Source organism: Nuphar pumila, chromosome 1 (assembly GCF_984573655.1).
Source record: "Nuphar pumila chromosome 1, dmNupPumi1.hap1.1, whole genome shotgun sequence".
In the NCBI taxonomy this organism is placed as follows: Eukaryota; Viridiplantae; Streptophyta; class Magnoliopsida; order Nymphaeales; family Nymphaeaceae; genus Nuphar; species Nuphar pumila.
The window spans coordinates 148,513,066-148,624,396 of record NC_143249.1 but is presented as its reverse complement, the minus strand read 5'-3'; the positions used below and the strand labels follow the sequence as shown (position 1 = coordinate 148,624,396).

Here is a 111,331-nt window from a genome sequence, read left to right as displayed (position 1 = left end):
TTGATTTCATTTTGCATACTTAGGCTAGTTTATTTAGATTTCTTTATCAATCTTATAAATTTCAGTCATATGTCTAGTCCATTCATTACTTCATGCTTAAATTCTTGTCAATAAATCTTGAATATTTTTTTGGTAGATGCATCTATGTGTTTTTGATTCCCAGTAAAAAAACTCAGGTTCATTCGGGTTTTATAACCCCATAAAAAAAATAAAACACTGGATCGGGTTTTTGAACCCTCCCGAATTTCCAATTTCTGCTTTAGCAGAAAAGAACCTCCGACACCACCCTTGTGGGAGATTTGGATTGCTCTCCAAAAATCACAGTGGATTCAGGATTGAATCTACTAATGATCTGGAAATTTTGAGCTTTTTCCAATAAGTTTTGACCTCTGTCAAAAATCGGATTTCCCAGACCCCTGGGAAAATTTTGATTTTCCTGTGTCAGGGTACAGACATACCCTAATACATCGAGTCTGTTCAATCTATAGCCTGTCTGCAAAAACTTTCAACATGAAAGTTTTTCCTAACATAATGTTCTGCAATTTCCAAAAATTTGGGAATTTTTGGATCTGTTTCATTATTTTTCCCGGACTTTATCTTTCTGTCTAACAGATTCCAATGTCCAGAAATTCCAGAGATTTAGGTCTCTGATAACAGCATGCCCTTTTCCAAACCGTAACCCGAATCCCAATTCTGTAAAAATATCAAATATTCCTCTATTTGTCAGGGACATTTTCTCACAATTTCAGCCATTTTCCCATCCTTATTCCATTTTTCTCACATTTTCTACCGAAACCTGTCTGTTTCCTTCATTTACTAGAGTCGCCGGATTCCGATCCGACTTGCCGGAGTGGTACAGCTCCGACCATAGGTCAAAACCAGAAAGTGTAAAAGGAAAAAATCTTTGCCTTACTGTCATCTGTCATCCCATAAAATTTGGGAAATTTTTATGGAAGTTTGATATCCTAAATCCCCTTTAGAATCAATATTTTAGGCAAAAATCATGAAATTTAGGGTTTTTATTTGAATTTCCATATTTAAAAATACAAAAAATTAGATTTTCGAGCTTCATTCTGTTTTTAGGGTTATTTTGGGTGTCCATGCCAAATTTGGTTTAATTTCAAGTTCATTTGCTCCATGTGTTAGTTTATCTTTAAATTCAGAAGCGAAAATCAAGCGAAAATCAGGCTAAATTTGATATTTTGGGATATTTTCGTCATTTTAAGGTTTTTATCATGTACATAAGCATGTAGAATCATATTAGGGTTAATTTTAATCTCCTTTGCATTTCATATTTTTCAATTTTGCAAAATTTATTTCAGAAAACCCTGGTTTCAAGGCCATAGTCTTGTTATTGGGGGTATTTTGGTCATTTTGACCTAAATTTCGAAATTTCAATTTCTAATTCTCCCAAAATTTCATGCATATCATCATATTTCATCATATTATGTTTGATTTATTTCATTTGATTTTCAAATTTCCAAAATTTACAAAAATTCTTTCAGAAAACCCTGATTTCAAGGTCATCAGGGGTATTTTGGTCATTTTGACCCCAATTTCGAATTTTCAAGTTTATTTTCGAAATTTATTCATTATTCATCATGTTTATATCAAAGGGGGTATGATTTTGGGTTTATATCTGAATAATATCCGATAATTTCCCATATTTTCGGATAAATTCAGAAAAACCTACATTTTTGTGCTAACCTTGTTTTCTAGTTTTGCAGGAACATTCAAGAAGAAGACTTAGATTTTATTTATTTTATTTCAATTCCATGTAAAAATCAATGTAATATTTGGAATAAGAGTTACATTTCTGCTTAGAATAGGGTTGCATTGCATATAGTTTAATTTATGCAAATTTCAATATGTGATGTATGATTCATGCACATTATTTCAAATTCACTATGGTTTACACGAATGGCACGTGCACAAGCTCTTATGGAGTTTATAAACTCGGTGGGATTCGTATTTATGGCCATAGTCAGAATACGAAGAAAACCAAGATTTATGATCTTCGTATTAGCCACATTCAGCCTACACACTTAGGCTAACTTCAAAATGCACTGCATTTTTCAAAGTTTTAAAAGGATTTCCCAATTCCTTAATGAAATTCCCTTTTCAAATTCATATCCATTCATTCATATTATTCAAATTGCATTATTCTCAAATTCTTTTTCCAATTTCAATTAAAAAAAAATCTATTTTCTCAAGAATTTCCAAGTCTTTCTCAGGATCTGATTTTCTCAAAATCCTAAGTTTTCAAATGACATTTCAAAGCATTTGCCAAGTTCAAATCAAGATTTTCCTATGCTTTAACATTCTCAAATTTCAAAATCCCAAGTTTTCATAAATCGATTTTCTCAGATTTTCCAGTTTTCTTGAGAATTCATTTTCCATTTCAAAAGTCCTTTTCCAATGAATTTCTTAGATTTTCTCAGAATTCTCAAATCCATTTCCTCAGAAAAGCAATTTAAATCTCAAAATCGATTTTCCAAAATACAAGTTTTCCTGAGTATTCATTTTCCAATGCAAATTTTTGATTTCCAATGAACTTCAATGATTTTCCCAGGAATTCAATTTTCAAGTACTCTTTCAATTATTTTCCAAGCATAATTCAATTTTCCAAAGCAAACATCATATTTTCTCAAACTTGCATTATTATCAAAATTTCATAGCACAAGTCTGATTCTTTGTGCATTCTAGGAAAATAGAGCATAATTTAGCTATTTGAGTCAAATTAAAGCACGTAATTGATCCTTGGTTCAATTACCCCTGGTAAAGGCGCCAGGAACGGTTGAACCTCGTACCGACAGGCGGATCCCATTCTACGAAATTTTCCCGCAAATTTTCAAAACGGAGGCGAGTAATTTTTAAAACCAATTTCAAAGCTTTGGTCGAGTTTGACTCGCGAAATTCGTTTCTCTCTCGCAAGGGAGGGGAAAAATTTTGCGATGATAACAGCAGTGTGAAAGTAAACGATACTTCGGGTTGTTTGGTTTAAGAAAGAAATCCAATTCTTAGGAGAGACTGGTAATGTTTTTTGAGTCAATAGACTCATGTATATAGTTTCTCAAACACCTAAAGTCTTCCAGTGCGGCATGCCATTTTGTTTAAGGCGATGCTTGTGTAAATATGATGTATATTAAGTAAATAAAGCTTTGCTTAAGTATATACATTGATAAACTAAAACACGTTGCTTGTATGTGATAGATAAATGGCTCCTACGATGAGGAGAACCATGCCGAGCGAGGAGTCCCATACTTAAGGATTACTGCTGGAAACGCTCAACAATCTGGTTACTGCCATCCGTGAAACAAGGCCAGAACCAGTCGTATCTCGAAATGAGAACCTTGGGGGAATAACCTATGAAAAATTCCTCAAGCTCGATCCACGAGTCTTCGCTGGTAAAGCCGATCCTAAACTGGCAGATAGTTGGGTCGATGAGACAGAACGTGCCTTCTTGGTACTGGGAGTACCAGAAGAAAAGAAGACCAACTTTGGCACGTAAAGGCTGAAAGACAACGCACGGAAGTGGTGGGATACCACTAAGATTATCCAGTTCTCGGAAGTTGAAGTCATTTCTTGGACTGACTTCCGGAGAGCTTTCATGGATAATTACTTCCCGTTACACTCCAGAAACAAGAAGAAAATGGAGTTTCTAGAATTGGAGCAGGGTGGCATAAATCTGATTGACTATACCACCAAATTTCAAAATTTTGAGTGGTACTGCTCTTGGTTATTTGAGACCAACCAAGAAAGGGTCGACAAGTACATCAACGGACTGTGAGAAGGGCTAAGATCACGGGTTATCACCAGCATGCCCCAAACTTTTCAAACTGCTGTGGCAACAGCGTCGAAAATTCAAGTGGATTGGGAACGATCAAAAGTGATCATAGCAAAGAGGCCCGTAGTTGATGGGGGGAACAAGAAGAGAACGTTCCCAAGTGGCCAGGGTTCACGACAACCCTTTTAAAAGAAAAGGTTTCAAGGTGGGAATGTTACTCAACAGGTCGTGAGGCCAAGGCAAAACATGGCTCCAAACAATCTGCAGTCTAACCCAAAATGCCCAAAATGCCATGTAAATCATGTTAGAGGACCATGTCCACGTGACACAAGTGGTTGCTTCTACTCTGGCAAAGTGGGTCACATTGCAAGACAGTGCAAAAAGAAGCTTGCTAATGAGCAAAGGAGGAATGCCGGATCTGCCGGACCCTCTCAACAAATACCACAGCGAACGCAAGTCCAACGACCCCCACCTAGAGTAGAACAAAGGCCTGTTGCAGGTCGTGTATACGTTGTAACGACTGAACAAGTTGAAATCGGTGACCTCATTGAAGGCATCGTACCTGTTAATGGACATGCAGCTTACGTCTTATTTGAATGTGGTGCTACGCATACCTTTATCTCCGATGATTTTACCGAACAACTCCACGCTTCGGTACAACCGGTGGATAAAATGATCAAAGTATACAACCCGTTGGGTTCAAGCATCAAATGTATCCATTGCATCAAAAATTTGGATATAGAGATAGCTGGGCAACACTTGCCTACTGATGCCATCTTAATCGATATGGTACAATATGATGTTATTCTGGGAATGAATTGGTTAGCCCAGAACCATGCCAGGGTCTTATGCTGAGAGGGCAGGGTGATTCTATCACGACCGGGAATGCCTAAGATAGAATACCGGATATCCAAGCCAGTTCCACAAAAGCGGCTTATATCAGCTCTTAAGGTACAGAAATACCTTAGGAAGGGTTGTGTAGCCTTCCTACTTAGCCTTTCAGCTGAAGGCTCAAATATCTCATCCCTTGAGAGTTTGAAAGTGGTTCTGGAGTTTCCCAAAGTGTTTCCTGAGGAATTGCCAGAACTTCCACCACTTCGTGAGGTTGAATTTGTAATTCAATCCTTACCTGGGACTGCACCAATATCCAAAGCCCCTTATCGTATGGCGCCAGCTGAACTCAGTGAGTTGAAGTGTCAGTTGGAAGAACTGATGGAACAAGGGTTCATCCGACCAAGTATGTCACCTTGGGGAGCCCTGGTGCTGTTTGTAAAGAAGAAGGATGGATCCCTTTGGTTATGCATCGATTATCGGATGCTTAACAAGGCAACCGTTAAAAATAAGTATCTGTTGCCTCGGATTGAGGACTTATTCGATCAGCTCAGAACGGCGAGAGTGTTCTCCAAGATCGACCTCAGGTCTGGGTACCATCAGCTCAGAGTTAAGGAAGATGATATACCTAAGACTGCCTTCAGAACGAGATATGACCATTATGAGTTCGTAGTAATGCCCTTCGGACTTACTAATGCGCCTGCTGTCTTTATGGACCTGATGAATCGAGTGTTCAAGCCATACTTAGACACTTTTGTCATCGTCTTCATCGATGACATTCTCGTATATTCAGAAAATAAGGAACAACACAAGGATCACTTGTGAATCGTCTTGAAAACCCTTCAAGATAATCAGCTTTATGCCAAGTTTTCAAAATGTGAATTCTGGCTAGACAAAGTAATGTTCCTTGGTCATGTGATCTCAAAAGATGGAATCGCAGTAGATCCTGCGAAGGTCGAAGCTGTGATAGACTGGAAGCAGCCAGAAAATATCACTAAGGTCCGCAGCTTCCTTGGACTTGCCGGTTATTATCGGAAGTTCATACAAGACTTCTCCCGAATCGCCGTACCGATGACGAAATTGTTGAAAAAGGGAGTCAAGTTCGAATGGACTGACCAGTGTAAGGAGTGCTTTGAGGTTCTCAAACAGAGGCTTACCACTGCCCCTGTCCTTACCTTACCCTCTGGTTAGGGAGGCTTCGTTGCTTATACCGATGCCTCGGGAACAGGTTTGGGTTGCGTGTTGATGCAGCATGGTAAAATAATCGCCTATGCATCCCGTCAGCTGAGATTTCATGAGAAAAACTATCCAACCCACGATCTTGAACTTGTCGCGGTAGTGTTTGCACTAAAAATCTGGCGACACTACCTTTATGGGGAGAAATTTGAGGTAATGTCGGACCATAAAAGCTTAAAATACCTCTTTTCTCAAAAAGAACTTATAATGCGGCAACGACGATGGCTGGAATTCCTCAAAGACTATGAATTCACACTTTCCTATCATCCTGGAAAGGCGAATGTCATAGCCGATGCCCTTAGTCGCAAGACTGTTGGCACTCTGGCCAGCCTAACCGGACAATGAAAGTTGATGGAGGATTTCGTCAACTAGAAGTCATTCCTGGCTGATACAGGCAGAATACGATTGTCAAGCCTGACAATACAACCTGAAATCATGGATCGGATCGTAACCGAACAATTAAAGCATCCCCAGTACGTGGAGCTAAAGGCTCGAGCTAAAAAGGATGATACTTTCTTCCATCTGAAAGAGAATGGAGGAATATGGATGGAAGAAAGGATCTGGGTTCCGAATAACCCTGAGCTAAGAGAGGAAGTACTCTAGGAAGTTCATAGTAGCAAGTACACTATCCACCCTAGAGGTACCAAAATGTTCAGAGACTTGCAGAGAAAGTAATGGTGGAGGGGAATGAAAAGAGATGTGGCTACATTTGTCTCGAAGTGTTTGATCTGCCAGCAAGTTAAGATCGAACATCAACGACCTGGCGGAAAGATGCAACGGATCGAGATTCTGGAATGGAAATGGGAGGGCATTATGATGGATTTCATCATTGGATTACCTCGATCCAAGAGACAACACAATTCCATATGGGTGATTGTGGACAGGCTCACCAAGTCTGCTCACTTCCTGCCAATCAACACCAGATATTCAACGGAAAGATTGGCAGAAATTTACGTTCGGGAAATCGTTAGACTCCATGGAGTGCCGATATCGATCATATCTGATCGTGACCCGAAGTTCACCTTCCACTTCTGGGAGAAGCTACAGAGAGCCCTGGGGACAAAACTCAAGTTTAGTACAACATTCCATCCCCAAACAGATGAGCAATCTGAGCAAACCATACAGACTCTCGAAGATATGTTGAGAGCCTGTATGTTGGAATGGAAAGGTGATTGGGACTCCCATCTAGCGTTGGCTGAATTTGCTTATAATAATAACCATCACGCTAGTATTGGGATGGCACCATATGAAGCCCTGTATGGACGACCCTGCCGATCACCAATCCATATAGCGAAGTGGGTGAGCGAACCTTGGACTCGCCCATTGTTTTGCAGCATTACACTGAACAGGTCCACATGATAAAAAAGAAGCTACTGACTGCTCAGAGCCGACAGAAGAGCTACGCTGATCAGCAGCGTGGAGAACTCACTTTTGCGGTTGGAGATAAGGTCTTCGTTAAAGTCTCTCCAACCAAGAGTGTTTTCCGTTTTGGAAAGAAGGGGAAACTCAGCCTCAAATTCGTTGGTCCCTTCGAGGTTTTGAGCCGGATAGGAGAGAGTGCCTACAGAGTAGCATTGCCACTGCAGTATACACAGATACACAACGTATTTCACGTGTCAATACTTAGAAAATACTTTCACGACCCTTCCCACGTCATCCAACATAAAGATATCAACATCCGAGAGGATATGACAGTGGAAGAAAGACCAGTTGAGATCGTGGACCGTCGGGAGCAAGTGCTTCGGTCGAAGGTCATTCCACTTGTTAAAGTGAGATGGCAACATCACGGAGTTGATGATTGCACTTGGGAGCCCGAATCCAATATGCGGGATAAGTATCCTAAGCTATTCACTTAATACTCTTAACTGAATTTCGCGGACGAAATTCCTTTAAGGGGGTAATGATGTAAGACCCACAATTTTTCAGTTCAACTCTGAATAAATTCTTGAGGCATTTTTCTAGTGAAAAATAGTGTTTTTACCGTAAAGCGAATCGAACTGATTCCTGCGATCCAAATATACTTAGGATATTCGTACCTTCACGAATATATGCTCAAACACTCTGGAGGTCATAACTTCCTACCTGATCGAAATCAAAAGATTTCTACGAGCCAACTTTCTTAGTTACATCAATACGAAGATAATGGCCTACTCAGAAATTTTTGGAAAAAAAATGCCGAAAACTCAACTTTTTTGCGGGACCCACGAAAATATTTGTGGGACCCACAGAAATATTTCTCAAAAAATATTCTAGAATATTCTAGAATATTTCAGGACCTTCCAGCACCTTCCAGGGAATATTTCATGGAATATTCCTTCTGGATAAGATCAAACAGTCAGATGGATAAGATCAAGCTGGATTTCTGAAAAAGCCAAAGGGCAAAAGGGTCAAATGGGTTGCTTAGCCCCTAAGCAACCTCCCCTATAAATAGAGGAGCCCCCCCTTTAGAAAAAATCGCCAACGCCCCCTTTGCCTTCTCTCTCTCCTCCTTTTTTCAAACCTCCCCTACCTAGCCCACTTGGTCTGAGCCTGCCTGACTTAGCCTGAGTCTGCCTGACCTGGTCCTAACCCACCTGACCTAGATCTGAACCTACTTAACCTAAGTCCAAACCCAGTTGACTTGACTTGAACCTGGTTTGGTTCAAAGTCAAAGTCCAAGTCCTTTTTCGTCCGAAGTTCAAAGTTGATCCTTTTTGAAGTCGAGCCTCGTTCGAAGCATCAAAGCATTCCGGAGTCGTTTCTTCCACGAATTGAAGTAAGTTCACTTCAATAATCCATCTCTCTCAAGTATTTGATTGTTTGTATATAGCATATACTTTCTGAAGTAGTATCTTGCTTTAGTTCTTGGTTGAGCCCTTTATGACGCTTCGGTGTTCACGCGCTCGCCTCGTAACTATCGTCAGATATATATGTTCGAATGCGCAGTATATGCGTTTTTCAAAATAGTATCTCGCCCTAGTTCTTGATTAATCCCTCTAGGACACTTCGGTGTTCACTTGCTCGCCTCGTAACTATCGTTGGATACAGATCTAGGTGTATATTTGTTGATTCTGCCAACGCGTCCTATATTGCACAGGCTATGTAATTTACTTTTGCCGTCGCGTCGTATGATGCCAAGGCTCCCTACTTTCTGCAATTTCCAATTACTGCACTTCCGATTATGCATTTACTTACGCCGTCGTGTTGAATGACACCAAGGCTCTTGCTTTCTGCAAATATATATATAGAATATTTCGTTCAGTTACACACCCTGAACAATAGTATATGTATTTCTTTACGCCGCCGCTGTATAAAGCACAGGCTTCTGCTTATACTAAATATATGGCGCGTAAATGAGCGTTCAAATGGAGATCCACTCCAAATCGCCAATGTGATCCCCTTACCGCTCCTCGTTCAAGATTCTGATTGACGAATGAAGCCCCTATTGGAAAAGCTTCGCTTTTTGGCAAAATGCTCTTTACGTAAAGACAAAGTCAATTACGTATGGCCTGGCTATGGCCCAGGGTTCCTGCAACCTTGATGGATACAAAGTACGCATAACAGTGCGTATTCATTTTCCGAGTTAAGCGTAGCGATTTCCCACCAAAGAGGGAAGATGCCGCTGAAATGGATAAAAGAAACGCACGCTTTATCCGTTAAAGGGAGGAAGTGCTGCTGAAATTCCTGAAGGAGCTAAGAATAGCTCAGAAAGAACATAGCAGGAGTGCTACCCAGTTCATGGAATGCCTTCTACAATGTATAAAAGATCGTCACACCACTGCCGATAGAGCAGAGGAGGTGCTGACAGAATGGTTGGCAAAAGAGCTGCCAGAACCAGTTAAGTGGTACAACGATGCCGTTTGTTGGAACGATGTCAGAATGACTCGTCTCCCTGATACCTGTAAGGGCACCATACTTGTAACAGTCAATGCGCCAAAGTAGTGGTAGCGCCTTAACGAGGTCCTGAGCTCGTTGCGTAAAGATACGTCGATTAGCCGATCCGTAGACATCGAGTCATGTGCATGCTCATTAAGAATTATCAGACAACCAGATTCGTAAGGGCCGCTGAGCCGGAGTGTGTTGTTTCCACCAAAAGATGTGAAGTGCTCGTCAAAGCCGAAGTGCCGAGAGCAGAGTTAAGCATGCATATGAATAAAACCTTTGTTCCACGGTGAAAGTCGTGTGGTTGATTGGGGTCGGGTACATACTTCTCAAAGGCCGCCCTATAGGCATGCAATGTTCGGCAAGTAATTGTAAGACCGGCAGGCCCCTTTCAGAATTTCTCACTGAGGAAGACGGTAATGGCGCAGCCTTGAGTGACATATATTTCAACTGAACCTGATAGAGTTCATTGATGGCCTCCGTCACTCAGAGGTATGGAGGTCGTGGTTATCCTTAAATATCTAAGGATTGAACCCAACTACTGTAGTGGCAGAATGCATTCGAATACCTAGTAAGGATCTCTTCTGGTATGCTGTACCGTCCTACTAGGGGGATGGGGTCAACAGGCCTCTGGGGTATCTAAAATATATACAATAATCAACCCCCAGATCGTCGCGTTGTTCCCCAGATATGAGTCCCCTAAGCCCAGGGAGAGGTGCAATTATCGAAACAAAGCATTAGCTTAGGTACAACGATACTTTGAATATATGCGTGTATGGACGTTGTTGAGTCAGTCCTGCATAACCTTTGTTAAGGTGTCATGGTCGGTATACTACTGGACCGATTGGAAAAGAACCCAAATGATATCCGTACGACTAAGCGAAGCTCGGAGAGCTGTCCTTAGATTCGTAGGATACGGATGTGCCAAGCAGAAAGGCTTGAGCTAGACATTCATTCGTGACCCTGAAGAGGTCAAGGCTAAGTCGTAGAGACTTAAGCAGTTATTCCAACTCACAACCCTGAAGAGGCTTATGCGAAGTCATAAAGATTCGTGTGGACGTTCAACTCATAGCCCTGAGGAGGCTCTTGCGATATACGCTAAGTCTTGGAGGCTTGAGCGTCGTTATTACGAACTGCGACCCTAAGTGGTCATCATGTGTGCTTGGGTTGAATGGACGTATGTTTGCTTGCTTACTAGACCATCAGTGGTTCTGACCCCGTTTAATGGGGATTTCAGGTGTTGTACCTGTGTGGCGATATGCGGAGCAAGGCGGTATCGAGCTCCAGAGTTTCTCTAGACAGAGTTGTATTGCTTCATTTTATTGAACCTATACTGCTTTTCTAAGCAGTGACGTTGTAATAAACATGTGGTTTTCGATAAAATGGAACACTTTGGTGGTCAATGAGTTGTTTGACCACATACCTGCAACGTGCTTGGAGTTTTCTAAAACTAACGACTCATTAATGTCTGATTCCGCTGCTAAAAGCTTTTGTAAGTTTCGCTGCAAAGAAAAAAAAAAGAAATTTATGAAAATTGTAACTTAGCTTTGTTTTGGAAATTCGGGGCGTTACAAGATGTGTCTTTTCATTTTTCAAACATTTTGATCGTTTAAAATGAACTGTTTTGACACCCTTTCATACCCTAAACGTATGAAATCTTTCAACTATAAATATGAGTGCATTCTACATTCAAAATCAATCAATTTGAATGTAATTACATTGAATTACAATTTGCTTTTCACTCATATTCATTTTCTTACTCACTTGTTATTTTTCACTTCAGTTTTTCACTCAAATTTCTTTGAGAGACAGTGAATTCGTGAGTAGAGTATTTCAATAACCTCAAAAGCCAATTGCATCTTATTTGCATTCATAAGAAGGGCTCATAGGTTGTTTTGTAAGTTGTTACTTATTTTATTTTTCTGTAAAAGGAAGGACTCCTTGGTTTAAAGGAGTTGTTTGCTTTCAGTAGGTGTGTTACTGAAAGTGGGACCGGATTTGGTCTGTGAACACCCCAAATTTTTCAAAATCTTTTAAATATTCCCTTCTTACCCCTAAATTCATTTTTTGAGCAAATGAGTCATTTTTAAATCAAATTCCAGTTCATTTCTCAAGTTTTACTGAAATGATCAAAATTCCAGTTCATTCATTTTATAGGTCTGATTTGATTTCGGATCTGGATCTATTGTCCAAGATCAAAATCTGAGTCTCGTTGTCCAAATTTTAAATTAAAATTACAGAAAATATCAAAAATAGTTTTTAAATAGCTCGGACAGTCCCTCCAACATCAGTTTGGATCCATCACATTGTATTTCTTGATTCGAGTTCTAAAACTTGAACATTTTCTCAAAACTTGGGTCCAAACCCATTCTTCTGAAGAAATTTCCCCAAAATGGCCCCAAATTCTCGGAAAAACACTTTTGTAAATATTTCTCAGAAAAATACAAAAAATTTAAAGTTTAGTCTTTGTTTTCTCGTAAAATCTTAGATTTTTATTCCAAAAAATACAAAAAAAATGAAAAATAACACAAAAAAAAACCAAAAAATTGGAAAAAGCTACGCGAAAAATGAATGACTTTAAGCTTTTCAAAGTTGGTTTTGCTAAAAACCTCGTTTTGGAAAACCATTTTATAATTTTTTTTAAGGGGACCTCCTTTTTGAAAAAAAGGAAAACTTGCAACGGCCGCAGGCTCGCTTCTCCTCTTGGCCCTCGATTTTCAACAGCCCTCTTCGCCCTTTGCCCTCAATCTTCAACCATCTTTCCCCTCTGGAGCCTTCCACACCCTCCTTAATAAGAGACCTTGATCTTCTATGGGAGGATCCATTTTTTTCCCCCTTGCTAATACCCATCGACCGAGCTTCAGGACATCGAGTTTTCTTCTAATCCATTATCTGTCTTCATCGTTCCTCCTTTCATGCGTCGTCTGCATCGCCTTTCACCCACGCATATTCCTTCTTCTCCTCTCCTTCCTCCTTCAGAACCCTGCAGAATCGAGTTAAGCATCACATTCTCTAGATTAATCTCCTTTGTCTGCAAAATCTCGCATCTACCAGCTTCTGCGTTGTCTTATGTATCCCCTTTTTATCGGTATAATTGTCTCTGCCCCTAAATGACTTGTATGATCATCATTGAGTTATTGTCCCATCCTCTGAGGCTGCTCAATAGAACTCTGCATCAGCAGTCATGCAACTAGCCCCGGTGTCTCGCATTCCAATTGGATATGCTTCTCAACCCACAGAAGTTATCTTCCGAAGAAGGAAAACCAAATGTGAGTTGTAAGCCGTAAGCCCCCCCCCCCCCCCTTGGTGTGGATCATGCTGTTCTAACAGGAGGTCAACTTGCAAATGTACATAATGATTTGGATAGTGTTGTTGATCTCCATTCTGGAACAAATAATTTATGCCTGCCAAGAGTTCAGACCATGGGTTCATCCATTTCTCATTCATTTGCTTCTGCTGTGGGTTCCCCTCTGTTAAGAAGTATGACCCCTGATCCTCAGTTGATGGCCAGGGTTCCAAGCCCATGTCTTCCGCCAGTGGAGGCAAGAGCTTATTTGGATAAAAAGGTTCTGATGAGCTCAAACTCTTTCAATATTATTCCTTCATGTATGGATGAGCAAGCAGAGGTTACAACATCCTTCTCTGGCCTAAATTTATCCAAGAATGGAGTAATTGATCAGCGAAGTAGTTTACATTCTCAGCTGCAACAGGAGCTTTCTGATCATTGTCCTTTTCTTCAAGATCTGCCAAATGGTCAGAATGAGTTTTTGCATCAGCAGTATACAGATAGATATGATGCTGAAATGCTGCATATGTCCGCTCTGTCTAAGATAGTCGATGCTTCTGGAAATTCTGAAAGATCTAATGCTCATTATCAAGATGCAAATGCTTGCTTTCCAAGATTTGATTTGAACTTATGCCCAAATCAAATGTTGCCTTCAATAATAAACAATAATCAATTTAGTGCAGGTACCAAAGATGTGCAAGATTTTAGATATGGGAAGCAAGTAGTAAATGGTCTTGAGAGGTCTGCGATGGACCAAATACATCTGCAGTACCTGCAAAGCACTGCTGAATATGCAACTCAGGCTGCTGCAAGTATGAGTGACCCTTCATTGAGAAGGAATTATGTAGATGCATATTTACTTGAGCTTCAGAAATCTTACTTTGAGACATTGCTTGCTCAGCAGAAATCACAGTATGGTATGACTTCATTTGGGAAGGCTGGAAACTTGAATCATGGGTATCATGGAAGTCCTTCTTTTGGTCGTGGCCTGCCATACCCTGGAAGTCCATTGTCTGGTTCATTGAACCCTGCAAGTCCTAACAGGCAGATTGATAGAAATCCACACTTTCTTTCTTCGATGAGGAGCTCAAATGGGCTTATGGGATCTTGGCATTGTGAAAATGATGGAAATATGGAGGGCAATTTTGGATCCTCATTATTGGAAGAGTTCAAGAGTAACAAGACCAGATGTTTTGAACTTTCAGAGATTACAAATCATGTAGTTGAATTTAGTGCAGATCAGTATGGGAGTCGATTAATTCAACAGAAACTGGAAACGGCTACTGATGAAGAGAAAAACATGGTTTTCCATGAGATCATTCCTCATGCCCGTTCTCTGATGACTGATGTTTTTTTGGAAATTATGTCATTCAGAAGTTTTTTTTTTTTTAACATGGTACTGAAAGCCAAAGGAAGAAACTTGCTGATCATCTTTTTGGGCATGTGCTGCCCCTTAGTCTATAAATGTATGGCTGTAGAGTTATCTAGAAGGCTTTAGAGGTGGTGGATGTGGAGTATCAGACTCAAATGGTTTTAGAACTAGATGGTCATGTTATGCAATGTGTTCATGATCAAAATGGCAACCATGTCATTTCTCTCCTTTTTCTTTCACAAATTTTCTCATTTCATTTGTTCGTTGGAGGCAACCCTGCCTCATTTGTTACCCATCCTGTTGTTCACTAACATATCTCAAACACACGATATCATTTACCTTTTCCACACCAATTCCCCAACACAGCAACACTTCACTGCCTACTTATACCCTTTCCCTAGCATCCCACTTGCATATTATTCACCATTGTTTTTCACTATCACTGAAACATCAGCACCACCATCTTCTACACTTTAACACTTGCCCTTCACACCTACTGTCACAATTTCACAGCATCTGCATGTTACTATATTTATGCTCTCATATGTATTCTAGATATATTCACTCAGTCCATTCTTACTATGAGCACATTATTCATTAAAGTGTTATCATATGACATTTCTCACTAATGTTAGCCTTGCATATGCATGTCTATAAGCATTTTGAACATATACATAGCTTAATATTCATTTACTCATTGGTTTAAAACATCATTCATATGCTTTGATACCCGTCTTTTGCTTAGGATGTTATATATGTATATATATAATCTATGAACACATACGTTCTTACAAGCATTTCTTCATTAATATAAGCATGATCGTAGGTACATTTGATTTTAGCATGCTATCTTCCATTTGCTTCTCATCTTTGACTTATACTAACCCTCTTTTGCAGGAATACTTGGAAAATGTTGCTTTTCTTTCTTAGTTTAAAGAATTCTGATTTCAAATCAATTCAAAAGCTGTAATAGCTAGATATCAATGAGAATTTTCTCTTTTCAACATTAGAATAGAATGTATGAGCATGTAAATCTCATAAATCATGTGTTTCAACTCATTTTTATCTTATTTCTCAAAATCCACAATGGTGAAACACAAATGGCACGTGCACCATTTTGTAAAAGGTAAATTAATCCTAAGTTGATGATTTACATCAATGGCCATAGTCAGGATGTAAACAAAACTTATGATTTTTATCTTTTATAAAATAACACTGGATCCCTTTCAAAATTCATCATATTTTCTCTAAATATTTTCCTCTTTTATCAGAGTTTAGTTTAAAATTAACTCAAAATATATATCAATGGCCATAGTCAGGATATATTGAGGGTTAATTTCATTTTAAACTCTATAAAAGCACCAAAATGTGTTTCATTCTTCATATGAATTTAAATATAGATCATTATATAATACATTCAATGACCATAGTTAGGGATGTATTATATCTTCAATCTCATTTTAATTCATTTAAAGAATGGAATAGCTTTTTAAAACCCAAATTTTAAATTCTTTAAATTCATTCATCATTCAGGATAGAACTGCATCATATTTTCAAAACTCCAAGTGATGTTAATATCTTCTTTAATCAATCTTCAATTCTTGTAAAATCCAATTCATCTTTTCATTTTCAATTCTATTTCATTTTTCAATCTCAAAGTCCAATTTAACTTTGAGATTTCAAATTCATTTTTCAAAAAAAATCCAATTCCAATCAGATTTCAAATTCATTTTATATTAAAAAATTCTAATTCAAATCAGATTTCAAAGTTTAATTTGACTTTGAAATTCCAAATTCATTTTATATTCAAAACTCCAATCAAATTGTTATCATCGAAAAAAAAAATTTCCCTCCCTTGCGAGAGAGAAACGAATTTCGCAAGTCAAACTCAACCAAAGTTTTGAAAATGGTTTTGAAAATTAACTTGCCTCCGTTTTGAAAATTTGCGGGAAAATTCCGTGGAATGAGATCCGCCTGTCGGTATGAGGTTCAACCGTTCCTGGCGCCTTTACCAGGGGTAATTGATCCAAGGACCAATTATGTGCTTTAACGCGACTCAAATAGCTAAATTATGCTCTATTTTTCCTAGAATGCACAAAGAATCAGGCTTGTGCTATGAAATTTTGAAAGTAATGCAAGTTTGAGAAAATATGATGTTTGCTTTGGAAAATTGAATTATGCTTGGGAAACTGATTGGAAAAGTACTTGAAAATTGAATTCTTGAGAAAATCATTGAATTTCATTGGAAATCAGAAATTTGCATTGGAAAGTGATTTCTCAGGAAAATTTGAACTTTAGAAAATTGATTTTGAAATTTGGAATTGCTTTTCTGAGGAAATGGATTTGAAAATTCTGAGAAAAACAGGAAGTTCATTGGAAAAGGGATTTCTGAAAGGGAAAATGAATTCTTAGGAGAACGGGAATTCTGAGAAAATGGATTTCTGAAAACTTGGGATTTTGAAATTTGAGAATTTTAAAGCATAGGAAAATCTTGATTTGAACTTGGTAAATGCTTTTAAATGTCATTTGAAAACTTAGAATTTTGAGAAAACCAGATCCTGAGAAAGACTTGAAAATTCTTAAGAAAATTGAATTTTCTGAAATTGAAATTGGAAAATGAGTTTAAAAATAATGCAATTTGAATAATATGAATGAATGAATTAATATGAATTTGAAAAAGGGAATTTCATTGAGAAATTGGGAAATCCTTTTGAAACTTTGAGAAATGCAGTGCATTTTTGAAGTTAGCCTAAGAGTGTAGGCTGAATGTGGTTAATACGAAGATTACAAATCTGAGTCTCATTCGTATTCTGACTATGGCCATAAATACGAATCCCACCGAGTTTATAAACTCCATAAGAGCTTGTGCACGTGCCATTCGTGTAAACCATAGTGAATTTGAAATAATGTGCATGAATCATACATCACATATCGAAATTTGCATAAATTAAACTATATGCAATGCAGCCCTATTCTAAGCAGAAATGTAACTCTTATTCCAAATATTACATTGATTTTTATATTGAATTGAAATGAAATAAATAAAATCTAAATCTTCTTCTTGAATGTTCCTGCAAAACTAGAAAACAAGGTTAGCACAAAAATATAGGTTTTTTTTTTAATTTATCCGAAAATATGGGAAATTATCGGATATTATTCAGATATAAACCCAAAATCATACCTTATTTGATATAAACGTGATAAATAATGAATAAATTTCTAAAAAACTTGAAAATCCAAAATTGGGGTCAAAATAACCAAAATACCCCTGATGACCTTAAAATCAAGGTTTTTTGAACGAAATTTTGTAAATTTTGGAAATTTGAAAATCAAATGAAATAAATCAAACATAATATGATGAAATATGATGATATGAATGAAAATTTATGGAATTAGAAATTGAAATTTCGAAATTTAGGTCAAAATGACCAAAATACCCCCGATAACAAGACTATGGCCTTGAAACCAGGGTTTTCTGAAATAAATTTTGCAAAATTGAAAATTATGAAATGCAAAGGAGATCGAAATTAACCCTAATATGATTCTACATGCTTATGTACATGATAAAAACCTTAAAATGGTGAAAATATCATAAAATATCAAATTTAACTTGATTTTCGCTTGATTTACGCTTCTGAATTTAAAGATAAACTAACACATGGAGTAAATGAACTTGGAATTAAACCAAATTTGGAATGGACACCTAAAATAACCCTAAAAACAGAATGGAGCTCGAAAATCTAATTTTTTTGTATTTTTAAACATAGAAATTCAAATAAAAATCCTAAATTTTATGATTTTTGCCTAAAATGTTGATTCTAAAGGAGATTTAGGATATCAAACTTCCATAAAAATTTCTCAAATTTTATGGAGTGAAATAGAACAGTCAGGCAAGGATTTTTTCTTTTTACACTTTCTGGTTTTGACCTATGGTCGGAGCCGTACCACTCCGGCAAGTCGGATCGGAATCCGGCGACTCTAGGATTTAGGGGAAACAAACAGGTTTCGGTAGAAAACATGGGAAAAATGACAGACAGATGGGAAAAATGCTGAAATTGTGGGAAAATGTCTCTGACAAATATAGAAAGATTTGATCTTTTGGCACCATTGGGATTCGAGTTATGGTTTGAAATTGGTCATACTATTATCACAGACTTAAATCTCTGAGATTTCTAGACATTAGAATCTGTTAGACAAAAAGGGAAAATCCGGGAAAAATAATTAAATAAATCCACAAATTCCCAAATTTTGGGAAATGACAGGAAATTATGTTAGGAACAACTTTTATGTTGAAAGTGTTTGCAGAAAGGCTACGGATTGGGCGAAATTGATGCATTAGGGTCTGTCTATACCCTGATGAAGGAAAATAAAGATTTTCCAAAAGTTTGGAAAATCTGATTTTTTTCAAAGATTAAAACTACTTGGAAAACCCTCAAAATTTCTATATCATCAGTAGATTCGATTATGAATCCACTGTGATTTTTTTAAAGATAATCTGAATCTCCCACAAGGGTAGTATCGGAGGTTCTTATCTGCTAAAGCACAAACTAGAGATTCAAAAAGACAGAAAACCCGATGTAGGGTTTGATCGGTTTAGATGGGTTCCAAAACCCGGATTGAATCAAATTTTCGTTAGTAATACAAAAACATGTAAACCTAGTTACTCTAAAATTTACAAAAAATTTTAAATGCAGAAATTTATATAAAATGATGCATGGACTTTGTCTAAAACTAAAATTTTACAGATTTTGAACTAAGTAAAGCATGGTTCATATATAAAATGAAATAATTAACAAAATGAATTAATCTAAATGCATCTAAACATAAGATGACATGAATCATAAAACTAAAACCTAAATCGAGGAGGATATGATCAATTTAATATTGGCTCTCCAAAATGAGAGATTCGATCCATTGAGTGGACGGATCTTTTCATTTTTTTTTAGCCTACACATAAAGTACACGTTTTGTGTTTATCTATTTTTATATACATATATTTTTTACCATTCATGGCTGTGGATGAGAGTTTTCAACAATGTGAAACCAGATTTGGTCTGGTCTCACATTGAGTTTAGATAAACCATGTAATAAATATCTAAAAAAAAATAATAAAGGCAAAAGGTAAAGCAACACTTTACCTTGAGGGAGGTTAGGATCAACTGTTGGTTGCAAGTTGAAGTTGCAGTGTTGCCAAGGTTGAAGGTAGGTGATGTAGAGATTGGTTGAAGGAGGTGTTTGCTGAAGTTGCACCAAGAAAAGTCTTCACCAAGGCTGCAACGGTGGCTGCACTGGTGAAAGGAGTTGAAGGTGATGGTGGCGCTGAAGTGGCTGGATTAGTTGAAGAAGATGAAGCAACGTTGAAGGTGGTGAAAGACTTGATGTTGTTGCCGGGCAAGGGGGAGCTGCAAGTGCTTGAAGATGGTTGGGCGTCCAAGGAGGTGGCTGGAACCATACACCTAAGGAGGGGCTGCAGCTGGTGGCCGTTGTAGGGGCTGGTAGCTGCAACCAAGGGATGAAGATGAATCTACCGTGGGAAGGTTGGTAATGGCTGGAAGTGTTTTGGTTGAAGAAAGGAATGCTGGGAGGTAACAAAGAGAGGGAGAGGGATTGATACGTGAGGGAGAGAGTTCAAGGGGCTGAATGGGAGAGCCAAGGTGAAAGGTGTGAATGTGAGAGAAAGGAAAAAAAACTGGCAGCCGTATGTGCTTCTCTTGTTATAACTTAGAGAAAAAATGAACCAAAGACCTAAGTTTCTCATTTTAATGGGTTAATGGGAGATGATGGAGCTAAAAGGCTGAGCGTGAATGAATGTAGTAGACGTGAATAGGCTGGAGCTTGGGGAAAAAGAAGGAAGGAAGGGAAGAAGGAAAGAAAGGGAAGAAAAGAAGGAAAGAGAGAAGGGAGAAAGAAAAGGAAAGAAAAGCAAGAAAAGAGAGGGAAAGGAAGAGAGGAAGGAAGGCTGGAAAATCCCATACGTGAGTGGAGGGAGAGGAAAGAAAGGAGAAAAGAAAGAAAGAAAGAAAGAAGGAAAAAAGAAAGAAGAAAGGAAGAAAAGAAAGAAAGAAAAGGAGGAAAAAAGGAAAAGGGAAAGAAAATGAGGAAAAAAATGGAAAGTGGGGCTAGAGGCTTGGGCGACCACCTTGTGGGTCCCACCTCTCTAAAATGCAAAATAAATAAATAAAAAAAATGAACAAATAAAAGAAAATTGAAAGGAATAAAAGAATATATATATATTTTTAATAAAACATAAATGTAAATGAGTGGGCCATCTCAGAGCGGGTCCAAATTCCACTTTTGAAATTCATTTTGACGATTAGAGGGGTAAAATACTCTTTTCAGAAAATTTCCACACGAAACGAGCTATTTTTGGCAGTTTTTGAAACGAGCTCGGTTTTTGAAGTTCAATACCCCATTGCGAAGCAAATCCAATGTAGAATTTAAATTTTTGATTTTGAAAGAAATCCAGATTGTTTTTCTCAAGAAAATACTTCCAAATTTATTTTCAGACGAAACGAGTTATTTTTGGCAGTTTTTGAAACGATCTCGGATTTTAAAGTTCAATACCCGTTGCGAAGCAAATCCAGTGTAGAATTTGAAAATTTGAGTTTGAAATAAATCCAGATTGTTTTTCTCGGGAAAATATTTCCAAATTTAGAATCTCGGGGGTAAAAATTTCAATTTTGGAAACCCGAGGTTTGAAATTGATTTCTGAAAACTTTTAAAACTCAATCTGGATTGAAATTTATAAAACTGGAGTTCTGGACTTCGAAAATGTGATGAAATGTTATGAAATGCTGAAAAATGATATGAAATGATGAGAAATGACATGCGAAATGCAGACCCTGAATGAAGAATTTTGGATGTTAGACCCCGATTGGCAGTTGTACCGATTCAAAAGTGTTAAAATTGATAAAATTTGCAAAATAGCTCAAGAAATGGTTTTCAGGACTCTACTGGGTCAGAGTGACATTGAAAATTGGGGTTCGAGCTGGATTGAACTGAGATGAGCTAGATTGAGCTGGGTTTTAGAGTTTCAGAACTCAAATAAACTGACCAGACACTGACTCAACTGACCTTTCCAACTGAATTTTCAAGAAAAGTTGTCATTTTTAGAGAAATGGTACAGAATGGTCACTGGAGTGAAGTGAATTACGAACTTGAGCTGACTTTGAGCTAAAAAAAGGTCAATAATACTGACATGAACTAAAATCGAAGCTCGAACACAAGCTCAATTGGCTGAACTCGGCTCAATTTCAGCTGAAAGATCTGAAATGGACTAAAATGGGCTCCTGGACACTTGGAAATGGTTTTGAACTGAAACTGGAGCGCTTGAACTTCTTGTGAGCTCAAGTTAGACTCTGGGGAGTATGACTGACTCAGAGACAATTGGTTTGGATTTGAGTGAGAAATGAGCTCATTTCTAAAGAAATGATCCCATTTTGGCAAGAATGGTCAGAAATGAAAATGGTTTGTTCATTGTGAACTCAGATGAGCTTGAGATGACTGATATTGTAACTGTCCTGAACTGACCGATGAGCTTGATTGACTCCGACTGACTGGGGTCCGGGATGACCTATGGGTAAAATGGTAATTTTCTGAAACTGACTCGGGGTTTGACTCCTACACTGACCTAACAGGGTTGGCACTGCATGAGGAGGGTTATTTGAGAATGGATGAGGAAAATTTGGGGTGTTCACACAAATTCAAAGTTCAATTTAACTTTGAGATTCTTGATTCATTTTTTAAATTCCAAAATCAAACTCCAAATTCAGGTCCAATTTGACTTTGAAATTCATTTACTCTCTAATCAATTTTTGAAATTCCAAATCCAAAGTTAGATCCAAATTACATCTTGGATTCCAGATTTCAGATCCAATTCCCATTTAGGATTCTGGATCCAGAATTCAACTCCCACTTTGGATCTCAGACTTCAGATCCAAATTCCGTCTTACGGTCCAGAATCCAACTCCACTTTTGGATCTCAGACTTCATATCCAATTTCATTTTAGGATCCAGGATTCAACTCTCACTTTGGATCTCAGACTTCAGATCCAAATTCCATCTTAGGGTCTAGAGTTCAACTCTATCTTGGATCTCAGATTTCAGATCCTAAATGTATTTTAAAATCCAAAATCCATTTTAGGATCCAGAATCCAATCTCTACCTTGGATCTCAGATTTCAGATCCTAAATCCATTTTAAGATCCAGAACCCATTTTAGGATTCAAAATCCAATTCCATCTTGGATTTCAGATCTTGGATCTAGAATTCAATTCAATTCCCAATTCTAGATTTCAAATCCAATTCCATTTTCAGATCTCATCTGGACTTCTTAAATCCATTTCTATTTTTAAATACCATTTGGATTTCTCAAATCCAAATTCCATCTTGATTTCAAACTTTAAAACTAGAATTCAATATCACTTCAAATTTCATCTCCTTCTCTTAAATCCATGTTTAAATTCAAACTCAAAGTCCATTTCTGACTTTGAAGCTTCATTTCCTTTTCACTCATCTTCCAATCATTCTTTTCAAATTCAAAGATTTATTTTCCCAACTCTGATTATTTCAAAAGACTTAGAACTCCTCTGATCTATCTCAAGTTCTAAGTTAGATTCAATCATTTATTCACTCCATTATCAAGATCATCTCAGAAAGACTTGGAAATTGTCAAAACATCTTTCAAAAGAGCATACATCCTTGCATTGCACAAGCATGATTCTTTGTGCATTTAGAGTTAGAACAAATTCTTAGATAATATTTAGGCAAAGCAAAAGGCATAAATTCGATCCTTTGTTCGATTACCCCTGGTAAAGGCGACAGGAACGGCCGAACCTCGTACCGATGAGCGAATCCCGTCTCTCCATTTTCCCGCAAACATTTTCAAAACGGAGGCGAGTTATTTGCTAAATATTTTCAAATTAAGGTCAAGTGAGACCCCGCAAAAGAGTTCATCTCTCTCTTCTTTTCTTTCTTTTCTCTTTTCTTCTCTCTTATTTTCTCTCTTTTATTTTTCTCCCTTCAAAAAGGAGGAAAATAGAAGTTAGAAAGGAAAAGAGAAGGAAGAGAGAGAAACCACAAGAGAGGAAAAATTTTGCGATGATCACAGAAATCTCAAGCTGGTTTTGGTTGGGGACTGGTTGTAGGTCGGGAAAGACCGAACCAAGATAAATTCTTGTGTTCTTTGTGTGATTGCTTTGTGAATTTATAAAATCCGTCAAAATTCCGAAGACGATATTTAAAAGCACTATTCACCCCTGAAATTCCACTAGAGGGGGGGTGAATAGTGAAATTGTATTTAGATCGATAAATTAAAAATATAATGCAATAAAGGCACAACACATAAACACAAAATTTATACTGGTTCGGTCAAAACCCTGACCTACATCCAGTCCCCAAGCAAACCACTTGAGCTTTCCACTATAACATCCGAGTCACCGGATAAATAATACAACACCCTCTTCCTCAGAGGTCTTCTTCTCTCAACAGAGAAGGGGCACACCCTCTTCCACAGAGGTCTTCTTCTCTCAACAGAGAAGGACAACACCCTCTTTCACAGAGGTCTTATTCTCTCAACAGAGAAGGGCAACACCCTCTTTCTCAGAGGTCTACTTCTTTCAACAAAGAATAAATATAGTGAATAACAGAAAGTTACAATACTTCCTATCGAACCTTCAGAATGATATGAATGCACGAATGAAGGATTCTCAGAATGTTCTGTTCTTTTCACTCAAAGGATACTCTTTGTCAAAGAGCTATTCTTGACTTTTTTTCTCTTTCTTTTCTCTTTCTTTTTCTAGGCACTCTTTCAGATATTGAATATGATTTTTTCTCGTTGTAAGCTCACATGTCCATTCGTTGTTTGAATAGTTTATTTGAGTGTGTTTATATAGCTTAAAAAGTAGTCGTTACCTTTTTGAAATCGTAGTCTTTTTGAGATGTGAAATGTCATGTCATTTAAAAAAAAAACATCTTTAGAGAAATTCGAGAAAGTCTTCTTTACATAAAAGTAAAATATAGGGTACACTAGTCGTTGTAATATTCTAGGTAATATATATATTTTATGTAAAAAGTCTATTTCTTACAATAGTACATTGAACGTTGGATTGTAGGCTGTCATGTAGTTTTGTCTTTATCCTAATTAATGATTTATGGTACATAAATACTTCTTTACTTTAAATGAGTGTAAGTACAATAAATGCTTTGAGATATTTTTTGTACATAGTCATATCAAGAGTTTTCTTTATGATGTGTTTTTCAATGTCTACAGAGGGAATGAAGACTTTAAACAAGTCGACATTCTTGAGAAGGATATTAACAAGGATTTCTTACAGGAGGTATTTAATGCTATACAAAGACAAAGATGACTTCAAGTAAGTCGATATTCTATGGGTTTGTAAAAAGGTAACTAGAGTCTTTTCAACAAGTATTATATTTGTTTTTCTTTATGTAGCCGATTTCCATGTTTTGTCTTTTTCCTATACATTTGAAATCATTTCTTTAAAAAGGTAACTAAAGTCTTTTCAACAAGTATTATATTTGTTTTTCTTTGTGTAGCCGATTTCCATGTTTTGTCTTTCTCCTACACATTTGAAATCATTTCTTTAAAAAGGTAACTAAAGTCTTTTCAACAAGTATTATATTTGTTTTTCTTTGTGTAGCTGATTTCCATGTTTTGTCTTTTTCCTACTTTTGAAATCATTACTTTTCAAGTTGTCTTGTATATGATAGAAGGTACAATTATTGCTTTTTGAAATCATGAATTATATCATGTCAAAATACCTTTTTCATAACGGTTTGTAAGAAGGTACAATTATTGGTTTTCAAAAGAAGGAGCCTTTTTTAAACTATCGTATACTTTTATGAAATAGCTTTTATGAATGAGTATGTAATATGCAATATGCATGCTTCTGAAGGTTCTATTACATATGACTCTAAAGAAGAAAAAAATCTTCAACTTGAGGTAGCCGATCTCTTTAGATGGTCTTTAGAAATGCATGGCTCAACAAGCTTTTTCTTCAAGGAGTATGATTGCACCATAGTTGTACTTGAACAGGAGGTCTCCATTTTTTGAGTGAGATATCCTTACATCAAATACTCGTTAGATATCTGGCAAAACATATCCAGTCATAATATAACATTTTTTCAAGAAGACATATTATCATATCATATGAAATCAAATAAGACAGTGTATCATATTATGTGACATCAAAACAGAGTTTCTCAACATTCTCCCCCTTTTTGATGATGACAAAAATATGCTCCCCCTGTCAAAAAGACATTATGCATAGAAATAATAATATCATAAAATTATTGAAAAAATGTTAAAGAGAGTATTTTTCTCCATAGTGGAGACAAGTTTTTCTCCCCCTTTGTCATGGACAAAAAGGAAGGGATCAGAGTAAGCAGAGTTATTACAGACAAAAAAAAAATAAAGTTATTACAGTCCAAAAAAAATAAAGTGATTAAAAAAAGTTTATTTTGAGCCGGAGGAAGGGTGAAACTTTCGGAATAATGCATCTTGGCTGAGTTGTAGTGAAGCTTGATTCTTCAGAAGGAGATCCTGGGTGTTCTGAACATTGACAAGAGCTGAGAAGATGTCAAGGTCAGAAGTTGTTGCTTGATCTGCTTCTTGAGGGCCTTCGTCGTCAGAGTTTAGGTGAGAGGACTCTTCTTCATGGAGAGAGGAGTCATCGATGATATTGTTTAAGTAGTAGACGACATCTGTTGCAAGAGGAATCTGGAAGAATTCAAGAATGAGTGTGATGAAATATCCGAAGGGAAGAGACTTAAAAGAACGAAAGTTGATCATGTTGTGGAAGATGACACTGGACCAGTTGATGGGAAAGGCAGAGAAGATGGCATAAAGAAGAAGGGAGACTTCATTTGCAATAAATCCCCTAGAGGGTGACTTGGGGACGAGATTGGAGGAAAGAATTTTGGACACCAATAGAGCATGAGGTTGGAGATTGCTCTCATGCCATGGGAAGTGAGTGGAGCGAGTGGAAAGGAGGATTTTCTGAAACACAGAGTGGTTGAGAGGAACAATGTTGGGAATCTCAATACCGTAAGAAGAAATATTCAAAATGTTGCCTAACTGAGATATGTCAAAAGAGAAAAATTTTCCATGTACCATGGAAGTGATAGAGGAGTGATCATGGTCGATAGAAAGGTTGGTGTAGAAAACTTTGATGAGGTGAGGATAGATGGGCATTTGTTTTGGAGAGGCTAGAACATGAATAAGTTCAGAAAGAGAAGTTTGTAAGTCGAATGCCGGAAAGGCTTCAAGGTGAACCAAGCTGCCTGGTAGGATTGTCAAGGATTTTATGGAGTGATACGTGTGAATGAGATCCGAAAATCTCAATTCCGAAGCTTGGAGTAAGTCGGATGTGCAAGAAAAAGCCATTGCAAGAGCTTAGGAAGAACGAGCAAGAGAGAAAAGCTTGGAAGGAGTAAGAGTTTGCAAGAGAATAGAGATATTCGTGGGGAATGAGATATGAATCAATCTAATAAATAGAAGGAGAAAAGTAATGGTGATAAGAAATGAATGACATTGGAAGTGAAGGATTTTTAGATTTTAGCTGAAAGAGGAAATGCGTGAGTTGGAAATAAAGAGGCTTGTGAATGACAAATCAAATCAGTTGTTGGAAGATAGTGTATTATATGTTAAGAAGGACATAGTTTTGAAATTTTTCTATATAGAGAAAGGTTTACTATGGGAGAGTTTGTCGAAGTTTGAGAAATATCATATATTGAGTATGAAGTGTCTTAATAAACTCAAGAGAGTGAATGTTTCAAGGATTTTAAAGATTTCGTGAAGATTATGTAAGAAAAGTTATAGAGGGAATAATGGCCTAATAAAACAAACAACTTTTCAAAAATTTATTTTATGTGAAGGCATTCCAAATACGTGAAGAAGGAGTTTGGAATAGGACAAACAGGAATATATGAGGAGATGCAATAATTTCTTATTTAAGAATACTATATTTTTGGTATGCGTGGAAGGAGTGTGAATAGTTATAAAGGACAATAATCACTTGATGTTAGATATGAGATGTATGACATAAAGTGGAGTTAGATGTGAAATGAAGTTTTTCTAAAGGACATGGTTTTAAAGAATCTCGATTGGAGAGAGATATAAAATATATGAGGAGGTCATGGTCACAGATGGAGAGTCACTTCGTATGAACTAGAGAGAGAGAGGGAAGAAAAGTGTAAGTTGTCAAAAAGGAGACTTTATAATATATATTTTTTTTATAAAGGGTGTGAAAAGTGAAAGGACGATAGTTGATTGTTCTTAAGCAATGATATAATAGATGATATAGTAAAAAAAAATTTACGTGAAATATAACAACTTAAAAGGTGGTAAAACAAATAGGAAGGGTAATCACTCGAATTTGATATAAAAGGTATGAAGATTTTAGTGAAGTGTATTTTTTGAGGAAAGTTCATGAAAGAGAGTATATTGCATGAATATGAAAAATAGAATAAGTGAGGAATATAATATCATGTTTGAAGATAGGCTAGCTTATCGTAAGAGAGGTTTTCACTAGAAGACAAAAAGTGATAAGAGGTGTTATGAGATGAGTGATGTGAACAATGTCATGATAACTTTTACTTAATATAATTAGTTCTTATGGATATGAGTGAAAGGTAATAGGACAAAGAGTCATTATAGATGTGTACTTGAAAGATGACAAGTTGAAAGACATACAGAATGTGTCATGATGAATGAGTTTTTATAAGTATTTAGAGTATACGTGAATATAGAGACATAGTTTGACCTTTTAAAAACATAAATATGAGAAATTGATAAAAATGAAACCGAATAAAATAAAATTTTAATAGAACTCATAAGATGTTTTAGTCTTAGTAGGTGAGATTAATTATAAGTCACTTAGTTTGCATATTCCTAAATCTCTTCGAATTCGTGTAAAGTCTTCATGTTTTAATGGTTTAGTAAATATGTCTGCTAACTGTTGATTAGTGGGTATGAATTCGAGTTTAATTATGTTGTTTAAGACTTGTTCTCTTAAGAAGTGATGTCTTATTTGAATATGCTTAGTTCGTGAGTGTAAAATAGTATTTTTAGATAGGTTTATAGCACTAGTATTATCACAAAAAATAGTTGTATTTTCAAAATTTAAACCAAAATCTTTCAAAGTTTGTTTCATCCAGATAACTTGTGTACAAGCTAGGCTAGCAGCAATGTATTCAGCTTCAGTAGTTGATAAGAATACACAGTTTTGTTTCTTACTGAACCATGAAACTAGTGAGTGCCCTAGCATGTGACATGTTCCACTTGTGCTTTTTCTGTCAGATTTACTTCCAGCAAAGTCAGCATCGCTGTATGAGATTAGATCAAATGTAGAGGATTTTGAATAAAATAATCCAAAATCAATTGTGTCTTTTAAATATCTCATTATTCTTTTTACAGCTTTAAGATGTGATTCTTTTGGATTTGACTGAAATCTAGCACACAAGCAAACACTGAACATAATATCTGGACGGCTAGCAGTTAAATACAGAAGTGATCCTATCATACCTCGGTATACCTTTGCATCAACAGACTTACCATCTTCATCTTTGTCCAAAACAGTTGTTGTGCTCATAGGAGTGGTTTTTGAAGCAGTTGAGTTCATGTTGAACCTCTTCAGAAGTTCACGAGCACATTTAGATTGATTGATGAAAACTCCATCCTTGGTTTGCATAATATGCAGTCCAAGAAAGTAGGTGAGTTCTCCCATCATACTCATTTCAAATTCTTTCTGCATGGACTTAGAAAATTCTTCACAAAGAGTGCTGTTAGTAGATCCAAAGATGATATCGTCCACATATATTTGAACAATTAGGGTATGATTATTCACTATTTTTACAAATAAAGTAGAGTCTGCTTTGCCTATAGAAAAACCAGTTTTTACTAAAAAAGTTTTAAGTCTGTCATACCAAGCACGAGGTGCTTGTTTTAAACCATATAAAGCACGTTTTAATTTGAAAACATGATCTGGATATTGTTCATTTTCAAATCCTGGAGATTGTTTTACATAAACTTCTTCATTTATAAAACCATTTAGAAAATCACTTTTAACATCCATTTGAGTTTAAAATTCATATAGCTTGCATATGCTAAAAACATCCTAATAGATTCAAGTCTAGCAACAGGAGCAAATGTTTCATCAAAATCAATACCTTCCTCCTGGTTGTATCCTTGAGCTACTAGTCTTGCTTTGTTTCTTATAACATTACCTGTTTCATCTAGCTTGTTTCTGAAGATCCATCTTGTCCCAATGATCTGATGATCCTTTGGTCTTGGTACAAGATCCCAAACATCATTTCTTTGGAATTGATTCAGTTCTTCAGTCATGGCTAGCATCCAGAACTCATCGATGATGGCTTCATCAATCTTCTTCAGTTCAAGTTGAGAAATGAATGCCATGTTTGCAATCCGTTCTAGCTGAGCTCTAGTTTGAACCCCCTTTCTCAGGTCTCCCAAAATCTGCTTTTGAGGATGATCTCTGATTTCGGCAAATGTTCTTTGATGATCATCTTCATTAGACTTAGCTGTGTTATCTAAAAATAAATCTGTACTTTCAACATCATCATCGTTAGTTTGCTTATGAACAGATTGATCAATAGATTCACAGAAACTAACATGCATAGATTCTTTAATAGTATTAGAACTCTTATTGAAAACTCTGTATGCTTTACTATGATTTGAATATCCTAAAAATATGCCTTCAATAGATTTAGCATCAAATTTATCTAGGCTATCTTTTGTGTTTAGGATAAAGCATTTACATCCAAAGACTTTAAAATAGTCTATTCTTGGAGTCCTGTCATAGAATAATTCATAGGGAGTTTTATTTAATAAGGGTCTAATGAGAACTCCATTTGTTATATAGCAAGCAGTATTAACAGCTTCTGCCCAAAAAGATTTAGCAAGATTATTGTGTTGGAGCATAGTTCTAGCAGATTCCTGAAGGGTTCTATTCTTTCTTTCTACTACACCATTTTGAGGTGCAACTCTAGGAAAGGCAAAGTTATGAGAAATACCATGCAAGTTACAAAAATTTACAAACAGTTCATTTTCAAATTCTCCTCCATGGTCACTACAGATTTTAACAATAGAACAAGATTTTTCATTTTGTAATTTTTTACATAGAATTTCAAATTGACAAAACGTATCACTTTTGTTTTTCAAAAATATTACCCAAGTAAATCGTGAGTAATCATCTACAATGACAAAAGCATATTTATTATGATTCGGACTAGCTACTCTAGAAGGACCAAAAAGATCCAGGTGGAGAAGCTCTAAAGGTCTTTTACTTGAAATGATATTTTTTGATTTGAAAGATGATTTTGACAGTTTTCCTAATTGACATGCATCACAAAAATAATCTTTTTTAAAAGATATTTTGGGTAACCCACGTACTAACTTATCTTTAGCTAATTTAGACATGTATTTGGAGTTGACATGACCCATTCTCATGTGCCATAAATGTTGAGTGTCATTATTAGCTATAAGGCAATGTTCAGTGATGTTTTCTAGGTATAGTTCATATATATTATTTCTTCTTATACCTTTTAAGATGGTATTCTCGTTGGTGTCTGCTATAAGACAAGCATCATGATTAAAGCTAACATTATAACCTGTGTCACACATTTGACTAATACTTAGAAGGTTATGTTTTAAGCCTTTAACTAGGAGAACGTCTTTGATAAGAGGTTTATCTATATTGCCAATATTACCAATACCAATTATCAAACCTTTGTTGTTATCTCCAAAGGTGACGGTTCCTCCTTCTTTATGATGAAGAACAACAAAAAGGTCTGGATGTCCAGTCATGTGTTTTGAACATCCACTGTCTAGTATCCATCTGTTCTTCTTGTTTGGAGCCTGCAAAACATAAAGTAAAACTTCTTTTTGGTACCCAGTCGGGTCCCTTTTTGTTATACTTTGGAACCCATATCCATTTAGATTTGGGTTTGTCTACAGCTTTAGAGGAGTTCAAGAAGTTAAAATTATAATACTCCTTTTTAGGTTCAGAAGAACCTTTCACAAAAGTGGTCTTTTGATTCATACAAGAAGGCTTGTTAAAATGAGTGTAGCCAATACCATTCTTGTAGAAAGAGATTTTTTGAGAGGATAGGAGTTTATCCAAGTTCTCTTTGCCTTAAGTAAACTTGAAAACCGTTTTCATAAGGTTCTCAGTTTTACTTTTTAATTCTGAAATTTCTACTTGCAGATTTTTAGTCTTGGAACTAGTAAAAGAGATTTCAGAAGTAATAAGAAGATTTTTCTTTTGTAACTCAGAATTTTCGATACTGAGTTTTTCATTTTTCAGAGTGAGCTCTAGATTCTCAGATTTCAATTGTCTATTTTTTAGAATCGTTTTCCTTGATTCTTCAAAAAGTTCCTGAAAAGCATTTTGAAGTTCTTCAAAGGAGAAATCAAGGGATTCACTTACAGAGCTTTCTGCCATGAAGCACATGTTGGTGGTTTCTGCTTCATCATCATTTGACTCTTCACTTGTGGATGGTTCTGAATCATCCCATTGAGCATGCAAAGCCTTTTTCTTGAAGAACCTTTTCTTTGGTTCCTCAGTCTTGAATTTTCTTTTGAGAAGAGGACAGTCACGTCTTAAGTGACCTGGCTTATTACACTGGTAGCACATAGAATCTTTCTTTGGGTCTTTTCTTTCTTTGTGCTTATTTAGAAGCCGGTTCCTTCTCATAAAGCGCTGGAATTTTCTGGTGAGTAGCGCAATCTCAGTTTCTTTTTCTGAGTCCTCATCCTCAGATAGGGCTGGGAAGGCTAGAGTTTTCTTTAAAGGTTGTTCCTCTTCCCTTCTTTCCTTCATGTGGACTTCATAGGCCATAAGATTGCCTATTAAATCGTCCAGGGTAAGCTTGGACAAATCTTGAGCTTCTTCAATAGCAGTAGTCTTTTTATCCCAATCAGTTGTGAGAGATCTCAAGATTTTCTTCACCTTTTCTGTCTGAGAGTGGGTTACACCCAGAGATTTCAGATCGTTGGTGATGTTGGTGAATCTGGTGAACATCTCTGTGATGGGTTCATCTTTGTTCATTTTGAACAACTCATATTTTCTTACAAGAGATGAGATTTTGGCTTCTTTCACTTTGTTGGTTCCTTCATGAATAACCTCCAAAGAATGCCAAATATCATATGCAGATTCACATATAGATAGTCTATTGAATTCATTCTGATCAATGGCACAATATAAGGCATTCATAGCCTTTGCATTTAGGTTTGCCATTTTCTTTTCTTCATCAGACCATAAGTTATAGTCTGTGGATGGAGATGTGTATGGATGCTCAACAATTTTCCATACAGCAAAATCTATGGATTTGAGAAATATACCCATTCTGCACTTCCAGTATCCATAGTTGGAGCCGATGAAGAAAGGAGGACGAGATGCGTGTTGACCTTCAATATCACGAGCATAAGAGGTAGATGTCATTTGTGCTGGAAGACTTGTTATGTCGAAACCAGCAAACCTGCTCTGATACTAAATGAAATTCCACTAGAGGGGGGGTGAATAGTGAAATTGTATTTAGATCGATAAATTTAAAATATAATGCAATAAAGGCGCAACACATAAACACAAAATTTATACTGGTTCGGTCAAAACCCTGACCTACATCCAGTCCCCAAGCAAACCACTTGAGCTTTCCACTATAACATCTGAGTCACCGGATAAATAATACAACACCCTCTTCCTCAGAGGTCTTCTTCTCTCAACAGAGAAGGGGCACACCCTCTTCCACAGAGGTCTTCTTCTCTCAACAGAGAAGGACAACACCCTCTTTCACAGAGGTCTTCTTCTCTCAACAGAGAAGGGCAACACCCTCTTTCTTAGAGGTCTACTTCTTTCAACAAAGAAGGAATACAGTGAATAACAGAAAGTTACAATACTTCCTATAGAACCTTCAGAATGATATGAATGCACGAATGAAGGATTCTCAGAATGTTCTGTTCTTTTCACTCAGAGGATACTCTTTGTCAAAGAGCTATTCTTGACTTTTTTTATCTTTCTTTTCTCTTTCTTTTTTTAGGCTCTCTTTCAGATATTGAATAGGAATTTTTCTCGTTGTAAGCTCACATGTCCATTCATTGTTTGAATAGTTTATTTGAGTGTGTTTATATAGCTTAAAAAGTAGTCGTTACCTTTTTAAAATCGTAGTCTTTTTGAGATGTGAAATGTCATGTCATTTAAAAAAAAAACATCTTTAGAGAAATTCGAGAAAGTCTTTTTTACATAAAAGTAAAATATAGGGTACACTAGTCGTTGTAATGTTCTAGGTAATATATATATTTTATGTAAAAAGTTTATTTCTTACAATAGTACATTGAACATTGGATTGTAGGCTGTCATGTAGTTTTGTCTTTATCCTAATTAATGATTTATGGTACATAAGTACTTCTTTACTTTAAATGAGTGTAAGTACAATAAATGCTTTGTGATATTTTTTGTACATAGTCATATCAAGAGTTTTCTTTATGATGTGTTTTTCAATGTCTACAGAGGGAATGAAGACTTTAAACAAGTCGACATTCTTGAGAAGGATATTAACAAGGATTTCTTACAGGAGGTATTTAATGCTATAAAAGACAATGATGACTTCAAGAAAGTCGACATTCTATGGGTTTGTAAAAAGGTAACTAGAGTCTTTTCAACAAGTATTATATTTGTTTTTCTTTATGTAGCCGATTTCCATGTTTTGTCTTTTTCCTATACATTTGAAATCATTTCTTTAAAAAGGTAACTAAAGTCTTTTCAACAAGTATTATATTTGTTTTTCTTTGTGTAGCCGATTTCCATGTTTTGTCTTTTTCCTACACATTTGAAATCATTTCTTTAAAAAGGTAACTAAAGTCTTTTCAACAAGTATTATATTTGTTTTTCTTTGTGTAGCCGATTTCCATGTTTTGTCTTTTTCCTACTTTTGAAATCATTACTTTTTAAGTTGTCTTGTATATGATAGAAGGTACAATTATTGCTTTTTGAAATCATGAATTATATCATGTCAAAATACCTTTTCCATAAAGGTTTATAAGAAGGTACAATTATTGGTTTTCAAAAGAAGGAGCCTTTTTGAAACTATCGTATACTTTTATGAAATAGCTTTTATGAATGAGTATGTAATATGCAATATGCATGCTTCTGAAGGTTCTGTTACATATGACTCTAAAGAAGAAAAAAATCTTCAACTTGAGGTAGCCGATCTCTTTAGATGGTCTTTAGAAATGCATGGCTCAACAAGCTTTTTCTTCAAGGAGTATGATTGCACCATAGTTGTACTTGAACAGGAGGTCTTCATTTTTTGAGTGAGATATCCTTGCATCAAATACTCATTAGATATCTAGCAAAACATATCCAGTCATAATATAACATTTTTTCAAGAAGACATATTATCATATCATATGAAATCAAATAAGACAGTGTATCATATTATGTGACATCAAAATAGAGTTTCTCAACAACCCCCCCTCTAGTGCTTGTTGCCTCGATCCTACTGCACTTTCATTTGGTATCAGAGCAGGTTTGCTATTATTTTGATTTGACCATCATCTAGCATGACAACAACATCATCTCAGCACAAAGAAGGATGCTCCTCTGTTCGTCCTCCTCTCTTCGACGAAACAAACTATGGATACTGGAAAGTGAGAATCACAATATTCTTACAATCCATGGATCTCAAAATTTGAAGAGTTGTTTCAGAAAAGTACCAAATGTCATTAACTGATTTCAGTCAATAGACCGATGAAGAAAAGAAGACTGCTTCACTTAATGACAAAGCTATGAATGCATTGTATTGTGCCATTGACAAGGTAGAGTTCAATCGTATCTCTCAATGCTCTACAACAAATGAAATCTGTCATACTCTTCTCGTGACTCATGAAGGTACGTCAAAGGTAAAGGAATCTAAAATCACTTCTTTAGTTCATAAATTTGAATTGTTTAAAATGAAGCAAAATGAATCTATATCGAACATGGTAACAAGAATGACCGATATCACTAACACTCTAAAATCCCTTGGAAAAGAATATTCACAAGTGGATTTAGTCAGAAAAATCCTAAGGTGTTTAACTCCTGAATGGGAGAGAAAAACCGCAGCTATTGAGGAAGCAAATGATTTAAACACTCTCACTCTTGAAGATTTGGTTGGTAACTTAATAGCATATGAAGTCCAACTTCAAGACAGATAAGAAGAAGAACTCAAGAAGAAATCTTTTGCTTTTAAGGCTACTTCTGACTCTGAAAATTCAGAAGAAGATGAAGATGAAGATATTGCCCTCATCACAAGGCAATTTAAAAGATTCATCAAAAAGGGAAGAATTTAAAGAAAGGTAAAGAAAGCGGATTCTTCCAATCCTAATGAAGTCAAGTGCTTTAACTGCAAAAAGGCAGGACACATCAAGAAAGATTTTCCTCTTCTCAAAATCAAGCCCAAAGACAAATTCAAGAAGAAAAAGACATTTCAAACATGTTGGGATGATAGTGACTCCTCTTCCGATGAAGAATCAAATGATGAAGTCGCCAACATGTGTTTTGTAGCTCAAGAAGAATCGGTAAGTCAATTTGAGTACGATGATTTATTAGAAGCATTTAATGATTTATATGCTAAATTTAAGAGTCTAAGTTCTAAAAACAAAGAGTTAAAAACTGAAAATTCAACTCTTGACTCTCAAAATAAAGTGTTACTTCAAGAGATAGAAGATCTCAAGAAGGAAAACTCTTGTCAAGCATTTGAGATAAAAGAAATTGGAATTAGAACCAATCTCTTACAAAAAGAAATAACTTGTCTAAAAGAAAAATCAAATGATCTTCTTTCTATTGTGACCAAATTCAGAAATGGTCAAGAAAATCTAGAAAGACTTCTTGGTTCTCAAATATGCTCGGTTAATAAAACCAGATTGGGATATAGTTTCTTTGATACTCAAAATATACCAAACTATGTGGTGAAGAATCAAAGACAATATTCTTAACCATTTGTTCAAAGAACTAAATTTTCTAGTTATAATAGAAATGCATCTAATCATGAAACTTATAATGCTTATAAGCCTAGACATGATTACTCTAGAAATGCTAAATCTTTTTATAGAAAGAATATTTATTATCAAAGGAAACCAAAATCCAAATGGATAGGGGTTCCTAAGACTAACTCTCATGGACCCAAAAATAGAAAGAGGTCAAATGCTTTGTGTTCTAATGTTGTTGTAGGTACACAAAATAAAGAGCAAATGAATATTGGACAACAGTTGTTCCAAACATATGACTGAAAGGCCGGAGTTATTTTTCACCCTCCAAAGTAAGGATGGAGGAACCGTCACCTTTGGTGACAATAACATGGGAAAAGTAATCGGTATTGGTAACATTGGTAATCCAAAATTTTCCTTGATAGAAAATGTTCTTTTAGTAGATGGTTTAATGCATAATTTATTATCCATTAGTCAATTATGTGATAAAGGTTTTCTTGTTTCTTTTGAACATGATTTGTGCTTATTTTTTGATTTTCAATCTAAAAAGATCATTTTTAAAGGTAAAAGAAGGAACAATGTGTATGAACTTTATCTAGATGAGTTACCCACTTTTAATGAAAAATGTCTTATTGTTTCAAATGAAATTCAATGATTATGGCACAAGAGACTTGGACATGTTAACTTTAAAATTATTTCCAAGTTATCCAAGAATGATCTTATTAGAGGCCTACCTAGAATACCATATAAGAAGGATCACTTATGTGATGCTTGCCAAATGGGTAAACAAATCAAAAGTTCTTTTAAAGCAAAAGATATAGTTTCAATAAGACGTCCTCTTGAACTTTTACATTTAGATCTATTTGGACCATCTAGAATTCAAAGTTTGAACAATAGCAAGTATGCTTTTGTTATAGTAGATGATTATTCTCGATTTACATGGGTAATTTTTCTAAAAAGCAAAAATGATGCTTTTTCTGAATTTTCCAAACTTTGTAGAAGAATTACAAATGAAAAATCTACATCTATTATTAAAATTCGTAGTGATCATGGTGGTGAATTTAAAAATGAATCTTTTCTAAAGTATTGTGATTTACATGGTATATCTCACAACTTTGCTTTTCCTAGAGCGGCTCCACAAAATGGAGTTGTTGAAAGAAAGAAAATAACTTCTCAAGAGGTTTGGGATGGACTCATTGAAATCAAGAAGAAATCTTATGAGTACAACTACTTCTCTTGATAAAGATGAAAATGGTAAAAATGTAGATACTAAGCTCTACAAAGGTATGATCGGATCTCTATTATACTTAACTGCTAGTTGACCTGATATAATGTTTAGTGTTTGTATGTGTACTAGATTTCATGCTAATCCAAAGGAATCTCATTTAACTGCAGTAAAACAAATTCTTCGTTACTTGAAAGATACTTCAGATTTTGGTTTGTTTTACCCAAAATCATCTTCCTTTGATTTAGTTTCATATAGTGATGCAAACTTTGCAGGAAGTAAATCTGATCGCAAGAGTACTAGCGGAACTTGTCATTTCTTAGAAAAATCCTTGGTTTCTTGGTTTAGTAAAAAGCAAAATTTAGTGTCACTCTTAACAACTGAAGCAGAATATATAGCGGCTAGTTTAGCGTGTTCACAAGTACTATGGATGAAACAGACCTTAAAAGATTTTGGTTTGAATTACTCCACAACAACTATTTATTGTGATAACACTAGTGCTATAAATCTTTCGAAAAATCTTGTTCAGCACTCAAGGACTAAGCATATTGAAGTTAGACATCATCTCTTAAGAGATCATGTGTTAAAAGGAGATATTTCATTAAATTTTATATCCAGTAATGAACAACATGCTAATATTTTCACTAAACCACTTAAAAATGAAGATTTTATGAGAATTAGGAGAGAACTAGGCATTTGCTCATTTTTAGATTTATAAAATGCTAATTTTTTGAACAAAATCTCAAAATCACACCTTATTAGTCGACCGATAAACTCCTAGTCGACTGATGTTTTAAAATTTTTTACTAAAGAAATCGCACCTTATTAGTCGACCGATAAAATTCTAGTCGACTGATATTTTTTTTCAACTGAAGGGACCTGATACCCCTTGGATTTTTTTAACACCCATTTTTTTTAAAAGGGCACCGTTTCATTTTTACGCCCATTGGTTTTCCCTTTTCTTAAACAAAACCCTCTCTCTCTCTTCTGTCTCTTCCAAAAATTGCTCAGAGTGTCGGTTGACCCCCCCCCCCTTTCTCACCAAAATCCTCTTGCCATGACAGGGTGCCTCTTCAGTCTTTGCCGGAATCCCCTTGTGGAAGCCTCCTCTCACCCGCCGTCATCCACCGCGTCATCCTCTATTTATGTAGTAGACGGACTCCTCCTCGCCTCTTCACTCTTGCCTAAAATCCGTGGAAAATCGACATCCCTTTTTGGTGGGTTGTTACTGTCGATTATTTTGGCCACTACCAACGATCTTGATCGTATAAGGCACAATGTGTTTCTGTTGCATTGGTTCTCCGCCACGACGTCGGCAACATCTTCCTCCCGTCGGACGTCATTTGAAAGCCGACATCAACTGCGATTTGTTTTTCAGGTGAATCTGTTTCGTTCCTTATCAACCATGCCTCGTCAGAAGACTGCATCCGCACAAGGTTCTCCTCCAACTACACCACAAGCATGTAATGGATTTTCTCTCAGACTACTCAGAAATCCTCTTTTATATGATACTTTTGGATCGATTTCTGCACTTTCAATTTTATCAGGCCGAAATGTCCTATTTCACCTATTTTCTCGTTACAAAATTAGAGAATTATTCTCAGGCATTTCCCACCTTTTTGATGCCGGAGAAGAACCCCTTCATTATCCTTTACTGATCCACTTGTTTTACACAAATTTACAAATTGATCATGAAATTGGATTTCTTTCCTCTTGTTCGCGATGTTGAAATTGAGTTTGATTCTAAACTGCTTGAACAAATCCTAGATATACCACCTTCAGACACTATTTTCAATACTATTGAACTTAATGATGAAAGAATTTTTGAACAAATTCTTCTTCCCGGTGCACCTCATTGTCCTCTTTTCAAAAATACCAATCTTCAAACTCGTTCACGCATTGCGGAATGAATTCTTGCCCACAATGTTCTACCTAAAACTGGATCTTTTGATTACTATTCCATAGATCTCTCTATGGCTCTTTATGTCTTATTTGGAAATATTTTTGTAAAATGGGCCAATGTGTATTTTACTAATTTGTGGAAACAAAAACCTTTTCTTCCGTATGGATGTCTTCTTACTCGTATTTCCAGATATTTCAAAGTACCCTTAACCAATGAAAAATATATTGAACAAAAGGAGTTCTTTGATCAAACTATTTTTAAACATATGAAAATCAAATATCTGCCTCCTTTAAACTGGTATATTGATCAAACTAAACCATCTGAACCATCACTCTCTGAACCCTCACCATCTTTTGTGACACCTTCATCTCAAGCAAAACGAATAAATTCTCTACTAGTCAAGACAATAATGAAGTTTTGCAGTGAATGGAAGCTTTGGAGCTGCATTAACACACTTTTCGTGAAGATGTGACTCAACAACTTTCTTTAATTCAGAAAGATATTACTGAACTCAAGGAGATCATCAAGCAACACTTCTCTTGATCTTTGTTTACTGTCCTTACTAAACTTTGATACTTTATGGGTTGTAATATTTTGAACTTGAATTTGCATTTTGCTTATGCTATGTCTGCCCTTACTCTTTTTTATTATGACAAAAGGGGAGAAATAGATAGAACTTGCATGAGAAATTAAGAGAAAAAGATAGAACTTGCATGAGAAATTAAGAGAAAAAGATAGAAATTGCATATTGCATCATGGAAATTACATCATGTGAAAGCATTGAAAATTGCATTTATGAAAAAGTTTTAAAAATGCATGAAGTAATGATGGAAATGCAAACCAATCAATATGTGATATATGTGTTATGAATGCACTAACTTTTAATGTTTTGCAGCATATTGATAGGGGGAGTAAAATCTCCATTTATGCATCTAAAGGCTCCATCTTTGATTAGTTTGTCATCATAAAAAAGGGAGGGATTATTATGACAATGAAGTCGTACATGATACTTCAAGTACAAGGTTTTGATGATAAACAAGTGAATCAACTGCATTTCAGCTAAGGCAATGAAGAAAGATGACAAGAATTGAAGAAGTCGATGAAGAATTCTATGAAGAATCTTTGAAGACTAGTGTGCAAATGTTAAATTCATTAAAAGTCTTAGATTCTTGTAAAAGCCTTACTTAGAGTGCATATTTCGGTTGCATTTCACCTAAAAAGTCTTTAGAAAAACTTTTCTAAAAGAACCCTTCATGAAAATCTTTTTAGAAAACTCTTTATTTAATTTTTTGTGTTTATTAGTCGACCAATAGACTCACCAGTCGACTAATCCTTTCGCGCCAAATTTTCTAAACAAAATGTCATTTTTGTCAAATTAGTCGACCGAAGGTTTTATCAGTCGACCGGACAGAATATCTGTTTTCTGGAAATTTAGCAACAGTCGACTAATGATTTTATCAGTCGACCGGACAGAACATGTATTTTCAGAAAAATTTAGGAGCAGTCGACTGAAAGGTTTTTCAGTCTATTGGTGATATTATCAGTCGACTAATTTTTTCTCTAGTCGACTAAGTTTCAAAACTTCAGATTTTTAAATGGCTTGATAAACACATTAGTCGACCGACGATAACTGTCAGTGTACTAATAGTTAATTATCAGTCGACTAACTATTGTTCCAGTCGACTAATTTTGTCATTTTTCCTGAAACTTTTAAAAGATGTGTCTTTTCATTTTTCAAACGTTTTGATCGTTCAAAATGAACTGTTTTGACACCCTTTTATACCCTCAACGTATGGAATCTTTCAACTATAAATATGAGTGCATTCTACATTCAAAATCAATCAATTTGAATGCAATTACATTGAATTACTCTTTGCTTTTCACTCATATTCATTTTCTCACTCACTTGATATTTTTCACTTCAATTTTTCACTCAAATCCTTTGAGAGACAGTGAATTCGTGAGTAGAGTATTTCAACAACCTCAAAAACCAATTGCATCTTATTTGTATTCATAAGAAGGACTCATAGGTTGTTTTATAAGTTGTTACTTCTTTTATTTTTCAGTAAAAGGAAGGACTCATTGGTTTAAAGGAGTTGTTTGCTTTTAGTAGGTGTGTTACTGAAAGTGGGACCAGATTTGGTCTATATGATCTTGTAGTTACACAAGGTTGATAGTGGAAATCTCAAGCTAGTTTTGCTTGGGGACTGGATGTAGGTCGGGAAAGACCGAACCAGGATAAATTATTGTGTTCTTTGTGTGATTGCTTTGTGAATTTACAAAATCCGTCAAAATTCTGAAGACGATATTTAAAAGCACTATTCACCCCCCCTCTAGTGCTCGTTGCCTCGATCCTACTGCACTTTCATATTTTTATAGTCCAAATTTGATGTGTTTTTCTTCTCCATTAAGCTCAGCTTTCAACCGGCTTAGTAGCAAAGAGGGGCATCTGTAAACACCCCAAATTTTTCATCTTCATTCACAAGCCCTTTCCTCTGTCACCGGCATCCACTCTCTAAATCCTTCAGAAAACCAGTGGGTCGACCCCTAGGCTCTCTCTCATTGTTTCTTGCTCTTTCTCTCTCTCTCTTCACCAGCAGTTCTCCTTCCTTCATTGAATTTGCAACCCCAAGGTAAACTTATTTTACTAGTTTTATTAATTTTTTAATGTTTATTTTGTATATCTCACCATTATAGCCTCTTGTGTATTGGATTCAAGCTTAGATTTCATTCAAGAACCATAAAATCGATTCAAGAAAGCGATCCAATACTGTTTAATGGCATTTTTCATGATTCTAATTCATTGGAATCGTTTAAATTGTTATTTTTTATGTTTTTGCCAAATAAAAGATGAGATTCACCCGTTTAATGGGTCAAATCCCTCTTTTCGAAGGCTAAATCAAATCCAACTGTGTATTCCCTGAATTTTTTTATTTTCTTATCATATTAATGTTTATTTTACTTATTCAAGCATCAAATCTAATTTTGTGATATTATTTGCATGATTTTCCTATTATTTTTCATATTTAGATTAGGGTTTTTAATGTTTTATTGAATATTCATATATTTTGATCCTGGGCATGCAAAGATCCTGTTATTTCATGATTAAGTTTTCATCAAAAAAATATAATTTTTTTAGGGTTGGTTCAGAGGTTTGTCAGTGACTTTTTATAAAAAATTGGATTGTTTTGAATTCTAGAACCCTGTCAAAATAATAGAAAATTGGACCTTATTTTTTAAACTGTGAAATCGGTATTGGGATTTGAGAACAACTTGCAGAGACAATATCTCTTTCGTCAGAGATTCGGTTGATGATCCGTAAGTTGAATTGGTTTTGTCTTGATGTCTAGTATTTACTGTATTTTTTAAATATTTTTATGCATCTGTCTGCTATTTTTTCTCTGTCAGAAAGTAGAATCATTTTTTCAGAGCTTGTTATACCTTGTTCAAAACCTAGATCGACTTGTGTCGATTGTATCTCCCTCATCGAATATCCGATCGATGATCCGTAAAAAGGAAAATCTTTCTGTGTGTATATGATGTTCACTACTAAAATTTAATAATTTTTTAATCTGATGTGTTATATTTCCCTATACCTGAAACTGGATGCATGTATGTCAACTCGTTATATATTCGTTATAATTGATTGTATATTTCCGGAATGATATCTCCCTAACCAAAGATGTTTTTTTTGATTTGTAAAATAGGAAATCTCTGTTTTTCTGTCTAGTATCTCTATGTAAAATTTTGTGAATTTTCATGGTGATTTGATACCTGATTTGGGTCTGACACTGTGATAGGTATGTGCCTATGGGCAAAATCATGTATTTTAGGGTTTATTTCATTTTTTACATTAAAATAATGTCAAAAACAAAATTTTTTGAATGAAATTAAATTTTAAGGTTATCATAATTATCTATGTGATTTTTACAGATTTCTGAATTCATTTGATATATTATTTGATAAAATCATAAAAACAGGGTGCCCGTAGAGTCCTGATTCGAGTAAAACACTGGCAAAAATCACTGTTTTTGTGATATTTTGATTTTTTTATAAAATATTTATATTTTTTAGGGTTTTTTATGTTGATAATCATGCTAGGATGTTCCACACCTGATTTGTCTATTATTTGAATCTATTTGAGCCCTAAATCCAAAGTTTTACCAAAATATTTTCTAAAAACTCTGATTTCAAGGCCATAGTCTTATTTTTAGGGGTATTTTTGTCATTTTTCTCTAAAATTCAAATTTCAAAGTTATTTATTTTTATTATTTCTTTAATTTTACGTCATATTTTATTCTTTTTATCCCAGGGAAACATGGAAAAAGGCTTATATCCGGATAAATCCAGTAATTTTCAGATATTACTAGATAAATCCAAAAAAGCCAACATATTTTCACTAACAAGTTTTCTAGTTTTGTAGGTATCTTCAAGAGTGTAGTTTATTTTATTTTATTTTCTTTTTTTATGTAAATTGTAATTATAAATTTGGAAAAAGAGTTAAATTCCAGCTTAGATTAGGGTTTGCATGTGCATATAGTTTAATTTTTTAATAAATGTTAATTGTGTGATGGATGATGATTCATGCATATTTCAAATTCACCATGGTCTACACGAATGGCACGTGCACTAGCTTCTATGGAGTTGATAAACCCGATTGAGTTTGTATTTATGGACATAGTCAGAATATGAACAAAATCTAGATTTATCATCTTCTTTTAAGCCATAATCAACCTAACACTCTTAGGCTATTTTAAAAAATCATTGCATATTTCAAAGTTTTCTAAATATTTTCTCCTTTTAGAATTAAATGGATTAGATTCAATCCATATTTGTGGTCATAGTCAGAGATATGAGGAAAAACCATTTCATTGAAATTCTATAAGGCATATAAACTTCCTTTTTCAAACAGTTTTCTCAAAAGTTCTTCAGAAAATGTTTTCTTAAAAATTGTATTCATTCATCTAAGTTAGATTGCATCATGAAAGGATTTTCATAGGGATACACGCCTATCCCTTTTGATATATTTTCCAAATTCATCTAAAAAAATCAATTTTCTCAAAGTTATTTGAATTTTCTCAGAAATCGATTTTCACAACACATCAAGATTTCTTAAGGAATCGATTTTCTTTTCTTCAGAAATGTTCTCTCAATATGGTTCATGATTTTTAAAGTATCCTTTTTCAAATATTTCCAATTATTCCAAGCAAACATCATGTTTTCAAAACTGCATTTTCTGAAAGTCATAGCACATGTCTGATTCTTTGTGCATTTAGGAATAGAACATAAGTTTAGATAAGTTGAGTAAAGCAAAACACTGAATTGATCCTTGCTTCGATTACCCCTGGTTATGGTGCCAGGAACGGTTGAACCTCATACCGGCGAGTATCATTCTTTAGAATTATCCTCCATTTTAAAATGGAGGCGAGTTATTTTCAAAAACTTTTTCATAGGCCAGTTTGACTTGAAAAAGTAAAATTTTGCATTGATAACATAAGTGGTGCCACATTTGAGGATATTTAGGTTAGTTTAGGGTTTAGTTAGTGTTCAATTTAGATTAGAAGTTTGAAAAAGTCAAAATTGATTTTAAAACTCCATTTTTACTTTAGTATTTTAAAACTTTGATTTTAACTTTTAACTAGAGTTTTGAAAACCAAATGTGGGCCCACAGGGGGTGGCGCCACATTTGAGATTGTTTTAAGGTTTAATTAGGACTCAATTAGCTTAATTAATGTTTTAGTTGAGTTAAGACTCCCAAGCAAAATCGCCTCCCTCAATTGGATTAATTAAGAAGAGTTTCAAAAAAATAAAACTCTTTAATTAAGGCTTTAAAAAATCTATAAATAAAGGGCTATAGGGGGTCGACCAAGGCATCCTCTCTCTCTCAAATCGAGTTGCTCTCTCTCCTCTCTCCTCTCTCCTCTCTCCTCTCTCTCAGCCTCCTTCCTCCTCTATTGGTGCAACCAGGGTAAGTCTCTCTTCTTCTTCTTTTTTTTCTTCTTCTTCTTATTTTACTTGTTTTTTTATGCATTTTCACCATTGTCGCCCCTATGTGTGTGCTCTTTTCACTTTTTTCATTCAAGAAACCCTAAAAATGATTCAAGAGGATGATCTAATGATCATCCATGGTATTTTGCATGATTTTGATTCGTTGGAATCATTGGTAATATGATTATTATGCTAAATGCCAGAAAAGATCGAGATTCGACCTTTCTATAGGTTGAATCCCTCTTTTAATGGCTAAATCAATTTTCTAACTGTGATTCCTTGATTTTTTTTGTTTATCACCTCCATTTTAAAATGCAGGATAATTATAAAGAATGAGACTCGCCTGTCGGTACGAGGTTCAACCGTTCCTGGTGTCATAACCAGGGGTAATCGAACCAAGGATCAATCATGTGTTTTGTTTTGCTTTGCTTTGCTCAACTTGTCTAAATCAATGTTTTATTCCTAAATGCATAAAGAATCAGGCATGTGCTGTAAAATTCTGAAAAATGCAGATTGAAAAATATGATGTTTGCTTCGAAAATTTAAAAAATACTTGGAAGAATTTGTAAATGAAGACATCTTGAAAATTGTGAATTACATTTAAAAAACTTTTCTAAAGAAAAGGAAAATCGATTTCTGAGGAAATCTTTATGTTTTGAGAAAATCGATTCTGAAGAAAACTTTGGAGATTTTGAGAAAATTGATTTCTGAGATTTAAAATCTTGAATTGATAAAAGGGTGGGCGTGTAGCTCTATGAAAATCTATTCATGATGCACTCTGACCTAGATGATGCATGAATGCAATTTTGAGAAAGTATTTTCTGAAGAATTTGAGAAAAATCTTTGAAACAGAGATTTTTGTGCCTTATAGAATTTAGATGAAATAGATTCTTTACATATCCCTGACTATGGCCACAAGTACGTATTAAATATATCTCATTTGATTCTAAAAGGGAAAAATATTTGGGAAAACTTTGAAATATGCAATGGTTTCTGAAAAAGCCTAAGAGTGTAGGCCATTTGTGGCTTAAAAAAAGATGATAAATCTGGGTTTCGTTTGTATTCTGACTATGGCCACAAATATGATACCCACCAAGTTTATCAACTCTTTAGAAGCTAGTGCACGTGCCATTCGTATAGACCATTATGAGTTTGAATATGGATAAATCATCATCCATCACACATTAATATTTGTATAAATAAATAAACTATTTGCAATGCAATCCTATTCTAAGCAAGAAATTAAATTCTTATTCCAATGTTTGCAATTACAATTTATATAAAAATGAAAAATAAAATATACTCTTGAATGTTCCTACAAAACTAGAAAACTTGTTAGTGAAAATATGTCAACTTTTCTAGATTTATCCAATAATATCTAGAAATTACTGGATTTATCCAGATATAAGCCTTTTCCATGTTTCCCTGAAATAAACATAATAAAACATGATAAAAAATTGAGAAAATAATAAAGATAAACAACTTTGAAATTCAGAATTTTGAGAAAAATTAAAAAAATACCCGTAAAAACAAGACTATGGCCTTGAAATCAGGGTTTTCAGAATTTTTTATTATAAAACTTTGGATTTAGGGCTCAAATGGATTCAAATAAACACCAAATCGGGTGTGGATCACCCTAGAATGATCATAAACATAATTAAACATTAAAAATATAAAACTTTGTATAAAAAAATTGCAATATTATAAAAAATAGTGATTTTCACCAGTGTTTTACTTGAACCGGGACTCAATGGGCACCCTATTTTCATGATTTAATCAAATAATAGTTCAAATGAACTCAAAAATCTGTAAAAATTGACATGAATAGTTTTGATCACCCTAGAATGATCATAAACATAATTAAACATTAAAAATATAAAACTTTGTATAAAAAAATTGCAATATTATAAAAAATAGTGATTTTCACCAGTGTTTTACTTGAACCGGGACTCAATGGGCACCCTATTTTCATGATTTAATCAAATAATAGTTCAAATGAACTCAAAAATCTGTAAAAATTGACATGAATAGTTTTGATAACCCTAAAATTAAACTGTATTAAAAAAAAATCTATTTTTGACATTATTTTAATATAAAAATTGAATAAAACCCTAAAATACACAATTTTGCCCACAAGCACGTACCTGTCACAGTGTCAAACCTGAATTGGGTACCAAATCACCATGTCAATTCATAAACATTTACATAGAGATACTAGAAATAATAACAAAATATTTATTTTTTACAGATTGGAAAAATCATCTTTGGTTAGAGAGATATCGTTCCGGAAATATATGCTTGATTCCGACGAATATATAACGAGTTGAAATAAATATATCCAGTTTCGGGTACAAGGAAATATAGCAAATCATGTTTAAAAATTATAAAATTTTATAAGTTGACATCGTATACATAGATAAAAACACTCCTTTTTACAGATCATCGATCAGATTTTCAGTTAAGGAGATATAATCTGCTCAAGTCGATCTAGGGTTTAAACAAGGTATAACGGGTTTTGTAAAACCGATTCCAATTTTTGTCAGAGAAAAAATATCAAACATATGCATAAAAATTTGAAACATTTACAGGAAATACTAGACAGAATAATGAAGACACTGCAACTTACGAATTGTCAATTGGATCTTTGACGAGGGAGATATTGCCTCGACAAGTCATTCCTGAATCCACATAGAGTTTTCACGTTTCAAAAAGCAGGGTTTGGTTTTCTATTTTTTTGACAAGGTTTCAAAACCCAAAATAATATGATTTTTTTATAAAAAATCACTGACATGTTCATGGTTTAATTCTAAAAAAATCGTATTTTTTTTTACAGAAACTTGAATATAAAATAACATGGTTCCCACGTGCTCGGGATCGAAATCCATGGATTATCGATAATGCATTAAAAACCTAATCTAAACTTGAAAAATAATAAGGAAAACTTGCAAATAACACCATGAATTTGGATTTGATGTTTTAATGAATAGAATAAATATAAATATGAAAAATAAATAAAAAAAATCAGGGAATACATGGTTAGAATTCAATTTAGCCTTCGAAAAGAGGGATTCAACCCATTGAACGGATGAATCTCGTCTTTTATTTGGCTTAAATGTAGAAAATGATGGTTCAAATGATTTCAATGGTTTGAAATCACGAAAAACACCCTTACACAACATTAGATCACTTTCTTGAATCGATTTTACGGTTCTTGAATGAAAAATAAGCTTGAAATCCATATTCAAGGGGCGGCAATGGTGAAAACCATAGCAAAAAGCATAAAAAGATTATAAAATTAATGAAAATAACAAAGTAAAAATCATTACCTTGGGCTGCTGCACCAATGGAGGGAGGAAGGCTGCTGAAGCAGAGAGAGGAAGCAAGAAAAGGAGAGAGAGAGAGAGAACCTAAGGGTCGACCCCCTTGGTCCCCTTTTTATAGATTTTTTTCAAAAGCTATTAATTAGGGATAATTAATGCCTTTTGACTTTTTCAAAATCCTATCTAAAACCAACTAAAGGGGGGACAATTTTTGGTGAACTTCTAGCATAGGTGGGACTCTAACTAACCCTAATTATCCTAACTAAAACCCTAGATAACTTAGGAGAGTGCAAATGTGGCGCCACTTGGTTTTTCTAAAACCCTAATTTTTAAAACTTTAAAATCCTAAGTTAACATCTAAAGTAAAAATGAAAATTTTAAAATCAAGTTTTGATTCTTTTAGACTCCTAACCTAATTAGAACACTGACTAACCCTAAGCTAACCCTAACTCTTTCAGATATGGCTCCACCCAAGTTGGGCCCCACTTGATTTTTCAAAAAAAAAAAGATTTTAAAACTTAAAAATGAAGGTTTTCAAAAGAGGTTTCGAATGAAATTTGTTTGGAAATTAGAAATTTTGAGTCCATCAGAGTCCTGAATGGATCGAGACTCCTCCAGATGTGGCGCCAACTAAGTGGGCCCCATATCAAGGTTTTAAAAAAAATTAAAATAAAGAATGAAAAAGGGTTTTAAAATAGAGTTAAAATCACCAGATGACAATCAGAGGTTAAAAATAGAGTCCTAAACGAACTGAAACTCTAGACTAGAGTCTTAAACCAGTTAAGACTCTGACATTTAGGTTTTTGAAAGCCAAACAAAGAAGTTTTGAGATTTTCTCAAAGCCAGTAAAAATAAGTCAGAAAATGCAATCAGGGTTAGAGTCCTAATTCAATCAAAACTCTAAAGTAGAGTCCAGAATCAACTAAGACTCTACAAATGGACTAATTTTTGAAGAACGAATGAAAACATTTTTAAAACAAGTGGATTGAAAGTGAAAATAAGATTCAGAATAGAGTCCTAACCCGATTAGGACTTTGGGACAGAGTCCTAAAATTTTGAAACTCTTTATTTTTTAAAGACAAACAGAGAGTTTTTGAAAGATCTTCTTGAAAATAGGTGAAAACAACAATGAAAGATAGAGTCCTGATCCAACTAAAACTCTGAAGTAGAGTCCCAGTCCAACTAAAACTCTAGAATTTTGACCAAAATAGAAGGTTTTAACAGATTTTGTTGAAAACAAGTAAAAATAAAGATGGAAGACAGAGTCCTAGTCTGGGTAAAACTCTGTGATAGAGTTCTAGCTAGTTCGACTGAAACTCTAAGATTTTGGCTCTTTTGAAAGTCAGATGAGAAGGCTTTCGAAAACAAGTGAAAAACAAGAATAAAGAATGAAATCGGGATAGAGTCCTAATCTGACTGAAACTCTGAGATAGAGTCCTAGTCCAACTGAAACTCTAAAATTTTGGCCAAAATAAAAGATTTTGAAAGGTCTTCTCGAAAATAGACAAAAATAGAAGTAAAAGGCAGAGTCCTGATCCGACAGAAACTCTGAAAAAGAGTCCTAATCCAATTGAGACTCTGAGATTTTGGTCAAAATGAAAGGAATGGACAAGGGGTAGGATTACTTCTAGTTTAAAATAGAAATGGGATTTTAGAAAAGGCTTAAAAAGGTGAAAAGACAGAGTCCAGATCCAACTAGGACTCTGAAATTTTAAGAAATCCAGATAAAAGAAATAATCTGGAAGTGAAACCCCCTAGATGGGTCTCACTCGAGAATTGAGATTAGTTAAAATTGAGTTTAAAATGAATTCAGTTCATTTTCTAAGGAAAATATTTTGAAATATAAGATCTTGGGGGTTAACAAATGGAAAAAATGTTGATTTAAAACCCCAGGTTTTGAAATTGATTTTGAAAAAAAGTTTTAAAATTCAAATCTGGATTGAAAGATTTTGAAAGACTAAAGTGTTGGATCTCAAGAATGAGATACAATGCCATGCAATGCAATAAAATTACATGCAATGACATACAATGATACAAGATGATATGAAATGAGATGCAAAAGGAAAAACCTAGATGAGAGATTTGAAGTCCCGGACCCTTGGTGAAAACAAAGAGTTGAGCATTTCTGTTCGGAGGTAAAGATTGATTATTGAAATTGAGCCATAATGGAGATTATCTATTGGAATACTTGAATTTGGGGCAAAATTCGGGCTCTGAATGGCTCTGGCTTAGATATCGACCAACAGGTTCCTTGAAGGATTTAGAGAGTGGGTCCCAGTGGCAAGAGAAAAGGGTTTGTGAGCGAAGGTGAAAATTTTAGGGTGTTTACAAGAGATTGAGCTTCTTGGGGTTTAGTGAGAATTTCATCGCATCAGCCTTCAACTTGGTGATGTTCTGATTTTCTAGGACACGTCACATACTCCTTCAACTTGAAGATGATTCGAGTCTCCTTTAGTCTCAGGAATTAGATTGATAAAATTGTCTCATTGGATTGAAAATCTTTTTATGATAACAGTGATTAAATATCTTTTAGAGATTGGCGGGAGGTTCATCACATCCGCCTTCAACTTGGCGATGATTTAAACTTTCCCTGGAAGAACATGTCATATGTTCCTTCAACTTGGAGACGTTTTGAGTCTTCTTTGGCCCCAGGGGTCTAACTCATCCATCAGTCTTCAACTTGATGATGACTGAGAGATCCCTTTTATAGATAATTAATTGCAGCTTGAATGATTGGAGAGATATTGAAATTGAGTGGATTCTTTTTCGCTGAGGATATTTCCACTACCTTATTACTAGAAGAATAGTCTTTAAAAATATGTCATAGATATGATCAATATCTATTCATTTATGGCTTTTCAACATCATTGGATTTTTCCTTTATCGATCATATCGAGGATTTTTCTTTATTCTTTTGGTTGACCAACAGAAAAAACTTGAATGTTGAGTCTTTCTTCGCAAAACTTATCTTTTTTGGAAAGAATACTGAAGGTAATTGAGGTAATTCTTTGTGCAATAAAAGTTTGAAATCAATAATTGTATTTAACGACAAATTGATAAAATATTCTAAAATCCTTGATAAAAGAAATTACTTGATATCCAATTGACATATCTGTGACTAAATTCTCCTCTCCTTTCCTTAAAGGAGAGACTCAGGCTTGACCCTTACCTGTACAGGTAAAAAAAAAATCCTCTCTTCCCTGAAGAGGAGGTGTTTGCAAAGTGAACTTTTAAAGAGAAATTAAGTTTTTGTTAAAACTCCCTAACGCTAGGCTTCTCTTATGGAAATGTAGTTGATTGGGTAAGGTTGATTAATTATCATAGAGGAGTGAGTCCATCATACTCTCCCTGAAAAAAGGGTCCTCGATGATGGGATAGCCTAACAAAAATATTAGGGGAGCCATAAGGAGAACAAGCTTTCGTCGAAGCTCTCCCTGGAAATAGGGTTCCTTGTGTGAAAATAAAAATTATTTTGCAAACTGTTCGTGAAGAGTGAATCCCTTCAAACTCTTCCTAAAAGGGATTCAACGAACAAAAAAAAATTGAATGCGAAAGGAACGAGCTCCCTCGAACTCTCTCTGGAAAAGGGTCCTTTGCAAGAAAAATGATTGATAATTGATATTGAGCTAATTGGCAGACGAGTTCGACACGATGGTCGAATCTTGAAAGACCATGATTGGCAAAAGTGACCCGTAGGTCAGAAAATGATTGACCTTGATAAAATTGGTTGATAATCTGAAGATTTTCTTGATAAACTGGTGACCCAGAGGCCTGACTGATAAAATGGGTGACTCAAAGTTCTGATTGATGAAATTGATGACTCAAAGGTCGGTTTGATAGAATTGGTCGACCCGAAGGCTAGACTGATAAAGATTAATTGACCCATAGGTCTGAAAATTGGCACTGAGCTTGAATCCTGATACGAGACCAGTGTTTGGATTCAATTTTAAAAAGGCAACCAGTACGAACACCGAGTTTTGAAGAAGCACCAGCATGAACACTGGATTTTGAAAAAGTACCAGCACAAACACTGAATTCTGAAAAAGTACCAGCACGAACACTGGATTTGGTGAAAGGACCAACACAAAGCTGGGTTTGGAAGGAAGGTTTGAGTCGAAACTCAAGTCTTCAAAAGAAACTTGACAAATTGGATTTGAAAGAAGATTCGAGTCGGAACTCGGATCTTCTAAACCAATTATTGAATTTAAAAGAAGGTTCGAGTAGGAACTCAAATTTTCAAAGAAAAACTAGATGAACTGGATTTTCTAGGCCAAGTCTTGAATTTAAAGAAAAGAAAATTTGAGTCAGAACTCGAATCTTCAAAGAAAAACTAGACAATTATGGACTGGGTTCGGAAACATTGATTAGTAAAAGCCAAATTTAAAGAGTTCGACCAGTAAGAACTGGATTTAGAAAGAGGCTTAACCAGAAGGTTGATGTTGGCAAGACCAGCGAAAATGGTTTTGATAAAAGACTTGACCCGAAGGTTGAATTTGAAAAAGATCGGTGCTTTGAAAAGTGCTTGTTGATTATGATGGGAGATTTTCAATCTTTACCCTCACGATGTCTTGGACAACTGCCGGGAGTCTCAGGATTATCCCTTATCCTGAATGAGTAATACACTTGATGTAAATTAATGCAAATGGATGCAAATAAATGCAGACAAATGCAAATGAATGTAAATATATGAATGATGAAAAATTTTGTTTGATCTTGCCTGCATACAGGGTATTTGAGATAAAAGACAAATTTTCATAATAAAAGATGCCCCAGTGTAGTCTGGGAGGAAGATGTTCAGCAGAAAAAATAATTAACCATTATTGAAGGAAATTCATTAAAGAATACAAAAGATAGAACCAACATTCTAAGCATAGAATTTCTTCAAATGTTAGGATTGATGGGTTCGAACAATTCTACCCCATTCGCATTAATCAGACGATATGAATTGCGTGGTATGGTTTCCTTAACCACGTAGGGACCTTCCCAATTTGGTGACCATTTGCCATGTGGGCGGTGCTTGAGATGAGTCGTTGATCTGAGGACCAGATCATTAACTCGAAACCTTCTTTCGATAACTGACTTGGCATATTGTTTGGCTATCCTTTGACGATAAGACTGAGTGTGCTCCACTGCTTTGAGTTTTCTTTCATCGAGAAGATCTAGTTGTACCAACCTCTGTTACTGATACTGATCAAGTTGTAGCTCTAAGAGCGATGCGAACTTGAGAGCGGGCTTCTGAATATGAAGAGGTAATACCACCTCGGTTCCATAAACAAGCTCTGAAGGAGTGACATTGGTTGGGGTTCAAATAGTGGTTTGATACGCCCAGAGTGCATCATGAATTTTCTTGTGCCAATCACGACCCGTCTCAACGGTTCTTTCCAAGATGCGAATCAGGATTTTATTGGTGGCTTCCGCTTGACCATTCCCTTGAGGGTAATAGGGAGCTGAAAAATAATGATGAATCCTGAACTTCGAACAGAAGGTCTTCATTCTCTCATTTTTGAAATGAGTGCCATTATTTGACATAATGTCGTGTGGTGTACCAAAACAACAAAGGATGTTCTTGTGGATGAATGAGACCACATACCAGCATTCCACTGTTTGTAGAGTTACAGCCTCAACCCATTTGGTGAAATACTTAGTTTCTGCAAGGAAATATTTGTGGTCATTGGAAGCGGAAGGAGTAATTGGGCCCACAACATTGAAAGCCCACATAGAGAATGGCCATAGAGATACAACTAATTGCAAGTATGTGGTTCGTGCATGAATGGAAGGTGCATGCATCTGACATTGGACACACTTCTTCACAAAACGATAGCAGTCTTATTGCATGTTTTTCTAGTAGTACCCTGCTTGAATGAACTACTTAATGAGAGTTTGGTAACCAACGTGGCCACCACAAATGCCTTCATGTGCTTCTCGAACGATTTCCTTGGCTTCATCTTTATCCAAGCATCTGGAATACTCGGCACTGAACTCACGACGATAAAGGACATCAGCAAGAAGAAAATATCGGGCAGACATATGTTGAATCGCTTTCTGCTCTCTATAACAATTCTGGTGGAAGCTCACCAGTTTTAATGAAATTTTTGATATCTTGATACCAAGGTTTCTTCTTTTGCTCCGCCTGGTTGATTTGCATAACTGAAATGAAAGTAGGTTGATCGAGTCTGCCGATTTTAAAAGATCGACAGGATTAGTCATCTTTAAAAGACATAATGGAGCCTAGGTTGGCTAAGCCATCAACTATTTGAATAAATTCTCTTTTGATATGAAAAAGCTGGAATTCCTTGAAGCTATTGATGAGAACTAAGACAATCTTTTGATAAGGAAGTAGCTTCTGATCTTTCACTTGTCATTCAGCTTTGACCTGGCTAATGACAAGCAGTGAGTCACCAAAGGCAAGCACTCTCTTGACGTTGAAGTCTTGCAAAATTCTCAAGCCTTGTATTAAAGCTTCATACTCGGCCATGTTATGAGTGCATTGAAAATCAAGTTTGAGGGAAAAAAGGATCATCTTCTTCTCAGGCGTGATTAATAAGATCCTGATTTCTATGCCAGTCATATTCTTGGAGCCATCAAAAAATAAACTCCAAACTGGAGACTGCTGGATATTATGGGTGCGTTCATCAGAGAAATCATCCTCGGCTTTTACATCTTTTGCCAAAGAAAAATCGGCTAACTTATCGGTGATGGCCTGGCCTTTGATTGACTTTTGAGAAACATACTCTAAGTCATTCTGCATCAACAAAACTTGTCATTTGGCAATCCATCCACTGAAAAATGGTTGTTCGAGGATATACTTGAGAGGATTAAGCTTTGATAGAATCTTGACTTCTGATGCTAACAAGTAATGCCTCAATTTCTAACACATCCATGGTAGTGCTAGGCATGTCTTCTCTATTTGAGAATATTTCTTCCCATAATCAATGAAGGTCTTACTTACGTAGTAGATGGCATGCTCTATCTGACTGCCTTCTTCAAATTATGCCAAGAATCCACCGCAAGCAGTTTGATTAACTAAGACATATAACAAAAGAGGCTTTCCCAATTCTGGCGGCTTCAGAATGTAAACACCCAAATTTCCAAATTCCAAAATTCATTTTTTGAACCTGATTCAATTCTGGATTTAGATCTGAGATCCAAATTCAATACTTTGCGAAATCTTTCAAAACTCTATTTGGATCTCATTTCTTGAGTCACTTGCATTTTAGATTTTCTTTCAAAAAGATAAAATAAAAAGATAAAATTTTAGAAAAGTTTTATAAAAATGGCTCTAGGTCAAACCAAAAGGGTTTTTGAAAATTTTCACAATTAAAACCCTCTTTTTAAAATTTTAAAGTTTAAAAGGGCATTTTTTAAATTTTTATAACCACCCTCTCCCTTTATAAATCAATATAAAGGGGAGGGAAAAGGAGGATCAGTCGCTCGCTCGATTTTTTTTAACAAGAGGAAGCACGGGCTCCTCTCCTCTCCCTCTCTCCCTCTTTCCCTCTTCCCTCCATTTTTTTCTCCTTCCTTCTTCTACCTCCTTGTATCCTCTCTTCTTCTTCTTCTGCCTCTCCTTTTCTTTTCTATTCTCACGATTGAAGAAAATCAAGGTCTACGACAATACTAAAGGGAAAATTTTCTTTCTCTTCTGAAACTGATAAGATCTAGACCGATCAATGCGGCGGCGGCACATCCTCCCTCCAGCATATCATCTTCTAGTGGAGCAGCATATAGGCGGAGCATGGGCTAGAGGTCTAATCATGCATATATTTTAGGGATATTTCATATAAAAATATGCATGATTTCATGAGAAAATGATTTAAAAAACCAAATTTTTGTTAGTTTCGAGTAAATGTGCTAAAATAATATAAGGATAGAAATGCATGAAAAATAGTGTTATTTTACATTTTAATGCATATTTTAGTGTTTGACATAATTGTAGTAGTTTAGTTTTTGAAAATCATAAAAAAAATTAGAGTTAAAATAGACTTAGTTTTGTATTTTCTAAAACATAGTCATTTTGAGTTGTTTTGTAAATAACTTTTTGAAGGGAGGTTTTGAAATGCAATTTTAAAAAGAAGATGGATTTATGGACAAAAGTTCAAATCTTTAAATATGATACGTAGGGGGAAGAGAGGCTTGTCTTCTCTTTCTTGCCTAAGCCCTCTCTTCTTCCCCTTCCTCTCCACCTCTTCTTGCCTTTTCTTCTCCTTCTCCCTATTTTCCCCTCTTTTTCTCATCCTCCTTCCGGTGGAGAATTCCGACAACGGCTGAAGCAAGAGAGAGGATTCCAACCTCTCTTCTAATCCCTCAAGTTACAGTGAGTTCCTCTTCTTCTTAACCTCTTCGTTCTCTTCTCTTTTGTTATTCTTTTCTCCTTTTTGATATCACGTAGTGTTTAGATCATTTTCTTTATGCATTGCATCTTGTTTTCCTGTAGCATACATTACATAGCATTCATGTGTTTTCTTTTCATCTTTCAATTTCTGTAGTAATTAGTTTTCATTACAATAGAGTAAATACTTTAGGATCTAGCATCGTTTCTGCAAACTAGTAGTAGCAGCAATTTGGTTTTTGCAAAAGCCTCAGCCTCAGCATTAACATTAGCAGAGGTTAATATTTGGAATTTGATCATCTCACGATTTTGTAAAAGAATAGTTGATCACCTGATCAACTATTAATTGATGTGGGGTGATTAAATATCCAGATCGGATGAATCGACTATCTGAGTCTGATCAATCAAAGGTTTAGATCGATCAAACTTGCTTTACAGTTCATATTGAAATGTTTACTGTTTCCAGCAATGAAATGAAGAAATCCGATTGAACTATCTACTGCTCCTATCGATTATTGTTTTCAAAGTTAATTGGATCTGATTTTTTGAATCGATCGGAAGTCTGGATCAATTGCCTCTATTGGAATAGGATCTGCCAGAATCCTTTAGATACAAGTGGACTCCCGTGTTTTTTTGGTAGATCGGCTAGATGACATTGCCAGAATTTCTTGCTTCAGCCGCCGAAACTTCTCCTAAGCCTGCCGTGAGATTCTAGATCTGCAAGACTAAAAAAATCGATCATTCTGATAGATATATTTGCTGTGAAACAAATGGATGCATAAGCTATGATCAGGTGAAATTCCAAATCTATCGGAACCACCAGTGCCTCTTCCGGTGGATCCCTCTTCTGTTGTCCTTCTGCCAGAATCCCTTGTGTAAAGTCTGAATCCATCGATCGATTGTCTGATATCGACCGATCAGAAGAGGTCTTGATTGAAATTCAGCCTGTCGGAATCCTAATCCGGCGTTCTCCTGCCAGAATCCCTTGCATAAGCTGTGACTTTGTGAATCCTCTGTCATGATATGCTATGAAATTTGAATTCTTTGAATCTGCCGTAGCTAGCTGACCGAAATCTCTTGTGTAAGTTGGAAACTGCCAGAAATACTGGGATTTCTGATGATCTCTTGCATTTCAATCGATTGAGATACAAATTAATGAGTTTTACTTCTAATGTTTACTCATTGTGTTTTTAATGTTTTTCGGCATCTATGTTTTACTGGCAATAGATCACCTGATCTATCCGGCGACTTGATATTATGCCTGAGCACTGTATCTTCGGTGATTCCTTGTGTAAGTTGAAAAATTGAGAATTTCAGCCATGAGTTACAGAGGAATTGTGATTTTTTTAGATTAATCGTTATTGACAACAGACATTTTTTGAACTTTGCTGATGATAATTGCTTTCTGGCAAAAGTTTTCCGGCAGCTGAAATTGATAATGAATGGCAACCTTGTATTGATTAAAGAGTGTTGAGATTGGAGTGAAAAGTTCATTTTACAATTTTTATATCTGTGAAGGTTGATGTTGTGTAAATCCAGTACATAGCAATTGCATGAAATGCTAAGTTTACAATGTATTTTCTATGAATAGCACTGTTGATTTTCAATAAGTATCATTGCATGTTAGCTGAAGCAAATTTGAGTTTTGTTGAGTTTTTTTTAAGTATTAGTTCATTAACTTGTAGAGTTTAGTTTAACCTACCAATAGTTAGTTGTTAGTTCATCAATTAGTTAGTAGTTAGACTTAATTAGAATCTTTGTGATAATTAGTAGTTAATTTCATGTCAATTAGTAGTTAGTAATCAATTTTTTTTATTTGAAGTGTCATGTAGATTTTATAATTCTTTTAGTATAGTTTTATTCTTTTATTTTGTACTGCTCGTGTTTCTTTTGACTTGTGCAGGATCACATAGGAGTGGAGCTGAAGTGCATACGTGACACGGAAGTGCAAGAATAGAAGATGTTTTTCTTTTATTTTAGAATTTAGGCATTTAATTGGGTTTGTAAATATCGCTTTTTATGCCCTCTGTGAAGGGTATTCATTTGTTGTAATAGTTAGTTGTTTTTACCTTTCTTAAACATTTTACATTTTAATAATACGGCAATAAAGATTAGTTTAGATTTGTGTGTTTGAATACGAAATATTCTCGTTCCCTGAGTTCGACCCGGTCTCATCCACTAGTGAGAACCGGTTTTTATTATTTGATGTCTGGTTTTCACATGTTTTACATATAAAAATCTTTTCAAAATTACAACGATTTAAAAGAAAACATCAAATTTTTGGCGTCGTTGTCGGGGAACGGCATAATATTAGTATTCACTTTATTGCCTAGTGTTTGTTTGCATTTAGGTTTAGAACCACGTATGTGCATATCTTAGAGATGAGCTTACTTTTCTGCACAACCCACCTACTAGGATCCCCTTAGAGGTGACTGTGTACGATTGGTACCATACACATAGATTTCATATTTCTTTTGCATAATCTCTGTTATGTGTAACTGCATGGTGTTTGTTTAGTTTTTGTTGTTTTTAGTCTACTCACTTTGTGGTTTGCGTGATTTGGCCGCTTAGTGCGTTAGTTAGGTAGAAAACCCAAAGTTAGGACGTGTGCTACACCGGTCTACTCCAAGGTGTACGCAATGGCTGACGATCATCATTTGATCCATCCTTTGAGGGAGTACTTCATGCCAAATACGTATATTCCTGCCTCCTGCATCACGAGACCTGATGTAGAGCAAGCCATTTTGAGATTAAGGCCAGTGTGATTCAAATGCTACCTTTGTTTTATGGCCTTAGTAATGAGGACCCATATCGTCATCTCGACGAATTCCTTGAGATTTGATTGACAGTGCGAATCAATAATTTTGGAGACGATGCTATGAGGTTGACTTTGTTTTCGTTCTCTCTCAAAGATAAAGCCAAGCACTGGCTAAAATCTCTTCAAACGGTTCATATTTCTACTTGAGAAGGAATGCAGTGCGAATTCCTCAAAAAGTACTTCCCAATTGGTAAAACGAATCCGTTTCGTAAAGCTATAACCAGTTTTTCTCAAATTGAGGGAGAACAGTTTCACGAGTCTTGGGAGAGATTGAAAGATCTTCTCCGCAGGTGTCCCCATCACCAGGTGCCTCGTTGGCAGTTGGTGCAGTATTTCTATGACGGGCTTACTGAGAAGCACCATCAAATGGTTGATTCGTCTTGTGGGGGCACTTTTATGCTCAAGAGTGAGGATGAGGCATGGTCTCTATTTGAGACCTTGAGTGAAAACACGATGCATCATGCTTTATCTTCACGGCTCAATAGGACTACATCTCTGTCTAGTGGTCCTAGGAAAATAGGGATTTCTGAAGTAGGGTCTGAGTTAGATTTGCGTACCAAGGTTGACCAGTTGACTAGGAAGTTAGATCAATTCCTAGCCAATTCTTCAAGAAGTCCAATAGAAAGAGTATGCGAGCTATGTGCTAGCCCTGCACACTGTGTTGCGGATTGTCCGGCAGCGCCATTATATCCTGAATTCGTTCAGGAGCATGTGAATGATGCCCAAGGTTTCGCTAAACCCATGCCTGATTTATTTACACCATCATATAACCCAGGTTGGCGAAACCAGTCCATTTTCCTATCCCATCAGCCCTCCCAGACACAGTATAGACCCAGTAACCCTTCACAAGGTTACTCACATCCCATTTTTCCACAGGTTCATCCCCCAGCCCAACCTGCTTATACTCAACCCCATTCTCATGAGCCTTCACCTAGTCAATCCTTCCAAGATAGGATATTACAAGTTCTGAGCTTCCATACGCAGTCAATAGCCAAGCTAGAGACTCAAATGGGACAGTTGGTTGAGACCTTCAGTAGGCAAAGCCAGGGGAACCTTCATAGTCAGTCTGTTGTCACATCAAAGGGAGAGGATTCCATGTCATTTGACTTGCATCCCACTGCTTCACATTATGAGCAAGTCAAATCTGATACATCCCTTCAAATCGGGAAGGCGTATCAGACCATTCAAGAATAAACTTATGAGCCCCAAATCACTTCTACTGACGAGTCAATTTTCATGATACCTCAGCAAAAGGGGAAAGGCCCTCAGTTGTTACAATCTTCACATAAAGCCTCATTTTCTCAGCCTTTAGGATCATCGATTTTTAGTAAGCAAGAGGTACAGATGCAGAAGATGCTTGACCAAGTCAAGCTAGATCCTATTCACCACTTGTCTGAAGTTGCATTCATCGATAGTCGGTCGGTTCTAGACTCTCATTTCCTGACCAGTCTCTCAGATGAGACTAATTGATCATGCATATAATTCAGGGTTTATTAACATTTAAATATGCATGATTTTATGAAATAATGTTTCAAAAACCCAATTTTATGTTAGTTTTTGAGTAAATGTGCTAAAATGATTTAAAAATAGAAAATGCATGAAAAATAGTTTTATTTTACATTTTAATGCCTATTTTAGTGTTTGACATAATTGTAGTAGTTTAGTTTTTGAAAATCATAAAAAAAAAATTAGAGTTAAAATAGACTTAGTTTTGTATTTTCTAAAACATAGTCATTTTGAGTTGTTTTGTAAATAACTTTTTGAAGAGAAGTTTTTGAAATGCAATTTTACAAAGAAGAGGGACTTATGGAGAAAAGTTCAAATCTTTAAATATGATACGTAGGGGGAAGAGAGGCTTGTCTTCTCTCTTTTGCCAAAGCCCTCTCTTCTTCCCCTTCCTCTCCACCTCTTCTTACCTCTTCTTCTTCTTCTCCCTAATTTCCCCTCTTTTTCTCATCCTCTTTCCGGTGGAGAATTCCGGCAATGGCTGAAGCAAGATAGAGGATTCCAACCTCTCTTCCCAACCAAGTCTGTAAGTGTATCCTTCTCTTCTTCTTCTTCTTCTTTTCCTCTTCTTCTTCTTCTTCTTTATGAATTTTCATTTTGATTTCTGTTAAGCATTCATAGCTCATATTAAAAGAAATATGTTTTGATTTACAGTTTTTGTTTCATAAAATTTTTAATTCGTAGTTACATGAATCGGTTCTGCATAAATAAAAAAAAAAAAGGAAGAAAAAATTTGCCGATGAATCTCAGAACTCCTGTAGCGTTTCCGGTTTTCTTAGATCTGAAGTCTTGATAAAACATCAGAGTTAAAACATTAAAAACAGAAAAATTTTGTTCAGCAATTGGTGGATTTCAATATTTCTACAGGAACTAATCTGAAATCTACCGTCGGATTTCAACAAAATTCCTACAGAAGCTTGATCGATCATCTGGATCGATTTCCATTAATTTTTTTATCCGGCGATCATTATTTTCAAAGCTTACTAAATTGATTTCTAACTATCAATCAGAGAACTGGATCAAATCCAGTTGATTATAATCTCTTTGTTCTCTGATTGATAGTTGAAATCCTCTGATGTAGCCGGATTCACATCACATGTATCGTGAAAATGTGAAAGAGGCACTTTCATTTGAGTTGCCGTGAAATTCATTTCACGGCTGTTGAAGAATTCTAGTGGAGGCTGTTGAAGAATTCCGGTAGGCTGTTGAAGCATTCCAGTATGCTGTTGAAGAATTCCGGTAGGCTGTTGAAGAATTCCGGTGGAGGCTGTTGAGAGTTCTGGTAGGCTGTTGTGATTTTCGGTGGGCTGTTGTGATTTTTCGGTGGAAGATATTGAGAGTTCCGGTGGAGGATTCACCGGAAGTTCTGGTGGTTCAGCTCCCTGAAATGGTGGGAACCGAACTCACCTGTGTGAGGTCGTGTATTGTGATTCAATCGTGAATTGTTGATATTGTATTTTTTCTCATTTTCACGGCAAAGAATTATTTTGAAAAAAAATGTTTTCAGCAAGTGTAGCTGTTCCTAATCTTTGGTGATTATTGTTTGAAGGTTGATTGATGGACTTTTGGCATTAATCAGATGTCTGTTTTAGATCAAACTAGTGATTTCTGAATGTATAAGATCTAAAAATGTTAGTTTGAGTGTATTAAAGAGCATTTGATTGAATGAATAAATTGCTACTTGAACATTGATTTTTGAGCTTTGTAGAACTACTGGTTTCTTGATTAATCTGATTATCGGTCATCTTTCCAATTTCTAAGCAATATCTGGCCTACATATTTGATGAATGATCAGTAGTGTTAATTTTTGAACATATGTTACTAGTTGATTAGTAATTACTTTTAATTAGTTGTTTTGAATTTAGGTTTAATTAGTTGATTTGAAATAATTAGCAATGGTAATTGCTTTGTAATTAGAATATTTAGCTAATTAGTAATTAGTTTACTTAGTAAAGAAATATGATGTTAGTTTTTGGATACTATTTTTAGTCTTAGAATTAATTAGTTAATTGTCATTAGCTTCCTTTCATGATATCTTTTAGAATTTTTTTTTAGTGTACTTTGTTTAGTATAATTTTTACTTTTATCTCGTATACTGCTCATGTTCATTTGAATTGTGCAGGATAGCACAGACTGGAGTGGAAGAGATTACGTGACACGAAGTACGAAGAATAAAGTTTTTTTACTTTTAAATTTAGAATTAGAATTTTAATTGGGTTTGTAAATATTGCACTTTACGCCCTCTGCGAAGGGTATTCATTTGTTGTAATAGTTAGTTGTCTTTACTTTTCTTGAATATTTTACATTTCAAATAATTCGGCAATAAAGATTAGTTTAGATTTGTGTACTTGAATACGATATATTCCCGTTCCCTGAGTTCGACCCGGTCTCATCCACTAGTGAGAAGCGGTTTTTATTATTTGATGTCTGGTTTTCACATGCTTTTCATATAAAAATCTTTTCAAAATTACAACGATTTAAAAGAAGACATCAAATTTTTGGCGCCGTTGCCGGGGAACGGCGTAATATTAGTATTCGCTTTATTGCCTAGTGTTTGTGTTGCATTTAGGTTTAGAACCACGTATGTGCATATCTTAGAGAAGAGCTTATTTTTCTGCATAGCCCACCTACTAGGACCCCCTTAGAGGTGACTGTGTACGATTGGTACCGTACACATAGATTTTATATTTCTTATGCATAATCTCTTTTATGTGTAACTGCGTGGTGTTTGTTTAGTTTTGTGTTGTTTTTAGTTCACTCGCTTTGTGGTTTGCGTGGTTTGACCGCTTAGTGCGTTAGTTAGGTAGAAAACCAAAGTTAGGACGTGTGCTACACCGGTCTACTCCAAGGTGTACGCAATGGCTGACGATCATCATTTGATCCGTCCTTTGAGGGAGTACTTCATGCCAAATATGTATACTCCCACATCCTGCATCACAAGACCTGATGTAGGAGCGAGCCATTTTGAGATTAAGGCCAGTGTGATTCAAATGTTACCTTTGTTTTATGGCCTTAGCAATGAAGACCCATATCGTCATCTCGACGAATTCCTTGAGATTTGCTCGACTGTGCGAATTAATAATTTTGGAGACGACGCTATGAGGTTAACTTTGTTTCCATTCTCTCTCAAAGATAAAGCCAAGCACTGGTTAAAATCCCTTGAGACGGTTCGTATTACTACTTAGGAAGGAATGCAAAAAGAATTTTTAAAAAAATATTTCCCAATTGGTAAGACAAACCAGTTTCGTAAAGCTATAACCAGTTTTTCTCAAATTGAGGGAGAACAATTTCACGAGTCTTGGGAGAGATTGAAAGATCTTCTCTGCAAGTGTCCCCATCACCAGGTGCCTCGTTGGCAGTTGGTGCAGTATTTTTATGACGGGCTTACTGAAAAGCATCGTCAAATGGTTGATTCGTCTTGTGGGGGCACTTTTATGCTCAAGAGTGAGGACGAGGCGTGGTCTCTATTCGAGACCTTGAGTGAAAACACGATGCATCATACCTTGTCTTCACGGCTCGATAGGACTACATCTCTGTCTAGTGGTCCTAGGAAAGTTGGGATTTCCGAAGTTGGGTCCGAGTTAGAATTGCGTACCAAGGTTGACCAGTTGACTAGGAAGTTAGATCAATTCCTAGCCAATTCTTCGAGAAGTCCAGTAGAAAGAGTGTGCGAGCTATGTTCTAGGCCCTGCAAATGGTGTTTCAGATTGTCCGGCAGCGCCATTATATCCTGAATTTGTTCAGGAGCAGGTGAATGCTGCCCAAGGTTTCGCTAGACCCATGCCTGATTCGTTTACATCATCATATACCCCAGGTTGGCGAAACCAATCCATTCCCCTATCCCATCATCCCTCCCAGACACCGTATAGACCCAGTAACCCTTCACAAGGTTACTCGCATCCTATATTTCCACAGGTTCATCCCCCAACCCAACATGCTTATACTCAACCCCATCCTCATGAGCCTTCATTTAGTCAATCCTTCCAAGATAGGATATTACAAGTTTTGAGTTCCCATACGCAGTCAATAGCCAAGCTAGAGACTCAAATGGGACAGTTGGTTGAGACTTTTACTAGGCAAAGCCAGGGGAACCTTCATAGTCAGTCTGTTGTCACATCCAAGGGAGAGGATTCCATGTTATTTGACTTGCAACCTACTTCACCTCATGAGCCAGTCAAATCTGTTACATCCCTCTAGTATGAGAAGGCGTGTCACTCCACTCAGGAATCGACTCATGAACCTCATAGCATTTCTACTGACGAGTCGATTTCCATGATACCTCAACAGAAGGGGCCTTACTCACAGCATACATTTTCATCATATAAAGCCCCATTTTCTCAGCCTTTAGGATCACCAATCGTTTTGAGTAAGCAAGAGGTGAACATGCAGAAGGTGCTTGACTAAGTCAAGCCAGATCATATTCACCACTTGTCTGAAGTTGCATTTATTGATACTCGGTCGGTCCTAGACTCTCGATTCTTGACCAGTCTCTCAGATGAGACTAATCTCCGTTCTTCATGTCAAGAGAGTCATGATACTACATTTGGAGGTAGAAGGGATGGAAACACAGTGCGTAGTGTCACAGATGACACTCTTTTCTATATAGAGCTCGGTTGAGTCTGACTTCATGTCCATTGATCTCATGGACGATGAAGGATTTTTCCAGGGATCCGTCTGGCTGGGGACGTGAAACTTAGCGCTTTATGGGAGGCAACCCATATTCTGTATAGTATTACATTTGTTGTTAGGATTTGTAGATTTTATTTGGTTTTATTTTTCGTTTTTCTATCTTTTCTATGAGTTTCATGTTTTGTCCTGTATACATTGCATTCATTACATTCATAGAACGTGTATTTTTAATTCATGTCAGGTTATTCTACTCTTTTCCCTCATTTATTTCTCTCATGTGCATTCACTGAGTTTCATTCAAGCATGGGGGAGTGCCACTGGGACAGTGTCATATAAGCATGGGGGAGGGTGTAGAGTGCACACCTTGATATTTCTGTTTACGTTCTTGCACATGTTTACATATCTCTCATGAAAAGTAGATTTTTAAAGAAAGAGTTTGAACTTATATGAATGTTATTTCAGATCTAATGTTTTTAGAGGATTTTTTAAGCCCCACGAAAATTTTTTCTGACATAGATCTAAAAATTATGGTTGTTTATGCGGATTTCGAAGAAATGATGATAGATATATGTTAGAATTTATTTTGAATCATAAATATGAATATGCACAGTTCTATTTTTGAAAAACTAAGCAAATGAACAAAAGCATAAAAATGAGCTCAAAAAGTGAGAAAAAGCATGCGTTAGGTTGTATGGATAATTTCACAATCCTTAGTAGATGGAACTTAGATGTAAGTTGACACTTTTAATTCCATTTTCGAAAAGGAGAGTGGAAAACTTCGTAATCCTAAGTAACTGAGAACAGATACAAGTTGAAATATTTGACTCTCATGTTATAAAGGAGAATGAAGGAAGTCACTTTTATGTCTTAGTTGATATCTTTTGGTATGTATTGAAAAAGTATAGAAGATGTTGACATTGCACAAGGCATAAAAGCAGACCACACGCAAGCTATATGAGAAAAATAAGTGTGCAAAAAGAAAAAGCATGAAAAGAAAAAAAAAAAAAAGAGAGATAAAAGAGCTTAGAAAGAAAGAAAAGTTCAATGCTTAGAAGTGTGATTGAGAAAACCTGTGCAGAAAACATATGAGTGAGGATAAGTAAATAATAATATATTTTTATTGGATTTTCTAAGAATAAAACATAAATAATTGTGATTTTTAGAAAAGTGAAAGAAATTCTTTTTCTGTGGTAGTGCATAAAAGACTCTAAATATATTTCGATTTTGAAATAATAGGAAAAATTTGTGAAAACAAAGTCTTTAATTACTTACTGCTTGTGAGGATGTGTAATATTATGCATACATGACAGAGATGTTTGTGGGTAGCATCACTGCAAACCTTCACGAGACCTTACTCGTCCACTAGGGTAACCCAGGGGTTGAAAGGGCTTGTTGCATGAGCTAAATGCAACCGTGATTCCTACGAAAGTGAGTTAGGTGATAGTTTGATTTCTTGCATTTTTCTAGTTTGCTCGAGGACTAGCAAAACATAAGCATGGGGGTATTTGATCATGCATATAATTCAGGGTTTATTAACATTTAAATATGCATGATTTTATGAAATAATGTTTCAAAAACCCAATTTTATGTTAGTTTTTGAGTAAATGTGCTAAAATGATTTAAAAATAGAAAATGCATGAAAAATAGTTTTATTTTACATTTTAATGTCTATTTTAGTGTTTGACATAATTGTAGTAGTTTAGTTTTTGAAAATCATAAAAAAAAATTAGAGTTAAAATAGACTTAGTTTTGTATTTTCTAAAACATAGTCATTTTGAGTTGTTTTGTAAATAACTTTTTGAAGAGAAGTTTTTGAAATGCAATTTTACAAAGAAGAGGGACTTATGGAGAAAAGTTCAAATCTTTAAATATGATACGTAGGGGGAAGAGAGGCTTGTCTTCTCTCTTTTGCCCAAGCCCTCTCTTCTTCCCCTTCCTCTCCACCTCTTCTTACCTCTTCTTCTTCTTCTCCCTAATTTCCCCTCTTTTTCTCATCCTCTTTCCGGTGGAGAATTCCGACAATGGCTGAAGCAAGATAGAGGATTCCAACCTCTCTTCCCAACCAAGTCTGTAAGTGTATCCTTCTCTTCTTCTTCTTCTTCTTCTTTTCCTCTTCTTCTTCTTCTTTATGAATTTTCATTTTGATTTCTGTTAAGCATTCATAGCTCATATTAAAAGAAATATGTTTTGATTTACAGATTTTGTTTCATAAAATTTTTAATTCGTAGTTACATGAATCGGTTCTGCATAAATAAAAAAAAAAAAAGGAAGAAAAAATTTGCCGATGAATCTCAGAACTCCTGTAGCCTTTCCGGTTTTCTTAGATCTGAAGTCTTGATAAAACATCAGAGTTAAAACATTAAAAACAGAAAAATTTTGTTCAGCAATTGGTGGATTTCAATATTTCTACAGGAACTAATCTGAAATCTACCGTCGGATTTCAACAAAATTCATACAGATGCTTGATCGATCATCTGGATCGATTTCCATTAATTTTTTTATCCGGCGATCATTATTTTCAAAGCTTACTAAATTGATTTCTAACTATCAATCAGAGAACTGGATCAAATCCAGTTGATTATAATCTCTTTGTTCTCTGATTGATAGTTGAAATCCTCTGATGTAGCCGGATTCACATCACATGTATCGTGAAAATGTGAAAGAGGCACTTTCATTTGAGTTGTCGTGAAATTCATTTCACGGCTGTTGAAGAATTCTAGTGGAGGCTGTTGAAGAATTCTGGTAGGCTGTTGAAGCATTCCAGTATGCTGTTGAAGAATTCCGGTAGGCTGTTGAAGAATTCCGGTGGAGGCTGTTGAGAGTTCCGGTAGGCTGTTTTGATTTTCGGTGGGCTGTTGTGATTTTTCGGTGGAAGATATTGAGAGTTCCGGTGGAGGATTCGCCGGAAGTTCTGGTGGTTCAGCTCTCTGAAATGGTGGGAACCGAACTCACCTGTGTGAGGTCGTGTATTGTGATTCAATCGTGAATTGTTGATATTGTATTTTTTCTCATTTTCACGGCAAAGAATTATTTTGAAAAAAAATGTTTTCAGCAAGTGTAGCTGTTCCTAATCTTTGGTGATTATTGTTTGAAGGTTGATTGATGGACTTTTGGCATTAATCAGATGTCTGTTTTAGATCAAACTAGTGATTTCTGAATGTATAAGATCTAAAAATGTTAGTTTGAGTGTATTAAAGAGCATTTGATTGAATGAATAAATTGCTACTTGAACATTGATTTTTGAGCTTTGTAGAACTACTGGTTTCTTGATTAATCTGATTATCGGTCATCTTTCCAATTTCTAAGCAATATCTGGCCTACATATTTGATGAATGATCAGTAGTGTTAATTTTTGAACATATGTTACTAGTTGATTAGTAATTACTTTTAATTAGTTGTTTTGAATTTAGGTTTAATTAGTTGATTTGAAATAATTAGCAATGGTAATTGCTTTGTAATTAGAATATTTAGCTAATTAGTAATTAGTTTACTTAGTAAAGAAATATGATGTTAGTTTTTGGATACTATTTTTAGTCTTAGAATTAATTAGTTAATTGTCATTAATTAGCTTCCTTTCATGATATCTTTTAGAATTTGTTTTTAGTGTACTTTGTTTAGTATAATTTTTACTTTTATCTCGTATACTGCTCGTGTTCATTTGAATTGTGCAGGATAGCACAGACTGGAGTGGAAGAGATTACGTGACACGAAGTACGAAGAATAAAGTTTTTTTACTTTTAAATTTAGAATTAGAATTTTAATTGGGTTTGTAAATATTGCACTTTACGCCCTCTGCGAAGGGTATTCATTTGTTGTAATAGTTAGTTGTCTTTACTTTTCTTGAATATTTTACATTTCAAATAATTCGGCAATAAATATTAGTTTAGATTTGTGTACTTGAATACAATATATTTTCGTTCCCTGAGTTCGACCCGGTCTCATCCACTAGTGAGAAGCGGTTTTTATTATTTGATGTCTGGTTTTCACATGCTTTTCATATAAAAATCTTTTCAAAATTACAACGATTTAAAAGAAGACATCAAATTTTTGGCGCCGTTGCCGGGGAACGGCGTAATATTAGTATTCGCTTTATTGCCTAGTGTTTGTGTTGCATTTAGGTTTAGAACCACGTATGTGCATATCTTAGAGAAGAGCTTATTTTTCTGCATAGCCCACCTACTAGGACCCCCTTAGAGGTGACTGTGTACGATTGGTACCGTACACATAGATTTTATATTTCTTATGCATAATCTCTTTTATGTGTAACTGCGTGGTGTTTGTTTAGTTTTGTGTTGTTTTTAGTTCACTCGCTTTGTGGTTTGCGTGGTTTGACCGCTTAGTGCGTTAGTTAGGTAGAAAACCAAAGTTAGGACGTGTGCTACACCGGTCTACTCCAAGGTGTACGCAATGGCTGACGATCATCATTTGATCCATCCTTTGAGGGAGTACTTCATGCCAAATACGTATACTCCCACCTTTTGCATCACAAGACCTGATGTAGGAGCGAGCCATTTTGAGATTAAGGCCAGTGTGATTCAAATGTTACCTTCGTTTTATGGCCTTAGCAATGAAGACCCATATCGTCATCTCGACGAATTCCTTGAGATTTGCTCGACTGTGCGAATTAATAATTTTGGAGACGACGCTATGAGGTTAACTTTGTTTCCATTCTCTCTCAAAGATAAAGCCAAGCACTGGTTAAAATCGCTTAAGACAGTTCGTATTACTACTTAGGAAGGAATGCAAAAAGAATTTTTAAAAAAATATTTCCCAATTGGTAAGACAAACCAGTTTCGTAAAGCTATAACCAGTTTTTCTCAAATTGAGGGAGAACAATTTCACGAGTCTTGGGAGAGATTGAAAGATCTTCTCTGCAAGTGTCCCCATCACCAGGTGCCTCGTTGGCAGTTGGTGCAGTATTTTTATGACGGGCTTACTGAAAAGCATCGTCAAATGGTTGATTCGTCTTGTGGGGGCACTTTTATGCTCAAGAGTGAGGACGAGGCGTGGTCTCTATTCGAGACCTTGAGTGAAAACACGATGCATCATACCTTGTCTTCACGGCTCGATAGGACTACATCTCTGTCTAGTGGTCCTAGGAAAGTTGGGATTTCCGAAGTTGGGTCCGAGTTAGAATTGCGTACTAAGGTTGACCAGTTGACTAGGAAGTTAGATCAATTCCTAGCCAATTCTTCGAGAAGTCCAGTAGAAAGAGTGTGCGAGCTATGTTCTAGCCCTGCACATGGTGTTTCAGATTGTCCGGCAGCGCCATTATATCCTGAATTTGTTCAGGAGCAGGTGAATGCTGCCCAAGGTTTCGCTAGACCCATGCCTGATTTGTTTACATCATCATATACCCCAGGTTGGCGAAACCAATCCATTCCCCTATCCCATCATCCCTCCCAGACACCGTATAGACCCAGTAACCCTTCACAAGGTTACTCGCATCCTATATTTCCACAGGTTCATCCCCCAACCCAACATGCTTATACTCAACCCCATCCTCATGAGCCTTCATTTAGTCAATCCTTCCAAGATAGGATATTACAAGTTTTGAGTTCCCATACGCAGTCAATAGCCAAGCTAGAGACTCAAATGGGACAGTTGGTTGAGACTTTTACTAGGCAAAGCCAGGGGAACCTTCATAGTCAGTCTGTTGTCACATCCAAGGGAGAGGATTCCATGTTATTTGACTTGCAACCTACTTCACCTCATGAGCCAGTCAAATCTGTTACATCCCTCCAGTATGGGAAGGCGTGTCACTCCACTCAGGAATCGACTCATGAACCTCGTAGCATTTCTACTGACGAGTCGATTTCCATGATACCTCAACAGAAGGGGCCTTACTCACAGCATACATTTTCATCATATAAAGCCCCATTTTCTCAGCCTTTAGGATCACCAATCGTTTTGAGTAAGCAAGAGGTGCAGATGCAGAAGGTGCTTGACCAAGTCAAGCCAGATCATATTCACCACTTGTCTGAAGTTGCATTCATTGATACTCGGTCGGTCCTAGACTCTCGATTCTTGACCAGTCTCTCAGATGAGACTAATTTCCGTTCTTCATGTCAAGAGAGTCATGATACTACATTTGGAGGTAGAAGGGATGGAAACACAGTGCGTAGTGTCACAGATGACACTCTTTTCTATATAGAGCCCGGTTGAGTCTGACTTCATGTCCATTGATCTCATGGACGATGAAGGATTTTTCCAGGGATCCGTCTGGCTGGGGACGTGAAACTTAGCGCTTTATGGGAGGCAACCCATATTCTGTATAGTATTACATTTGTTGTTAGGATTTGTAGATTTTATTTGGTTTTATTTTTCGTTTTTCTATCTTTTCTATGAGTTTCATGTTTTGTCCTGTATACATTGCATTCATTACATTCATAGAACGTGTATTTTTAATTCATGTCAGGTTATTCTACTCTTTTCCCTCATTTATTTCTCTCATGTGCATTCACTGAGTTTCATTCAAGCATGGGGGAGTGCCACTGGGACAGTGTCATATAAGCATGGGGGAGGGTGTAGAGTGCACACCTTGATATTTCTGTTTACGTTCTTGCACATGTTTACATATCTCTCATGAAAAGTAGATTTTTAAAGAAAGAGTTTGAACTTATATGAATGTTATTTCAGATCTAATGTTTTTAGAGGATTTTTTAAGCCCCACGAAAATTTTTTCTGACATAGATCTAAAAATTATGGTTGTTTATGCGGATTTCGAAGAAATGATGATAGATATATGTTAGAATTTATTTTGAATCATAAATATGAATATGCACAGTTCTATTTTTGAAAAACTAAACAAATGAACAAAAGCATAAAAATGAGCTCAAAAAGTGAGAAAAAGCATGCGTTAGGTTGTTTGGATAATTTCACAATCCTTAGTAGATGGAACTTAGATGTAAGTTGAAACTTTTAATTCCATTTTCGAAAAGGAGAGTGGAAAACTTCGTAATCCTAAGTAACTGAGAACAGATACAAGTTGAAATATTTGACTCTCATGTTATAAAGGTGAATGAAGGAAGTCACTTTTATGTCTTAGTTGATATCTTTTGGTATGTATTGAAAAAGTATAGAAGATATTGACATTGCACAAGGCATAAAAGCAGACCACACGCAAGCTATATGAGAAAAATAAGTGCGCAAAAAGAAAAAGCGTGAAAAAAAAAAAAAAAGAGAGATAAAAGAGCTTAGAAAGAAAGAAAAGTTCAATGCTTAGAAGTGTGATTGAGAAAACCTGTGCATAAAACATATGAGTGAGGATAAGTAAATAATAATATATTTTTATTGGATTTTCTAAGAATAAAACATAAATAATTGTGATTTTTAGAAAAGTGAAAGAAATTCTTTTTCTGTGGTAGTGCATAAAAGACTCTAAATATATTTCGATTTTGAAATAATAGGAAAAATTTGTGAAAACAAAGTCTTTAATTACTTACTGCTTGTGAGGATGTGTAATATTATGCATACATGACAGAGATGTTTGTGGGTAGCATCACTGCAAACCTTCACGAGACCTTACTCGTCCACTAGGGTAACCCAGGGGTTGAAAGGGCTTGTTGCATGAGCTAAATGCAACCGTGATTCCTACGAAAGTGAGTTAGGTGATAGTTTGATTTCTTGCATTTTTCTAGTTTGCTCGAGGACTAGCAAAACATAAGCATGGGGGTATTTGATCATGCATATAATTCAGGGTTTATTAACATTTAAATATGCATGATTTTATGAAATAATGTTTCAAAAACCCAATTTTATGTTAGTTTTTGAGTAAATGTGCTAAAATGATTTAAAAATAGAAAATGCATGAAAAATAGTTTTATTTTATATTTTAATGTCTATTTTAGTGTTTGACATAATTGTAGTAGTTTAGTTTTTGAAAATCATAAAAAAAAAATTAGAGTTAAAATAGACTTAGTTTTGTATTTTCTAAAACATAGTCATTTTGAGTTGTTTTGTAAATAACTTTTTGAAGAGAAGTTTTTGAAATGCAATTTTACAAAGAAGAGGGACTTATGGAGAAAAGTTCAAATCTTTAAATATGATACGTAGGGGGAAGAGAGGCTTGTCTTCTCTCTTTTGCCCAAGCCCTCTCTTCTTCCCCTTCCTCTCCACCTCTTCTTACCTCTTCTTCTTCTTCTCCCTAATTTCCCCTCTTTTTCTCATCCTCTTTCCGGTGGAGAATTCCGGCAATGGCTGAAGCAAGATAGAGGATTCCAACCTCTCTTCCCAACCAAGTCTGTAAGTGTATCCTTCTCTTCTTCTTCTTCTTCTTCTTCTTCTTTTCCTCTTCTTCTTTTTCTTCTTCTTCTTCTTCTTCTTCTTTATGAATTTTCATTTTGATTTCTGTTAAGCATTCATAGCTCATATTAAAAGAAATATGTTTTGATTTACAGTTTTTGTTTCATATAATTTTTAATTCGTAGTTACATGAATCGGTTCTGCATAAATAAAAAAAAAAAGGAAGAAAAAATTTGCCGATGAATCTCAGAACTCCTGTAGCCTTTCCGGTTTTCTTAGATCTGAAGTCTTGATAAAACATCAGAGTTAAAACATTAAAAACAGAAAAATTTTGTTCAGCAATTGGTGGATTTCAATATTTCTACAGGAACTAATCTAAAATCTACCGTTGGATTTCAACAAAATTCATACAGAAGCTTGATCGATCATCTGGATTGATTTCCATTAATTTTTTTATCCGGCGATCATTATTTTCAAAGCTTACTAAATTGATTTCTAACTATCAATCAGAGAACTGGATCAAATCCAGTTGATTATAATCTCTTTGTTCTCTGATTGATAGTTGAAATCCTCTGATGTAGCCGGATTCACATCACATGTATCGTGAAAATGTGAAAGAGGCACTTTCATTTGAGTTGCCGTGAAATTCATTTCACGGCTGTTGAAGAATTCCGGTGGAGGCTGTTGAAGAATTCCAGTAGGCTGTTGAAGCATTCCAGTATGCTGTTGAAGAATTCCGGTAGGCTGTAGAAGAATTCCGGTGGAGGCTGTTGAGAGTTCTGGTAGGCTGTTGTGATTTTCGGTGGGCTGTTGTGATTTTTCGGTGGAAGATATTGAGAGTTCCGGTTTAGGATTCGCCGGAAGTTCTGGTGGTTCAGCTCCCTGAAATGGTGGGAACCGAACTCACCTGTGTGAGGTCGTGTATTGTGATTCAATCGTGAATTGTTAATATTGTATTTTTTCTCATTTTCACGACAAAGAATTATTTTGAAAAAAAATGTTTTCAGCAAGTGTAGCTGTTCCTAATCTTTGGTGATTATTGTTTGAAGGTTGATTGATGGACTTTTGGCATTAATCAGATGTCTGTTTTAGATCAAACTAGTGATTTCTGAATGTATAAGATCTAAAAATGTTAGTTTGAGTGTATTAAAGAGCATTTGATTGAATGAATAAATTGCTACTTGAACATTGATTTTTGAGCTTTGTAGAACTACTGGTTTCTTGATTAATCTGATTATCGGTCATCTTTCCAATTTCTAAGCAATATCTGGCCTACATATTTGATGAATGATCAGTAGTGTTAATTTTTGAACATATGTAACTAGTTGATTAGTAATTACTTTTAATTAGTTGTTTTGAATTTAGGTTTAATTAGTTGATTTGAAATAATTAGCAATGGTAATTGCTTTGTAATTAGAATATTTAGCTAATTAGTAATTAGTTTACTTAGTAAAGAAATATGATGTTAGTTTTTGGATACTATTTTTAGTCTTAGAATTAATTAGTTAATTGTCATTAATTAGCTTCCTTTCATGATATCTTTTAGAATTTGTTTTTAGTGTACTTTGTTTAGTATAATTTTTACTTTTATCTCGTATACTGCTCGTGTTTATTTGAATTGTGCAGGATAGCACAGACTGGAGTGGAAGAGATTACGTGACACGAAGTACGAAGAATAAAGTTTTTTTACTTTTAAATTTAGAATTAGAATTTTAATTGGGTTTGTAAATATTTCACTTTACGCCCTCTGCGTAGGGTATTCATTTGTTGTAATAGTTAGTTGTCTTTACTTTTCTTGAATATTTTACATTTCAAATAATTCGGCAATAAAGATTAGTTTAGATTTGTGTACTTGAATACAATATATTCCCGTTCCCTGAGTTCGACCCGGTCTCATCCACTAGTGAGAAGCGGTTTTTATTATTTGATGTCTGGTTTTCACATGCTTTTCATATAAAAATCTTTTCAAAATTACAACGATTTAAAAGAAGACATCAAATTTTTGGCGCCGTTGCCGGGGAACGGCGTAATATTAGTATTCCCTTTATTGCCTAGTGTTTGTGTTGCATTTAGGTTTAGAACCACGTATGTGCATATCTTAGAGAAGAGCTTATTTTTCTGCATAGCCCACCTACTAGGACCCCCTTAGAGGTGACTGTGTACGATTGGTACCGTACACATAGATTTTATATTTCTTATGCATAATCTCTTTTATGTGTAACTGCGTGGTGTTTGTTTAGTTTTGTGTTGTTTTTAGTTCACTCGCTTTGTGGTTTGCGTGGTTTGACCGCTTAGTGCGTTAGTTAGGTAGAAAACCAAAGTTAGGACGTGTGCTACACCGGTCTACTCCAAGGTGTACGCAATGGCTGACGATCATCATTTGATCCGTCCTTTGAGGGAGTACTTCATGCCAAATACGTATACTCCCACCTCCTGCATCACAAGACCTGATGTAGGAGCGAGCCATTTTGAGATTAAGGCCAGTGTGATTCAAATGTTACCTTTGTTTTATGGCCTTAGCAATGAAGACCCATATCGTCATCTCGACGAATTCCTTGAGATTTGCTTGACTGTGTGAATTAATAATTTTGGAGACGACGCTATGAGGTTAACTTTGTTTCCATTCTCTCTCAAAGATAAAGCCAAGCACTGGTTAAAATCTCTTGAGACGGTTCGTATTACTACTTAGGAAGGAATGCAAAAAGAATTTTTAAAAAAATATTTCCCAATTGGTATGACAAACCAGTTTCGTAAAGCTATAACCAGTTTTTCTCAAATTGAGGGAGAACAATTTCACGAGTCTTGGGAGAGATTGAAAGATCTTCTCTGCAAGTGTCCCCATCACCAGGTGCCTCGTTGGCAGTTGGTGCAGTATTTTTATGACGGGCTTACTGAAAAGCATCGTCAAATGGTTGATTCGTCTTGTGGGGGCACTTTTATGCTCAAGAGTGAGGACGAGGCGTGGTCTCTATTCGAGACCTTGAGTGAAAACACGATGCATCATACCTTGTCTTCACGGCTCGATAGGACTACATCTCTGTCTAGTGGTCCTAGGAAAGTTGGGATTTCCGAAGTTGGGTCTGAGTTAGAATTGCGTACCAAGGTTGACCAGTTGACTAGGAAGTTAGATCAATTCCTAGCCAATTCTTCGAGAAGTCCAGTAGAAAGAGTGTGCGAGCTATGTTCTAGCCCTGCACATGGTGTTTCAGATTGTCCGGCAGCGCCATTATATCCTGAATTTGTTCAGGAGCAGGTGAATGCTGCCCAAGGTTTCGCTAGACCCATGCCTGATTCGTTTACATCATCATATACCCCAGGTTGGCGAAACCAATCCATTCCCCTATCCCATCATCCCTCCCAGACACCGTATAGACCCAGTAACCCTTCACAAGGTTACTCGCATCCTATATTTCCACAGGTTCATCCCCCAACCCAACATGCTTATACTCAACCCCATCCTCATGAGCCTTCATTTAGTCAATCCTTCCAAGATAGGATATTACAAGTTTTGAGTTCCCATACGCAGTCAATAGCCAAGCTGTTTGATGAATGATCAGTAGTGTTAATTTTTGAACATATGTTACTAGTTGATTAGTAATTACTTTTAATTAGTTGTTTTGAATTTAGGTTTAATTAGTTGATTTGAAATAATTAGCAATGGTAATTGCTTTGTAATTAGAATATTTAGCTAATTAGTAATTAGTTTACTTAGTAAAGAAATATGATGTTAGTTTTTGGATACTATTTTTAGTCTTAGAATTAATTAGTTAATTGTCATTAGCTTCCTTTCATGATATCTTTTAGAATTTTTTTTTAGTGTACTTTGTTTAGTATAATTTTTAATTTTATCTTGTATACTGCTCGTGTTCATTTGAATTGTGCAGGATAGCACAGACTGGAGTGGAAGAGATTACGTGACACGAAGTACGAAGAATAAAGTTTTTTTACTTTTAAATTTAGAATTAGAATTTTAATTGGGTTTGTAAATATTGCACTTTACGCCCTCTGCGAAGGGTATTCATTTGTTGTAATAGTTAGTTGTCTTTACTTTTCTTGAATATTTTACATTTCAAATAATTCGGCAATAAAGATTAGTTTAGATTTGTGTACTTGAATACGATATATTCCCGTTCCCTGAGTTCGACCCGGTCTCATCCACTAGTGAGAACCGGTTTTTATTATTTGATGTCTTGTTTTCACATGCTTTTCATATAAAAATCTTTTCAAAATTACAACGATTTAAAAGAAGACATCACTAATTTTCGTTCTTCATGTCGAGAGAGTCATGATAATACATTTAGAGGTAGAAGGGATGGAAACACAGTGCGTAGTGTCACAGATGACACACTTTTCTACATAGAGCCCGGTTAAGCCTGACTTCATGTCCATTGATCTCATGGACGATAAAGGATTTTTCCAGGGATCTGTCTGGCTGGGGACGTGAAACTTAGCGCTTTATGGGAGGCAACCCATATTTTGTACAGTATTACATTCGCTTTTAGGATTTGTAAATTTTCTTTGGTTTTATTTTTCGTTTTCTATGAGTTTTATGTTTTGTCATGTATACATTGCATTCATTAGATTCATAGAACGTACATTTTTAATTCATGTCAAGTTGATTCTACTAATTTCCCTCATTCATTTCCTCTCAAGTGCATTCACTTAGTTTCATATAAGCATGGGGGAGTGTCACTCGGACAGTGTCATTCAAGCATGGGGGAGGGTGTAGTTTGCACACTTTGATATTTCTGTTTACATTCTTGCACATGTTTACACATATCTCATGAAAAGTAGGTTTTTAAAGAAAGAGTTTGAACTTATATGAATGATATTACAAATCTGATATTTTTAGAGGATTTTTAAGCCCCACGAAAAAAAAATTCTGACATAGATCTAAAAATTATGGTTGTTTATGTGGATTTTGAAGAAATGATGATAGATACATGTTAGAATTTATTTTGAATCGCAAATATGAATATGCACAGTTGTATTTTTGAAAAACTAAGCAAATGAACAAAAGCGTAAAAATGAGCTCAAAAGAGAAAAAAGAGCATGCATTAGGTTGTTTGGATAATTCCATAATCCTTAGTAGATGGAAATTAGATGTAAGTTGAAACTTTTAATTCCATTTCGAAAAGGAGAGTTGAAAACTTCGTGATCCTAAGTAGCTGAGAACAAATACAAGTTGAAATGTTTGACTCTCACGTTATAAAGGAGAATGAAGGAAGTCACTTTTATGTCTTAGTTGATATCTTTTGGTATGTATTGAAAAAGTATAGAAGATATTGACATTGCACAAGGCATAAAAGCAGACCACACGCAAGCTATAAGAGAAGAATAAGTGCGCAAAAAGAAAAAGCGTGAAAAAAAATGAAAAAAATCAAGAAAAGAGCTGAAAAAGAAAGAAAAGTTTAGTGCTTAGAAGTATGATTGAGAAAACCTGTGTAGAAAACATATGAGTGAGGATAAGTAAATAATAACTTGTTTTTATTGGATTTTCTAAGAATAAAACATAAATAATTGTGATATTTAGAAAAGTGAAAGAAATTCTTTTTCTATGGTGGTAAATAAAAGATTCTAATTATATTGTGATTTTGAAATAACAGAAAATATTGGTGAAAATAAAGTCTTTAATTGCCTACTACTTATGAGGATGTGTAATATTATGCATACATGACAAAGATGTTTGTGAGTAGCATCACTGGAAACCCTCACGAGACCTTACTCGTCCACTGGGGTAACCCAGGGGTTGAAAGGGCTTGTTGCATGAGCTAAATGCAACCGTGATTCCTACGAAAGTGAGTTAGTCGATAGTTTTGATTTCTTGCATTTTTCTAGTTTGCTCGAGGACTAGCAAAACATAAGCATGGGGGTATTTGATCATGCATATATTTTTGGGATATTTCATATAAAAATATGCATGATTTCATGAGAAAATGATTTAAAAACCCAATTTTATGTTAGTTTCGAGTAAATGTGCTAAAATAATATAAGAATAGAAAATGCATGAAAAATAGTGTTATTTTACATTTTAATGCATATTTTTGTGTTTGACATAATTGTAGTAGTTTAGTTTTTGAAAATAATAAAAAAACTAGAGTTAAAATAGACTTAGTTTTGTATTTTCTAAAACATAGTCATTTTGAGTTGTTTTCTAAATAACTTTTTGAAGAGAGGTTTTGAAATGCAATTTTAAAAAGAAGATGGATTTATGGACAAAAGTTCAAATCTTTAAATATGATACGTAGGGGGAAGAGAGGCTTGTCTTCTCTTTCTTGCCTAAGCCCTCTCTTCTTCCCCTTCCTCTCCACCTCTTCTTGCCTTTTCTTCTCCTTCTCCCTATTTTCCCCTCTTTTTCTCATCCTCCTTCCGGTGGAGAATTCCGACAACGGCTGAAGCAAGAGAGAGGATTCCAACCTCTCTTCTAATCCCTCAAGTTACGGTGAGTTCCTCTTCTTCTTAACCTCTACGTTCTCTTCTCTTTTCTTATTCTTTTCTCCTTTTTTATATCACGTAGTGTTTAGATCATTTTCTTTATGCATTGCATCTTGTTTTCCTGTAGCATACATTACATAGCATTCATGTGTTTTCTTTTCATCTTTCAATTTCTGTAGCAATTAGTTTTCATTACAATAGAGTAAATACTTTAGGATCTAGCATCGTTTCTGCAAAGTAGTAGTAGCAGCAATTTGGTTTTTGCAAAAGCCTCAGCCTCAGCATTAACATTAGCAGAGGTTAATATTTGGAATTTGATCATCTCACGATTTTGTAAAAGAATAGTTGATCACCTGATCAACTATTAATTGATGTCGGGTGATTAAATATCCAGATCGGATGAATCGACTATCTGAGTCTGATCAATCAAAGGTTTAGATCGATCAAACTTGCTTTACAGTTCATATTGAAATGTTTACTGTTTCCAGCAATGAAATGAAGAAATCCGATTGAACTATCTACTGCTCCTATCGATTATTGTTTTCAAAGTTAATTGGATCTGATTTTTTGAATCGATCGGAAGTCTGGATCAATTGCCTCTATTGGAATAGGATCTACCAGAATCCTTTAGATACAAGTGGACTCCCATGTTTTTTTGGTAGATCGGCTAGATGACATTGCCAGAATTTCTTGCTTTAGCCGCCGAAACTTCTCCTCAGCCTGCCGTGAGATTCTAGATCTGCAAGACTAAAAAAATCGATCATTCTGATAGATATATTTGCTGTGAAACAAATGGATGCATCAGCTATGATCAGGTGAAATTCCAAATCTATCGGAACCACCAGTGCCTCTTCCGGTGGATCCCTCTTCTGTTGTCCTTCTGCCAGAATCCCTTGTGTAAAGTCTGAATCCATCGATCGATTGTCTGATATCGATCGATCAGAAGAGGTCTTGATTGAAATCCAGCCTGTCGGAATCCTAATCCGACGTTCTCCTGCCAGAATCCCTTGCATAAGTTGTGACTTTGTGAATCCTCTGTCATGATATGCCGTGAAATTTGAATTTTTTGAATCTACCGTAGCTAGCTGGCCGAAATCTCCTGTGTAAGTTGGAAACTGCCAGAAATACTGGGATTTATGATGATCTCTTGCATTTCAATCGATTGAGATACAAATTAATGAGTTTTACTTCTAATGTTTACTAATTGTGTTTTTAATGTTTTTCGGCATCTATGTTTTACTGGCAATAGATCACCTGATCTATCCGGCGACTTGATATTGTGCCTGAGCACTGTATCTTTGGTGATTCCTTGTGTAAGTTGAAAAATTGAGAATTTCAGCCATGAGTTACGGAGGAATTGTGATTTTTTTAGATTAATCGTTATTGACAGCAGACATTTTTTGAACTTTGCTGATGATAATTGCTTTCTGGCAAAAGTTTTCCGGCAGCTGAAATTGATAATGAGTGGCAACCTTGTACTGATTGAAGAGTGTTGAAATTGGAGTGAAAAGTTCGTTTTACAATTTCTATATCTGTGAAGGTCGATGTTGTGTAAATCCAGTACATAGCAATTGCATGAAATATTAAGTTTACAATGTATTTTCTATGATTAGCAGTGTTGATTTTCAATAAGTATCATTGCATGTTAGCTGAAGCAAATTTGAGTTTTGCTGAGTTTTTTTTAAGTATTAGTTCATTAACTTGTAGAGTTTAGTTTAACCTACCAATAGTTAGTTGTTAGTTCATCAATTAGTTAGTAGTTAGACTTAATTAGAATCTTTGTGATAATTAATATTTAATTTCATGTCAATTAGTAGTTAGTAATCAATTTTTTTTATTTGAAGTGTCATGTAGATTTTATAATTCTTTTAGTATAGTTTTATTCTTTTATTTTGTACTGCTCGTGTTTCTTTTGACTTGTGCAGGATCGCATAGGAGTGGAGCTGAAGTGCATACGTGACACGGAAGTGCAAGAATAGAAGATGTTTTTCTTTTATTTTAGAATTTAGGCATTTAATTGGGTTTGTAAATATCGCTTTTTACACCCTCTGCGAAGGGTATTCATTTGTTGTAATAGTCAGTTGTTTTTACCTTTCTTGAACATTTTCCATTTTAATAATACGGCAATAAAGATTAGTTTAGATTTGCGTGTTTGAATACGAAATATTTCTGTTCCCTGAGTTCGACCCAGTCTCATCTACTAGTGAGAACCGGTTTTTATTATTTGATGTCTGGTTTTCACATGTTTTACATATGAAAATCTTTTCAAAATTACAACAATTTAAAAGAAGACATCAAGGTCACCTCTCCTCTCAATCCAAACTGATACGTTCATCTATACATCATCCTCATTTCATTAATCATCCAATCTCTCAGATCTTCTACAGCATATCAGCATCTGATTGCAGCATTGGTATTCATCGATCCTCCATAGCGTCAACATTTCACAGATTTATGGTTTGCTGAAACACATTGATTTGCTTTCTGATTTGTTGAAACACATTGATTTGCTTTCTGATTTACTAAAACACCTACGTTGCTTATTCAAAATCAGATTTCTGATTTGCCGTGAAATGCATTGATTTGCTAATTCAAAAATCGGATTTCTGATTTACCGTGAGATGTTTTGCTCTGCTAATCTGAAACCGGATTCATATTTGGTTTTACTGCGAAGTATTTTAATCTGAAATCAAATCGTTTGATCTGCATTTGAATTTGCTTCTCTTTCTCTCTCTCATTATTAGAGCCCTCTCCTTCTTCTTTGGGAGAAGAAACAGATAGGAGAAAGCATACGCCTATGCAGACAGGCCTTCTGGAGGTCTTCTAAGAAGCAAAATGGCTGAACAACGGTGTCATCGGTTTGTTGCTTAGAAATTGTCTGGGCAATCTTACCTATATTCAAGACTCTCTCCCAAATTGCATATTAGAAATGCCAACACACATGAAATCCCTAGGTAAAACATAAGCCATATGGCTGGTATTTATGGTAATGGCGATGTGCAGTGCCCTGCCAACACCTTTCCTGTAGTACGTGTATCACCTGTGTTTATTCAAGCACCTTCAGAAAAAGGCCCTACTGCCTTCATTATTGATTTTCTCATGGAAGGAGTTTTTGTTGTTGTGTCAAAAACATTGACTGCTCCTATTGAATGTGCTCTTGATCCAGAACCAGGATGAGATGATTAAAGTTGGTCATCTTTCGGAGCCCTATAAGGGAATTGCATATTGCTTTAGTCGTACAATGAAGGATGAAGGAGTTGTGGTATTATGGAGAGGAAACACAGCTAATGTGATCCATTACTTCCCCACTCAGGCACTAAACTTTGCTTTCAAGGATTATTTCAAGCACCTATTCAATTTCCAAAAAGACAGGGAAGAATACTGGAAATGGTTTGTTGGAAACCTGGCATCTGGTGGAGCTGCTGTGAATGCCTCATCTAGCCTGCCGGAAACCTTGTTTGAGTTGCCAGAATATCTTATTTACAGCAGATGGAATTCCCTGGCTGTGAATTCCTTTTCTCAGATATGCTGTGAAAAGATATTCTATTGTGAATTCTTTTGCTCAGGTTATTGCAAGAAGATGCTTTATCGTAATTTCCTTTGTTTAGATTTGCCATTAAAATCATTTGCATTTCAATTACTGTGAAATCTAGTATTTACATTTGTTTTACTGAGAAGATACTTTTGATACTGTGAAATCTTCGGGTTTATAGTAAAAATATTGTTGGTTTCATTGCGTTAGCTTCATCTTTGGTTCTTTCATTTTGTGTATCAATATTGATCATTCTGAGTGATTCAGCATCTTGATCATTTAGTACATTTTATTCAGCATTGAATTCCACTTCTGATTTTTTTTATGTGTTATGCATCCTTTGCATCATGAGCATTTTTATTAGCATTTCTCTGCTCTTTGTCATTCAGCCCATCAAGCATCATCTGTGCATTGCATTCCATCCACGCTGCATCTCGTTAGTTGCATCTTCATGCCCTCTGTATATTCTACATATTACATAGCACCTGCATTTTAGTTTGCAACCAGTAATGTTTCAATTCATTTCATATTAGCATATGCTTGCATATTAGCATGCACTTCATTTTCTGCATTGCATATCAACATAATGCATACACTTGCATTATATTTTCTATACCTTATCTCATCATAATGCATACATTTGCATTATATTTTTTGTACCTCATGTCATCATAATGCATACACCTGCATTATATTTTCTGTACTTCATGTCATCATAATGCACACACTTGCATTGCATTTTCTGTACTTCATTTCAACATAATGCATATGCATACATTGTATTTTCTGTATGCATTTTCAGTTTTTCATATACATATGCATTTTCAGTTTTTGCATATATATTGTTATCATCGCAAAATTTTTCCCCTCCCTCTGCTAGAGAGAGAAACGATTCTGCGAGTCAAACTCGACCAAAGTTTTGAAAATGGTTTTTGAAAATTACTCGCCTCCGTTTTGAAAATTTTGTGGGAAAATTCTGTGGAATGGGATCTGCCTATCCGTACGAGGTTCAATCGTTCCTGGTGCATTTACCAGGGGTAATCGAACCAAGGATCAAATGTGTGCATTGACTAAGTTTAATTATCTAAATCATGCTCTATTTTTCTAGAATGCACAAAGAATCAGGCATGTGCTATGGAATTTTGAAAAGATGCAAGTTTGAGAAATATGATGTTTGCTTTGGAAAATTGAGATATACTTGAAAAATGACTGAAAAAGTGCTTGAAAATGGAATTCCTGGGAAAATCATTGAAGTTCATTGGAAATCAGAAATTTGCATTGGAAAATGAATTCTCAGGAAAACTTGAACTTTGGGAAAATCGATTTTGAGATTTGGATTGCTTTTCTGAGGAAATGGATTTGAGAATTCTGAGAAAATCAGGAAGTTCATTGGAAAATGATTTTTGAAATGGAAAATGGATTCTTAGAAAAATCAGATCTTTGAGAAAATCGATTTTGGGATTTGGAAATGAAATTGAGAATGTGGAAATCTTGGGAAATCATGATTTCAACTTGGAAAATACTTGAAATCTCAATTGAAAACTCAGAGTTTTTGAGAAAATCAAATCCTGAGAAAGACTTAGAAAGTTTTTAGAAAATCAATTTCTCTGAAATGGAATTAAAAAATGAGTTTGAAAATGATGCAAATTGAATGAATGAATATGAATTTGAAAGAGAATTCTTTGAGAAATTGGAAAATCCTTTTGAAATTTTGAGAAATGCAGTGCATTTTTTAAGTTAGCCTAAGAGTGTAGGTTGAATGTGGCTAAAACGAAGATCACAAATCTTGGTTTTCTTCGTATTCAAACTATGGCCATAAATATGAATCCCACCGAGTTCATGAACTTCCTAAGAGCTTGTGTACATGCCATTCGTGTCAACTATAGTGATTTTGGAAAATGTGCATGAATGATACATTAGATATTAAAATTTTCAGAAATTAAACTATATACAATGCAGTCCTATTCTAAGTTGAAAAGCAACTCTTATTCCAAATTATTACATTACTTTTTACATTGAATTGAACAAAATAAAAGAAATAAAATGACTAAATCTTCTTCTTGAATGTTCCTGCAAAACTAGAAAACATGTTAGCACAAAAATGTAGGTTTATCTGAATTTATCCAAAAATATTGGAAATTATCGGATATTATTCAGATATAAACCCAAATTCATATCCCCTTTGATATAAACATGATAAATAAGTAAAAAAATTCAAAAATAAACTTAGAAATTCAAAAATGGAGTAAAAAAGACCAAAATACCCCTGATAACCTTAAAATAAGGGTTTTCTGAAAGAATTTTTATAAAATTTGAAAATCAAATGAAATAAAATTAAACATGAGATGATGCAATATGATGATATGCATGAAAATTTGGAAAATTAAAGATTAGAATTTCGAAATTGAGGTCAAAATGATCAAAATGCCCTTGATAGAAAGACTATAGCCTTGAAATCAGGGTTTTCTGAAATAAATTTAGTAACAATTAGATTGTGAAATGCAAATGATATTGAAATTAACCCTAATATGATATGATATACTTAGTCACAGGATAAAAACCCTAAAATAGCAAAAATATCACAAAATATCGAATTTAACTTGATTTTCACCTGAGTTTCGCCTTTGATTTTAAAAATAAACTAACACAAAAGGCAAATGAGCTTGAAATTGGCTCAAATTTGGCATGGACACCTATACTAACCCTAAAAACAGAATAAAGCTTGAATATATATATATTTATAATTTTAATTTATAAAATTAACTAAAAATCTTAAAAATCAAGATTTTGCCTAAAATGCTAAATCTAAACTGAATTTCGGGTACTAAACTATCATAACAATTTTACAAATTTTATGGGATGACAGTTAGAAAAATATTTTTCCTTTTACAGATTCTGGTTTTGACCTATGATCGGAGCTTGACAGCTCCGGCAAGTCGGATCGGAATCCAGTGACTTTAGGACTTAAGGCAGACTGAGAGGTTTCGGAAAAAATTATGGGAAAAATAGCAAACAGTGAAGAAAATGACTAAAATTTTGGGATAATGTCCCTGACAAATAGAGGAAATTTTTATCTTTTTATAGTTTTAGTATTCAAGCTATGGTTTGGAAGAGAGCAGAGTATTATTAGAGATCCAGATCTCTGTAATTCTCAGACATTGGAATTTGAAAGGTAGGGAGTTTAATTCTGGGACAAATACCTAGGTTGCTCTAAAAAATCTCAAATTTTGGGTAATTTTATAGGGAATGGTGAGGAATAACTTTTCTGTTGGAAGTTTTGACATCCAACCTACAGGTTGAAGCATCACAACAGGTTAGCGTCGGTCTAGACCCTGACAAGAAAAAAATGAGATTTTTACAGATTTTAGAAAAACTTGATGTTTAGCAGCCAATAAACCTTATTAAAAAAATCTAAAAAAATACTGACAAATAATAGATTCCAACAGGGATCCACTGTATTTTTTTTAGGAAGATTTGGATCGTCCATCTAGGAGATCTCGAATGTTCTTGTCTGCTAAAATAGAACCTGGAATTTCCAGAAGGGTGAAATCCCAGTTTGGGATCCAATTTATTAGAGAGGGTTCCAAAACCCAAATGAACCTAGGTTTTTGGTAGAGGATCAAATAACATGTAAATCTACTTAATATAAAAAAATTAAGATTTATTGAAACAAAATCTCACATGAAATAAAACTGTAATTTATGCTAAAATTAACACCTACAAATCTCAATGTAACTCTTAATGACATTAAACAAACTATTTATAAAATGACAAAACTAACCTAATAAAATGTCTAAAATGCATGCTTAACAATGAAAAGAAAACAAACACATCAACAACAAGGGGATATGAATCCTATTTATAAAAAAAAATTAGTTATGAAGATGGAAGATCTGATTCATAGATCAAATGGGTCTCTCCCACCTACGTAGCATCAAAAGGTAAACCCCATCAAACGAATGATCAACACAATAAATCCAGGATTTAATCAGGGCTTTTGTCTTAAACTGACCTCTTTAAAGAGAATACCCATAAATTTTTAAAGAGAAAAAGTACAAAGGGAAGATGAAATACCTTGGATTAGCTATCTAGAGGGTTATTTCTCAATGGAGGTTGGTGCAATGACTGGTTCCAAGAGAATCAGGACCAACCACTATGACAGTTGAAGTCTAGGGCTGTGCTGCACCGATGGAAAGCTGAAGATGATATTGACTGAAGGCAAAGTGTTGCTTGGATGCTGTGATTGGAAGAGTCTCTAGAAGGGGTGGTGTCGGTTGGTGGAGTTTTTGGAAGAGATGCCGATTGGAGGGAAGCCACTTGCTAGAGTGTTGTAGGGGCTGGACCTGCTATGATGGAGGTGGCTGTAGCCACAAAGATATTGCTTTTGCCTTGGTGGGGAGAGGAGGTAGTGGAGATGATGGAGCCTTGGAGAATAGTAAGAAAGGAGTTTTTATCGTGGCTGGACAATAGGGAAGGGAAAAAAAAGAGGGAAAGAAAGGGGAAGAAAGAAGGAAAGAAAGGGAGAAAGATAGAAAAGGAAAGAAAGAAGAGAAAGAGAGAAGGAAGAAAGAAAAGAAGAGAAGAGGAGGGATGCTTGGTCGACCAAGGGGGAGAGGGAAGGAAGGAAGAATGAAAAGAAGAAAAGAAAAGAAAGAAAGAAAAGGAAGAAAAGGAAGAAAGAAGGAAAAGAAGAAAGAAGAAAGGAAAGAAAAGAAAGAAGGAGAAGGAAAGAAAGGGAAGAAAGAAAAGGAAGCAAGGAGGAAAAAAAAAGGGGGGGTCGACCTCCTTGTGGGTCCCACAGGGTAAAAAAAATGAAATAAAAAGATAAAGTAAAAAAAAAATGATTACAAGGAAAAAGATTTTTTTTTTTTTAAAATGAAAGGGTAGATGTGAATGAAGGAGCCATTTTTGTTTTAAAAATGAACTCACTTTCCAAATTTGAAATTCATTTTGAGAATCATAGGGGTAGAGTAGTCTTTTTAGAAAGTTTCTGAACGAAACGAACTAATTTTGGTAGTTTTTGAAACGAGCTCAGAATTTGAAGTTTCATACCCCGTTGTGAATCAAATCCAGTATAGAATTTGAAAATTTGAGTTTGAAAGGAGTCCAAATTATTTTTCTCGAGAAAATATTTTCAAATTTAGAATGTTGGGGGTAAAAATGTTAATTTTGGAAACCCAGGGTTTAAAATTGATTTCTGAAAACTTTTAAAACTCAATCTGGATTGAAATTTATAAAACTGGAGTTCTGGACTTCGAAAATGAAATGAAATATTATGAAATGCTGAGAAATGGTATGAAATGATATGAAATGCTATGCAAAATACAAACTCTGAATGAAGAATTTTGGATGTTGGACTTTAATTGACACTTGTACCAGGTTAAATTTGATAAAATTTGCAAAATGGTTCAAGAAATGGTTTTCGGGCTCTACTGGACCAGAGTGACACTGAAAATCGGGGTTTGAACTAATTTGAACTAAGATAAACTAGATTGAGCTGGGTTTTAGGGTTTCAGAATTCAAATGAACTGACAAGATACTGACTAAATTGGACTCCTCGAATAAATTGTCAAGACAAGCTACCATTTTTAGAGAAATGGTCACTAGAGTGAAGTGATTTGCAGACCAGAGCTGGGTTTGAGCTGGAAAAAAGATTAGTAACACTGAGATTAACTAAAACTGAAGCTCGAACACTAGCTCAACTGACTGGACTCAGCTCAATTTCAGCTGAAGGAGTTGAAACAGGCTAAATGGGCTCCTAGACACTTGGAAGTGGTTTTGAACTAAAACTGGAGCACTTGAACTCCTGGTGAGCTCAAGCTAGACTCAGAGGAATAGGATTGACTTTGAATGACTGACTCAGAGACAATTGGCTTGGATTTGAGTGAGAAATGGGCTCATTTCTGAAGAAATGATCCCATTTTGGCAAGAATGGTTAGAAATGGAAATGATCTTCTCAGTGTGAGCTTAGGTGAGCTAGAAATGACTGACATTCTAACTGTTCTGAGTTTACAAATGAGCTTGGTTGACTCCAACTGACTGGGTTTCGGGATGACCTAGGGGTAAAATGGTAATTTTCTTAATAAGAGTGGGTAAAATGGTAATTTTCTAACACAAACTTGGGGTTGAACTCCTACACTGACCTATCAGGGTTGGCACTACACACGGGGAATGTATCTAAAAATGGATGAGGAAAATTTGGGGTGTTTACAGATACCCCTCTTTGCTACTAAGCCGGTTTAGGGCCGAGCTTAGTGGCAAAGAAAACACACCAAATTTGGGCTATAAAAATGCCCTAGTTAGAAGGATCTGACTGGATACGAAGAAATTAGCCATGATGAAAATGATAGGTATGAAATGGATAATAAAGAAGAAGAGATTTACTTCAAAAAAATGAGTTTCAGGTTTTTCCCTTAACCTGGATGGGACAAGAAATACCTCGTGCAGAAATGAAGCTCAGGCTTGACCCTTAGCCTGATCGGGAAATGAAATACCTCATCAAAATGAGGCTCAGGTTTGACCCTTAACCTGACCGGAAAATGAAATACCTCATCAAAATGAGACTCAGGTTTAACCCTTAACCTGACCGGGAATAAAAATGATGGGATTCTCGAAAGAAGAACCCATGATGGAACCTTCGAACTTCCGCACAATGAATCCGATAGGGGTTTTGCAAAAGGATGAAATTGGGGTCTCTAAAGCTTGAAAAGGGGTTTGATTTTGGGTGCCTCATTGCTGAGACTAAATAATTTTTAAAATTGATGACCTTTTGCGAGAAAATGATTGGTGGCTTAACCTCAAGCCGAAATTGGACTGTCTATGGTGAGACATAGGGAAGTGTGTGAATCTGAGAGCTCAGGCGTTCAAATTATACCAACAGAAGGGAAGGAATCTTGAAAACTCTCGTTATCAAGTCCTAAAAGGGATAAGAAATGGTGTCAGAATGCGCCAAAGATGAACCTCAAGCTCTCGCTTCATGCTAAGACAACTAGAAAATATTGTCAAAATGTTGAAAATTGTTGATTCAAAATGATTGAAAGTGATGCAAATTGTTTTGAAAATATTCCCTCTTTTCTACCTGAAGTATTACCTTCGATTGGGCTTAACTCCGTAGAATCAAGATTCAAATTCAAATTGCTTGCAATTGACTTTCTTTCAAGGAAGCTATCAATTTCCATGATATGAACAGAAAAGAAAGAATTCTCATTGTAAAAGCAATTGGTGAAAGGATATTGATAAAAGAATTTCACAAAATTTAAAGAGGATTCTTGGCAGATTTGGCAGTCTAATATCCTGGGATTCTTTTCTTATGATGATCTTTCTGCAATTTCTTTTTTTTTTGGCAGAATTGGAGCTCTCTTGGGTTTTTGGGGATTACATCATCCTTCATTTTGGAGATGTCCTGACTTTTCTCTCTTTTTTTTTTTTTGGGGGGGGGGGGGGGGCGGGGGGAAGGGTACTGTGAACACCCCAAATTTTTCAAAGGTTTGTAAAAATGACCTTTTTGCCACTCACTCTATTTTCTGAGAAAACCAAAGTTAAATTTCAGTCATTCTTCAGACTTTCTGGATTTAAATTCCATATTGATATATTCAAATTCAATTCTGGATCCAAATCCAGTGTTTTAAATCCAAATCTGAGCCTCGTTGTCCGATTTCCAAATTAAAATTACAAAAATACAAAAAAATGGTTTTGAATGGCTCGGGCAGTTCATCCGGCATCCTTTTGGATCCACAACTCTGTCCTTCTCAGTTTGAGGTTGTAAACCTCAAATATTTCTTAAAAATCTGGATATAAACCGATCTTCTGGAGAAATTTTCCCAAAATAGCCTTGAGTTCTCAGAAAAACTCTCTTGTAAATACTTTGCAAAAATACAAAAAAAAAATAGTGTTTAATCTTTGTTTTCTCGTAAAATCTTAGATTTTATTCCAAAAACCAAAAAAATTGGAAAAAATATGAGAAAAACAAACGATTTCAAGCTTTTTAAAAGCTATTTTTACTAAAAACCTCACTTGAAAAACATTTTACAAAATGCTTCTTCAAGGAGGATCCTGTTTTGGGAAATACCATAAAAGAATAACGGACTCCTTCCCGCGCATCCCCTCTCTCGTTCACCATCGTCCATCTTCAACAGCCACCTTCGTTCTCCTCCATAGATCCTTAACCAATTCCTCTTCAGGATGCTTCCCTCCTCTCTTTAAGAAGGGGGCAAAAGGTTTTTTTTCTCATCCCTGACCGACATCCACTTTCCACCCCATTCAATCGAATTTCTCTGCTAATCCATGATCAAGTTTCCTTTTCCATCCATCTTCCATTAACTTGACATCCTTCACCAAGATCCATCGATTTTTCTTTACTTCCTTCATTCTCCTCTAAATTGCGGGAGAAGGCCTTCTTGCTTCCCACCGAGCTACGCCAGCTAAGGAGTTCATCAAGCTCAATTGGCTTCAATCCTCTAAAGCCTAAACACAATCATAGGGTGCCGAGAATATCAGAAGATCAGTTTCAATCTTCTGTAAAAAGCCAGATCCTCCATTAGTTCACGGTGAGTATTCTTTTTTTTTTCTCTCTCAATAATTTCTTTGATTAACTTTGAATTTTCTTCGATTCACCCATCCCCATTTAAGCACCTCCTGTGAGATCAATTTGTTTATAGCAAATTGATTCACAGTAGTGAAAAATTAACGGAATCCCTGGTTCCCACACCTGATTTTCTGCTACTTTTGCTATTTTAATGGTCTTTTATATTTCGATTTCTAATTTTAATAGCATCGGAGGGTATTTTATCCATTCTGAATTATAGTGCATGTTCTTTTTTTTTCTTTCTCTTCTTCTTTTCTTTTCAGCTTTTCCTTCTCACAATCTATTTTCCCTGAGTTCCATCCGATTGTATTCTGTTGTTGACATCATGATGAGGCATATACGGGCATTGAATACCCATTGCCTATGAATTGTCTGATGCACGGTAACGATCCAGGGAGATCCTTAGATTATTTTCGAGTCTTTATTTTAATCTCTCTCTAAAAACATGAATTAGTGCATTCACTTTATAGGATAGTCCCTTATGTTCATGCCCTGCTTCTTCGTTTACCTTTGATTTTCATGTTCATACACTGTGAGATCTGCGTCCGGGATCAACATAGCATAAACATGGCATAACTATGCTTAATCTTCGCTTTCTAAGTTTGATCTTTATCTTTACAATTGCTTTTTATTATTGAGAGGGCCTGATATGTTGCGGTTTCTGGTATTCATTGGATTTATATGTGATTGATCTTCAACTACATATTGTTCATTTTACTATGTTCATTGTTTTTATGGCATACGATTGCTCATCATATCTGAGTCTGATTTCTTGTTTTCATTTTGGGCTTTCAATATGTACTTGATTTCACGCTTGATCATTGTCATGTCTCACATTGCCCTTCATTACTTTGCACATCCATGTACATTCATCTTATTACAGCAACCCAGTAATCCTGTGGGCTGTTGGGAATCACCACCAGGACCCCTTTCTCTATGTATTTCCTGTTGTAGAATGTTACCACTATTTTCCACTTCATCTGTGCCTCTTTAACTTGGCCTTAATGTCTGATTATTGGCGTCACTCACCTGCATATGAGCCGAATCCCTTCATTTGGATCATCGGATAGGCATATCATTTTATTGCTCTCATACCATTTCACCTCACATATGAGATTTCATTGCATAGTTGATCCTCCAATTAGAATCACTCTGATCCACTGGTTATAACACCTATGTCATTTCTGCTTCAGCAGGCTCCAACACCTATTTAGCGCATGGCTTTGCTTTCAATCATTTCCTGTTATTGGTTCCTCTCTTTGTTATCCCATTTGTTATATCCCATCATCGATTCATTTTTTTTACTTTTTTTTTTCTTCTTCCTGCATTCACTGTCTATTTATATTTCCTAGTTTTGTTTTCCCAAATAACACTAGATCCCTTATTTCTCTTTGGTGTATGACTTTGCCCATGATCAGTGTCGTTTTCTCTATTCTGCTTATTTCATTCTGATACGATGAAACTTCTATCACTCTCAAGATTTAGTCTGTGGTTTGAGTATAAATCTTTGGAATTTGTTGTTTTGTTCTTGAAAATGGGGAGTGATGTTTTGAATTTACCATGAATATGATTATTGTGCTTCTAGATAATCCAGTTAAATAGAAATCAACGTGAATCTGGATTATGAGGGATTGATTGAATTTCCAGAAGGGGCCATCATGTTAAGCTCCTAAAGATGAATGGATGTGTTCATCCCCTGCTTTCTTTATATCTTCAACAAACATATCATTAACCTGACGTGTTTCCCTGAAAATATCTTCATTGGCTGGGCAGAAGCTCTTCAAGATCTGTAGGGTAAAAACCTGGAGAATTGTTGTGAAAGAGGTAAATTGGCTGCAGTATTCTTCCTGCAAAATTCTAACATCTGTAATAACATGTCCTGTGGTGCTCACAGCAGATTTGGCTTCTTCACGCTGACTTAATGTAGAACAATAACAGGCTCTGAAGATTATTCTTGAATAATGATATCTCCAAGGGTGTCAGCTCGAGGCATTCCAGTTAGAGTCTTCATTTAGCAGAAAGAAGGCGGATGGTGAATAGAATATCCCTCCAAAGTTCAGAAATTATTGATGTTGTTCGCTGGCTCAACACCGGAAGCAATGTGGCATCATGGCCATTTAAACAAATTTCTCTTACTGCCTTGTAAAAGAAATGTAGAAAAATATTGCAGGCTGATATGAAGGCAGCACCCATACACCATCTTACAATCCTTCACAGTCTCTTCCCCATCTCATCCCACATATTTTGTCCCCTGCCACTTATCACACATTATATTACACACCATTAACCCTCTCCATTGCATTATCAAACCTGTTACTCTTCTCACAATAACACCTGTCCAGCATTACTCACTTTACATTATTTTTCACAACACTACCATTTACCACCATCACTTCCAAATTAGTTCTAGCCACCACTGCATATCTTACTTTGTACACACAATGTCTTCATATGCTTACACCACTATCCTATACACTCTGTACTGGCAGTAGCATACAGAAGTTTGGCATACCCTAGATCCCAGCAAACACTGCATCACCACCTGTGCTTTCAATGCCACAGTTTTACTTAGCCCCACAGTGACTCAAACTCCCTGCACACTATTTCCATTCATATTGGATATCTCATGGTGTGTACACCCACCGTGTGCATACTCTATAGTTTTTAGCACACAGTTATTTTACGGCTGCACATGTACCCACACTGTCACCTATAGTGATGTTTTAGGCATTACTGCAATTGCACTTTTGATCTCCACAATAGTGTGTGCACACTATTGTGATTTCATTTGGTCACCTACTGTAATGAAGAACGTTGCTGCAACTGGCTGCATCTTCAGCACCTTAGCTTTTTTTTACGGAATCACACATCTCCACCATTTTTTTTTCTGCACTTCCACTATCTTACAAGCACCTACCTCCCAGTCTTACCTCTGCACCATCAACAACACCCAACATTCATAGCCCTGCACTTGCACCACATACATACGTGCAACAACATTTCATTGGCACAACCTCTGTTTTTCTTCTGTTTAGTATCAACACCTTCCCTGTTAGGCATTACCTGCTATTTCCCCTGCAGCATCCGGTTCCACACCTCTGCCAACATCAGCTGCACGACATTTTTAGTCACTCATGTTGTCTATTGCACATTATCTCCACTATCTACAATAGTACCTGCACTCCTTTCCAACCCTAATTCTCATCTTATTTATGTTATATATGTATATATATACATATATATATATGCATATATACATAGATATGTATATAAGTATATATATATATATATATCATTTCCCCTCTTTCCATCATGTATGAGCACTTTTGATATCTATATGATACGTGCGATTTTCTTCTATTTTCTTCTACTAATCAAGTGTTTTGCAGGGAATACATGGAGAATATCATTATTTGGAGTTGTAAATTCAATTTTATATGTTGTAATAAGTTAGGTTTTAATGAGAATTTACATTTCCAACTTTTAGATAGAATGAATGAGCATAGTAAATGCCATAAATTGCTTGTTTTCATGCTTTTTGCCTTTACTTTTCAAAATCTCACAATGGTGAAACACGAATGGCACGTGTACCATTTCGTAAGAGGTAATTAATCCTAAGTTGATGATTTACATCAATGACCATAGTCAGGATGTAAACAAAACTTAGGATTTTTATCTTTTATAAATAACACTAGATCCTTTTCAAAATTCATCATATTTTCTTTAAATATTTTTCCTCTTTTATCAAAGTTTAGTCTAAAATTGATTCAATACATATATCAATGGCCATAGTCAGGATATATTGAGAATTAATTTCATTTTAAACTCTATAAAAGCACCAAAATGTATTTTATTCTTCTTTTGAATTTATATATAACTATTATATATTACATTCAATGACCATAGTCAGGAGTGTATTATATCATAAATCTTATTTACATTCATTTAAAGAATGAAATATGCTTTTCAAAATCCAATTTTAAATTTTTTAAATTCTTTAAATTCATTCATCATTTAGGATAGAATTGCATCATATTTTCAAAAATTTCCTTTTCAAAATTCCAAGTAATTCTTTTTCTTTATTTCTCAGATCAAAATCTTATTTATAGATTCAAATTTAATTCTATCTCATTTCAAGATTCAAAAATTCAATTTCAAAGTCCAATTTGACTTTAAAATTTCAAAAATCATTTTGTATTCAAATTTCAATTTCCAAATCAACATCAAAACTTCAAAGTTCAATTTAACTTTGAAGTCATCTTCTGTTTCAAAATCAAGTTTATTTTTCTCATCTCCAAATTCAAAATCAAAGTTTGAGATTGATTTTGGATCTCAAAAACTTGACTCTTCTTAAATTTTAAATTCAATCTGGGTTTTCAAAACCCAGATCCATCTTTAAAAGTCCCATTCGGACTTTTAGAATCCAAATCCAAAGTTAGATCTCAATCCCCATTTGGATCCAGATTTCCAAATGCAATCTCTACTTTTGAATCTCAGACTTCAGGTCCAAAAACCCATTTTAGGATCTAGAATCCAATTCCACTTTGAGTCTCAGACTTCAGATTCAATTCCATCTTAGGATCCAGAATCCAGTTTCATCTTGGATCTCAGACTTCAGATCCAATTCCCTTTTAGGATCTAGAATCCAATTCCACTTAGGATCTCAGACTTCAGGTCCAAAAACCCATTTTAGGATCCAGAATCCAATTCCACTTTGGATCTCAAACTTCAGATCCAATTCCATCTTAGGATCCATAATCCAGTTCCATCTTGGATCTCAGACTTCAGATCCAATTCCCTTTTAGGATCCAGAATCCAATTCTACTTTAAATCTCAGACTTCAGGCCCAAAATCTATTTTAGGATCCAGAATCCAATTCTATCTTGGATCTCAGACTTCAGATCCAATTCCATTTTAGGATCCAGAATCCAATTTCATCTTGGATCACAGATTTCAGATCCAAATTTCATCCCAAATTTCTGATCCAATTCCATCTTGGATGTCAGATTTTAGATTCAAAATTCCATTTTAGGATTCAGATTGTAGATTCAGATTCTATCCTGATTTCCAAATTCCAAAAACCAATTCCATTTTCATATCCCATCTAGATCTTTTAAATTCAAATTCTATTTTTTAAAAAAAAAACTCAATTTGGATTTCTTAAATCGCATCCTGATTTCAAATTTCAAAATAGGAATTCAATGCCATTTCAAGTTCCATTTTCTCTCCTAAATCCAAGTTTAAAATTCAAATTCAAAGTCCATTTCTGACTTTGAAGCTTCATTTCTTTTTCTCTCATCTTCCAATCATTCTTTTCAAATTCAAAAGATTTATTTTTCCAACTCTGATTATTTCAAAAACTTAGAATTTCTCTAATCTATCTCAAGTTCTAAGTTAGATTTTACCTTTCAGAAATCATTTCTTCACTTTATCATCAAGTTCATATCAGAACACTTGGGAATTTTTCAAAAACATCTTTCAAAAGAGCATACATCCTTGCACTGCACAAGTATGACTCTTTGTGCATTTAGACTTAGAATAAATTCTTAGATAATTTCTTAGCAAAGCAAAAGGCATGAATTCGACCCTTGGTTCGATTACCCCTCGTAAAGGCACCAAGAACGGTCAAACCTCGTACCGATGAGCGAATCTCGTCTCTCAGTTTTCCCGTAAATATTTCAAAACGGAGGCGAGTTATCTTCTTAAATATCTTCAAAATTAAGGTCAAGTGAGACCCCGCAAAAGAGTTTCTCTTCTCTTCTCTTCTTTTTTTTTCTTTTCTTCTCTCTTCTTTTCTGTCTTTTATTTTCTCCCTTCAAAAATGAGGAAATAGGGGCTGAAAAGGAAAAGGGAAGGAAGAGAGAGAATATTACAAGAGGAAATTTTTTTGCGATGATCACAGATTTGGCGACCGTGATGGGACTCGTCTTCGTCCTGTCAAAATTAATGCCTTTTTCTTTTGCTTTGATATTATCTAAGTCTTTATTCTATAAATGTCAGCTTCATTTCCATGCAAACCTTAGGAACCTAGACTCTGTCCTAAGCTGACATCATTGCATATAGGGTTTAAGTATGGTTTGGTAGGACCATATTGAGGAGATCATTCCATGTTCACATTAGACTTAGGTCTGAAATACAACTCTCCTCAATTCTAGGGATTGAATGCAAACCATGTATGCAAGTGTATGCTTCTCTTTATTTTTATATATCTCTTTTAGGACTTGCATTAGAGAAATCTGATTTTATTGCATGTTGAGCATGTTTTCAAAAGCATCCCCTACCTATATTGTCTCGGTCTTCACGTTGCTGGGCTGTCTCACTAAACCATATTTCGGGAGAGAGCTTCACAACTGGACCACTTATTTGGATTCACGCCCCCCTACCACGTACCTAAGAGCCATAGTCTGAGGTATATCGGTAGGTGCTCAAGGAGGTTGGGAAGCCATTGCCTTAAAACCGGAGAAATATTTCTATGTCACGTACTTCGAGCTTCAGCTTGAGTATATCAGCGTATCTTGATTGGAATCAGATGATCTGAACCCTAGAGTTAAGGATTAAGGTCCTACTAGCCATTTCAAAATATTGCATTTAGAGTCAGCCTTTAGGGAGTGTTGTGTGCTCATCCTTGTTTTGTGCTGCTTTTGTGATGCGATGTTTCTCTTATTTTCACATATATTTGTATCAAACCCTTTCAAAACCCTGGGTGTATTATTCAAAATTCCTCTTTTTCAAAACCCCCAGGTGTATATCTTCCTCTACCTACATTTCTGTTCTCTTTTTAGATCAAAAATTCTTCAAAAACCCTGGAAAATTTCCTTTAAAAATTTCTCGATCTTTCAAAAATTTCTAGGTTTGATTCTTTAAGAGTCTATCTGTAAGTCCTGCATTCTATCTGATTTTCCTCATTCTTCTTTGCCCCAGTATCATTTCGATGGCATCTGATTCTCTCGATGTTGTCTTTCCCAGAGATCATGTCTTCTATCAGATACAAGATGGATCCTTGGATCATCAGGTCATCCAGTCTCATCCTTTCTTCCCTCGGTGGTATTATTTTTGGTTCGCCACCTTCTCGCGTATGTTCCCAGACCACTTGGATGACTGTGGGTTGGAGATGGCATCGGCAGCAAGCAAGCGAACTATCAATGAAGCTTTGATTCAAGCTATGGCAGAACGGTGGAACCCACGTACCTGCACATTTTGGTTTCCATGGGGAGAGATGACTCTACTAATGGACGAATTCAATGATATTATGGGATTGCCCGAATCAGCTGGCCAGCCAGATGATCCTGTTGAGCAGCAGTTCTTAATCAACATCAAAGGGGTGGATGTTCGAGAAGCTTTGGCCTGAGCAATAGGGAGCAAATCATGGCCTCTAACTGAGATCAATGGGAATCAGTTCATCGACCTATTCAGACTCTATCGCAAGTACGGAGCTTACGAAGAGGTTGACAGTTTCTCTCGAGCAGCAAAAGACAGAATTCAGCATACCATGATCCTATGCACAGTGGGATTAGCTTTCTTATAAGATGGTCAGAATTTCATAGATGTCAGAGTTGCCCAGCTCTTTCAAAGATGGGGAAGTAAGCAGACCCGTCAACTTTCAGTTTCTATAGCAACCTTGGCTTTTCTCTACCGAGGCTTTGCTCGTTTTGCTCTTGGAGAGACTATTCTGGTAGAAGGATGTACTTACGCCCTGCAGTCGTGGTTCCTACGACATGTGCCATCAAAATCCAGTTCTTTCAGATTCAGCAATAAGCAGCCGAAGTCTGCCATTCAGTGTCGAGCTTTGATCGAGAAGTTACATCGGGAGGAGATTGTTTGGGACTTCTTCGACAGAAAAGAGACAGTTCCTCGTTTCACCTATGCTCGCAGCAAGCACTACAGATTGCTTGTCCCCTTCTTCTGTGTTGATTATCAGCCAAAAAGATGTCTCAGGCAGTTTTCGCAGCGGCAGGTTCGTGCCAACACCTGCTTCCCGACAGGCAACATGCCAGAATTCAACCTGCAGTCGGATCAGTGGTCTGGGGCATACCATGTCACTAAATATACTTGGGATTCCTTCATTTCTCTATCTGTATTTCCTGGACCGAATGTATCTTCTGAATATCAAGAGTGGTGGCAAACTGTCTGCCCACCCTCTCTTTGTCTTTGAATATTACTATCAATAAAATTTACTTTTTGGGCCAAATTTTATTCTTTTTATTTTATAGCACAAATGGTCACAATTCTGGTGATAACCTCGTCCCGGGTAAACGGGACATTCCTCCTACTTTTCTTCAAATGTCTTTTATCATGGTTGTTACCTCGCCTAGGTAACAAGGCACATTTCTTTGTTATCATCAAAATGGTAACACAATTGTCACAAATCTTGTGATGACCCAATCTCGGGTAATGGGATGATCTCTTGAAATTGTCTACCAAAATCATTCATTCTTTTTTATGGTTTTTTAAAAAGCTTCTTCATACTCTAACCATTCCTGTATTCTGCAGAAAACTTTGGCATCTCAAAAAATGGTTCAGACGAGAGCAGGCAAGCAGACTGTTCAGCAACACAGTGACAGCGAACAAGAAGAGATGAACAATCCCAGACTATCCAAGAAACACGACTCAGGGGACGAGAGCGATGTTGATCCGGTCATGTACAGAGTCTTCCAAAAGATGATGTCCAAAATAATGGCCGAGCAGGCTAAGGCTGGTCCGAAGAAAGCAGCTGCTAAAAGCAAGATTAAGAAAAAGCCCATGAAAAAACCTGTCAAAATCAGTAAACAGAAAATACAGCGTGACAATACTTCTGAAGATTCAGAATCAGCAGAAGAAGTCTCTGAAGAAGAAGAGCAGTTGATCTATATCCCCAAGCATCTGCAACAGCCTAAGAGAACAGTTGAAGAACCTGTGCCAGTAAGCAAACCCAAATACAGGGCCCCTACCAAAGATCCAATTCAAGCATTGACAAAGATAGTCAAGGATCTGCAAATCCGAGACAAAAGGAAAAGGTCATACACCAGGCAGGATTTCTATTTTGGCTTGGAAGGGGATAGCAATCTGAAGAACCTCCCTCGAAAATTCATTAAGTTTGATGGATCTGGAGATCCTAAGGCCCACCTTGCCATGTTTTTCGCCGAATGCGTTAGGTTCAGCGAAGATAACCGTGCTCTCTTCCTCTATTTCCCCCGCAGTTTGGAGGGGATAGCTCCTAAATGGTATGTTGAGCATGTCAATCCCATCGAATTAAGGGATTTTGATAAAGTGGTCAATATGTTTGTTGAGCGTTTCCTGTTCAATACGGAAGCTCTGCCTACGCTCAACCATCTGTGTAACCTCAAACAGGAGCCCAATGAAAAGGCCAAGGATTTCATCCATAAGTGAAGGAGTATTTGTAACAAGATGAGAAATCACATTTCTGAGGAACACGCCCTCCAGGTCATTCTCAACAACTTCTCTCAGCCCCTGAAAAGCCTCATTTTCCCATACCCATCCAAGTCATTCATTGAATTGACGGAACGAGCAAAATGACTCGAAATGAGAGTAGAGAATGGAATGTATGAAGGTGTCACTTTGGCCAAGAATGTCCAGGATCCAAAGAAGAAGACACACTTTACTTACTCAGCCGATGCTCCTGGGGATAATCAGGGCAGTGGCAGCAAGAATGGCAGTGGCAGTGGCACGAAGCCTGAGCAGAGTAGAGGTAGAAAAGGAAAGTTCTTCAAGAACAATGATAAGCCTCTCTCAAGCGGTCCTCAACAAAAAGGGGATCTTCACAAAAAGCCCAAGCACATCAATTGGAGCAGGGATAAAAAATTTACTCCCTTGGACCAGCCTTTGGAAAAAGTTCTGGAATATTTACTATCCCACGGAATGGTGAAACTTCCCAAAGTTACAGATCCGCCAATGATCATGGGAAAGTTCAAGGAGCAGTATTGCAAGTTCCACTGGGCGACAGGGCACGATACAGAATATTGCTTTGTCCTGAAAAACTTGATCCAGAACTGCATTGATAAGAGCATCCTCATCGAAGATAAAGAGGAAGGCAAAATGGAAATCTTTTCCGCCCCATTCCCAAAACATTCAGCATCAACCATTTCAGAACATTCATTCCTTCCATAAAGCCATATACATCCATGCTCCACTGTAGAATTATGTCTTAAGCATCAGGTAATGGTTCTACATCAGGATCAACCTGCATCTCAGAAGATGGATATCTTCTCGCTTCTTAACCAAAGGAATGCATTAGTTGAGAACGAAAAAACTCAGGTTTTTCCAAAAAGATTTTATAAGAAGGAAGTTTGCGCAGAGAAAGCAGAAACCTCTAAGGCATCAGAAGAGCGGGCCAAAAATCTCCAGAAGCCGATTTCAGCGCTCTCCAACATTTTCATCTTTGAATTGACTCATGATTCTCCTAAGCATCAAGAGAAGTTAGATGATTTGTTAAGAAAGATTAAAGTGAAGCCAGGCACTATGCCAGAAGACATGGCGCAGATAGTGAATCAGGCGATGACTAACGCGCCTATCACCTTTTCAGATAAGGACCTGCCAAAGCCTCATTCATTTCACAATAATGCATTATATATTGTGGTAAGGACCAGGGGCATGACTGTCCCACATGTACTTGTTGATGGAGGCAGCAGCCTCAACATTTGCCTAGAAATGACAGCGAAGGCCCTGGGATTGAAAGAAGAAGAATACGTGCCTGATCCCATTACCATATATGGCTTCAACAATCATGGGCAAACTGCCAAGGGCAAGATTTTTTTAGAGATTTTCATCAATTATTCAGTGCACACAGTTTTATTTCATGTCGTCAATGTGCCGCCGACTTACAATCTTCTGCTAGGACGAACATAGATCCACAATGCTAATGTCGTTCCATCAACCCTCCATCAGTGCATAAAATTGTTTAAGGGAGGAATGATTACCACTATTCTGGGCGAAGATCTTGAAGAGAGGCTGTCACAACCTATGATTCCCCGTCCGACATTTACAGCGGATATTTCTAGCATTCGGGAAGCGGATGAAATCAACCTCAGCGAAAGTTTAGAAATGCTGAAGCTGAAAGATGTCATGGATGAAGAAAATGTCGCAGCCACGGTCCAATGGTGGGGACCTTGTTTCTTCAAATTAGGAGGACGTATCAACTACACCTCCTTCAAAGATCATCCTCTATTTCCACAATTTTCCAAAGCAAGAAACGAATTTGATCTATTGATAAAACATGAATATCAGCCATTCCAAGGCATGGGAAAAATCAGGACGGCATAGTAGAGCCTATCATTCTCGTTCAGCACTCAGACAGTTCAGGGTTGAGGTTCGCCGGCCAAGATTCCACCAAGAAAATAGTTTTTGTCAGAGGAAGCCAATGAGATTATGATGCCTCAATTTTCCTGCTTTTCTGTTCTCATTTCTATGTTTAATCTTGTAGGGACAACACAGTCCCATCTTTTGTCAAGTCTTGTAAATATTATATTTCAATCAATGAAAAGATCAATTTTTCCTCTTCATATTTTGACATCTATCATTCTTTCTTATATTTTTTTTATGCCATTATTCTTTGCTTTGTACAAAAGGCCTGTTTTTGGACTTATACTTTCTCCTAAAAACCTTTCTTACATTTTCAGGACCATTAACTCCTAAATCGATGAAGAAATTCATTATCAACCCCAAATATTTAAAATTGGCAAAAATTCCTGAGATAAAAAGAGCAAAGGTCAGCCAGGCAGCAGAGCAGACCGAAGAACTAGCAAAATTTGATTCCACTATCCAAGAATTGTTAGAATTTTCTCACATTCAGAAGCAGGATGAACCCTCGTCTTTGGTTCAAGATCCAACTGAGGATATCAACATTGGTTCTGAAGATGATCCGAAAATTCTCAAAATCGGTTCGGGTCTAAGTGAAGTTGAAAAAGCAAGACTCATCCAATTTCTTAAGCAGCATCAAGAAGTATTTGCTTGGACTTATGAAGATATGCCATGATTACATCCCAAGCTGGTTGAGCATCGACTCAAGTTGAAACCAGATTCCAGACCAATCATGCAAAAATTGAGGAAGTTAGACCCTCGAATTGAACAACAAGTCAAAAAAGGACTTGAAGATTTATTAAAAGCAGGCTTCATCCGAGCCATTGATTATCCAGATTGGTTGGCAAATATCGTGGCAGTCCCTAAAAAGAACGGAAAAGTTCGGATCTGCATTGATTTCAGGGATCTCAATAAAGCTACCCCAAAAGATGATTATCCACTTCCCAACATTGACCTGTTGATCGATAGCACAGCGGGTCATGCCTTGTTTTCTTTTATTGATGAATATTCAGGCTATAATCAGATCAAGTTGGCCGTTCGCGATCAGTCAAAGACTTCATTTACTACACCATGGGGAACCTTCTGCTATACAGTCATGTCGTTCGGACTCAAAAATGTCGGGGCGACTTATCAAAGGGTAATGACCGTTATTTTCCACGATCAAATGCACAAAAATATGGATGCATATGTGGATGATATTCTGGTTAAGTCTAAAGAAGAAGAGGATCACCTCGATGTTCTTAGTCAAGTTTTTGAAAGGCTCATTCTTTACAAATTAAGACTTAATCCTCAGAAATGTGTTTTCGGAGTAGAATCCGGCAAATTGCTCGGCTTCATTATCAACAAGAAAGGAATAGAGGTGGACTTGGCCAAGGCAAAAGCCATTATTGATATGCCACCACCAACTAATCTCAGGGAATTGCGAAGCCTTTAAGGGCGTATTCAGTCTATTCACAGATTCATTTCCAATTTGGTTATGAGATGTGAACCTTTCAATCATTTGCTAAGAAAAGGAGTAAAATTTGAATGAGGATCAGAATGTCAGCTCTTGTTTGAGCGCATCAAGCAGTATCTCCTAAATCCACCAGTTTTGAAGCTGCCAAAGTTGGAGAAACCTCTCTTATTATATATTTTCATAAATCAGAATGCCTGTGGTGGATTCCTCGCACAGTATGAAGAAGGCAGCCTGATAGAGCACACCATCTATTATGTGAGCAAAACCTTCATTGATTATGAAAAGAAGTATTCTCAGATGGAGAAAACTTGTCTAGCGCTGGTTTGGATGTGCCAGAAATTAAGACATTACTTGTTGGCATCTGAAATTAAATTCCTATCAAAGCTTAATCCTCTCAGATATATTCTTGAGCAACCATTTCTCACTGGATGGATTGTGAAGTGGCAAGTCCTTCTAATGCAATATGACTTAGAGTATGTTTCTCAAAAGTCAATTAAAGGTCAGGCGATTGAAGATCAGTTGGCGGATTTTTCTTTAACAGAAGAAATTAAAGCATAGGATGATTTTCCTGATGAGCACATATGCAATGTCCAACAGCCTCCAGTTTGGACCTATTCTTCGATGACTCTAAAAATATGTCTGGCATAGGGATTGGAGTATTGCTGATTACTCCAAAAAAAGAAATGATCCCTTATTCTCTCAAGCTTGGTTTCCAATGCACTTATAATATGGCTGAATATGAAGCTCTAATACAAGGCCTCAAAATTCTGCAAAACTTCAATGTCAAGAGAGTGCATGCCTTTGGCGATTCATTACTTGTTGTCAGTCAAGTTAACACTGAATGGCAAGTGAAAGATTCCAAATTGATCCCCTATCAAAAGATCGTCCTAGCTCTTGTAGACAACTTCGAAGAATTTCAGCTCAATCACATCAGAAAAGAGCATAATCAGATAGCCGTTGGCTTAGACAGCCTGGGCTCCATTTTATCATTCAAAGGCAGTGAATCATGTCGTTCTTTTGAAGTTGACAGACTTGAGCAACCTGCTTTCATTTCAACTATGCAAGTAAACCAGGTTAATCAGAAGGAAAAGCCTTGGTATCAAAATATCAAAAATTTCATTGAGACTGGTGAATTTCTACCAGAAATGCCAAAAAGGGAGCAGCGTGCAATTCAGCGCATGTCTACCCGTTATTTCATTCTTGCCAATGTCCTCTGCCACCGTGGTTTCAGTTCTGAGTATGCAAGATGCTTAGACAAAGAAGAAGCTATGGAAATTATCCAAGAGGCACACAAAGGAATTTGTGGTGGCCATGTTGGCTATCAAACTCTTGTCAAGCAGATCGTCCGAGCAGGGTACTACTGGAATACCATGCAGCAGGACTGTCATCGGTTTGTGAAGAAGTGCGTCAAGTGCCAAATGCACGCACCTTCCATCCATGCACCGGCCACATATTTGAAATTAGTTGTTTCTTCTTGGCCATTTTTTATGTGGGCGTTTGACGTCGTAGGCCCAATTACCCCTTCTGCTTCCAACGACCACAAATACTTTCTGACTACGACAGAGTATTTCACAAAATGGGCTAAAGCCATTACTCTACGCACAGTAGAAGGCCGCCATGTGGTTTCTTTCATTCACAAAAACATTCTTTGCCGCTTTGGCATACCACATGACATTGTTTCGGACAATAGAAGCCACTTAAAAAATGAGAGGATGAAAACCTTCTGTTCTAAATTCAAAATTTGCCATCATTTCTCAGCTCCCTATTATTCTCAAGGGAACGGCCAAGCAGAAGCCACCAATAAGATTCTGATCCGCATTTTGGAAAGGACTGTGAGAACAGGACGAGATTGGCATAAGAAAATTCATGATGCGCTTTGGGCATACCGAACCACCATTCGGATGCCAACTAATGCCACTCCTTCAGAACTTGTTTACGGAACTGAAGTGATGTTACCGCTCCATGTCCAAAAGCCCGCTCTCAAATTTGCTTCCCTTATAGAATTGTCACTCGATCAATATCAACAACAGAGATTGGTGCAGCTGGATTTACTGGATGAAAAGATACTCAAGGCAACAGAGCATGCTCAAGCTTATCGACAAAGGATAGCTCGACACTATGCCAAGTCCGTCATTGAGAGAAGATTTTGAGTTAACGATTTAGTGCTCAAATCAATGGCTCATCTCAAGCATCGACCACGGGGCAAGTGGTCACCCAATTGAGAAGGCTCTTATGTGGTTAAAGAAGCATTGTCTCGCAACTCGTATCGTCTAATCAACGCAGATGGGGTGGAAATGTCAGATCCTGTAAATGCTCTGCATCTGAAGAAATTTTATACTTAGAATTCTCATTTTAAAGCCATTTGTACTATTCAAAGAGCCATTTCAATAAAACAATCAATTCTTACATTCTTCTCTATGATACTGGGGCATTTTATTTTTGATCTATAATCATTTTCCTTTATCATATGCAGGCAGGATTAGACAAAATTCTTTTCTCAAATCCTACTAACTTTCAAATGATCTTGTGATCTTTGATAATTTTCTTTATATGTTTTATTTTCTCAAATTAATCAAATTTTCATCAAATTATTATCAATGTTGTTCAAGTTTTAAACAATTTTCATCAATCCTATCTTTTATCCACCTTTGTCTTTAAAAAACTACCCTTTCAGGTTAAGGGATAAACCTGATTTCTCCTTTCAATAAGGTATTCTTTTTTTATTATCCCCCCCCCCCCGTTCGGGATAAGGGGATAAATCCTGAAAGCTGACCACATGCAATTAAACTATGATGGTCCATTAATTCTCACCAAGAATCTTTACCTTCTAAAGTCATTGTGAAAATCTAGCTCATCTTCAAAACCCAGTCCTCGCACTGGTTATTTCTCAAACTTTTTCAAATCCTATATTAAGATCATTTTCAAAATCCAGTCCTCGCACTGATAACTTTCTACATTCAGTCTTCTGATCAAAGTCTTTCCTTCTACAAAATGCAAGTTTTGACTTGAACTTCCCAAATTTGATATATTTCCAAAAAGATCCAGCATCTCACTGGTCATGTACTTTCAAAGGATCCAACATCTCGCTGGTCATGTCCTTCCAAAGGATCCAGCATCTCGCTGGTCATGTCTTTCTAAAAGATCCAGCATTTCGCTGGTCATGTCTTTTCAAAAGATTCAGCATCTCGCTGGTCATGTATTTCCAAAAGGATCCAACATCTCGTTGGTCATGTATTTCCAAAAAAAGATCCAACACTCGTTGGTCATGTCTTCCAAAAGATCCAGCTCCCGCTGGTCATGTATTCCAAAAGGACCCAGCATCTCGCTGGTCATGTATTTCGAAAAGTCCCAGCTCACAAGTGTCGAGCTCCCAAATCAATCTGTTCCACAAATCAAACCTCCAAGGTGCGATTTCTCCATTCTCTCATTTCCGAACCTTTGGGTTTTCAATCTTCTCAAATTCAATCATTCTCAAAGCTATCAGATAAAACCTTTTCAAATTTAAAATCCAGTGTTTTCACTGGTCGGGATTTTTAAATCCAGTGTTTTCACTGGTCGGGATTTTCAAATCCAGTTTCTCATAACTAGTCGGGATTTTCAAATCCAGTGTTCTCACTGGTCGGGATTTTCAAATCCAGTTTCTCATAACTAGTCGGGATTTAAAATCCAATGTTTTCACTGGTCGGGATTTTCAAATCCAGTGTTTTCACTGGTCAGGATTTTCAAATCCATTTTCTCATAACTGGTCGGGATTTTCAAATCAAGTGTTTTCACTGGTCGGGATTTTCAAATCAAGTATTTTCACTGGTCGGGATTTTCAAATTCAGTTTCTCATAACTGGTCGGGATTTTCAAATCCAGTTTCTCAAAACTGGTCAGGGCTTAAAATCCAGTTTTTTCACTGGTCGGGATTTTCAAATCCAGTGTTTTCACTGGTCGGGATTTTCAAATCCAATTTCTCATAACTGGTCGGGATTTTCAAATCCAGTGTTTTCACTGGTCGGGATTTTCAAATCCAGTTTCTCATAACTGGTCAGAATTTTCAAATCTAGTGTTTTCATTGGTCGGGATTTCCAAATCTAGTTTCTCATAACTGGTCAGGATTTAAAATCCAATGTTTTCACTGGTCAGAATTTTTAAATCCAGTGTTTTCACTGGTCGAGATTTTCAAATCCAGTTTCTCATAACTGGGCGTGATTTTCAAATCGAGTGTTTTCACTGGTCGGGATTTTCAAATCCAATTTCTCATAACTGATCGAGATTTTCAAATCTAGTGTTTTCACAGGTCGGGATTTTCAAATCCAGATTCTCAAAAGTGGTCGAGATTTAAAATCCAGTGTTTTCACTGGTCAGGATTTTCAAATCCAGTGTTTTCACTGGTGGGGAGTTAAAATCCAGTGTTTTCACTGGTCGGGATTTTTAAATCCAGTGTTTTCACTGGTCGGGATTTTCAAATCCAGTTTCTCATAACTGGTCGAGATTTTCAAATCCAGTGTTCTCACTGGTCGGGATTTTCAAATCCAGTTTCTCATAACTGGTCGGGATTTAAAATCCAGTGTTTTCACTGGTCGAGATTTTCAAATCCAGTGTTTTCACTGGTCAGGATTTTCAAATATAGTTTCTCATAACTGGTCTGGATTTTCAAATCCAGTGTTTTCACTGGTCAGGATTTTCAAATCCAGTGTTTTCACTGGTCGGGATTTTCAAAATCCAGTTTCTCATAACTGATTGGGATTTAAAATCCAGTGCTTTCACTGGTCGGGATTTTCAAATCCAGTGTTTTCACTGGTCAGGATTTTCAAAATCCAGTTTCTCATAACTGGTCGGGATTTAAAATCTAGTACTTTCACTGGTCGGGATTTTCGAAATCCAGTGTTTTCACTGGTCGATATTTCCAAAAATCTAAAAAGTCAAGTTTTTCAAAGTCTGATCTTTATACCATTCCTCTAAATTGCAGCCAAAGGTCTCATCAAAATTCATATTGAGTGATTATTTCACAAAAGAAATCTGGAGCATTATGCCAATTTGCTAAAAACATTTGTTGATTCTAAAAATATGACCACAAAAGAATTACCTCAGATTACCTCTAGTATTCTTTCCAAAAAGGTAAAACTTTTTGCAAAAAGAGGTAAAATTCAAAATCTTTTCCTGTTGATCAACCAAATGGATGTAAGAAATATCCTCGATATGATCAGTGAAAGAAATCTTCAATGAGGTTTAAAATCCAGAAGCAAATTGATATTGATCATGGCTATGGAACATATTTAAAGACGGCTATCTGGTAATCAGGCAGTGGAAATATCTTGAGCTATAAAAAAAGAAGAAGAAGAATCCACTCAATCCATGTGTTACATTCATTTAAAAGTCGCAATCAAATATCTGCAAAAGGGATTTCTCAATTGTCGTCAAGATGAAGACGAATAGACAAGCTAGACCCCCGGGGACAAAGAAGGTTTGGATCATCTTCGAGATGAAGGAGTTTGTGAAGGATTCTTCCAGGGAAAGTTCAGATCTCCGTCGAGATGAAGGCGATTGTGATGAACCTACCGACAAACCCTAAAAGATATTTGATTTCTGCTATCATCTAAAGACCTTTTGAACCAATGTCATCAATAGAATTCATTAGATAAAAGAAGGATCGGAACATCTCCAAGATGAAGGAGTTTGTGACGTACCCTTCCCTGGAAAAGAGAGAA

At 35.9% G+C, this 111,331-nt stretch overlaps 1 pseudogene; it reads left to right on the top strand.

The window, feature by feature from the left end:
- The first annotated feature begins 13,137 nt into the window (after nt 1-13,137).
- On the top strand, nt 13,138-69,196 carry LOC149849212 (pumilio homolog 1-like; annotated as a pseudogene).
- The last annotated feature ends 42,135 nt before the right edge of the window (nt 69,197-111,331 follow it).